The sequence below is a fragment of the Semicossyphus pulcher genome, unplaced genomic scaffold, assembly GCF_022749685.1.
Source record: "Semicossyphus pulcher isolate SPU_LCO1_2020_fin unplaced genomic scaffold, fSemPul1.0.p SCAF_24, whole genome shotgun sequence".
In the NCBI taxonomy this organism is placed as follows: domain Eukaryota; kingdom Metazoa; phylum Chordata; class Actinopteri; order Labriformes; family Labridae; genus Semicossyphus; species Semicossyphus pulcher.
In genome coordinates this window covers 5941015-6085193 of record NW_027211698.1, presented here as the reverse complement: position 1 = coordinate 6085193, position 144179 = coordinate 5941015, and the positions used below count along the sequence as shown (strand labels likewise).

The 144179-nt window shown below is 44.5% G+C and overlaps 1 protein-coding gene across 1 annotated transcript; it reads right to left on the bottom strand.

Moving 5' to 3' along the window:
• Positions 1–24333: 24333 nt before the first annotated feature.
• On the bottom strand, positions 24334–121290 carry nlgn4xa (neuroligin 4 X-linked a). Its single transcript, XM_069675059.1, has 6 exons — positions 120976–121290; positions 107790–108520; positions 80577–80729; positions 38784–38969; positions 34880–35669; positions 24334–26675 (listed from the first exon to the last, which is right to left on the bottom strand). The coding sequence occupies exons 2-6, from the start codon at positions 108238–108240 to the stop codon at positions 25781–25783; spliced, it is 2475 nt and encodes an 824-aa protein (XP_069531160.1). The 5' UTR covers positions 108241–108520; positions 120976–121290; the 3' UTR covers positions 24334–25780.
• Between the last annotated feature and the right edge of the window lie 22889 nt (positions 121291–144179).

Sequence of the window (144179 nt, the reverse complement as noted above, 5' to 3'; positions counted from 1 at the left end):
CTGCTAAGTTGATGTGGAGCACAAGAATCTATTAGTATTGATCTCAGCTGCTGTTCTTCTCCTTGTTATGTCCCCTGTCAGTGTTTTCCATGTGCTCAGGCCTCTACATGTTCCTCTGCCTCTTTATGTCGCCCCTGTGGGCATTTCGGAGCGCAGCGCCGAGCAGGTTTCGCCCGGTAAACGGAGCATCAAGGTCGTTGTTGGCTGTGGGAAATGCTCGCTAATAAAGCTCCTGCAGCCGGAGCGCCGTGCCGTGATGCACAGTGTTGTGCAAAGTTCTCACCTTGTGAAACCAAACAGCCGAAGGTTTTTTTTCTTTGTGAATAATCAGCATGAATAAGACCTTTCATACTCACCGGGAACATTAATAATCACTTTACGCCCACTCCGAGCCTTGGACTGAACCCTTCTGAATCAACAGCAATAACATTTTGTTAGCCAAACAATCTCTGAATAAAGACATTAAAAGGATTATATTCAGTCTGACTGCATTTATTAGAATAAAAAGAGTTATATGACCCTGAAAACTCACTTATCTACATAATCATGTCCTGTTGGAGGCTTCATTTATTTATATTGTATCAGTTATATATGCTTATAAAGGCGCGTCACACCTTTTGAAGCTCGTTGGTCCAGAGCGAGGCAGGAGAGAGCTAAGACAAATAAACACACTTCTGTTGTGAATCAGCCTGATGAAGAACACGTCGGAGATGTGTGATGTACGGCTGTGTTAATACAGCCATTTGAAAAAGTTGCTGTCCGTGGTGCTGAAAGGACGACTGCTCCGAGGACAGTCTGATGCGAATTCTAAATAAGACATTGACTTTGCAAACTTGTAGGACAAATAATTCAGACAGTATTCAGTCACTCGTCTGCCTCATCGCTAATGCATCTTGAATTTTAAACATTACATTGTTTCTTTTTTTGTTGGCAACAAACGCAGAGTCGCAAAAGACACACAGCAACACAAACAAATGGTAGATAATAGTAGAATGTCTGCGTCCCCGAACGACTCCATCTCAGCTCCCGTTGATGGAAAGCTGTTGCGGCTTCATTCAGGTTAGTAGTTAACTCACTTCAAACAATAAACCAGAATAAACTAGTTTCCTGTTGGAGTTCTCTCAATTATTCAGCATCCCAAAATAATTCAGCCTCGCAGCTTCAGTCTCATTCCAGATTAGCATTCTGTTGTTGCATAATAGCAGGAAAAAAACAGGGGATGTTTCATGAACGCAGCTCTGTTTTCTGATTCTGCAGTAGAGAAAGGACGTCTAACTCTCTGCAGGACAATCCCACCTGTCATGGGCCATGGAGGCAGACTGATGATCAGGGCAGCAGAGGGGCGGACTCAGGGTCGGCTGGTCAGGCAGTCCGGGACTCTTCTCAGCAGGCGGCTGCAGTCAGTCTGTTCAGAGGAAGAGGGGAGCATCTCTGCATGCTGGCTCTTTATTTATTCATATATATTTTCCATTTATATTATCAGCAGGGATGTATGCTTTCAAAACAATGAGACAATCCAACATTGTGATTGGCCGGGAATCAGACTCTGAAACACTTTACTGACCTCCAGAAGAACAACAACAAAGAAGACGGTGAATGTCTTTGAGGGGAGAACATCTTGCCTCTCGTCCTTAATCTAAAGTCTTAGCTTAAAGTTTGAAATGTCATCAGACAGCAAAAAAATATACTGGCTGCACATCTGCAGACTTATGCCTAGCTATATACTGAATTTATACATTCTATCTAATGTGCATGTAATCTTTGCTCAAGGCCCAAGCAAGTCTCGAGCCATTTTTTCTTGGGCAAGTCTAGTCGAGTCCTTAAGTCAAGTCACTTTTTTTCCACCCAACATCCAGCACTCTTCCCTGTAGTATCCGCACTTTATAAAGAGAAAACACAAGGTGTTAGCAGCCCATATAATAATTATATTATTGGCCAATTTATATAACCTGTTTAAAAAGTATGACAGTGAATTGTATCTGTGTTATCTTGGCACAGACGCAGCCATGATGATGGTCTGCTCTGAGACCGTATTGAGGAGTAACGAGTACGACTGATGAGGCTTCTCTTTAGGGGCTTTGATGTTGCCGTAGCGAGGAGTTTGACTGACAGCCAGCCATCCAATCATGACATGTCACATACTGGGGAGCTTTTTGAGTCGTCCAATCATGACTCCCAGTTTGCGCTGTGTACACACTTGATAGTTTGACTGAAACTTGACAACACTGAATGTTATCATTTTATATTTACCAGCTAACATTCAAACTTATGAACACATGCAAGTCATCAGAGTCATCATGCCATTTAAAGTAAAGGAAAGAAAGTCATTTATTTTTTGTCAAGTCAAAACAGCGACTCGAGTTGACTCAAGTCCAAGTCTCAAGTCTCTGGTGGAGCGCATGCAGAGATGCATGACAGCTGTGATTAAACACCAGGGGCCGGATTCACAAAGCATTCTTAGGGAAAGAAAGAAGAAATCGAGTGCAATTTTCTTTGTAACTTTAGTATGAAGAAAAAAGTAAGAAAAATTGATAGTTAAAAAGTTTTTTTTCCTAACTTTCTTCTTATGTTTCTTCACAACTTTAAGACGACCCGAAGTTTGTCTTTACCTTGTGACAGTGAACAGGTCAGCCTCTACGTTCATTCAAACGGATTTCAGACGATCAATTCACTGAATTTCAGTGTTACTAGCTTCACTTTCAACAGCTAGCATTCAACATTTATTTAGCATGTTAGCACGTCACTATTGTTTTTGTGTGCATCTCATATCTGCTAAAGTTAAGCTAGCAAATGTTTTAAAGGGCCTTAAACCAAAGCTAACTAATGTTTGAATATGTTCCTGTACTTCAAGTTACTTGTTTAATTAAATCGATGAACTGCAGTTCATACAATGTTTTTTTTCTATTATGAATCAACAGACAGATAAATATTGTTATTATTACAATTTTAATTAGTTTTTTAAGAGTTTATTGTCTACAAGAGAAACAGTCTGACTCGAGGAGTGATCTCTGATGAGGGCTGAGCACATGGAACAACTCTGGCACTGAAGAGATAAAGGCTGGTGAAACAGCGAGGCGCACGTACGTACAAAATATCACCAGCAGTCAGAAAGGCTGCAAAAACTGGCAGCTAAATCACCAGGAGAAAAACGTGTCACTTAAAGAGAGCACTACGGAATGATCTGGCAGAGTAGTGGAGTGAAGAGCAGCCTCGTGTAGGCAGGTTGATGAGCTGAGTGGAGTCAGGTGTGCCTTGTCTGCTGCTGCTGCTGCTGCTGGAGGAGCCAGCCACGCCCCCTGCCACTCACAGGCCCTGCAGGAGAAGGAGAGCGGAGAGGGGAGGGGGAGAGAGCAGAGTCATTGCAGATTGAACACAATGAAAATTAAAACAGCAAGAACAACATATTTTTAAAGCTCATATCAGCAGAAGTATTTAAAACAGACATCCGTCTGATAGGGTTAGGGTCATTGTCTGAGAAGGAGATGGATGGGGATTCCAAAAGAAGATAAGGCTTCTTTGTGGGTAGAAGTGGCTCAGCCTGTGGGGACATTAAGTTTAAGTCCTGGTACGGACCAAGTAGAGGTCTTCACGGGTCTACAGGAACCTGAGGACCCGGGACCCAGATGGTTCCAGGTCTGTTCAACATTATGTGTAATACCCGAATGGATCCGGCAAGACCCGGCCGTGATTAAAAAGTGTTCATGATTAAAGTGCTGTGTGTGTCTGTGTGTGTATTTTAATTTAACAATGTGTCATTCGCATGAGAACGTGCGGGGAATAAAGTGAAAAAAAAACATAAAAAAGAGTAACGAGTCGAGTGACGTGTCACGCAGGTTCAGAGGAAAGTTGACGCCAAAGCCGGTGGACACTTCCTCGCTGATGTGGACAAAAAAGCTAAAAGAAAATGAATATAAAGAGGTAAAAAACAAGGACGAGAAGAAAGTAAGCGTAGTTACGTCAAACACGTGTGTGGCTTCTAAATGAGCCATGCGTTTGTCATCCGTCTGCATGACAGCAAGTGGACTTTTAATCTGAATAACAAATGGATTAGCATCGCTGGCTAACACGACGTGGCTAACAGGAAACCTGGATGTGTTTTATGTACCTTCTTGGTGGAGGATGGATTATATGCACGGACAGGCACAGGGGAGAAGGCTGAGTCACACAGGAAGGACAAAAAGGTTTGTTTGACAGCTGGTTAGCGGTAACTTAGGTCAGCTGTGAAGTTGGTGCTGACCGGGTCTGTTTCGCCCGGCCGGGTCCGGGTCCAGCATTTCTCGGTTCTGCACGGGTCTGGGTCCCAGCTTTCAAATAATAGACGGGTCCGGTTCGGTTTCAGGCCGCACAATTACGGGTCTCTTAGGGCTCGGGCAGGAAATTTTGGACCCTGGAAGACCTCTAGGACCATGTATGGAAATGGGCACTGATAACTGCCTCTGTCAGTCAAAGCTGCTGTTGTCTGTAATCAATAGAAGCAATAATATTTGAAATTGGCGCCATAGCTGTGGCGAAAGTCTTGCAAACAGCTCGCGGTTTCGCCCCTTCTACATCCCTAAAACACCCAGCATGCATTGCAACGAAAAGTTGGTAAATTTGTCACTAGTCGCTGTTTAGAAAATAAGTCGGTGCGAGTCTTAAAAGTCGCTTAATTTAGCGAGAAAGTCGCTGAGTGGGCGACACTGCGACAAACTGGCCCTTTGTATTTTGAGCATTTGTGTGTGTGCAGCATGTTTCTAATAACTGAGTGAAAATATCTTCGTCTTCTTCTTCATCGTCTTCTCTTCACGAGAGAAAATCTGATGAATTATTTTGGCCTTAATATATCAAACGTTGAGAGGCCTCGGTGCCGCCTGAGACCGTGAAGAGGATTCACCTTGTCCGTATCATCATTCAGTGGTCTGCTCCTCGTGTGGAGGACGGTGGTGTTAGTGAGATGAGCTGTAAGTGTTCAAATGACGGGAATCACAGCCCGGTCACACCCACATGATCCAGACAGAGCCTACGACAGATTTCACACAGCTTTAAAGCCCGTAAAGAAATCAATAAAGTGTCTCTGAAACGACTCTTTCACTCTGTCAGCGCTCTCATGCTATCAAAGATCTCTGTCTCTGGATATGAAGGACTTTAAATTACATCTTCACTTTCAGCCTCATTTCTTCTGCTCTGATGTAAAAGCGGCCACAGGGGAACTCTGGGAGATGGAGTGCTGTAACATTTAAAGAAGCTGTGAGAGAGAGCAGAGTGTCCTTTAAACATTTAAACATCTGTACGCTGAGGACGGACAAACTGCAGCCTGCGATTCTTTTGTTTCTCATGCTTTGAATTTGGTGCAGGAGGAGGCACACGTGGAAGTTATATCACACTCAGTTAATGTGGCAAAACAGCTCGCAGTGAGGGGGTAGTGTGTCCCTCTGATGATAAAAACACACATAAATGTACATAAAATACATTTATAATCTCATTATAAATAATGTGCTGTAATGTAAAACTTTCAGTTTGTTTATCGGTGATGATTTCTTGTATTCCTGTTAGTCTGTAACTGTCACGTTTGAGACAAACTGACCGAGACAAAGACTGAACACAGTGTGGAGGTGAGGCTCATCAGGCACAGGTGACACAATCAAGCAGCAGGTGAAAGCAATAAGGGCACACACACAGTGATTTAATTTTCATTTTAGTCCCTCACTTTAACTTTTAACCTTATAAATCATCTGTTTCTGTTCTGTTTTGTCCTTTGTTTGTTTACTCTTTGTCTTCCACCTGTTGCTGTGTCAAACCGTCTGTCCTCGCTCTTTTTGTGGACGTGTTCCTCATGTTCTGTGTTCAGCTGTTCTGACTGAGCTTTCTCATTTTTAAGCTTTGATCTGTCCACGGCCTCTGTAAACCTTTGTGTTTAAATAAATCTTTAGTTAGCTGTTGGGTCTCCTCCTTACGTATTAGGGCCACATTAAAGAAAAAAAAATTAAGATTTCAAGAATAAAAAAAAAATTAAGATTTCTTGAATAAAGTTGTAATTTTACAAGAATAAAGTCGTAATATTTCGAGAATAAAGTCGTAATATTACGTAATATTATGATTTTATTCTCGTAAAATTACGACTTTATTCTCGTAATATTATGAGTTGAGTTGAGTTTATTTACCTCGAACAATCAACCACATGAAATTACATAATAAAAAGAAAACACAAACATAAACTGTTAAATCTTACAGTCAATATAAAAAAAAGAAAACACAAAAAAAGGGTTCGAGAAGAAGCAGAAAGAAGCAGATGCTTATTTAACCCTGCCCCTTCCTCACAATATCATTCATAAAAAAATTTTATCAATCTAAAATAACATGAAAAAGAAATGTGTATGTATATGTATATGTATATATATATATATTTACATATACATACACATATACATATATACACACACACATAAATATATATACACATACATTCACATACATACACAATCGTAATAATAAAATAAAATAAAACTATGCATAAAAATAAAATCAATTCATTATCTAATTATAATTATAGAGCTCTTTCATTTTGTACTCATTAATGAGTTTTTCTTTATATCTCTTCTTGAACTGTACAATGGTCCTACTTCTTTTGATTTCTTCCTCCAAACTATTCCACAGGGTTACCCCATAAACTGACACACAGAAGCTTTTCAGAGTAGTGCGTACATAAGGCTGCTTTAAATTAAGTTTTCCTCTTAAGTTATATCCTCCCTCTCTCTCCAGAAACATTTTTTGAATGTTACCTGGTAGTACTTTGTTACTTCGATATTTGCATTTATTTTACGATTTCCAAATACCATAAATTTGGTTTTGCTTAAGTTTAAAGGTAATTTATTTATACCGAACCAACATTTCAGTTTGCTCATTTCTTTCTCAACCACCACCAAGAGCTGCTGCAAGTCCTCCCCAGAACAAAAAATATTTGTGTCGTCTGCAAAAACAACAAATTTCAATACATTTGATACTTTACAAATAAAATTGATGCACATTATGACTTTATTCTCATAATATATGGCGACGAGACAGGGGAAGACGGGGTAAAATACATGAGGTAATGAGGGTGATGAGACACAGCTGGGGAGAGCACAATCAGGAGCAGGTGAGCACACGACGGGGGAGGGGCAGGACACAGACCTGAAACAGAGACATGGGTGAGGGATTTCAAAATAAAACAGGAAATACCAGACATGACATAGGAGGAAAAAATAAAAGAACACTTAACCTAACGGGCAGACATGACAAAGTCATAATATTATGAGAATAAAGTTGTAAATTTAGGCTATGGTAGCCTGTATCTTATTTTGAAGGGTAATATCAGAAGAGCAGCGAGTCGCCTGCGCTAAAATGACGAAGATCACGAGTCATCTTCAAATAAAGTCACTTTTCAGAATCCTGATCGTTATGACAAAGTGGTGCTGATGTTCCGAAAGATTAAAATCACAACTTTATTCTCGTAAAATTACGACTTTATTCTCATAAAATTATGACTTTATTCTCATAAAATTACGACTTTATTCTTGAAATCGTATTTTTTTTTTTTTTTTTTATGTGGCCCTAATACTCCGTCGTATGTCCTTTCTTGTTCAGTAACCTAACATGACATCATTTACTGATGCTATAGTGTCTAATAACACACACACACAGTTTCCTCCATTTACTTAAAACTCAGTTGTCAAACAGTTGTTTTATGGGGTATCATTTATTATCTATTTTGGAGACAATATTCTGTTTTACAGGCTTAGATTTGTTTATGTGTCTTCACAGCTGATTCAAGTTAAAGAGTTATAGACTCAGGTTTAGACTCAGAGAAATACAATTTCTGGATGTTTAACTCACTCATGCAGCACACATTATGAAGGGTGGAGTACACTGCAGCCATTACAGCCTGTTTCACGACTATCGGTTGAAACAATCTTCAGGAGCAATTCCAAAACTTCTTGTTCCTATAAGAAAAATCCCAGTGTACGGTGTGCGGACACCTGGCCGGAGGAACAACTTCATCACTACTCTTCTTTGTTTCAGTAACCGTCATTCTGAGGACACAAAGACCTCGTTCTGTCTTCTTAAACCAATAAACAGGTGTAGCACCTATTGATCATTCAGAGCACATGTTATTGTTCCTCAGCTCCTCACTGCTTGTTTTCATCAGAGTTAAATCACTGCGAGGGTTCAGATAAGATGATCATGCTGTTTGCTTTACTTTAACATTAACGATGGCAGAACGTGGGAAGAAGCCTGAAAGGATCAAGCTGCTCGACTGTCAGCTCTCCTCTCAGAGGTCACTTCTCATTAACTCCCTCCACAGCAACTCAGATTGTTGATGCAGGTAGATTCAGGTGAGACGCTTCCAAAATCGGATGATTGAAATACTTTCCAAAACTCACACGCTGACTCATCTCGATTTCACAGGTAAGAGCATCCAAACACGCGCCGTCTGCACAGCAAAGCCTCAGCACACAAAGTGTTTCAAGTTCACTTCCAGTACGTTTGGACTGAAGCTGATAGCAAATGTTTGCTGGATATTTTCAATATATTTTGTAGTAGATATTTTCATGTGTGGGGTTACACTTTTCAGTCACACACTGTTCACTCCGTGCAGACTGAGAAAAGCTCTGAAAGCATCATGAAAGAGGAAATTGTGCTTTGAAAGCCGTGAAGTGAAGCATCTTTCAGCCTGCATGGCACCTGTCCATCCTCACAGGAGAACGTCTGCACATCTCCTACGGATCTAAGAACTGTGTCCTGTGCACTTTTATTCAGCAATAATGAAAAGGAATGACTGGTTTTATACTGTGCAATGTATATATAAGTGTAACGTGTAGAGAGAGACCGATATGGTTTTTTCAGGGCCGATACCGATTATTAGTGGTCAAGGAGGCCGATAACCGATATTTGGAGCCGATATTCATTTGCAGTAAAAGTGAAAATATTGGCGTCAAAATTTTGAATAATACAAACTCCAACACTTAACTTTGTTTAAATGCCTTTAACAAACAAACAAGGGTCAGCAGCATCTCTTATAAAGTTAACTGAAAATTTAAATAAATAAATAAATAACTTCCTGAAGTTTTATTAAGTAAATAAAACAAAGTCAAATAAAATTTGCAAAGAAATGAACTTTTTCTCCTCTCCGCCGTGTGTGTGAGCACTCTGCATGCACAGCTTTCACTGCTGATTGGCTGTTACCTGTGCTCTGCGTTTAACCAATCAGTGCTGTGGGTGGGACGATGCTGGAGACAGAGTAGTGACTGCAGACAGAGAGGCGCGGCTGCATCAGAGCCAAAATAACCCAGTTTGAAATTGATCTCTTATCGGCCATCGGATAAAAAAATAAAATAAAAAATAGAATACAATTTTTTTTAAAAAGGCCGATGCCGATATGCGTCAAAATGCCGAATATCGACGCCGATAATCGGCCGAACCGATTATAATCGGTCTATCCCTAGTAATGTATTTGTGACTGTTATTTTCCACCTTTGCATGCATGTTACGTTCCCTGAAGGTGGTTCAGGGATGAGGGGAGAAACTACAAAATAAAACGCAGGAAAAACTAAATTCTTCTTTCAAAAAACAACAAAAGAGAATGTACCAAACACTAAGAACCAAAACTACAACTAACAAGAACCATAAACAAACACTAAGAACAAAGACTACAACTAACAAGAAGCTTAAACAAACACTAAGAACCATAAACAAACACTAAGAACAAAGACTACAACTAACAAGAAGCTTAAACAAACACTAAGAACCATAAACAAAAACTAAGAACCAAACCTACAACTAACAAGAAGCTTAAACAAACACTAAGAACCATAAACAAAAACTAAGAACCAAACCTACAACTAACAAGAAGCATAAACAAACACTAGGAACCATAAACAAACACTAAGAACCATAAACAAAAACTAAGAACCAAAACTACAATTAATAAGAAGCATAAACAAACACTAAGAACCAAAACTACAACTAACAAGAAGCATAATCAAACACTAAGAACCAAGACTACAACTAACAAGAACCATAAGCAAACACTAAGAACCAAAACTACAACTAACAAGAACCATAAGCAAACACTAAGAACCACCAACAAACACTACGGCAGCAAGCAGAAACTCCTTCCTCCCACAGAAGGAGTAAACTCTGCTCAGTGACGTCACACACACACACACACACACAGCCAAATGGCTCACTAGCGCTGGCTGCCTCCTCTCTCCTGCTCTTTATACTCTCGCCTTGATTGGTTAAGTTGACACAGGTGAGCCTAATCACCTGCTGCAGCTAAGCTGACAGTAGCAGCTGAGGAGAACAGCAGACAGAAACACAAACACAACACAGCTGATTCATAAAATCAAACGCTTCTCATGTTTGGGAGGTCAAATTAGAGACGTGCATGTTTGCATGCTACATGTTAATGTCTTTGTTCAGATGAAAGACATATGAAACTTCAGACAGGTTCACACTTCAGTTACATCTTTCATCTGAAAATACACAAGGTGTTAAATACAGTTAAATTTGACTTTACCATCTGAGTAATGATCCATCCATCCATCATCTATACATCCATTATCTATACCACTTATCATGTTCAGGGCTGCAGAGGCTGGAGCCAATCCCAACTGTCATTGGGCGAGAGGTGGGGTTACACCTGTCAATCACAGGGCTGACAGTCAGGAACAATTAAGCTGACTGGTTCAAATCTTAATGGGACCCAAACTCGAAACGTACACTTTGTAATGAATTAAAATCCTTTCAGGACCTTTTAACATTTAAAAATGCAGACTTGGTTCCCTTTTAGTTAATTAATGGATCACCAATATTAATATTAATGATGCGTTATGGTCGAGTAGGAAGCATAAGGCCTTTTGCACCAGAGCAGCGTTTATGTTTAGGGTTCATAGATGTATAAATCATTCATCGCTGATGTAATGAAACAATTAGTAACAGCTTCTGTTCCCTTCAGACATTATTGTGTATCAGGAAGTGGATGCAACGAGGTGGAAGAAACACTTTTACTCTCATCACAGAACACTCTCCCGACACATAGTCTCGTTAAAGCTGCACCTCTGAATCTTTGTTAGCCTGATTGTGATCAGTCAGCTCTTCTGCTGCCCCCAAGTGGCCAACAAGTAACACTGATGTAGCTTTAAAGAACTACATTTAACTCTTCTTGTGTAAATATCCCGTCTGGTGAATCGTATCATTTGGACGGACATGTCCTTTAATTCTAGGGGATACTTAAGACTTCTCGCCTAAAGATATCAGCTGAAGATGTCCTCTGGAAGATTAAAAATAAAACTGGATATTTACAATACACGTTTCATTTAATGGGATTTTAAAGTACATTGTTAACAGCAGGTATCAGCAAAACAAACCAAAAACACTGGTCTCACTAGCTGGCTTTCATCAAGCCAGCACGCTCGACCCACCTGGACTTACCTGTGCTTTGTTGCCTTGAAGATCTTCTGTGTTGAAATCGGATGACGGCGGAAATTTACGACGAGAAATGAACGCAAAGCGACGACGCACGGTTTGAAGTATTTTAGGTTTTTAGAGCACACACACACACTCCTCACACACACAAGTGTAGCATACCTCTGGTGTCCCACGCCGAGGATCGAACCCATGTCTCCACGTTGCTGGTCCACGTCTCTCCCCGCTGGACTATCTTCAGCGCTGACAGACTGAAACACCAGAGAGAGACAGAAGATCGGATGGGGGTTGAGCTTCTGCAGCTTCTTGCTCCATCATTTACAAGTTTAATAAGCAGCCTGGAGCCTGTTGGAGCAGATGGTGCAGTGGTTAAGACTCCAACTTTGTAACCAGCTGGTCTGGGTTCAAGTCCAGGTTTGGCAGGAAGTAGTGGAACAGTTGTTTCTGTTTTTTTTATACCAAGGAAATAAATAGTTTGAATCCACAATTGCTTTTGTTTTACTAAACTCGCACCAGCACCAGCATATTTGAAACTTCTGCAGGTTCCTCTCTCCGTCTCTCCCTGGTGTTCGAGTCTGCCAGCGCTGAAGGTAGTCCAGTGGGGAGGGACACTGACGATCACAGGTGGGCGGAGTCGACAAAGAACCAGGAAGCGTGACGATTCATGCAGAGGACCAATAGCAGACCACGAGGGGCGGGGCAAAGTATCTATGTGTTTGCATGACTGTAAGTACTGTCAAAGTGAGAAACTTTCTGTTTACTTTTCCTTCCGACTTCACAGGGACAGGCACACACACGGGCTAATCAGGGACAGGTGGGGCTAATCAGCACAGGTGAACACAACGAGGGCGGTGCACGGAAAGGCGGGAAAACACACAAAGGCAGGAAGTGAACACACACAAGGCCAGAACTTCAAAATAAAACAGGAAATGAAGCCTGTCTGTCAAATCCAGGTTTGGTAAAATGTGATTTTTGTTGATTTGAATTATTTTGTTACCGAACCTGCATCTGAACCAGCAGAGCTTCAAGATCTGAAGATGCATACGTTTAGTTTTCAGGCAGGAAAATGTGCAGCTAGCTCAGTGATCAATAGTCATATTTTCACAGGTGTGATGGGTGAAACTTCTGCAGAGTCCTCCCTCTGTTTGATCTCCTCCCTCTGGTTGGTTCAGTTTCTGTGCTGGCGATAGTCCAGTGGGGAAAGAAGCCGACTACCACTGAGGAGACGTGGAAGTGCAGAAAACGCTTTACTTTTCCTTTCTGACTGTAAGCGTATATATGTGAATGTGCATACTTTTGACGCTTCATTTCAACTTGTCTTTATGATGCATTATTCTGGACGGCTCGTTTAAGGCCATGACAAGAGAGAGGTCCACACAGTGAGCCTGCACTGAACAGTTTTAATTAAAACCAGAAACCAAGTCATAGTTTTTATTTTAATTCAATGAAGAAGGACTGCAGGAGCTCAGCTGTGCATGGAAGGAGAGACACAGAAGCTTTAGGAAAGCTGCACGTGACCCTGGGTGGGCGGAGTCGACAAACAACCAGGAAGCAAGATGATTCATGCAGAAGACCAATAGCAGACCAAGAAGGGCCAGGCTAACACGTGCAAAAAACACACATGGACGCGTTTTTTTTGTTTGTTTTATGTATGTTGAATGGTTTTATTTTCCGTATGACATTTACTGCCAAAGTGAGAAACTTTCTATATTTACTTTTCCTTCTGACTGTCAGTATGAATGTGCATGTGTCCCTGTGTGAATGAGCATACTTCATCATTGTGTTATTATATAGTTTTGAGTTATAGTTTTGACATTAGTTTTTATCAGGACTGTCGATCAATTTAAAAAAAAAAATCAATTAATAACGCAATTTGCTGTGATTAATCGTGATTAATCACTTTTCTTCACACTGAAGCTTGTAATAATTTATATTTCAATGTAAAATAATGTAGAACCAACACAATATATTTAAGTTGTTTAATATCTTTTTAACTTTAAACAGATTCTCTCCTGTGAACAACAGATTTACAATAAAACCTTCAAGGCCCTCAAAGTGGCTGTCAGCCTGAAAGGCAAATTTCTTATGTACTAAGAGAAATAACAAACCCAGCTCTATAAGCGCCAGCTGAATTTCAGAACCATCACTGTCCTTAAACATCTTTAGCCAGGATGGTTCGGTGTGGCGGTTGTCACAACACAGCTGTGGCGAGCGAGCTGCCTGATTGGCTGCTGTCCTCTTCCTGCCCGCTGCCCCAGCTCGGCCTGCACAAGTTTTTATTTTTAATGAGTCAGTTTTTGATTTCAGTTTTACGAGTTTATAACTAGTGTTATTTTGTGTAATTGAAGAGTTCACATTTAGTTCTATGTTTGCACATAAAGTATCGTCTTCTTTGGACTTTCTACGAGAGCCGACACACGCTATGTCACTTTGCTGCCCCCTCCTGGAACCAGTTTGTTACTGCGTCATCGTCATTAGAGGCTTTTATTAGGACAGTCTCTCTCGTCACACAGAAGAGGACAATGTGGTTTCACAAAGAAAACAACCCGCGATTCTTTTTAGTTTTAAGTTTTTATTTTTATTTGAGTTAACAAAATCATTCTCACTGCTAGTTTTAGTCTAAGTTTTAACTATAATAACCCTGATACACATGCGTGGAAAAAAGCGTGGACTAAACCAACATAAAATATTTTTTCCTTGCATACACAAACATTAAACGCACAGCGAGCATCACTACCTGAACACACTGTGACCTCGGAGAACCTAGAAGAGGACAACACACACGGTTAAACACACACACACACGTCAGGTGTCAGATATTCAGACTAAAACAGAGAGGACGCAGGTGCAGACTGAGGGTTTATTAAATAAAACAAACAATGAAAGCGCTTACGTAAAGAATGCAGGTATAAAGAATCTGGGATCACAGGAACACGACGGTGGCTTCACAGGGAAAGGCGACGCTGAAGCAGCACAGAGACTAAATACACACGGGGTAATCAGGGACAGGTGGGGCTAATCAGCACAGGTGAACACAACGAGGGCGGGGCACGGAAAGGCGGGAAAACACACAAAGGCAGGAAGTGAAGCAAGACGTGACACACACGAGGTCAGAACTTCAAAACAAAACAGGAAATGAAGCCTGTCTGGGTTCAAATCCAGGTTTTTGTAAAATTTGATTTTTGTTGATTTGAATCCACAGTTTATTTTGTTACCGAACCAGCAGAGCTTCAAGATCTGAAGATGCATACATTTAGTTTTCAGGCAGGAAAACGTGCAGCTAGCTCAGCGATCAATAGTCATATTTTCACAGGTGTGATGGGTGAAACTTCTGCAGAGTCCTCCCTCTGTTTGATCTTCTCCCTCTGGTTGGTTCAGTTTCCGTGCTGAAGATAGTCCAGGGTGGAAAGAAGCCGACCACCACTGAGGAGACGTGGAAAATGCTTTACTTTTCCTTTCTGACTGTAAGCGAATATGTGTGAATGCTTTTATTAACTTTTAACGAGGGCGGGGCATGGCATTATTCTGGACGGCTCGTTTAAGGCCATGACAAGAGAGAGAAGTCCACACAGTGAGCCTGCAGTGAAGAACAGTTTTAATTCAAACCAGAAACCAAGTCATAGTTTTCATTTTAATTAAATCAAGACAGACATCAGGAGCTCAGCTGTGCAGGGAAGGAGAGACACAGAAGCTTTAGGAAAGCTGCACGTCCACCAGGTGGGCGGAGTCGACAAACAACCAGGAAGCAAGATGATTCATGTAGAGGACCAATGGCAGATCACGAGGGGCGGGGCTAACATGTGCAAAACACACATGGATGTTTTTTTTTTGTTTTATGCACGTTAAATGGTTTTATTTCCGTATGACATTTACTGCCAAAGTGAGAAACTTTCTATATTTACTTTTCCTTCTGACTGTCAGGATGAATGTGCATGTGTCCCTGTGTGAACTAGCATACTCCATCATTAAATAAAACATTGACTCATTTCACCTTCTGTCATAACACACACGTTCACTCATACATTCACACAGACCAGAGTTATTTAGTTTTTATCAGGACTGTCGATCCATTTAAAAATAACTAATTAATCACACAATTTGCTGTGATTAATCGCGATTAATCACTTTTTTCTTCACACTGAAGCTTGTAATTATTTTTAAATGTAAAATCATAATGTAGAACCAACACAATATATTTAAGCTGTTTAATATCTATTTAACTTTAAAAAGATTCTCTCATGTGAACCACAGATTTACAATGAAACCTTCAAGGCCCTCAAAGTGGCTGTCAGCCTGAAAAGGCAGATTTCTTGTGTACTAAGAGAAATAACAAAACCCAGCTCTATAAGCGCCAGCTGGATTTCAGAACCATCACTGTCCTTAAACATCTTTAGCCAGGATGGTTCGGTGTGGCGGTTGTCACAACACAGCTGTGGCGATTGGCCGCTGTCCTCTTCCTGCCCGCTGCCCAAGCTCCGCCCACACAAGTTCGTATTTTTACCCAGTCTGTTTTTGATTTCAGTTTTACGAGTTTAAAATTAGTGTCATTTTGCGTAATTGAAGAGTTCACGTTTAGTTTTATGTTTGCACATAAAGTATCGTCTTCTTTGGACTTTCTACGAGAGCCGACACACGCTATGTCACTTTGCTGCCCCCTCCTGGAACCAGTTTGTTACTGCGTCATCGTCATTAGAGGCTTTTAGTAGGTCGGCGTCTCTCGTCACACAGAAGAGGACAAAGTGGTTTCACAAAGAAAACGTCCTGTGATTCTTTTTAGTTTTAGGTTTATTTTTATATCAGTTAAAATCATTTTCACTGCTAGTTTTAGTCTAAGTTTTAACTATAATAACCCCGATACACATGCGTGGAAAAAAAAGCATGCATTCATACGTGCACTAAAACATGAACAGATTTTTCCCTTGCATACACAAACATTAAAGGCACAGCGAGCATCACTACCTGAACACACTGTGACCTCAGAGATCCTAGAAGAGGACAACACACATGGTTAAACACACACACACGTCAGGTGTCAGAGATCCAAACTAAAACAGAGAGGACGCAGGTGCAGACTGAGGGTTTATTAAATAAAACAAACAATGAAAGCGCTTACGTAAAGAATGCAGGTATAAAGAATCTGGGATCACAGGAACACGACGGTGGCTTCACAGGGAAAGGCGACGCTGAAGCAGCACAGAGACTAAATACACACGGGGTAATCAGGGACAGGTGGGGCTAATCGCCACAGGTGAACTCAACGAGGGCGGGGCACGGAAAGGCGGGAAAACACACAAAGGCAGGAAGTGAAGCCAGACGTGACACAAACGAGGCCAGAACTTCAAAACAAAACAGGAAACAGGGAAACCAAACTTAGCAGGATGACAGAAATAAATCAGGAAATATTTAAATACAAACAAAGGGATTGATCCCACATCTTCACACCTGAAACGCTGAACCAACCAGAGAGAGACAAAGCTGCAAACTTAGAAGGAGCATCTTATATCTGTGCTGTTCATTGCCTACTGTCCTGCTCAGGATTTGAACTCTGACCTGCTGATTACAAGTCAGGTGTCCTCACCACTGCACCATCCTGTTTGTGCTCTGAAGAGGTGTTTTTACTTCTACTTTATGAGACCAGCAGCTGCAGAAGCTCAACAACCAACAGATTAAGAACTGGAAAGACAGAAAGTCCCTCTGTTTCTGTCTCTCCAGACTCCAAGGACAACAACATTTGTCTGAACACCAAATATGTTTATCTTCACTAGTAGCTCTACTGGTTCAAATATTATTTCCTTGGTATAAATCAAGAAAAATCTGTTCTATTACATTTGACCAAACCTGGATTTGAACCCAGACCAGCAGGATACTAAATTGGAGTTTTAACCACTGCACCAAGAAGCTCCAGCCCGCTCGTCGCTTTGTCTTCATTTCTCGTCGTGAATTTCCGCCACCGTCCGATTTCAGCACAGAAGATCTTCAAGGCAACAAAGCACAGGTAAGTCCAGGTGGGTCGAGCTGGCTGGCTTGATGATAGCTAGCGAGTGAGACCATTATTCACTCTGCTTTGAGCTCTGTTTTGGTCTCCACCATCATGTCCATATAACGTTTTAAACAGGCATTATATGGCCGACTAAAAACTCTCCTTTTTCTTCCATTAATTTTCTATAACTGTACTGGCCAGAGATGCAGCATGAGCTCTCTCTGCTTTATTATGATACTCACAGCTATAATCCTTTATGATGATGTCATGATCTACACTCACAACTTTACAGACATTATAGATAAATATAATATTTATTGTTTGTGCCCCACAGCCTGATATCTCTTCTTCTTCTGTGCTGCTCCATCGTTGTCCAGGAAACCCTTAAAGCACATCCTGAGCCTCCCAGCTGTTTCTTTCTTATCATGAACACACTGGAGGAGGATTTTCTGCAACCTTGCATCCAACCTTTTAATAGGAACCACTTTTGTGTTGCCAGTTTGTAAAAAAAAATCCTCCTCCTGCAAAACACTTTCTCTCTCTTCTCTCTTTTCAGCCCTTAAATGTATTCGGAGGAAGCCTCAGACGGACCGTTTGACCTCTGACCTTGAGGAAAAATGTCTGCAGAAGATCTGATACAACTGGGACTAACAACTGTCCACAATCTGAGGCGGAAATAAGCTGTGAAACACCTTCAAACACTCGAAAAACCTCGTCCGCACGAAAACGCAAAAACACAACGGAAACGCTGTCATGAGAACGCTCCACCAACAGTCAGCGATATAACTCAGAAGAAAAACATTGGTGGAAGCAGTGCATCCCGACGCCTCTGTTCCTCGATACAGCGGACGAGTAACTGTACATATATGTGCAAAAACGCTGTTTACCCCGTCTACACGTCTCCGTGGAAACGGAGTTTCGCAAAAAATCCGTTTTCGGCGACCTAAAATCACGTTTGTGCGGTCGAAAGGACGAAACACTGAGAAGTAGTTCCGTTTGGAAAAATCCCCGCGTACGTGTGGACACGGCCTCACACCAGGTGCAGCTCGTTACGCGATCACCTGTGAACAGCTGGGACGACACAACAGGAGGGGAGAAGGGACAAACAGTGCAGGGAACACATTTTATTAGAAACATTTATTGTAAACATTATGTATTTTTACTAGTGCATAGCCCACCTTTCATTAGAGACAAGATTTAGGACTAATGTTGAAGACGTGTTTGAATGATAGATGTGTGTAACAGGGTCCTTCAGGGTCAATTCGCCACTGTCAGTCAAAGCTGGTGTTCTCTGTAATCAATAGAAGCAATAATATTTGAAACTGTTGAGAAAGTTGTACAGCTTGTGGTTTAACCCATTCTACATTCCTACAACACCCAGCATGCATTGCACCCCTCTCTCTGAAAGGAACGGCCCAGTGAGAGACGCTGGAGTGAAATACTACAGTTTTTCTTCAGGGACAGAATCTGAAACACGACGAGAATATACCGTTCACTCTCATCATCTTAAACATCTTCAGGTCTGCTGTCGACATTTCAAACCTGACGATTTAGAACGAGACATGACATCGGAGGTGGCGTTTTACGTAGTCTGGCGGAGGTTTTCCAGGGCCCATTGGAGAAGCGGATAGCGTCCTCCAAAGGCACAGAGACAAACTGCATTTTCTCTACCATTAGCTCCCCATGATAGCATGATAGGACTCAGGTTGAAAATCTGTGAACTGGCCCTTTAATTTTCTATGGTGTTGTTATGAAACTTGAACTTTAATCGTATTTACAATTTAATTTGTGATTGGACTGTTAGATAAATAAGACCACCTTTGTATGTTACACCTCCATCCCTCCTCAGAGTCTCCTCCATGTTTGTGCTGCAGCCTCACTGACAGCACAACATCTGTGTCTGAGTGAGGAGGCAGGCACAGACGAGAGACCTGTGTAATCCTGCGGTATTAAACCGACCTGCAGGGAGGGACGGCCGTGATTAAATTTGTTAGTCTGAGACAGAGCCTTTACATTTTGTGAGTAACCCAATTTAGTGCGTGTCTGCCGGGGCCGGCGAAAAACTCTGCTTCCCGCGCCGTTCGCCGCCATAAATCAGCTGTGCTGTTTCATCCAGCGGCGGAGTGGCGGGGCAAAATATCACCCCGCTCTGACCTCCATGTCCTACATGCTGTGGTTTCCATCAGAGGGAGACGCGCTCACTCCTCTGCTCCCCTGCACGCCCGGCTATATATAGAGCTGCAGCTGGATACAGCAGCAGCGTGTGTGAGCATCTTTACCGTTTCCAGCCAGGGTGTGAGGAGCAGAAATGTACAGGCAGTATTTTAGAGCTTTCTTTCATGGCGGCTCTGTTGCTCTGTTACATAAATGACCACACAGAGAAACACATGACGTCATTATGTAAATGATTCAGCAGGAATATTCAGGTGTGTTGTGGCCTCAATGTGTCAAACGCTTCGGCAAAATTACTGCTGCAACTTTCCGGATCCAGCCTCCAAATTGAGCTAAAAACAGCAAGAAGACGAACCGATGAAGGTAAAATTAATTCAGGTTAAAATTATAATAAAACAAAAACAAAGCAGGTCGTCTATACGGCAGTTCTTCACGGTTTAGAGGCTGTAAATAGCAGACAAATAGCCTCGTTGTTCGAGGTTCCAAGCCAATAAACCAGCTGCCGTGTTTATATAAACATAATTCATGATTTACTTTTTTGCAGGAAGAAGTGCGCTGCATTCAAATGAGCGCACGGGGCTGCAAAATCTTTACGTGCACGCTGTACAACATCACATCCAGCGAGCCGTCTCTTCTGTATCACTGTCTGCATTGCACGCTGGATAATAATCCTGATCCAATGAATGACGCACGCATAGTTAATAGTAGTAGTAAATATCCACCAAAAGCAAAAAGGATATTAGTTAAGTGCACTTGGGGGATTGCCCTGTCCTGTATTTAAACCATAGAAAAGATGGCCGACAAGACAGCGCCCTAAACCCTCTCTATCACCCCCTGCTGCCTGGCTGCAGTATAGCTCATAAAGCCCGCCTCCTCCATGTTAACAGATGGGACATGAGTCAAATTATAAATTCAAAATACACGTTTTCTTTTAATTCGTTATTTGATGCTATAAAAAGGGGGCGTGGCCTCATGATTGACAACTCTGTGGACAAATGGGGCTCCTGCAGCGCTCTGTTCCCGAGTAGCAGAGTAGAGGAGGAACTAAAACAATCACTAAAGTCATTGAACTTTCCGGAAGCGCATGCTCCAGGGGGGGTTTAGGCTTCGTTTTTGTAGGAGGAGACGCGTTGGCCATCTTTGTTTACAGCCACTGTCGGGACAGTCTGAAACATTTCATGTTTGGTGACATGATTGATGCTGATTTTGTCGGCTACAGCGGCTTCACCGGCCGATCTTTACTGCGCAACTACGCCCCCAGCGCAAGATGGCTTCAATTTTGTTGTCAACATGTCGTCCATCTTTATATATCTTTAAACCTGTTCCGGAAGAGGATCAGTATCAGAACAAAATGTACAGAATCACATCTTAAAGCTTCTTTGTCTGTCTCCTGTAAACTCCTCGACCTATTCTTCTCTCCGATGTCACAGTCTGGTGTTTCGTTTGTTTTGCCTCCTTTTTAGTCAGGACGTCATGGCAACCATCTTGGATCTGGAGACTCCGTTCCTTCTCTTCGTCTACTCTCTCTCGGTGTAACAGCCTCTTTATGTTTAACCTCCTGTTTTTGAACACCTCCTGCATCCTGCAAAAAAAACCCCTCCAGTGTGCAGGCTCAGCATCTCGTCTTACAGTTTGCAGCATGTTAAAAAAAATGGCGCTCCCATTGATCAAAAACAGAGAGACACAAACAGTTTGGTGGACTCAGAGCCAACACATTTAATCCTAAGCAGATTAGCCTGTGCATATTATCTGCATCTGCATGCAGTGTCTAACAGCAACATTCCTTTACAGCTCTTGAATCATCGCTCTTTTCATGAATCCTTTCACAGCATGTTCGACGCCATCACTCGAGGGAGCAGAATATTTAATGATTTTATTCAATTACAGAGACGCTTCAGACTAATGCAACATGGTTCCTCTGAAGGCTTCAATTAAACCTGGCTCACGTGGCTGACAAGCAGGTAAACACTGTGCAAACACTGAGCCCGAGGTTTGGCTGCAAGCCCGACGAATGATTTGAATATTCTGCTCCAGATGCTTCCGCCGGGCGGAACGTCCTGCTTCGTACCGCAGCTTTCTAATTGTTCTCTCACCTTGGTTTCCTTCCTGCAGAAACTTCAGCAGCGTATTCAAACCATGAACAGAGCTACGACCGCTTTGAAAATCCCAACAACAATAAGAGAATAATGTCTATCAGAACACACGGCCACATTCAGCCGTGTAATTAGCCTCCGTCTGTCCTCCAACCATTCCTCCGCTCTCTGCTCTCTCTCCAGCTCACATTAAACATTTTGCTCCGTTGGCGTCAGTGTGATGTTGCGACCAGACAACAGGAAGTAGAAAAAAGGGCATTAGAGAGGAGCAGCTGCTTCCTCTAGAGATGATCCAGGCTCCTGCTGGTCCGTCCCTCACACACACATTCCTGTGGATCATTTTAGAAGATAGCATTAAACATACTGAGGTCGTAGAGGTCGGAAAAAGTGTGGATATTTAAGTGACAAAGCCCTCTAGTGGCCTGACGAACTTTGACCCTTGTCCATTAGGAGCAAAGAGAGAGATGGTTCTTCAAAACTTTACAGGAACCAGCTGGTTCAAAGACAGAGAAACATACGAGTAAAGAAACGATTCAGACAGAAGGAAGCCATGTTTAGAAGTCTTGCGACAGTTCATGTTGCGGCAGGGGGATTAAAAAAACTCAGCTGGCACGAACCCCCATGATCCTTTGCTTCCATCACCTCTGAGTCACTCATTAGCATGGACAACGAGCGATGCGCAGAGCTCCTCGGGTCAGGTGCGTCGTGCTGCAGCTGAAGTGAAAACTATTTAGGAGTCTGAGTGAGTTGAGGACAATATTTCCCAAAGTGAAAGATGCGGAGGGAGATTTCTGGAGGCCATTACTGCTGCCTCTTTTCCTCACCACTTAACTGCATATATATTGACTCTGAAGATTTCATATTCATCTATTAAGGCTGCAGCTACCCAGGGAGGGAAATGCAATCAAGCGGCTCTGCTGCTGTGTATTTACCTGCATTTTAATTCATGTTTGGGGAGCGGAGCGGCCTCTCTCTCTCGCTCGCACACCCTCACGAAACCTTCATCTCTGCCCACTCCCATTCGGTGCACCACCTTGTCACGGCGGCGATCGATACGCCCTCGGTAATGGCTGCCTGGAGAGCGGCGCGCTTGAATGACAGTTGCGGGACCGCGGTTGAGTGATGGAGCGCTGTTGCCGGCTTAATTAACTTCCAGTCGAGTCTCGCACTCAGCACCCCCAGCCCCCTGCCGTCATTCTCCTTGCATCAGCCCCCCCCCTCCCGAGCCTCCACCCCATTACCCTAAGCATAAACAACATGCCAATTAAAAGGGTGCCTGCACATTGGCGCTGCTTTGTTTGCACAACGCTCAGAATAAATATTCATCTCTGCATGTATACGGCTTGTTTGCTGCATCATATATTATGGATCAAACAATTTAGCTAATGAAAGAAACTTTTCCCTGTCTCATAAAAGATTTTCACACATCACCCTGCACCCATGGCGGGGGAGGGGGCTTAGTAAATGTCACAGGAGATTGTATGGAGACATCCACTGCGCCTCAGTAACTGCAGATTACTATTAAAGGTTTCAATTTTCCTCCTGTCACTTCAGTTTTAAGTCAAAAGCTAATTTGCTTGGCTTGTTGCAAACGGGATCAATAGATTGAATAGTGAGCGAAGGTGCTGCTGATGGGGAGGGCGACTTCAAGGCAGTTTTAGTGCGCACAGGCGTGGATGCGAGTGTCAGGGGAGGCCTTGGAACGGCGGCGGCAGCTCTCTCTTTGCTATTCAGCTCAGAGGCGCGTCTTGTTTTCCCTTACGGAGCACAACAGCAATCCACAAAGGCCGAAACAGTCAGAGCATTCAGCTTAGCTGGCAGAGACCAAACTGTTTGCAGATGCAATTCAATGTTTTAAAAGTTTCAAGGGCTAGATTGCCGCTATTGATCGAGTCAAACTCAATAAGAGCCGTACAACTGCATCGCTGCAACGAGAGGTTTGAGAAAATGGGGGTTTCATTGTATCATAAGAAAGTGCCTCCATGTGAGTGTTTTTAAACACTGATGAGCTGAAACTCAGCAATGTTTCACATTAAAAGCATCACAGCGGGAGCTGAGCTGTACGAGGGCTTTTAATGTGAAACATCTCTACAGGAAGGGCTGGGAAGGAGTCTACCTGAGAGCAGTGAGAGGGGTCGTCTTCGGCGTCGGCTTATCCGGGGTCAGGTCGCGGTGACAGCAGGCTAAGCTAGTCGTCCATCTCCCTAGCATCATTTTCCAGGTCAGCTGGGATGTATGATCCCTCCAGCGGGCTCTGGGTCTGCCCTCCTCCCAGTTGGACGTGCCTGGAGAACCTCCAGAGGGAGGCGCCGGGGAGGATCCTAATCAGACGCCCAATCCACCTCAAGTGTCTCTAGAAGGAGGAGCGGCTCTGCTCCGAGCTCCCTCTGGATGGAAGGCTGAGCCCGGACACCCTGCAGAGGAAGCTCACTTCGCCCTCATTCTTTGGTCACTACCCAATGCTCGTGACCACAGGTGAGGGTTGGAACGTAGATCGACTGGTGAATCGAGAGCTGTCAATCAACCTGATTAAGAAAGTTGGTGCTTCCTATGCGTGATAGAAAAGCTCCCACACATGAAGCATGTTTGTTAGACGTCCAATCACAGCACACACAACCATCCAATCAAACCCCGCACGCGTCCTTTGTCTCGTTTTTTAGAAAATACTGTGATATTTTATTAAAAATGTTGCAGAAAAAGTTTATACAGGTGTCCAGCCAGAAATATCTCTATTATCACTTAAGGCAAAACCGCAAACAAAGATAAGACCAACCGAGGATGTTAAAAGTCTACATTAAAACCTGTTATCTCGACTGGTTTCGGGACCAAATGGCAAGAATATATCCTTTTATAGAATTTACAAATGTAGCTTAAAATCTTCTGGATGTTCGTCCATTTTTTTGTAAGAGGATGCAAAACAGAAAGAGAGTTAATGGTAACGTTTGTTGTCATTTTATAATAATTAATATCATTAATATTTACACTCATTCACTTGCTTTTGTAACCCAAAATATCACAAGCCTGGCACAATACTTTACATATTGCTAGCATATGACAATTTGAAATATCTAACATATATTTCTTTACAAACATATCCAACTAATATCGATACAAAAAATCCACTGCCTTTTTTAGTCTAAATAATACATTGCTGGTCACATTGTAAGCTCAGGCAGTGCTGAGATTGCAAGACAGAAAAAAGCCCACAAAGGAAACTATCGGAAGCATAACAGGATGACGGCAGGTGACGGGGTCTGAAGGCGGAGAGTAAAGCTCTTCCTGGACATGCAATGTGTAAAAGAGTGGAAACAAAGCAACGCACGAGACAGTACTGTATGTGATGGCCTGCAGACGCACGGTGTGCAACTCTCCGGGGGGGTAAGGGGGGGGGATTGTGTTCGCATTTTGGTCGTTCTGTGGAAAAAACATAACGAAACACAGGTTCAGAAAAAGAACGGGGAATGTGTGGGGTTTATATTTACACGCACCGGAACAGAAAGTCACGAGCTGGAGGGGGAAACTAAAAGATCTCAGCCAAAATAAAAATCGGAGCTCTTTTAATATTTTTCTTTTGAAAAGTTTTGAAATTTCCACGCACAACTATATACCTTTTTTCTTTTTTTCTGTTTTATACAAAGTTTCATAAATACATTTCAGGCTGGGGTGTAGAATTCTGTGCCCACGTCAGGTGTCTGCACTTCCAGACGCTCCATTGTTGCTCTTCAACAACTGCTGCCAGTGTCTTCCTGTTGTGTGTTTATGGCACAGAGCCTCCACGAGGGCTCTCTGTCGCTCTGTCGCTCTGTGTTGTAAGAATATTAACAGTCATCCCCTGTCGCCTTGTCTTTTGGTAAAACTCTTTCCAAAGCTTCCCTGGAGCTCAGCTCCAAACAGAGTTATTACTATAGTAACATTCACTTTGAATATTTTCAGGAGTTCATTATCAATTTATATTGTGTATACTTTTCAAGAAGGCATGGTAGCAAAATAACATCTGCTGAGTCTGTGCTTCACACAGTTTCATCTTGTTTGCCTTGCGAGGTTGGTGGCTGGTCCAGAGGGGATCCGGCGCCGCGCCGTCCCGGCGGAGCTATACCCGCGTGGTGGAGTGGCCGTGGGGGAGGTTGGTACTGTTCTGGCTGCCACCGAAAGTGTTGAAGTTGTGCAGAGGCTGCATGCCAGCCAGCGAGTTGGGGATCATGGTGATGGTGCTGGGCGTCATCAGGGGGATGTCGTCGGGCGACCGCCGCAGGGTGAGGGTGTAGTCGGGCGGGCAGGTGAGGCGCAGCGTGTCGTGGGTCTGCATCGACTCGCACTCGTGGTGGTGCTCGAGCTCCAGCTGCTGCTGCTTCATCTGCAGGGACATCAGCTCCTCGCTCTGCAGGTGCGCCACGTCGTTGGCGGTGGAGGGCGTGTTGGACGGAGCCGAGTTGCGCTGCGGGGTCGGGACCCGCCGGTTGGACTCGTGCCGCCGCTTGTCTTTCTTGTAGTAGAGCGCGGCGAAGGCGAGGATGTTCAGAAAGAGCAGCGAGGCTCCGACCGCGATGGTGACGCTGAGCTCGGTGGAGTAGTCCCTCTTGGTCTCGATCACCACGGTCGACTCGTCGGTGAGGTCGCCGCTCTTGCGCTGGTCCGTGGTCTGTTTGGTGTTGGCGGGCGGGACCCCTGGGTGGCGGGTGGTGGAGGGCCAGTTGTTCTTGCCGGGGAAGCGTTTGGTGTAAGGGTACGGGGTGGTGTCCTGTGGAGGTATCTTGGTGGTGGTGGACACGTATTGAAAAAACTCATTTATGTTGTGCAGGTGTGGAACCAGCTCCAACCAGAACGCGACCTTGGTGGCGCGGTAGTGGTCTCTGACTCGAGGCTTGAGGCCGATGTGGAGGTAGAGCTGGTCCTTGGGGTTGTACTTGGTCCAGGCTACCTCCTCGAAGCGGTTGGGTTTGGTGTGGATGAACTTTGTGTCCTGTGGAACTGGCTGGTTCGGATCCCTGAAAGAAGAAGACAGAAGATAGACGAGATTAGAATCTGTTTTGGCCTGCTTTGCGCTCTACGTGGACTGATTCCCTGCAGACAACCAAACACCGTGTGTGGTGTTGAACCTCCTGTTTTGAGTGAGAACCCTGGATATGGCTGGGTAATAAATCTGCGGTACCTCCCTGCAAATCATTTCAGACTCGGTGAACGGGACAGAAATGACAAAGAAACCTTTCAAACACAAAATCCACCTTCATCACCATTTACAACATAATGGCCGTCTTTAAAAGTTCTCCGCAGCAGTAATTTGCCTTTCCCTTTAAATCACTTTAAAGCTCCATGAAAACATGATCCAACAACGAGAGTGTCCATTAGATTCACTTTACACTCATTTGCGACTCGTTCAGATGAGTCATTACTCTGAAAAGTCAAAGCCCGTCTTGTATTTTTCTGCTCCCTCTGTTCAAACATTATGTGTTTCTGGGTGACTCACTGTTTGAACGCACGAGCAGACTGAATGTTCGGTGTCCTTAATGCGCCGGTGAAACGTTTCCAGGTCTGTTGTCACATTTTCTCAAAATCCGATCTCAGCAGGGAGCTTTTTTTTTTTCTTCTTTTTTTTAAAGAAGCCTCTCAAGCAACTTTTCATTAACTTTGGAGAGGAGAGGGGGAGTGGAGGCTAGACGACAACCTTGGAGGCGCCTCTCTGGAGTGTGTGTGGGTGTGCGTGTGGAGGGGGAGTTGTATATTTGAATACTCAATAAGAAGGACTCATCTTGAGTCACGCTTTGCATTTGGGGGCCTCCGAGGAGCTGTGATGAGACAAACAATCAGAGAGGCTGTGTACTGATGTGTGAATATAGAGCTGTGGTGTGTGCGCGAGAAGGTCGGCGTGCTAATGTTGCTAAAGTAGCATAAGTGTGTGTCACAGCATTTTCCAGTGCAAGGTTTCGAGTCTGTCGTCTGCTTGCTCTGAAAAAGGGCTAAATTAAAGAGTTATCAGGAAAGCATACAGACCATATTTCCCACAATGCAATTCACAAACAAAATGGAGGAGATAGACCAAGCTGGAGAGAATTTAGTTTGAAGAATTCCCTGCAACTGCAACTGCAAAATATAGATCTGCACAGTGTGCATCACAGAGCGCTGAGGTTCACTCATTTTAAAGCCCTCACTCATGTTTGCTGTATGCACGTGTTGGACGGTCTGCCTTGTCCACACCACAGCGTTCATTTTGTTAATGAAAGTCATGATGATAAATGTTTGACAACTTTTTCTCCTAGCGAAGATGAGACTTGACGAGTTAAAAACAGATCTTTGAAACTCTGACGACACGTATGTTTTGTTTTCGTTGATAAGACTAAAATGTTCGAGGCGAGCTGTCGGGTGCCTAATGTGTCAAAATACAAGCACGTCTGCAGATCCCCCTGAGTCTGACCCAGACATACAGGTGAAGACGTCCCACAGGCACAAACAAGATGAACTTTCTCTGTTAACTCTTTCTGCTTCAGGCTCTGTGTGTGGCACCCATGGTGATGTTAAGCATATAAATGGACACTGGGCACCCTCCCAACCTCATGTTTAATGTTTGTTATTTTCCATTAGTTAGTCAGAATGTGATTTTTAGGTTTATTTGTGGTTAAAATGAGTACGGCTCACACATGCACTTGAGGGTCTTTAGGATGCACGGTGCACGTGTCCGGTAATCTGCAGCCAAGATGAGCTGATGTGCTTGTGTATCTGTATTTCCAGAGAGGGGAGTACAAGTATTAAAAAAAAAACAATACGTCAGGACATAATTAATGAGAGGACGGAGCTTTACAGCAGATTGAACCTGTATGAGGCTGATCGATTAGTTTAAAATCGCCGTCGACTAAAACTATAAAGGGTAGAAATGTCTACTAATAAACACTGACAAAATGAACACATGTAGACTCAAACAACAAGTCTATTTTAGGCATGCTTCCCTCGTAGCTTCTTGCCTCCATCAGACAGACTGAGCTTACAATGTTCAGCCCAGGCTTTTCAGGAGGCAGACACGTCTGTAGACGTTCTGCCTGATACATTTATGAGTGTGGTCGATTAAGACAAAAGCCCTAATAGCATGATGGCGCCTGGCAGCCTGTTGTAGCAGCTCCCAGCGTTTCTTTTATCTGTTCAGACTGTAATGTTGAATGTCACAAGCTGCTATGACAATCCAGTTACCCTCAGGGATCAATAAAGCACCCACCTACCCCACCTTCCTTCCTCCTGTCTCCATTTGCCATCTTACAATCTGGTTTAAGAATTATTACTGTGAGTCTTTTCATGCGATGTAACTCTAACTGTGTGTCATGCAGTGGCTATTATCCATCGTATGCAAAGGACGTCCCAACAGGCGTGGGATCAGTGCCACAAACAAACATGGATCCATACATCAGTGAGCCAAACCGCTCGTTTTTCCTCAGCAGAATGATCGCAGGGAGTCAGCTGACTCCTGCAGAGTCATCACATCTGAACCCCGCGGCGTCTGTCGGGTCGCCGTCTGACAGGATCTTAAATGCACACAAACCAGGAGCCTTTGCAAGCACAACAAGTCTGCAGGGAGACAGAAGTGACCCGCGAGTTGCGAAACAAAGTAATCACAGCTCTTTGGACGGTTAGTTCCTGTGATTGTGCAGAACAAAAGAGAGACGAGAGGGAAGTAAATGTGCAAACAGACCTGCAGACACACGCAGCCTGCCGGTGCCTCGTCGTGCGCCTTTGTTTGTGCTTTAGGCCCGTTCTGCTACAAATGAAACAATTACAGATCTGAGTGCTCTATCTTGTCTGTTTAGAAACTTTACGAATTATATTTCAAGATTAGCTTCTTATGAAAGACTTTCATAAACTGAAATGATTGAATATTTAATGAAAAATCATTCCTAACCTGAAGTCAATCTCTCGCTGTTACGTAACAAACAGAGCCTTTACTGTGCAATGATTTATAAAGTGGCCTCAGAGAACTAACCTCAGTCTCTTGTGTGCATTGATGTTTGCCTTTCCTACACATCTAAAAATGTATGAGTGGATTCAAAAACAACAGCAACGTTCGACAAACCAAATGTCGTCCCTCTGTCTTCTAGTTCGCAACGTCTAAGGTTCAAGAGTTCAAGAGTTCCTGGGCCTGGAGGAAAGTTCCTGCATGCCACGGTCTGAGGTCTGTTTCAGGAAGCATGTGCATGTATTGATTGTTTCCTGATTGATAAATAAATATATAATCTGTGTTCTTCATGTGTGTCACAGCTCAGTTAAAGTTCTTGAGCAGAACACTTAACACAAAGAACCTACTGTAGATTAAGCCTGTTCAAAGGTCAAAGCGAGGCCGTGTTACTTCCTGCACACAGCTCATCTGATTACTTAACATTTGCTCTCTTTTTTGCCGCCTCTCACACCCGATAATCAGTTATGTGAACTATGCGACATCTTCCTAAAGTATGCTAACAGAAGCTGCCAGAAGCTTCTGCTTCAACTCTTCCACGATAGCCCCCCGAAAACATGAACTTTCGGCACGCTGAATCGTGTGCAGTGACACCAATTTCCAAATTTTTGTCATGATTCAGCATGAATATCAACACAAGAGCTGTGTCCCAATCCAGCAGGCGCAGCCTTCCAAGGCCGTATTTGAAGGCCGGTTGAGTCACAGAAGCGCGGCGAAGGCTGTCCCAATTCGAAGGCTCCTTCAGCCCGCTAGCTACCTGTTGCTAGGCGACAGGAGCGGCATTTGGTGACCCAAGGGTAGACCAGACCGTCACATTTCAGTTCGGCTTTAACGTCTACGCAGGCTATGAATGGAGCATCCTCCGTGGATTGGGACACAGCGAACGTATTTCAGTTTGAACTCTATTTTGTGCGTCAGGTGACCTTTAATATAGAGCCAGAAAATCTGCAGGGGAGGTTGAATGATTTAACTAAAACACCGCTGATGTTTCAAACCTTAACAAGACGTTTCGGTGCCTAAACGTCAGCAACCTGAGACGGTTTCTCTCTTAGTTTTCATTTGCTTTGGTTCAGAGACACATCATGATACGGGCAAAAACAGTCCTTCATCATTGATGTTTGGTTTCGCAGGGGACACGAGCAGCCTGGGCTCCGGGGTGAGACAGTACCAGCTCTCCTGCAGAGAGCCCCGAAGGCCGCCAGGCATGTGAATCATGCCACCACCGAGTAATGAGGTTTGTTAGCTGGAGAAACCGGCCCGTATTAATGATTGTACGTGTCGTATTTTGAGTTTCATGAACTGCTGTGAGGCAGGTTGAACCGCGAAACACACAAGAAGAAGAGAGTGTGTTCTCTTCTTCGTCTTGGAAAATTAACCCGCTCCATTTGGTTTAATTTCAGAAACAAGCGAGTGAGCCTCTTTTTCTCTAACTGCCTGATTTGCATGAGTAAAGGTGCAACTGCTACAGCATACATGTGATGGCTTATGTAACCTGCAAACTTTCATCCTGAGGGTGAGAGAATAAACACTACAACAGATCTGATTACATCCATATCAAACACAAGGTAAGTATTGTATTTTCCTCTGCACTTTTAGTCACAGTGTATTTTTAATATCGACCCCAGGAAGATTAATCTTTCCAAGGAGACGTATTAAGTGCAGCACAGCTCCACCTGTGCCTTTATCTAATGTCTCATTAAAAAGGCTGGACTCAGCCATAATGTAAGGTCGGCCCTCCAACTGGTGGCTGCATATGGACCCATACATACGGCACAGCTAGCATGTGGTGGTGCTGTCATCTCAGTGCTAACATATGCTGGAACAATATGCCGCCTCTCTGCTGCTGAATCTGCTTAAAACAAAGAAAAAAAAGCAGCGAAGGCTTCGGGCCGTCCACGCTCACTGAGCAGGAGATGCATCCTCTGTTTGCACGTGTTTCCATCAAGCACCAATCTGGTGATCAGAACAGAGACAGGTTGAGATGCTAAGTCTGCACTCGTCAGTCTGACAGGTGTATGGAACTCAGAGTGCTGGAACAGATGCTTTCATGTAGTCAGATGAGCTGTAATGCATTCAGTGTCTGACACCAGAGCGGAGTATAAAGACGCTTGCACAGTGCTGGGTGACTTTTCTATAATAAACATGGAGGTTAGCTTTTCAGTCCTTGGACCATTGTTGTCATTCACAAATAGCTTGTCAATTTAATTTTCCATTTCTTACTTTATAAAAGGACTTAAAGCCTTCACACGTCTATAAAGCAATGAACAAAAACTGCTTCTTTTATACCTAAAATAATAATGTAATACACTGACAGGCTCAGATTGTTATTCAAAGTGTGTGACAACATTACAGAAAGGATCCCTACAGAGACAGACCTTTTTGTTACAGAGGAAGATGATTTTTTTTAACCAAAAACAGACGTTACAGCGCTCTCTGCAAACACACCAAACTCCATTCATAAAAACACTAATTTTACCTTTGCATAATATAGGGATTGCTGGTCTAACACTGCTTCAGTCTGTAAGTTTGTTTGTGTCATTGTGTGGCTCCTTTGTTGTATTTGGTTGGTCCAGATCCTCCACAATATTTGTGTGTCCCACAATTTCATAAGAAATACTAACCAGCTGAAACAGAGTTAGATAGGCAACTCCTGTGTTCTTCAAAGTAAAATTGTTGTTTTTTCCAATGGAGTTTGGTGGCTTTGAAAAGAACAATGTAAGAGCTGTTTCTGGTTAAAAAAATAGTCTCCAGCAAAACATATTGGTTATTGATAAAAACAGTGATTTTACCTCACAGAACAGAGGACATAAAAGTTTTCAATGGCCTTGATCGGTTAGTTAGGTCCAACACAATATTTGTGGAAAGCACAATAACACACATAAATTAACCGATCAAGGCAGCATTAGAGCGATGCACAATGCCTGTGTTTTGCAGACAAAATTGCTGTTTTTATGAATGGAGTCTGGTGTGTTTGCAGAGAGCGATTTAACGTCTGTTTGTGGTTAAAAAAATCATCTTCCTCTGTAACAAAAAGGTCTATCTCTGTAGGGATCCTTTGTGTAATGTTGTCGCACACTTAGAATAACAATATGAGCCTGTCAGTGGAAACAACAAGAACTTTAAGTGGACATATCAAGGATTATGCTGCAGCCATTACAGCCTGTTTCACTGCTGCAAGTATTTTGTGTACCTCTGTGTAAAAAGGATAGCGCCAATGTTTAAAAATACCAGAATTCCCATCATATCAGCCTTGTCTCCTCTCTGTGTCTGGAAACCAGCCGCCACATCCTTGAGAGACAGCATAATAGCAGCATCACCCCCATACGCAGCCCATACATAATCACAGCCACACTCGATCTCATTGTGCGCACATCCAAAGTGCCAAATCTTTTCTCTCCAACATCAGAAAGTTTCAAAACATCAATCTGCTGTGATTCACAGTGGGAGACTTTGCAAAGAGAGAGGGAGGCTTGTTGAAAAATGGCCTCGCTCCCAGTGATGAATTTGCTTTCAGTCGGAGCTTTATTGGAAGCAGACTGAAAAAAGAAGCAAGAGAAAAGAGCACATTCCCCGGTGATCAGGCACAAGCTGGATGGAAGCCAAACAGGGAGCAGGGGAGCGAACGCCACAGCCTGTGAAGCTGATCAAGACTTATTTATTCACCTTAAAGTGAATTTTCAGTATGACTAGGCTGCAAAAAACCCTGATACCTAATCTCAAGGTGCGTGGAACAAAAACGTGATCCAAATATAAACAGGGAACAAATCCTCTCATCAGATCCAGCACCAGGGGAGGATTTGACTTGTTTTATTAACCGACACATGATCTCTTTGACTTATGAGCTAATCTTTTAGACATTAATCATAAGAAAACTTTGTTGATACCCCAACACAAATCTATCTGTGCAGTATCAGATACTAATTCTCGCAGGCTTTGGAGGTAAATTAAACTGCAGAAAAGAAACAGACTGACACATGAACCCTCGGCCGGTTTCACACAGTTTTCTTTGCCTTTATCCACCGGCTTATGGAAGTGTAGCTACATGCTGGGTATGTCATGAAATCCTTTTTCTGAGGAAACATCTGTTTCAACTATCCAGGGACCCTGAACCTTTGGAGGTTCTCCTGCACAGGGACACGGGTCTAAATAAAGATCATGAGACATCATTTTGGCCACCAAAATTCCCGTCTCTTTGGGTAGTACTTTCAAAGCATACCGAAACTTTAGAGTCTGGGCTTAAAGGGCTGAACATTTCTGATTAGTTGAGTACTCCATCCATTTTCTACACCTCTTATCCTGTTCAAGGTCGCACAGGGCTGGAGCCTACCCCAGCTGTCTTTAGACGAGAGGCAGGGTTACACCCTGGACTGGTCGCCAGTCAATCACAGTGGTAGTTGAGGACTCACAGTATTTTATTTCAGCCAACATTTTATATAAAATCTGTTTGTTTTGTGCTTGGCACATCAGTGGAGTTACACGACGAAGCAAATTCTAGCATCTTTTATACACAAGAGGTCTTGATTTGCCTAATCGTCATGGGTTGGTAGGCTGTGGTGGGGAAACATGGACGACAATGGGCTGAACTAAGGTTCCTTCAGCCCGACCAAAATGGTTGTTCCTTAGACTAAAAGTTTCCCATATATATGGTGGAAACACCACTTTAGTTGGACTTCTCAGATGCCTTAAACTAGTCTGAGAAGTAGCTAACTACTAGAAGTAAATGTTGCCATGGAGTAAGTGGTTAAATCAAAGCACCATGACTTCCAGACGATGGATGTTTTGCGCCTCATTAAGTCCAAAGTCCCCAGATCTTTCCAAAACCCACAAACTATCAATCTTCATACCGATATTTATTCCTTGGCAGCCATATTCATGTGAGTCTAGTGAGTCCACTTTGGGCATTTTCTTCCCTCCATCGTCCTACGCCCTGACGGACTGGCCAAATTATGACTAGCACTTAAAAACGCATTCCACCACAGCGATTGCGCAGTCAGCAGGCCCAGTGGGTGGACCTTTGGTTTATTCAATCAGCTGTGGGGTGTACTCGGAGCCCCTTCTTTCCTAAACCTTCGTAGATGTAATCAAATCTTTTATGGTGCTAAAGGTCCTCTTTAGTAAAGACCTCCACTGATTCCAGCAGTCTGTATTTGACTCTGTTTGGCCGGACTCTTGGAAGAAGAAGTGCACCTTGTGAATGCAAAGGGTAAAGAGTAACATGAGTACAATATGCAGGAAAAGCCAGAGAAAGGAGGCACTCACCCTGTTTTAGCAAAGTTAGTCCAGTAGGTCATGACGACAGCGCTCAGCATCACATCGTTCTTGGAGAAGTTGCAGTTGAAGAGATCCGTCGGGCCGATCATGGGGATTCCAAACACGTACGGTACTTCATCCCCGTGCGCCGAGTCAGCCCAGCTGGGCTTCATGTCGCTCTGACAGTGGTGGTAGAAAGCATAGAAGTAGGTGGGTGACCCGTACTGGGCGTGGAGGTCAGCTGTGGCCACCGCAGGTGCCACCCACTGGTGGTCTGTGAACAGAGCCACAAGGGTCTTGCGTCGAGTCTCCGGGTTCTCTTTGTCCGCCCAGTCCGTGTACATGAATTTGATGGTCTCGCGCAGGGTGTCTTTGCCTTCTGGGTAGCCATAAAGATGATCCACAAAGTCCGACACTGCAAAGTCAAAATCATTAGCAGACACCCCGTCCTCGCTGTCCACGATCCCGTCCACGAACTTAAACCCCTCGCCCTGATTGACCCCCAGCATGATGTCATAGTTGAGGAACTCCCCTTGCTCCATGAGGATCTGAGGGTCGTCCGGGATGACGTCGCCATCGATCACAGGCCCGAAGGCGATGTGGTACTTTGCGGGTGTGATGTACTGCTCGATTAGCTCCTTGTAGTTCTTGTTCTGCAGGCACTCCACCAGGTCGATGGTGTCCAGCATGTTGCAGCCCACCTTCTCGGCCAGAGCTCGTGTGTACTTGGCAGGCTGGTAGTTGACCGCCCAGCTGGAGAGGGCTGTGCCACTCTGGATGATGGCTTTCTGGAACAGATCTGAGAGTGGAGCTGGTATTAGTGAAATAGACACACAATTACACACACACACACACCATGTTGGCAATAAAGAGTTTGTGCTTCTTGTTATGCTCAATGCAGGAATGGAAATGAGGCTCATTTTTGCAGCTTGGGAACAACTTTATTGGTGTACCGATCAGATGTTTTCTCTCCAATACTGATGCAAATACCAACTCTCAAGGTATTCATCAGTACTGAGAGTCATTATGATACTAGTGACCTTTCCCTGTAGGGATCCATTGTGTGATGTCAAACAATCTGTGCCTGTCGGTGGCAAAAACAAGAACTTTCAGTGGACCTACTTCGATCAGGCGCCTTCGGATAACATGAAGCGTTCCAAAACCTTTTGTACCTGTTAGTCATTTGACCTAAGTGTGTAAATATAGGACCAAGGTTCCAGAAGTATCCTTTGAATCTGTCCCTATACCGCTTCAAGACAAATAAAGGGTGATTCAGAACACTGACGTAACATCCTGCTCGCTAATGAGGGAAACAAAACATAAAAGTTACTTCCTATTTATATAGAAATAACACCTCCGGCAGTTTGCACATCCTGGAACAATGGCAGCGCAGCTTCACAGACTGCCAATCAGCAAGTAGGCCAGACAATACACCAGGAACACTGGAGATATGTGTATTTTTCTTTCTTTTTTTCAGAGTTCTATTTATACTCACGCAAACACACAGCCGTGGTGACTCAACCAGGCCGACTTGAAAAGTATGTTTTGAGCGCACAGCAGACATTTCCCAGAAGGGCTGGTTAGCAGTGTTGGAGCTTTTGCTGCTGCTGTTGATGTGGAGAGTATCAGTTAAACCTCAAGTCACTTCAGAACTACAGAGTGACAGGGAGCTTTGTGTGACCTTGGCATGTTTGCAGACGCACATGCTCGCGTTTTCATGGCCGCCTCACGACAACAGAGCTCAGAATTACAGGAGCTAATGCATTTCCACCTTGTTTGAGCTGTATTATACATCTCGGAGGAATGTTTGGCAGGGAACCGAGTGTTTGTCGGCTCTCTCCGCTGTGATTGCAGCCCGTCAGAACATGAGGACCTTTATCTAAATGTAAAGTAAGCCATTCCTATTCTGCAAGTACACCATCCAGAAAAATGAAACATACCTAATAACCGCAACACCAGACCAAAAGAGCAAATAGGAAGTCTCCCTCGCTCTGATTGCCTTTAAGGTAAACCCAATGGACTTCTACCAGCGAGATAAAAGGGTTGATTTAGAGGGAAGGTGCATTTTTCTCCAAGCCTGTATTTGTCCCACATAGAGAGGAAAATAGCCTGAGAACTGCTGCAGCACTTTCTGAGATCCAATCCTCTAAATCCTCCTTTTTCTGACAGATGGGTCAGGCAATTTCCCTCCCCTGATGAATGCATTTGAGTGGCAGGAAACTATTTTCAGAAGGCAAAAGACCTCTTGGCTCTTCACGTTAAGATGCCCATAAATAAAACATATAAGCAGATGTAAATACAGTATGATAATACAGACTGTTCCCATTCATCTCTTCTCCTCTAATGCCTTCAGACTGAGGCAGAACGCACACTTGAATGCACACGTACTTCGGTTGTTTGTCTCTGCATGTGCTGATCAAATGTGAAAACAGGGAATCATTTAAATAACTGAAGCATCCGTCTCGCTGTGTTTTGTTCTTGCGCTGCAGGTCTGTGTGTCCTTTGGGTGTTTCGTACAAAATTCCTCATGTCCTGTTCCCAAACGCTGCATGGTAAAACAGGAAACTCACTGAAGCAACACTGGGCCAAATATTTTGAGGAAACAGCCTGAATAAGAGGAGGTCTGCCCCCAGTTAGAGGCAAGCACATGAATATAACCCGAGGTGGTCATGGGAAATTCTGCGATACATAAAACCTGGGCCCTTTATTTACATATTTTGGGTTGTGAACGACTTAAAGGTACGAAAGGTTTTGGAACTGCTTAAATATATTGCTTCAGCCTGCAGCCGTGAAACGGCTGAAATGGCTGCAATAAAATTGTTGTTTCCACTGACAGGCTCAGATTGTTACTCAAAGTGTGTGACAACATTACAGAAAGGATCCCTACAGAGATAGACCTTTTTGTTACAGAGGAAGATGATTTTTTTAACCACAAACAGACATTACATCGCTCTCTGCAAACACACCAGACTCCATTGACAAAAACAGTGATTTAAGCTCACAGGACACAAGAGGTTTACACCTGCCTCGATTGGTTAGTTTGTATTATTGTGTGACTTTGGTGTTTTGAATGATTAATTCAGGTCCAACAAAATATTTGTCATCATAACACAAACATGCTCCGATAGCGGCAGCAGTAGAACAATGCACAGTGCCCGTAGTTTGCAGACAAAATTACTGTTTTTGTGAATGGAGTCTGGTGCCTTGAAGAAATGTTAAACAAAAAGGTCCATCTCTGTGTTGCAGCCAAGATAAACCAGAAACAGACGTTACATCGCTCTCTTCAAAGACACCAGACTCCATTCACAAAAACAATTATTTTACCTCACAGAACACAGGAGCTGCTGGTTGTTGGAGTTGCTGGTCTACCGTTGCCTCGACCAGTTAATGTTTTTATTATTGTTCTGTGTGGGATCCAGACTAACCGTTTAAAACGCCAAAGTCATCCAATCACCCAAACAAAATAACCGTACGTGGCTGCTGAAACCAGCAGCTCCCTTGTTCTCTCGGCTAAAATACCCGTTTTTCTCAATGGAGTCTGGTGTGTTTGCAGAGAGCGATGTATTGTCTGTTTGTGGAAAAAAAATCATCTTCCTCTGTAACAAAAAGGTCTATCTCTGTAGGGATCCTTTCTGTAATGTTGTCACACACTTAGAGTAACAATCTGAGCATGTCAGTGGAAACAACAAGAACTTTTAAGCCTAGAAAATATGTAAAAATATGGTTTAAAAATACTCCAACTGTGGACATAAAAGCATCACTACTTCGTGTCACCAGATAAGACATGTTCTTGATATGAAGCCCCCATTCTATCCAAGCTTGATGCACATATATAGTAGGAGAGACACAATGATGAAAGGGCCCTTTGCGTGTGAGCGTATCTCTGTGCATGCCAGTGAGAAAGCAAACATACCTTCTGAGTAATGCGAGAGGGTGAGCAGGCTGACGCACGATGCTCCGGCACCAGAGCCAAAGATGGTCACTCTCTTCGGGTCTCCTTTGAAGGCCTGGATGTTCTCTTTGATCCACCTGAGCGCTTGAATCTGATCCAGCAGGCCGTAGTTTCCTTTGGCTGCCTGGTCTCCTGTGCTTAGAAACCCTGCGTTGATGAAAACAAACAGGAGAAACACAGATTGACTTCAGAGAGGTGTTTGATTTTATCTGGACTGAGAAGCAAAAATAGAATCTTTTAATCCATGCAGTCAAGGGCTGAGTCCATTTTTCTGTTGCCTAAAATCTCCCTAATTCCCCCCCTTCACTTTCTAAGTGAGGTAAATTGGTGAAATATAGAAGAGATCATCGCTCTCATCTGAATTCATCTGGCCGGTCTTCAGTGTTTTATGAACATAGCAGGTAAGCTTCATTACTGCATTAGAGTGGAGCTTGAAATCAATAAGACTGCTTTTATCTCCCTTTTTCTTTACTTACTTTAAGATCTGCTGAAAGAAATGTTTCAGACTCTGATGCCACAAAGATACCGCTCTGTTAGTCCGCCGCTGAAAATAGTCCCCAACAACTAAACTATATCCTCCTGTTTGAGTCGTGTTGCCAAGCTATTTTAGGAAGCTGCTTTGAAAGACTTCGCTCCCGATCAGACGGAGCACGTGTTAGCAGCTGGGGGAGTTGTTTTCAATGAGAGGGAAGATTCTAATGCGCTGCTTTTGCGTTGCCATGCGTCACCTCAAGTTTTGGGGAAACGCTCAGAGCGCCTCGAGTTGAAAAAACTTCACAGCAGAAAAGTGCCCGCGTTTTTTCTCATTGTCCAATCGGATGAATGGAGAGGCGGGCCTTCTGTGGGAGTGATGACATCGAGTGATCGCCGTGATCTTTCCTCTTTCTGAGGGTCTCATGCACCCACGTGGATCTCTGTGTTTAATGTGTTTGGGAACAGCCGCTCACTCTCTGCCTGTCCATTTTTTACCGAGATATAACTAACACATTGAACACAAAGTATTTTAGCTAGCCAAAATAAATGGGGACAGTTACAGTTAGACTGACAGCTAGTGATTCAGTGGTTGCCTTAACAACGGAAAATAAAAGCTGCTAAAACGCGCTCTGTCTGATCGGGCCCTTAAGTCTTCTAAAGGAACCACTACAGGAAGTTAGAAAGTATTAAGGTTCAGACTGAGACAATCTTAAAGCTTTTTTGGACCATTACTCATGATTGATTGTCTATTTGACCCTTCTGCTAAAACACAGGTGACCTTCACTTCAACTTTGTCCCTGAAAGCATCTTCAGTGGACCCAGATGAATCACTGAAGCTGCGAATATTGTCACAGCTAAATAAACCACAATGTAAATGTATTTCTCTCTGCGTTCAGTCGTAAAACCCCGGCACAACACTAACATTTTCCTAGCCGTCAGCCTGTCTGTAAGCCATGCAGCTTTGGATTCTGCTGCCTCCGGTGCCAGCACACAAATAGTCAGGAACGAGGAGGCTTTTGAATTTGATTTCACCCATGGCTCCGGAAACGGTCGGCCAGTAGAGATGCCTTCCAGTCAAGTGCCAGACCGACCGACCTGGCAGCGAGCTCCACACACACATCCGAAACTTGTTGACAAATTAGCAAATGCCCCTAAACCCATTAAGTGGCTTTCTAAATGCTGCCACTGGGGGAACTGGTGGCTCCTCCATGCCAGGCCTGTGAGCTCGGCGGCCAGGCCTGGCAGCGACAGCCCGTCCCTGCGAGCAGACCATACCGAGGCAGAGTAAATGACAAATGGGATGAGGACCGCTGGGTAAGAACAGGAGGAAAAAAGAAGAGAGGTAGCCTGTGGCTTTTTGATAGAGAGCAGATCCGGTTTGTCATGGTGAGGTGGAGGGGATGATAGAGAGGGGAGCAGGGCAGGGGTGGGGGAGGATTACAAGGCCTCTGGCAGCCTCACACACCCTGTAGGATGACCACAGGCGCTGCCGCCGCTCCCCTCCTCCTCCCACTGCCTCTCATTTCTCATCTGTTACCCTCCTTTTCCTCTCCCCTATCACCACAAAGGAGCCAAAGAGAGGAGCATGCCTACCAGGCGCTCCCCAGGAGCTGTGAAGATTAGGCAAAGCTTCATTTCAAAGCGCGATGTAACCGTTAATTTCACCAGAATTATGGACAACGGTTAGATTATCTTTAGCTCCAAAAGATGGCCAAACATCAAAGCAAGCTGGTGGATATTCTCTCTGCACGCTTGTGTCTGTAACAGAGTAACTTATGACTCTTACTGTTGTTCACTGAAGACATTTTAAGACCGAAAATGACAAATCAACTTGCATTGGAAAATCGAAATAATCAGCTTAAACATGTAGGTCTGAATATGTACTTTGGTGCATGTTTAGAGTGTGGCATATAAAAATTCCAGGCTCTCAAGTGAATAGTAAAGATTAAAATACACTGATGAGTTTCTGCAGATAGCCGTCCTCAAGGTAAAGGTTAAACACACCTGTGTTGTGAAGACTCCATAGACTGTAATGTAAGAAGTAGACGTAAAGTGGCGACACCAATTGGTTAATGGACTGCTGTGTTTGACACTTTGGCGGTCGCCATCTTGGTTTTTTTTGGTGACAGAAGTGATTAATCCCCAGCTCCCTCAGTCTACATGTCGAAGTGTCCTTGGGAAAAACCAAATTGCCATCGATGTGATGACTAATTGACAGGTGGGCACTTCACGTAGCAGCCTCTGCTGTCAGCGTGTGAATGGGTGAATGCGACATGTAGTGTAAAATCAGCTTTGAGTGGTCACAAAGACTAGCAAAGCGCTCCGTCAGAACAGTCCGTTTACCAACTGGTTCGCCTCTAGCCTGGTTGACAGGTCCCATTGGTAGCAACTGGACAATCCCAAGACAGACTCTGCTTCATTGACTATTTGACTCTAAATTGGACCAATACAGCTCATTAGGTTCAGAAGATACTTGCAAGCTGACAAAAGAAGGGTTCAAAAGGACACATAAAGGGATAACAGTGTTGTGTGCATTGTAAACCACCCAACTCCAACGAGGCCTGGGGATTGAGGATGCACAGTCGGTGTAGCGGCCTACGCGTCTTCTTGAACTAAAAATGTCTAAGTGGAATAATTACCATCAGATAGATCGCCATTGGATACCTGTTCCTCTGTGACCTTTACACCAGGGCAGAAGATAAAGTAAAAAGCCTTCCAGTGACATCCGACTCGCTCTTAAATTGGTCATTTATTTGACATAAAACAAGCTTAGGAGCCTCAATTTACGAAGTTTGCCTGTTTGCAGGTGTGAGGCTTAACAAGATGGATGGAAGGATTATATATTCTCAATATTTCTGTGCTCATACTTGTCCATCATTACATAAACACTTCCTCTGAAAACAGCCCTGAGTCATTGAGCAAAGAGTCTGTGAATTCCTGCTGGTATTCTTTGAAAAAGAGCCATAAACCACTGAAAGTCCTTGTTTACATCCTGAGAAAGTGAGCGAGTGAGATCGGAATGGTTGAGCGCAGTGTGGCTCCCGCCGGCGCTCTGACGGCCATTCATTCCCCTGACAAGTTCATGATTTAAAAAGCCTGACAGTATTTTAAATGTAAGGAGGAAAAAGAATAAAATAGGGCTGAAAGTGAGGCTGCCTGCCTGAGAAGCTGGTGAGCCCCAGACGTCGTACCCCTGCTGGATCTTTTAGAGTCGCTGGTGAAATTGTAGCCAGAGGAGAGCTGTCAATGCTGGAATGGAAAAGCACTCTAATGGCACACTTTTAAAAATACTCTGCGGGGTGAATTATAAGGAGAAAATATGCCTTCCACTGGACTGTGAACACAACATTCAAACAAATGGTGTCAATTTTCACAGTTTGGCTTGACAGGCGCAGATAAGTGCTGGTTAATGTAATGTAATAATAACACTTGGATTTGGGGGGAAATGGGTGGGAATGAAGGCTGTTTGGGCACAAACTGAAACATGAACTCCTTTCATTTCAAGGGACTCAGACTTTACCAATAATTCACTCAAGAGCACAATTATGTGATTTTATAGAAAGGGCCTGAAAAGGAAGTCTTATGTATATTTGAAGAGTCCTCCAATCAGAGCCCAGCAGGTCAGCTGGGAGAAAAGGAAGGACCATCTTATATACAGAAATGTTATGTTAAGTCTTAGACTTGAATAACTGGAAAACATAAGAACAAACAGACAGCTAGTTTGACTGGAAGACCTGTTGATGAATTCTACACATTTAAATAACTGTTTACAATAACAATTACCAAACTACATCAAGTTTAGTCCTTCAAACCTCAAGCAAAGACACACAGGAGTCAACATTCACCTTTTTCAGAAAGAAACTGGACCAAAACAGCTGTTTTTCACTCGGAGGTAAAGGAGTGTATCGTCTGCATATGGGTGGATTTTGCTCTTAATTAGACGTCCTAATCAATTTTAAAGGTCACCATGGAGCCTCCAACCTCAAATCCCAGCTATTCCTGGCTTGGCACTGGTTAGAGAATGTGACCTTAGTGTTGCCAAGCCATCCAACTTTTATGTTGTCATATTTTCTCCAAGTTTGTGAACCTGATAAGTCTAACCAGTCAACCGTACCAATATGTGCTTCACCAAGCGTCTCATTCACAGTATGCTAATGCTACCTTGTGCTCCTTCTTTCAAACAGGAAACATCAAAAACATGCTGTTCACTCACTTTAACATCTACCAAAACTCCAAACTGTCCTCGCCTTGGAAGATAAAAAGAGGCAAGGCACAGGAAGCCAAACCAAGCTGATTATAGTGTCGACATGTTTGCCTCTACGGTTGCCATTAAGGCTTGTTATAGAACAACCTGGAAACACGATGGCCAGCGTGGCTTTGGAGAAGTTTGGTGAGGCAGTCCTGGCTTGCTAGATAAAAATGATTACAGAAACAACCAGGCCTGACGGCATCAGGAAGCTGTGAATCCAACCCTCCTTTTGCCGCCTTAGTTTGCCACGATAGGAGCACAGATTGTTTGGCTGGAGGAGTGGTGGATAACAAGATCCTGTCGGTGTTTCTGTGAGAAAAGTGTTCATAAAGTTGATAACTAAGAGTCATTACTTTGTTATATAAATTGTGACAAGGCTGTTTTTAAATACCAAGAAGGTCATTATGATTATTTGGACAAAAACTTCAGATGATGTTTTGTTTGTTTCCAGATGAGCTTTCTGCCGCGCTGTCAGCTGCTCTGTGATCTCTCCCTGAGCACAGACAAGGCCGCCATCAGCAGCAGCACTCTCTCTGCTCTGGGGGGGGCGGGTGTGTGTGGGGGGCATTAATCCCCCCTCCTCTACTATTCGTATTAATGCTGCCTTGACAGGGACGTGGAGCTTAATGTAGGTCAGTCATGACAAAGCTGCCACAACCGGAAGCTGTGCGCAGCAGTGAGGCCTGAGTGACTGTCAGCTGTTTTAAATGACTGAAAGAATAATGTCCTTTATTTTGAAAGGTGGCCTGATTTTGGCATATCTGGTTTTAAAAAAACATGCCGCTGGGTGCATTATGACATTTTTATCATACTTCCTTTTGAAGTTAAAAAACACCAACCCCAGCTCTTCTCACCGACGCGTACATGTGAGGAATTTTAAGTAATCTTAAGGTGAAACGAGTCACAAGACAAACCAAAGAAAGTCGCTTCAAAACAACTTAACTGCAACGGAAAACACTTTTTAAAATATATAACGCCCGATACATGACTACATTTCCTAGGCTAGAGGCACTCTGAGCTACGGAAGCCCTGAGGGCTGATCTTAATTATTTTCTCTCCTGTGTTTATAAAAATCAGAATCATTTCTTTACTTATTCATTATTTTTCATCTGTCAAACAGGTGGGGAAAGTTTTTAATGATTCATCTCACGAAGTGTGTGTTTTTTTATCCAAGAAAATAAGAGAGAGAAAACATTGAGGCTCGTTTACTTTCTTATCTTCTGGTTTGTTGATTCTAGACATGACAGTGATGTTAGATAACTTATCTGCACATAATACAGTGTGACCTTGTGTTCTTAGAGGGGCTTTGGTGGCCTTAACCCCCCTACAAAGGACTCAGGATAAGGGCTCTGCTCTGCTTTTTTTTCCGATACCAATATATTAGTCACGTTTTTTTTCCACCTAACTGCAGAGAACATCAAGTCTCCCCTGTAGTGGAGTTGATATCGTGCCTACTCTTATTGTAGCGGCAAAAACATCTTCACGCTTGATGGAAGAGACCAAGTGTCTAATTGCTCACGTTTCTGAGCGCACCTGAATGCAGCATCCCCCGAAACACGGCAGTGAGGGAGACATGCCCGGACTTGTTTATTGCACCTACTAGGGAGACATCGGTGATCGCTGACGGACTCTTTTTATCGCGTGTGCGTCCATGAATATGTAAGTTAGTTTGCACTGATGTTTATGTTACTCTTTGTAAGCGTCGGCTAACAAAGCGTTGGCGTCAGTTAACTAAATGTTAGCTAACTGTTAGTCTTAGTCCAAGTCTAAGACTAAGAAGACAAGACTTCTACTTGTCAAAATGCGCAATAAGTGCTGCAGTGCTGTGTTAAATCATACAGAAATGGAGCATGTTGCTTCCTACTACTTAAAAAAGTAAAGAATAAATGACAGGATCACAGGACTACCCTCCCTCCCTCCAAACTCTGCTGGATAAAGTCCGTGTGGTCAAAATGAATCGTGGGTGAAAGTTGGCATTTTCACCTGACAGCAGAGATGTTTGTGGAGCCAAACACAGGCTCGCTCGTTTTCCGAGCAGCTGAAGTGACTTTATCTGTGGAAAACATCTGAGCTGCAATATAAAAACTGTTCTCTGAAAGTCCTGAAAATACCATCACAGTTATCTGAATGCCACGGCGTGTTGGTGTACACAGTTTAATGTAAAAAAAAAAGTAGCAGCAGACGCCGACAGCGGAGCGAGTGACTGACACAAATGACAGAGTGAAATGTTTGTGCGGCTCCGTGGACAGACGGCGAGCCGGCTGAATGCCAAGGCCAGACAGACGTGTGAGTCAATGCATGTGATTAATTCTGTTACTTGTACTCACGCCGGGGAGGGAGACATGTCGGAGTCTGTGTTTTAAATTAAAGGTTGCACAGAACAAAACATCTCGACGTCTAAAGAGAGTTCGCTCTTTCTGCTAATCGCTCTCCATTTGCAGCCAGACGAGACTCGAGAATGTGCACTCAATAATCTGTCAGAATTTTCTTGCATTGACGATGGAGCCTGGAAAATTCTCAGGAAGAAAAAGGCACAAAAACCCTTCAAACTTAGTTTGGATCAATAGGATCACATGACCTCTTAAAACATTCTCTACATTTTTGCAGGGGATTAAGATTACAGACGACCTCCACACTTGTTACGAACTACTAGAGGTCCTGAGGGAATACTGGTCCCACGAGAAACGGCTTTATGTTATATTTATGTTGTCGCTTGGGAATATTTTAGTGAACGCCAGAGCATGAAGGCACCACGGCCCAACGACCTCTCACTCATCCAGTTGCAGCCAATTGTTTTCCAATGACGGCTGCTCCCTCTCTCCATCCCCCGAAGTCTGCAACCTCGGCGTCATCCGAGACTCCACCCTCTCTTTCCAGGCTCACATCAAATCTGCTTTTTACTACCTCCGTAACATTTCCAGACTTAGCCTTCGCTCTGCAGAGACCCTAATTCATGCTTTCATCGCCTCCCGCTTGGATTACCGCACTGGACTCCTGTTCCCAGCAAAGCTCCGGACAGGCTCTAGTGCGTCCAGAACTACCTGTCAAGTCCCACATCACCTATAAAATCCTCCTCCTCACTTACAAGTCTCTCCATTCCCTCGCCCCCCAGTACCTAAAGGACCTCCTCCATCCCTACACCCCATCCCGGAGTCTGCGGTCCTCAGATACAGTGCTACCTCTTTGTTTGCTTGTTTTGTTCTGTCTCTGTAATCTGCCGTGGGTCCAATGACAGGCGCTACATAAGTCTAAGTTATGATTATTATTTTATTAATAGCTCCAAAAGTCAAGAGATTACCTAATTTGCATATTGGTGACATCATCATTTGCATAAAGCTTAGTGGTTGGGAGGCCAGCCCGCTCGCCCCTGCCTGCCCGTGCAGTGCTGCTGCGCACGGGACGAGAGGAGAGAGAGCAACTCGGAGCTGTGAACGGCAATTACTCTGAGCAGCATACACGGGAATTAAATACAACATAGTACGTTTCACTGGCCTGGAAAGGTCGCTAAATTTGTCCCCGTGTATCATCACACACATGTTGGCCTATCACAGCGTTTCTCTCTCACAAACGCAGCTCTTTCGGCGCCCGTAAGCCGTGCTCGTCTTGTGTCTCGCATCGGGGAACAGATGCAAAATTATCCCAATAGAGCTGCAAATTGGTCGACTGTGCAAACAGAATAGACGTGATTTCAGTCGGCGTTGTGACAGCAAACAAAACCCAAACACAACATGTATCAGTGCAACTTCACTTTGAAGATAAAACCTGCTTAAAACACCCAAAACACCAGAAGTCTGCTTTGTGCGTCTCATAGTTTAAACAACACAACAGGAAATAACCTGCACATTTGTACATCATCTACAGTCCTCATACGGCAGGGAGGATAAGTCTCTTATCATCCATCCGATGCACAGAGGCCGGGCACGCTGACAACATGACAGTAATAGTTCTTAATTGTGCTCTCTGTCCACAAGATAATCTCTCCCGCGGGTCCCAGATGAAATGTTAATTATCAGAGGGGATGATGGGAAGGCAACGGTTTGGGATAAGCTCAGCAAGGTCAGCCGAGCTCAGCCGCGGCCGCGTTCGAACCTCCTGTCTGTCACACATCAAGACGCGAGCCGAATCACGGGGACGAGCGAAGGTGAGGAGCAGACGGCGTCGGACGTTTTCCGGCGGCTGAGCTCTGTAATTAGACCGAAGCTTTAAAAACGCCTGGTGTTAAACATAACCTCTCCTGACTGACGGCGGGGCAGAAAAACAAACACACCACGGCTGTCAGAGCGCGTCAGCCCACGCCGAGGCATTTGAGGGTCACATCCTGCAGCCTGACAGCACGCCGATGTGTCACACGGCGACTGACATTATTATAATGACTGAAAAAGACAAATGTGGACCTTCTCTCTCCGCTTAAGCTGCAGATTAGCCGTGGTTGGCTGGGCTGCATCCCGTCTCTGCAGACGTGTGTGAGGGTATTTTGGAGGATGTGTCATGTCGGTCCTATCATCATTAACACAGACGCTACGGCAGGTTCTCCTCACCTCCCCAAAGTCCCCAAAAGCCATTACAGAGCTCACAGTGCTGCGTTCGCTGTCATCAGTCATGTTCAACAACACGTGCGCTGCAGTTTTGTCTTGCTGTGACTTTATTAGCAGCTAATTACCACTTTAACTTTTTCCATTACTGTGAAGTCAGTGTTGGGGAAGCTCGCAATTACTGCAGAATGAAACTACAGGAGAGATAAATCGAGTTTGGTCAGCAGCATCAGTTTGTAGTTTTAGTCGTTAAGCAGACAAAAAGGTAAGAAAGGAACTTCTTGCTGACGCTTAAGTCCTTGTCGCACATGCACACGACATGAAACGTACGCTACAGACCTCACAGAAGCTCCTGACTCTCCCTCTCTCCAGCCTGCAGACATCTCTGCCGTCGTCTTGGAAACGAGTCTTCTTCTTCTTCCTGTCATGTGTCGCTAAAGAGAGTCTGGGTTTTCGAGTCAGTCAACGGCCCAAGCACCCACAGAGCATGCGCACGAGAGACTCCCCTCGCCCGATCGGGCTAACTTCTGGTTTATCTTTCCGCTAACATTAATAGAGATTAAATTTAATCGTGCAGCTCTTCTAGACCTTCTGATTGTTTTGGATTTAATTGATCAATCTATGCTAGTAAAGCGTTGCAGGTTTGTGACGCTCGTGCATGCGGGAAAAGTGCTTTTATGCGCCCTGCCGTGCTGGGAGAGCGGGTGCTGACTGAGAGAGCCCCGGGCGTCGGACTATGGGAGCGAGTACTGAGTTGAAAGTGAAATTGGCGTCTGTGGAAAGCTATGCAGGGGATACAGCCGGGGTTTCCTCATGAAGTTTCTTAGCAGACGAAACAGAAGCACTCGGGAGGAGACACCGGAGTTAACGGCTGTTTAAAGCCGTAAACGTGGCGTATGATCGTCACATTGTCGCCTGAGATTTATCACAGTAAACTCCCTCCGAAAGGTCACCTCCGAACTTCATTAACAGCACGCTAACTTTGAAAGCATCAGAGAGCTTTGAAAGCATCTCCTCCTGCGTGAACTCTTTCTAGTTCAGACAGAAGCAGCTGCACACAGATGTTACCCAGCGTCATTACTCGGGGTTCGTTTGAAGCAGGTAAACAATAAAAATCTGCTGTCGTCTTTATTGTTTCACTTTTTCGGAGAGAAGATCTTTGATGAGCTGTGATTTCTCTCCTGACTAACGCAGCTCCAGTCCTGCGCTGGTTGTTCAGTCTGACAGCCAGAGCTTCAAAATGCATCAAAGAGAAACTGCAGTGAGTTCATGTGCAGCGAGATACTCAGATCCGTGTGTGTACGTCTGAGAGGAACCTTTATATCAGGTATAACATCGAATGAAACTCCAGATTAGATGTATCCTGTCACCTCTGACATCCAGGGGTAGAAGAGGAGCTCGGTTCCTCCACAGCGGGGCCTGAGGGGGGGCATATGAGCCGCTATACGAGCAGCTCTTAACAGGAAGTGACAGTAAGGCAACAGTATGAGGACACAGGGAGCTCAAGTGTGAGCAGAGAACTGACAGCTTCAGTGCAGAGCCGCGATCACTTTGCAGCTGCAGGAGAGGAGCTACCAGACGTGGTTTAACTCTCTGCACATGTGGCCGTGGCAGATTGATAAAAGAACATTACATGCTATTTTTACATCGGGACTAATTCCAGATGTTTCCATCTCATCCTCAAAACAATTAACGAATCAGAAGTCAGTAAGAGCCAACAAGCAGCTTCAGGTGCTGACAGGCAGAGCGCAGAGGCAACACACAGCTGGGCCCTTAACTTCTTCTTAAAGGTGAAAGGTGACTCTGCGGACTGACTGGAGTTTGGAGCCACCCCGGGGCGACAGAGGAGAAGAGTCTAGTTAATGACTTAGGGCCCTGTTGTGATGGGAGTACCAGACGTAGTGGGCGGGACGGAGTGTAGACCTGGATGAGGGCGTTCAGGTAGGCAGGAGATGTTTGTGTTGCTGTTTCGTAAGCGAGCAACAGGGTTTGAATTTTACGCGAGCAGCGACTGGGAGCCAGTGGAGGGATATGTGCCGTTTTGGGTTGGTTAAAGAATAGTGGATGCTAGCAATGCTGCTAGCAAATCAGACAAGCAGCTAGGTTCACACGACAAGATAATCAGGCTGATTTTAGGCCCGATTCCCTCCTTCAGACTAAAGTAACAGAGTCCTAAAGATGACCTCTCCAGATGTTCCTGAGTTATTTTACTTCCCTCGATCTGCTACCGATTTCAAATCATAAACATGTTCAATATTTACGATGTGATATCCCGTTGCGTAGGGGGAACCCGGAGGAGTGCGCTCTCTGTGGATCGTCACGTGGAACCAAACAATTTGCCAATCAGTAAGCGAGCTGACTGAAGCAGGAAGCACAACGACCGCAGCCATGGCGACAAAAGCAAACGTGCGGCATTAAGTTTGTTCTTTTTTCTTCCTGAATTTTCAATAAAAAGTCGCCAATTCTTCCCGCCCGTCGTCCACCATGTTTGTTTCCTCTAAAGTCTCGTCTCGTGCATTGAGCTCTGAGCATCACTGTAGTTGGTGCAGCATGTTTCTGTGTCCCCTGCACTGTGATTAATAAAGAGCTGCAGACTGGATAAATTCATGTGGAAACAAAGAGAAACAAAACACATATTGAAGGGAGAAAAAAAAGTGCAATGAGTTAAACAAGCTGCCAACTCCGCGTCGCCCTCAGCTCAAAGCTCTGTGGGATGCATCTGCAGAGCGTCGACGTGCAGGCAGAGGAGGGCGAATGGGACGGCGGCCAGAGAGACGCCGCTGCAGCAAACCCCTCTCAACTGTGGAGAAGTGCGATTGGTTACACATCCGTTCAGCCGGGGCGCTACCCCAGTGATCCACCCGGCGTCTGTTCATTAAATTCTGCAGAGCTAATTAGAATCTATTTGACATCCGCGGGGAGACATTTGCACAGCTTGCAAGAACCGCACAAACAATTCACGGGCACAAGCAGCCGTGCACACTGCAGGCGGGCCGAGTGTGGGGAAGACGGCGTCGCGGCACGCGAGGTAAACAAAGCATGTGACTTCACACGAGCTGAACGTCTCATTAGGCGTACATGTGCGTGTAATGACGGTGCTATTACTCCTGCTTTAACAGCACGAGCAGCTCTGACAGCCACGTTCATCAGCGCTGGTTTAACATGACGGCTGACTCACCTCCAACGCAGGACTCTTAAAGGCCTGCTCGCTCTGATATTCATCTGCTGCCATCTTTGATTTGGGCTGAAGAACGGGCAAATCAGGACGGAGCATGAAAGAGAAGAGTGCGGTCCAAACAGTTTCCAAGTAGTACAAATCTGTGCGCTTTTATTCCACAGAGGGGTTTGTGACGGGTGTTGTCATTAGACGGCACAAAGGTGCCTGCAGACGAGGACAACAGGTCTTAATTAAGCTCACTGACAGGTGACATAAATCCAAAGTGCACCGTCGCAGGAGCTTTGAATCAGAGCATTATAACACAGGTGGACGGTGCAGCTTATATTTAGTTTCGTGCGTGTTCTAAAATAAATTTGCAATTAATCCAATTAACATGAACCGGCTGAGGGACACACGGAGTCAGCGGCCTCAGGGGAGCATGCGCACGTCTGCCTGCGGTGCCTTTGACAGTCTGACACTACAAAATAAAAGCCCGAACACATTAAAACATTTTAAATTAGACACAGATGAGTTTGAAAAGAGGAAAACTGCAGATTACAGGAGGATTTTACAGGATTTTATCATGAACGTATTTTAAATGATTATTTAATTTCAGTTGCATAAAACTATTTGATCCAAACCTTTAAATTACACCGTTAATAAATGTTGAAATTGTTTTCTATCTTAAAATAAACAGTCTCAACTTAATGACTCAAATACATTTGAAGGCCGATGATTGGTGTAACGTTGCTAGGCAACGGTCAAGGGTTATTATAGCAGAACGTTCCAGACACCTAGTTGAGAATTAGTTCGATTTATTTCATCGTGCGTGTGTGTGTGTGTGTGTGTGTGTGTGTTGGGAAGCCTCCTGATAGATGTTCATCAGTGGCGCGCTGAAGATCAGGACAGTGGAACAGATGTGGAGGATGTTCTAGAAGAGTCTGACGCTGAGTTAACTTCTTAAAGGACGGACACTACATTATATTGCTCCCGCTATTCAGCTGGCTGTCGTTTTTAAGGTGTTCAAAAAAGAAGACAAAAAGTTCTGATGCGCGAGGAAGCTGCTCTCTGATTGGTCTGAATTTACACGTGGGAAAACTCCCTGAAGTAAAGAGAGAGAGAATCACGGACTTTAATGTTTTTTACTTTTATCCGACAGATTGATGCACACTTTGAACGCCTCCGTGTTCTTGTGCGTTTTGTTTGGTCAGCCCATATTTCCATTTCCTCGTCGCTCCCACACGTCTGTCCTCTGCTCATCTGGCTGCGTGCCTGTCTCTCTGCAAGTGTCAGCATCTCTTAACTACCCACAATGCACTGTGTTTTAGTCTGCTTCCTGTATTTGGTCCTACTTTAAGTCTATGTTCTCTCATTTGGAAACGGATCGAGTCCCGTCTTCTCAGGCGGGCCGTGGAAATAGTCCCTCATTACATCTGAGTGTTTCACAGATGTTTTCCTAAACACTGTTATATAATTAAATGATACATTTTCTTGCAGTTTAAGGCTTAGAATAAAAAATCTGAATCTCATAATTACAAGAAAAAATGTTGCACAGGAAACGTTTTCAGGAAGTTATGATGATCACCGCTTAGCCTGCGGGATTACAAACTCTCATCATCACTAGAAAACGACTTCCTGACAACCAAACCAGAGTGTGTTTTTATCAGATTAGTAACAGTCTCCAGTAATTCATGACATTATGGAGTATTTTTCCTGTAATTATGCAGATTTTTTTTCTTATTATGAGCAAAAACAGAAGAGCTCAAACTGGTTACAGGAACATCGCGCACTCATCCATCTCTCGTCCATGCTGCAGCTGCAGATGAGTCCATCACATCTGATCGCAGCCTGTTGGACCTTTAAATCAACACCGTGTCACATTGTGTTTGTTAAATGACTCCATCGCGCTCCACTCAAACCCAGCAGGGACTCAGCCCGACGTGCGCGTCTCACAATCAGTGTCAACACGCTCCGGTCCTCAGAAGCACCTTCAAAACAAACCCAAATCTGATTTTGTCACATTCCAGCGTTTCAGTGTGATGGTGAGATCCCGAGGCGAGCGGCCGCCCGAATCTTTGTCACTTCATAAATGTCAGCCGAGTCGTCAAACTGTGGCCGCGTGTCAGAGCGAGTCACGGCCACTTCCTCTTCCTGCTCCTCTGCTTAACTCCGCTGCGTGACGGCGGCCCCGCGGCAGGGCTGCAGCTCCGGCTCGACCATCATTACAGCCTCATCGTGCATGTACCCAGAGAGAGAGAGACAGGAGACTGACAGGCCTGATGCAGCATCCCTGACGGAGCTCATAAACAGCCTGTGACCGCCTGCTTAACCCTTAAAAACATAAGAGGATGTTTTTTTACATCATCCTCTTTAGATACATCTAAAATAAAAACCATAGCAGCTACAGCCTTCATTCTTTCTGCAACAGAAAGCTAAGACTTAAGTATTTCACTTCATCATGTTGCACGCTCTTCTATGACATCATTTTGCTACCTTATGTGCAGTGCAAAATGCAAAAGCATGCGTTTTGCAGGGGTTGGCCGCGATTCAGCCGTACAATTTTGTTGTTTGCATAATCCTGTTTGAATACATCTAAAATAAAAACTATAAGAGCTACAGACTTAATTCTTTTTGCAACAGAAAGCTCAGACTTCTGTCTTTCACTTTATTATGCTGTACGCTCTTTGATGATGCCTTTATGTAAGGTTATGTGCAGTGTAAAAGGTGGCGGAACCATGCAATTTGCAGGGGTTGGGTGCGATCTGACCGTGTGATTTTGGTGTTTGTCTAATCCTGTTTAAATCTATTAAACATAAAAACTATAAAAGCTAGAACCATCATTCTTTTTGCAACAGAAATCTAAGACTTTTGTCTTTCACTTCATCATGCTGCACACTCTTCTATGACACCATTCTGTTATGTTATGTACAGTGGAAAACATGATGGAAGCATGTGTTTTGCAGGGGTTGGGTGCGATCTGGCTGTGTGATTTTGTTGTTTTCCTGATCCTGTTTAAATCAATCTGACATAAAAACAATAAGAGCTGGAGCAAAACTTATGACACTTGAATAATATTCAGGTTGTACTGATTCTAGGGGTATTAAAAGTTTGAAGATACTCCAAGAAATGGCGTCACAATGAGCAGAAACATTATGTTTGCACTAGAGAGGGGTTAAGGAGAGAAAAACAGGCCTGCAGGGTGTGTCCCCCCTCCGAGTCTTTTTCTGCCTCTGCCCCCCATAACAACCCCCGGGCCCTCCCCCCTCTCCCCCCTCTCCCCCCCTTGTCATGCGACTGAGTTGAGTGGTGCTGTCAGTCCACTCTTACTTTTCCAAATTGCTCCTGAAACCCACCGAGCCATGGCAGATGTGTGCCGGGGCGGAGGACGGAATGAGGGCGCGCGGGGAGGAACGCGGCTCCCAAAATGAAACGTGGGGATGTTTCTGAGCAACATGGCCGCCGGGGAGCGGGCTTTTTAAGGAGGCTGACTGAGGCACTTAGTCACACAGGCGGATAAAAGTCGACCTTCAGGATGGTCGAGCAAGAGCAGGAGGAGAGTTGTAATGATTTCATTATGACTGCAGCGACGGAGGTGGGCATGTTTGTGATGTTTTCCTGCAGCTCAAATCAAACATGAGAGGTGAGAGGTGCATGCACGGTCAGTGTCTCTCTGCAGACACGCATTATTTATCCTCTTCTCTTCCTCTGACACTGAGGTTATTCCTGCGTCCCTGCTCGCATTTATCCTTCTGGAGCCGAGTGCACCAGCTGGGTGTAAAAAACATACGTCTTTTCTCGATTGGATACGACCGACTTCTTGATTTAAATTTACAGCGAGCCTGACTGACGCCGGCCGTAGCTGTGCCCGGTCCTCTGATGCACGTCCACACGACTGTTGCCAAGCAACATCCGTCTCCACTCCCTAACTTCTTCCTTTAAACTATCGACAGATGATAACACAGGCCAATTTTTTACAGATAGTGAAATAAGGAAACTCACAGCAACACACACACACACACACACACACACACAATCAAAAGATATCGACAAGGACATTGATCATCGCTGCAATCAGTAATGTATGTACATTCATCATGTTCTGAAAGGCCCCGTTGGCTCACAATCTGAGCTCAGTCAGCACCTGCTGGGCGGGGACAGCGCCACGTTCCTGTCCCACACGCGCTGCAGCCGATGGGAGAGCGCTATCGATCGGCTCACTGTCCCACCACGGATGCCTCTCTCTGTTTTATTCTGAAAAACAACGACTCCTGCTCCGTCCTTAAAGATACAACACAAGCAGGGCTGAAGTCTAACTGGTGCACACATTGTAACTTTCTGCTCTAAGTCTGACGTAGCGTCCCTTTGAGCTGGTGCACTCGGCTCATTCCCGTTACGACTGGAATAAGACCCTTACTGATGTTATTTCGTTCCTTTTTTTAGATATAGATATACTTTTTCCTCTTCTTACTGCGTCCTTAATTCTCTGTCCTTTATTTCTTTCCTTTTATTTCCTGTCTTTTGTCCCCTGATTCGCTTCCTTATTCTGCCCTGACCTTCCTCTGTCCTGCTTCTTTCTTTACTTTCCTTCTTCATTTTTGAAGCAAGAGGAAGCGTCTATCTCTTTATCATCCTTTTTCCTTTTAAATACCTTTCTTCATCCTCTCTTCTCCAGCCTTCCTGCAGCCTTGTTTGACTGCATAAAAAAACAGTAAAGTTAAACCCTCCTTTCCATCCTGACGATTTTAACTCTCCGTTCTCAGGTACAGATTTGTCTGCAGGCTTTTACTCGTAACCCGGAATCTTTCCACAGAGGAGGTGTACACTCACTGTCATCTCAACACTTCACACTTGTCATTCGGGGAATTGCCAGAAAGAGAAAAGGGAAATTGTTGGAAATTCGAGGCTTCAGCAGCGACAGAGGACCTGGCAGCGAGGCTTAACAAGCTTCCCTGCTCTGACCCCGGCTGTGCCCGGCCCCTCCTCGGCCCCCTCTCTGCCAGCGAAGGCGGACATATTGCCGGGGTGTATGATGTGTGACAGAGCTGTCACAGGTATCAAGTCTGTGTGCGGCGAATCCGCCGACTGTGGCGATGAGGGACGGAGGGGAGTAATGGAGGGCCGGATGGGGAAAGTGGGGGATCTCTGTGTGAGTGACAGCTCGTCCAGGTGGGGGACGGCCGGTGACAGTGATGGAGGGGGAGTAAGTCCAACACACACAGGCACCTCGTCCCAGAAGCCTCTTCTATTCTTTGCTGCTTAAAGTTACAGTGTTCAGATGTTAGAAATAAAGCTGCAGTTCCTCTGGTGTCCACATGAGGCTGTCTGCAGCAGTGAGTCAGCCCCCATAGAGCAAACTTTAGAGGCACGCAGCTGCTGCGGTATTAGCTTAGCATCAAAATTGGTACCAGAGAGGGAAAAATACGACCATCTTTATTTAAAATCAGGACTGTTTGTAGTAAAAGCAGATGTTACAGTGTGTGTATTCATACTGTACCCACACACACACACACACACACACACACACACAATACTACACTGAACAGCGGACACATCCCCACTCAGCCTGGATCTGGGTCACACGGCATTAAATCCCCTTGTTCATCAGCTGCCCTCACACACACACACACACACACACACACACAGTCACCTCTCCACATCCCATCTGTCCTCCAAAAGCCGGGCGATCAAATCCACCAGGGTCCAACAGGTCAACCTCCACAGAGCCGCCAGACGCACGTGAAGCAGCCGGGCGACAATGCCTCCGCTCGCAGAACAACACGTCCGGGAGGACGTCAGAAGACGCTTCGCCTCGTCCGTGCTGAGAATCTGTTTCTCTCTGAGACGGGCATGAATAATAAATCAAAGAGCATGTTGTCTAAATGGTTTCAGCTTGAATTCTGAATCCTCTACCTGCATGAAATATTTGTTTAGGTGATGTAAGCGCACAGAAAGACTTCACAGGTAATCTTTTATCGGAGCAAACGTAATCTCTGCGTAAATATTGTCCACAAATTAAAGATTTTAATCCCTCTGCCATGAAGCTGCTGCTTTGTCTGAGTCACTTTGTTGCAGCAGGAACAAAAAAAAAAAGACTAAACTTCCATTTCAGCTCGATCGTTTCGGTGCAATTACATTTCATAACTCTCTTTGAGAATCGCTGCTTTGTATCACTGTTACTGGTGGAGACGTGAGAGCACTGATGCTGTTTTGCAGGAGCATTGTGCGCACAGCAATTCATAACTAATGCATGAGGAGTAGGTGCGTTTAGTCGTCCTAAAACCTTTTCAAGATAGACTTCCAAAAGAGGAAGATAAGTAGGATTTTCCTGGAAAAATAAAATATAGACTTTTACAAATATAATATAAATCATCACTGATGGGCCTCTATACATGTGTTGGTGAGTGTGTGTGCAGACCCTTGTGAGACCCTTCCCTCTGCATCCATTCTGTTGCTTTGCTTTGCATGGGATGTTTTCAGGAGGGGCGCTGTTGTGGTTCCCTGAGCCAATCAAAGTGTATAGGTAAATGTGGGAGTGGTTCAAATTAGCAACTGGGCCCCATTCAGACTGGCGAACATGGCGATGCAGAGTTGGCTTTCTTTCTGTTGGACAGATAGGTGCTTCAAACTGGGTACGACAAGCTAACCGGCGGTTAGCATGCCAGAGCAATGCTAACCACAAGTTAGCATGCCAGCGCAAAGCTAACAGCAGTTAGCATGCCAGCGCAAAGCTAACCAGCAGTTAGCATGCCATCGCAAAGCTAAGCAGCAGTTAGCATATTAATGCAAAGCTTACAGCAGTTAGCATGCCAGCGCAAAGCTAACCAGCAGTTAGCATATTAACGCAAAGCTTACAGCAGTTAGCATGCCAGCGCAAAGCTAACCAGCAGCTAGCATATCAGTGCAAAGCTAACCAGCAGTTAGCATGCCAGCACAAAGCTAACCAGCAGTTAGCATGCCAGTGCAAAGCTAACCAGCAGTTAGCATGTTAGCGCAAAGCTAAGAGCAGTTAGCATGCTAGCGCAAAGTTAAATAGCGGTTAGCATGCCAGCGCAAAGCCAACCAGCAGGTAGCATGTCAGTGCAAAGCTAACCAGCAGTTAGCATGCCAGCGCAAAGCTAACCAGCAGTTAGCATGCTAGCGCAAAGGTAAACTATATTACATAGGACGTACTATATTTCCCCAAGAGGACATTTACCTCGGATGATAGCGCTACATACAGCTGTATTCACGTCTTACAGAAGAACGACTGTACTAGAAGATACAATGGCACATAAAGAGAGAGTGTATGCAGACGTAAAAATAAAATATAGAAATATAGAAAACTGCTTGAATTCATTGGTTAGGGCTGAACAAGTTATAATAACTCCACCAGAAGCTCAAGTTGCACCAGAACAGCCTGCATATTTCAGGAGGTACAAACACTCGTTCAGGGTAAAATGTGTCAGAAACATCACAACAAATTAACTCTGTTGTGCAACAGAGATCTCCTGGCCCACACGTCCCACTCAGAAGACTTAAGACAGCAGCTTTGACGGCACAGCTTCCTGCCAGGACTCACTCAACAATACTGACAATTTGCCTCACAATGAAGAAGGAGGAAAAACTCGACAAACCAGCGAATATTCAAATTGTGTGACACTCAAAGCAGCTGCAATGACACGATTCTGAGAATATTCAGCCCGAACAAAAACTCCTTTCTGTAAAAAGAAAACTGTCATTTCAAATGCGCAAACAAAATCTGGTTTCACACTCAAGGACGAGAACATTCAGGCTCCTCTATAACGTTAAAGACACAGAAGAGACACCTCTTCATGTCTGCACCATTTTAAAAACTGTATTAAAGCAGATAAATAGATAAAGAACAAGTATAGAGAAATGAATCACAACTGTTTCACTGCTAATTGTAATAATGAAAATGTTGCAGATAAATTGAACAGTATAGAAATGCGCAGATATGCTAATTTATAATCTGTATTTACAAGGACGGGGATTTTTAGTACAGGAAGTGTTCTGGTTTCCGTTTGTAGTCCGTGGAGTATTGACCAATCACGCATCAGCTGGCTGCGGAGAATGTGGAGAGCACCATTGTCATGACATCCCGGCTCCCATCAGCAGCTGTCTCACAACGATTTAGCTAACATCTGCATGCTAACAGCTAACAATCTGCTCTAGAGCTAAAACTCAACTTAAGATGAATCTGCTTGATGCTTTTAGGTCAGTGTTTAGATTTCCCGACTTCCCTGAATGCATCATAAATGATGGCTCCGCCCTCCGTCTCATGTTAAAGTAGTTTTCTTCTCCTCTTGAGGACAGACCTGACAAAGCTTCATGTTGACTTGTTCCTAATCTGCATCATGATGTTGTTATTTCAGCAAACTGAAGAGCCGTTAATTAAAGTCACTCACAAGAAAATCTGTTTCTGTTTCGGCTTCATCCCGCTGAAGTAAGCCAGAGTGCAGCCTCTTTGTAACTTACTGTTTACAGTGAAACTGAGACTCAGCACAAACTCAAGCTGCTAACTGGAAGGAAGGAAGTCTGGTCACTCCCAAAGGAAATATTGTCCTCAGATAGCCAATAATTCCTCACTGCAATTCTTTATTTTGTTGCTTCTTTATTTGTTTTGGAAAATTGTTCGTCAGGATCAAAATAAGCTTCAACTATTACAACTAATCCAAAGTACTTTTCATCTTCAGTGAGTCTGGAGTGCTTTCTTTGTACTAAAATGATTTAACATCTTCAGTATTGATGTGTTTTTCTGGCAGCAGCGACCTTCCGTAGCTGAATGCCTCCTCATTGTGACCTTACCATTCTTGGGCAGACGGCTGCTGAACACCGACAGGCTGAGTGATGAAAGTGACCATAAAAAGGAGAACAAGCTGGTCTCAGAGCAGTCAGAGACAGACATAAAGTCTGTGTGCAGAGATCAGAAACAGAACACAAGCATGTCAGCTGCATTTTCAGGAAGGAACCTCTGCACAGCTGGTATCTGCTGTCAAAGCCCACGGTGAAATGCGCCGCTTGTTCTGATGTTCACTCTAACTTCAGAAAATCAATCGAGAGAGAGATGAGAAAAAGTGACCTCGACCACGAAAACAAGGGGGAACACAGCGCCAGCAGACATCCTGTTCATCCAAGCATTAGCCTGCGTTTATTGGCTATGTCGAGCTGTTTTAACACCGCCCGAACAGCTCCAGAGCACCCAAATCAAATTGCAGCCGTGTAGTGTTGGAGCCTCGACAGGTTTATGAGGAGGCTGAGTGGAGAAATTCTATATAATAAACGATCAATACCTGTGATAACGTTTTAGATTGACTCCTGAGGCCACTGATGACAGAGCGCTGCAGTCTGCGTCCTGACTTGACATTTTTTTCAGGCTGCGTTTCATCACTACAAACGTCATGCCAGGGCGACAGCAGCAAAGCAGAGGAACGTTACATAAGGAATCAATACCGGGCAAACATACAAGCATGTCAAAGCAGCGGCTAATCCTTTGTCAAGGGAGGAAGTGGCTCGTCAAGGGAAGCTTACAGGGACAGCTTTACCTCTATCTCCCTGCCCCGAATGCAGACAGTAAAACATTGCTTGAATATTTGATCATAAAATTAATAATAAATCACACTTCTTTTTAAAATCTGAAATATGTTAAATGGTTTGACAAGTACTTTCATGGAATGATGCAAAGTGGCCAAGTTTGTTATTTTTTAACTGCGAAACGGTGTCCCACAAGGCTCCATCCTGGGTCCTATTTCATTTATTAAACATATCAATAACTTAAATTGCAAAGTAACTGATAGAAAGTTTCCTATTTATACAGATACCATTATGTATTTGCAGATGACTTCCGGGAACAGATTTACCTTCATCTCCCTGCCCCAAATAAAATACAGAGAAATCAATGTTAGAATATTTAAAACAATCTAAATAAATGCCACTTTCTCAAAGTCATAGGTCCCACTATGGGAAAACTACTTAAGCATTAGACTACAAAGTTTCCAAGTCGATGGTTTATCTTCTACGCTTTTAAATATACAAAACAGTGTCCCACAAGGCTCCATACTGGGTCCTTTTTAATTTATTAAACGCATCAAAAAGCACAGTTTCTTTTTGCAGATGACGTCCAGGAACAGCTTTACCTCCATCTCCCTGCCCCGAATAAGTGAAATCAATGCTGGAATACTTAAAACATGACCTAAATAAATTTCGCTTTGTGTCTTCGCTTTGTCAAAATCATAGATAGCGCTGTGGGAAAACTGCTAAAGTGGTAGACTACAAGTGTCCAAATGATGGTTTTCAAATACACAAAACGGTGTCCCACAAGGCTCCATCCTGGGTCCTATTTCATTTATATTTTCACAATTTAATAACTAATTCTGCAATGTTACTAATACAAAATATAATTTTTATGCAGATGACACCATTATGTATCATCTGCCTCATCCTTAGAGAGCGGGATTAAGGAACAAAATCTTCATTATGTGCTTCTTAAGATCAGAGATACACGATATTGGAGGCTGCATGATATTGGAAAAAGGTGACTTTTCGTACTGCAAGCTTGCCGTCTCCTACTTCCTGTCCACACAACCTAATGCTGTATGTGTGCTGCAGGTGTAGCGGCTAAAAGTAAACGCTCTGCTGCACGTCCGTGTAGCCACAGCGTTAACGAGCACCAGGACGAGGTGCCGCTGATAACGGGAATACAATCATTGAAAAGCCGCCTCGATCATTCCACTAACATGATCTGTGATGTCAGCGTCATCACGTGCATGTTAACATGGATGGAAAACTAGAACTCCTTTTGCAGCAAGCAACAATATAGAAGCAGCTTGACGTGTTGCAGTTGCAGTGATATTCTTTGCACACATGCAACCTCATCTTCACTGAAAACTTTGTATTCAGCGACCTACAGTCACCTTAAACTAGATTATTTTATCAGCATGCAAGATTATAAAACAGGATTAAGGATTATTCGAGCAGTGAATGCACGTCTGATTCATTGTTTGATGATTCAGTTAAAAAAAGCCAAATGTGTGTGCTTCTAGTGAAATGTTTTCTATGCTGCTGTCTTGGCGAGCTCCCTTGTGAAGAGATTTTGTACGTCAACAGCAGCGTTCCCGGAAAAATAAAGGTTAGAGAAAAAAAAGAAAATGATGAATTTCCATCTTGCCGTTTTTACTCCGAGCTGAGTCGTCGTGGCTGCTCGTGTAATTATCTCACATGAATGCAGTGAAGCGCAGCGGGGTGACAGGTGATCTCCTCTGGGTGCTGACAGAGAACAGGACATCACTCATCTCACGCAGATGATCTCAGCCATATGGGATGGATGCACATACCCAGGGACGTCAGGTTACAGGCTATTTTTAAGATGCCAAAATTTACCCCCAAACTGGAACCAAAAGGAGGGAGAGGCAGCACGCTCAGTACTCACAGGATGTCCTTTGTTTTAATGTCTGTGTGTGTGTGTGTGTATGTGTGTGTGTGTGTGTGATGATGAAGACAGAATGCTCCTGAGGTTTTCGCAACAGAAAGGACAAAAAGTACTTTCTAAATATTTTCACGATGAAACATTGTCATTAAAGATTTTTGTGCATGAAATACATTTTCCATTGTTCTTCTTGTGGACTTTCAAGAGTCTATAATTACTCCTCCTTCAAATTGATACATTCACATTTGTACGACGGCATTTGAGGAGGAGAAGAAAAATATTTGGAGAATAATTCGGAGATTAAAGTTGTTAATTTACCCGAAAAAAATGGCAAATTTGTGAGATTATAAAGTCAGAAAATTGCGTCAAAGTGCGTAATGTACTTCATCTAGTCCTCAGCCACGACCTTGGGGTGGTTGTTTGTTGTCTAAGCCTCCATCCACACAACAAAACCATATTACTATATTTTTTGATGGTAGTGTAGGTGTGTTACCTTTCAGTATCCGTCATGAGGTCGCAGGGTAACTGTCATGTGTGATGGTAACCCCTGGGGCTCAGTCTTTCTCCTCTATGAAGTCTGCTTCTTGTGTGCAGAGAAAATAAATGCTGCTGCTCACACAGGAGTGCATGGCACGGAGCTCGCAGCAGAGCCAACAAGGCAGAGAAGAGACACAGGTGGATCAGAGGGAGGGGGCCGTGAACCTTGAACCTAGTGTTTGGGGGGTCGCGGCTCAAATCATGACTCCATAAATTCATAAATTTGCCTTTTTTTTCTGGATAATTTACGTCTTTGATCTCAGAATTTTCCATTTTTTCCCCTGAATATTTCTCTTCTCCTCCGGTCCTTACATGCCGCTGTACAATTTGCATGAATTCTCCTTAAGAATACGAAAGAAACTCCAAATGGCAAAGACAACATACAGTATGAAATTAGGAAAAGAAGAAGCTGCATCACTTTATGTTTCTCAAAATAGCCCTTAAACTGAGTCTGACCAAACAAAGAACCAACAACATTAAAGACAGAAAGGAGCCGACGCTCGGGCCTGTACGTGCGGCTAACCAGCGATGAATGAATGCTCTCACTCTGTAGCTAAATTCAGCTCGCGCGCCTGAGCTCTCCTGCTTTAAATGGCCGATGTCTACTTATATCACCTGAGGAGATCACCTGTCACACTGCTGCAGTTCACTGCATTCAGCTGTGATAATTGCAAAGGCAGCGAGCCACGGCTGAACGCACGCAGAGGCAACGAGTATCAATCAGCACAGCTTAAAGAAGCTGTGATAGGCTCCTGCAGACCTGATAAACTGACCTCACAGAGTCAGGATTACTTTAGCGAACAAGCAGATTTCATGTTTTTGAATGGAAATGAGAAATAATCGGGAATCCATCGCATCCTTGAGCTCTTACAAATACCATCCATTGCCAAAAAACGAAGTGTTGTTAACTAGCAAGCTGCTGCAAACCTGCGTGCATTACCCCTACCGTTAGCCGGAAGACTCTCACCTACACACACAGATGCATGTGCGTCCTCTTTGCACATGTCCAACACAAACAAAACAGACGCCCACTCGCACAAACACAACTCCACAGCACGGCGAGAGGTTAAACACTCCCAGAGAGTTTGAGTCAATGTTCTTTCCCTTACTTTTCTGCATGCAGGAACGTTTGTAAATGTGGTTATTCTGATGCAAGACTTCCTGAAAAACACTGAAACTTCAGTCGTACTCTGATCTCGGCCTTGAATCATCAGTAAAGTGAAGACTCTTCGATATTGGAAATCCAGGAGCGTGCATGTTCATAGAACGTATCATCTCTGGTAGAGCAAAGTCCTCCCTTTTAATGCAAATATATGTCGAACAAATCACAGTGTGTGCTGGTGCGTGACGGTTAGCTGCATGCAGAAAACTTCCCGTCTGTGCTGCAGACATACAGAGACTGAGGAGCTGGGTTATGTGAGTGGAGGAGCTCATCTCCGAGCACGCTCATTAGCATTCAGACGGGTTAATTAGGGAGAGAAGCAGCAGCCGCCGCCTCCCTGCTTGTGTCTTCAGAACATCAAAGCGGTGTTGGCCCGCTTGGTGGTCGGCCATCTCACTCTTCTCCGTCTCTGCCCTCAAGTTGTCGAGCGACATCGCTCTTTAATCAGCGTCGCATCTGGGGAACGCTCTGCCCCTCAGATATCATGCAAATCAGCTGCTGCTCTTTGGTGGAGCGGAGCCTGATGAGGCCCGACGCATGCCGGTGGTCCGCCGCTCGCTCGGCTGAAACACTCCGTCATTTATGTATGACGAAGTTAGAGAAGGCCCGAGCGAGCGCCGGCTCACAGGAGCAGAAAGTTTACCTCTGAACCTTCCATTCACTGCTGGAAACAATGGGCTTGTTTGTGTGGGTTTCCAGATGGATGCAGTTGGAAAGTGATCTTTTCTTTTGGCTCGTGAGGCATCTGTGGGTGTGCGCCGGGGTCAGTGAGCGCGTTACTTCTGGCTACGTTCACCAGCTTTCTCTGGTGGCTGTCGGAGTGAGATCCTCGATGAACACAGAGGATCTGTGACCTCTGCTGGGGACGGCTCGTAAGTGTGCTGTGGTGCATTCATCTGTTCTGAGATAAACATGTCAGACTAATTTACAAAGACAGGCAGGAGGGAGTGTTTGGCAGCAGAAACAAGATGCGAGATCAGCATCGATAAACAAAAAAAGCTGCTAATTTAACCTCTTGCACTTTTCCACTGAACCGTCAGACGGTCAAAGGGAACACATTTTTGTGGATGCTGCATTCAGGACTTTCATCTGGGACAAAACCAACCACACAGGGACACAATCTAAGGAACTTTCCTCAAGATGAAGAACCTCAGGAGGAGCGAAGAAAAGTGCATTTTGAACACGGGGACCCGGGTCTAAATTTAGTTCTTGGAACAATATTTTACACCCCCAAAAAGTCCCTGATCTGGGGGCTGTACTTTAAAATGGACAAGAACTTTAGGGATGGGGCTTGAAGGGCTCAACGTTCCCGAATGGTTGAGAACTTTCCTGCATAAAAAAAAGGCCAACCAACGACAAAGAACAAACCCTACCGAGGACAAAATCCATCCTTCAAAGCTTGCGATTTACCAGTCGATCTACGTTCCGACCCTCACCTGTGGTCACGAACTTTGGGTAGTGGCCAAAAGAATGAGGTCGCAGATACAAGCAGCTGAAAGGGCGTCCTCAGCCTCAGGAGGGAGCTCGGAGTAGAGCCGCTACTCCTTCGCATCGAAAGGAGCCAGTTCAGGTGGTTCGGGCATCTGGTTAGGATGGGTGCCTCCCTGTGGAGGTTTTCCAACTGGGAGGAATCCCCGGCGCAGACCAAGAGCTCGCTTGAGGGATTATATATCCCGTCTGGCCTGGGAACGCCTAGGGATCCTCCGGGAGGTGCTGGGAAATGTTGCTCGGGAGAGGGATGTCTGGGTCACCTTGCTGAGCCTGCTGCTACCACGACCCGACCCCGGATAGGAGGAAGATAAAGGATGGATGGACAAAATCCATGCTGCTGTTTTTGCATGTCAAATCTTCCTAATCTTGCAGGTATGTAGATGTAAATAAATCTCAGACAACAGCGGGCTGAAGGAACCTTTAAGTTCCTTGAGAAGTAGTTCGGTTCTGGGTGATTTGAGTTGAAACGTGACCCTCCGTTCCTCCCCGTGCGACAGCTGAACGTCAGCTTAAACAAGCAGCTCTTTGTGTCTGACACCAGAATCTGACATTTCCTGTTTGTGATTTCGATCTCTCACACATTTCCAGCGATCAGACTCTGACATCACATCACCTGACGAGGCATCTACAGGAAGAAGACACCGAGAGACAAGAACAGAGATGTAAATGCAACTGCTCCCTTGTGTCTTTGTATAAGAGCATCCACAGTTCACTGGTTATCACATAATCCCTGAGCTATGAGAAGGAATGTCCACCCTCTTTTCTCTGCCTTCTATCTCCCTCATTTCCATTCCTCCTCCACCTGAACGGCGAGCCGACGGCCTGCAGATAAGAGAACTTTAATAATATCCTCCGATGGCAGCTCTCGCCTTCCTGCAGGTGTAAAGAGGAGCTGTCTTTGACGTATTAACTGTCGGCCCGAGCTGAATGAAAGTATACCGAGCCTTTGTGCAGACAGCCTGCTCTTCAGCTATAATAGAGAGCAAGTGTGATTTTAAGCCTCGCAGTGACAGGTGTGTATTCACACACACACCTCTGAGTCGTCTGGAACAAAGCTCTTAAAGAAGTCAGCGCTCTTTGTTTCTTATTATTGCTTTTACCTCCTCTGTCATTCACACCCAGCGCCTGGGATCAAGCTGTGCAGATCAAAGTGCGTAAAAATTAACTTGTGATGTGGCGTTTTGACTGTTACGTCTGGATAGCGGCTCAGCGGTGACACACACGCTCACGATAATCTAAATGCTGAAGATGGAGGGTGAGAAAAGAACGCTTTCATCTATTTTGATGCTGGATAGCAGCAAAGCATCACGTCAGCGTCGTGATGAATGCTCTTTGGTTTGAAAATGTATTATTTCCTGGAGCTCTGAGCCGAGTTTGACCTCTGAGTAATTCCTCCAAATTAAACAACCTAATGCTCTGTAGCATGTCTGATCGCATGCAGGATGACATCATCTCTCTGACTTGCAAAAGCAGTAAGAGACACTTAGAGAGAGATACTTTGCATGGCCCTGCGTCTGTTTGGAGCGCCGGCTTTGCACGTCCTCTAAAATTAACGCTACGCAAGTTGCAGTCTGCACATGAACAGTAGGGGCAGTGTAGAGGCAGAGGGGGTGTGACAGGGTCAACACAGCAGCAGGGACAACAATGGCAGAAAGTTCTGAAGACAAGCTGATAGACCAAGTCCACAGTTATCCGCATCTGTACGATGTGTCGTTGCCACCGCACAGAGACAAACACGCATGTCAAACAGCTGCAGACAGATAAGTTCTGTTTTAGAAGTCGACGTGGAAACCTGCAAAACTAAATGGGAACAAGTCCTGGACCGTTATGTCCGTGCACAAAGGAACATGTTGGAGAGCGGAGCGGGGACGGTGCAGACGGTGCGTTCTAACCTCCTCGACTGTCTCAATCCACAGGGAGCAGCCTTCGAAAGAGGCGGTCCACGGTGGATGCGCCATTCATAGCCTGCGTCGACCGTTAAAGCCGAACTGAAATGAGACGGTCTGGTCTACCCTTGCGTCACCAAATTCCGCTCCTGTCGCCTAGCAACAGGTAGCTAGCGGGCTAACTAGCTAGCATAACTAACGTTGCATAAGTTATTATTTTAAAGATAATTTGTGTTCTTAAACACGTGTAACACCAGCTATTCAACTGAGTACCAAAAACGTTGACATCAAAGTGTATTCCCCGGCTGTTTAAAAGTCCGCCGTTTTGTTTGAATTGGCGCGCAATGCATCTTGGGAAGGATGCGCCCGGCCGGGGAAACAGAGGATGCATCTGAAGGGGCCTTCGAATTGGGACAGCCTTCGACACGCTGCTGTGAAAGGCTGGATCGGGACACAGCTCATGTTTACATCCCACACATACGGTAGCTGCATGCGGCCTGAGCTCTCTGGTGCGCCCTCTAGAGGTATCCTCCAGTAACACGCATAGTGCAGAAGTATGTGGACAGTTACATTCATGACGCAAACAGTTGTGTACGAGAACGGAACGTTAAAAAGCAAGAATATCTCCGACCTTAGATATTTATCTTCCAGACTAAGTTCAGTTAAATAAATCAATAAAATAAAAGAGAAAAAGGACAGCAGTGTGGACTGACTGTACAGGAAATGTGACATAAAGAGCAGTTTTCAAAGTAAAAGTCTACTGAGTTATAGAACATGTAACAGGATATATAAATCACCTGACGTCGGGACTCAGCAGGCTGATTTACAGAACTGTTAAAGGTCAATGTTGTTGTAAATTGTGTTAGCATTCATGCTCGTGGTGCTCGGGTCATGCGGAGTGCTGTTTCATTCAGAAGCAAACATGCTGCAGACCTCCACATATAAAATTGCAGCCATTATGTTAACAAACAAAACCACTGAGGGAAATTACATGCGAGCATGTGAGTGAAGTTTTCCATTTGAAGGCGATGATTGAACAGAGCTGCGCCCGAGGACGCAGGAAGAGAGTCACGCTCTCCCAGGAGGCATTGTGGGAAATGGACTGTGCTGAGCGACTGCTAAAGCGATGAAGACACCCGCTCTGACACGCTGTTATCACAGATTAAAAGCTAATGCGGCCATCTTTGCTGTCACTCGGCCTCTCTTGAGCGTCCCTGATTTACATGTTTGGGGTGTTTCGTGTTGTGTTTTGTCAAAGTGTCCGTTTGAATGAGTTATTTTCGCTTGCCTTTCATTATCCATCAGACCTGCTGAGCTGCTTTCACTTCATGCAGAATGAGCCGCCATCTCACCGACTGTAATCACTGAAAATTCATTTTTCACAGAGCAATTATCCTGACTTTCTTTGCTTGTAAGAGCATTTAGTGAGAGGAGAGTGCATCACACTTATCTCAGAGAGAGAGGGGAGGGGGGGCGGAGCGGGCGTCTGTTATTCAGGCGACTAAAAACATGGAGATTTATCAGCCGCTGACCAAAACACAGCATTTTAAACTCTACTCTCAGATATTTTATCAGCCATTATTATCCGTGTCCGTGTGCAGGTTGAGGCCCGGCCGGAGGGGACGTTCATCTCCTCCCGGGGAAATACCATCTGGGCACTTTTCAAGCCTCCCAAATCCCTCCAGTGCATCTGTTGCATTCTGCACACGACAGCCTGCACGGAGAGCCGCTCCCAGAGCTAATAAACGCTCGGCACTGTACCGCCTCCTCAGCCAACAACATTTACTCCGTCCCTCGCAGTTATTTCAGACGGCAGAGTTTGGAGCGAACACACAACTTCGACATGAATATCAAATAGTTTGGGTTTTGTTTGGAATCGCAGCGAAGGCTTCGCAAAGGGCGGCGACAAGGCTGACCTTTAAAAGGCAGGATTGGTTCGAAAACACAGAGGAGAGGGTTATATAAGAGGAAACTTTCAGACGAGTTAGAAAAGCAAACAGGGAGGAGGAGGGGGATCCACAGAGCTGAAGAGACTCTCTCCTGCAGCAGAACGAGGGTCAGTGGCTTCAGACTGTTCCAACTTAAATGGAGCTAACTGGATCTTCAAGAATACTGGATGTCTTGAGTAACGCTATGACCGTTAGGCATGCAGGAAGTCAAGTGACGTGCTGCAGCTGTCATTGGGCGAGAGGCGGGGTTACACCTGGACAGGTCACCTGTCAATCACAGGGCTGACACACAGAGACAGACAACCTTTCATGCTCACGGGCAATTCAGAGTCACCAATGAAGCTAACGAGCATGTAGCATGCAGACTCCACGCGGAAAGCCCCGCTGCGTCTGAGCCGGGATTCTAACCAGGAACCTTCTGCGACAGCGCTAACCACTGCACCACCTGTCCCCTGTTTCATAAAAAGTAAGTCCACATAATGACGCGTTTCCTAAACAAAACTAATTAGCATCTGTGGCTAAACTTAGCAAAACAGGCTACTTCACGTTACCCGTTTGTTAACGAGGAAGAAAACAATGTCGCTACAGGTGGCTGTAACAGACACTGAACATCAGATACCTTGTGCCAGCGTGTGTATGTAATGCAGCCTCAGCCAGGAGTGTGTTAGCCTAGCTTAGCGTGAAGAAAGGAAACAGCTAGCCTGGCTGAGCAACAAGGCAACCCCATCTTTTGAAACCGTAACCTGATTCAAGCTGTCACCTGAAGGCGGAGGAAAAGGGCTTGATGTTATAGAAACTGGTGGACACTGCTGATTAGTCAGGACCACGGACAGAGACACACAGAGCACCATTTGTCATGTTAATGACAGTTTTGCCAAAGCGACAGATGACTCTGCTCGCCCTCCTCCTCCCCGCGCCCCCGTCATGTGTGCCGGCCAAGACGAGGAGCATGTTTTTTCCTTTGAGCTGCAGCTGCCGCCCTCTCTGCCTTTCTGTGTGATGTCGGGAGGCATCTCTTCATCCTCTGACTCACCACTGGAGTGGATATCTGCCTCTGACGGTTGTTGTGAGATGGAGACGGCACATTTCCCTCTCGCTCATCACGTGCCGTCGTCACTTCACCGCCGGGGGGGGTGACGACCTCCTCCCAGCCACGGCTGTCCTTGCAGAGACAAGGAGGAGCAGTGAAGGAGGAGGAAGATGAGGCTGTGTACCTGTCCTCTGGCTACCAGAGAGGCCAGGAACACACGACTGATGCAGAAGAAAATAAAGAAGACAGGCACAAACAAAATGCCATTTTGTTCCTTTAAAGTGGCAAAAACTTTTAACCACCAGGGGGCAGCAGAAACAAGATGACTATTAACTCATAAATTAATAGAAAACCAAGATGGCGACTGCCTATGCGCCTAACTGGAGGCCTTATAATGGTAGTCTGTGAACCAATGGGTGACATCAAGTCTATGTTTCCTCCTTTTTTTTTGACACATTTTGACAATTTATGAATCTTTAAAGTAAAAAAATGCTCAGAAATACACAAAGCAGAGTCAGAAACAGCAGATATTATAGGGTCAACTTTCAAAATAATTCCTGTGCAAATTCTTTTTGTATGTATTAAAGGCGTTTCATACAGATGCACCCTTTAGCAACTGTTTCTTCTTCTTCTCCGTCTTCTTCTACTTTCCTTTCCTCGTCTTATTCTTCGTCTCAGTCTTCTTCTACTTTCCTTTCCTCGTCTTATTCTTCGTCTCAGTCTTCTTCTACTTTCCTTTCCTCGTCTTATTCTTCGTCTCAGTCTTCCTCTACTTTCCTTTCCTCGTCTTCTTCGTCTCCGTCTTCTTCTACTTTCCTTTCCTCGTCTTTGTCTTCTTCTTCGTCTCCGTCTTCTTCTGCTTTCCTTTCCTCGTCTTCTTCTTCGTCTCGGTCTTCTTCTACTTTCCTTTCCTCGTCTTTGTCTTCTTCTTCGTCTCCGTCTTCTTCTGCTTTCCTTTCCTCATCTTCTTCTTGTCTCCGTCTTCTTCTACTTTCCTTTCCTCGTCTTCGTCTCCGTCTTCTTCTACTTTCCTTTCCTCGTCTTCGTCTCCATCTTCTTCTACTTTCCTTTCCTCATCTTCGTCTTCTTCGCCATCTTCTACTTTGCGTTCCTCGTCTTCATCTTCTTCTTCGTCTTCTTCTGATTCGTGTTCTTCGTATTCTCGCTTCTTCTTCTTCATCTTCTCCTCCGTCTTCATCTTCCTTGTCTTCTACGTCTTCCTCTGCTTCGCCTTCTTCTACTTTGCTTCCTCTTCTTCGTCTTCCCCGTCTTCGTCTTGGTCTTCTTCTTCTTTTGTTTTTTGTTACAGATACAGGCAGTGTCCATCGCCCTGCATCATGACCTCAAGCAGACTTTACGTGTTTCTCTACCACGTCACTCAGACCAGTTGCTCTGAAAATGTAGCCTTGCTGCAAGTGGGTTTAGATTGGAGTGAAGTGTAAGCCTGCAGACAGTAAGTGGTGCTCACTAAGAGGGGGGACGAAGCATTGCTTGTGTACCTTTTTGTTTGTGTGTGAGAACAGGCTGCTGTTTTAAGTCTACATTGATGACGCGGCTCTTGTGAACGGTGATCAGCAGGTAATTGTTCAGTGAGTCAGTTTATCCAGGAAATGTGACTCACTTATTTCCTGTCCCTCCCCCTCCTAAAGGTCTTACATCCTCTTCGTGCAGGAAAGCGGTCATCCTTTGAAGCACAACACTGCAGGACAGTCACAAATGTTCCCTGAAAGATGTCCTCCTCCTGTAATGATCCCGGAGGTGAGGGGGAGTGCAGGCGATTCCGGCTGATTGGTGAGCGGCGTTGTGGCAGCCTCTCTCTCAAACATTCATCACATGTGTCTCATTGGTGAGAGATTTCCCTCTCAGGGTCACACACTCAAACTAAATAAGCGGTTTACTGTGCTGTGAGCGATACCGCGCGAAAGTCACTCTTTATTCCGCTCGTCAGTGTCAGCGCGAGGGCAGGAAATCATATTTTCCCATCACCCTGTGACGGGCCTTTGAAGGCTCAGTGCGATGTAAAAAACATGATGCTCTGACAGGTTGATTCTGGTTCTTCTTCTGCAACATCAACTTGCTATTTCTGGGGCAATTCCAACGCTTTTATCAATTACTATGGTTTATAAACTTCCCTAACTGTTAGCTTAGCTTGTACAGATTCTGTAGATGTAAAGCATTTAAAGATACGTCAATGAATGACATCTCAATAAGCAGAAACAGGGGCTCTGATGCGTCTGTGGTGAATCAATAGTGAGTAAAATGGTGAGTAAAGTGCAGGTTTTCTCTCCCCTGCTGCTTCGTCGCAAACAGAGTGAGGAGCAGCAGCAGCACATCTCCATCAGGCAGACATCGCTAGTCGCCTCACGTCCGGCCACGCCGGGCAGTGGGGGGTTAGAGGCAGAGAAAATGGAGAGAGCCATGTGCCGCTGACAGATCCCAGAGCAGCGTAATGAAGCTCACCGTCACTCCGGCTCATGTGACAGCTTCCCGAGGCCAGATGGCACTCACTGTTATCCAAGAGGCCTCATCCCGGCACCTCCCGCTGCTGCAGCCCAAATCTGTGCTCACTGATGACCCTCTGCAGCTCACATGCATGCTTAAACCTGGGGGCCATCTTGTTTAAAAGAAGAGGACTGAGACTATTGTCTGTGACGACGCTGCTCGGCTTGAAAGGTCACGCTGATGTCTGCGCGTGTCCTCGGATTCTCACACTGCCCTACATCCTGTCGGGGCGATGCACCGCGGATCTGTGTGCACCTTTCTGGAAGCATTCTCTGCTTTCCTCAGAAAACTACAAACACCTGAGCAACTCGGCTTGTAGCAGAGGCCCAGATATACAGGGGTGCAGGAGAATAAAACATGCAGGAGAATCTACAACAGCTGCAGAAATCGCACAAATAAAAAAGTGACAAGCAGCTCCAGAGCCATGGAAAACAGCCCACACCATCTGTGAATGTGCAGAGCTCATTCTTAGGTGGGATACACACCATAAATCTGATTTCCTGGTGATTAATCAGTAATGAGATGCAAGAAGATTATATTCCATTTCTGCTGATAAAGCTGCCAAAACCGGTTCTTTATTTACATCTATGTATTCCACACATTGCTCCAGGTATAAACAGGAAGCTGCTAACTGAAGCTAACTCAACCCTCGCTCTATCTGTGTCTTACACAGTGTAGTAAAGCTGTAGCTTTGTGAAACAGTGAAAGCAATGCACGGTCTAGCAGGGTGTGTGAGGTGACGTGGTGAAGGGTGATGAGTGTCTGATGGCTTCTCACACTCCTCCTCCATCAGGCTATACACACTCCACTGAGAGCTGCAAGGGCACTATAGAGAGCTGCACCTACACTATAGAGCTGCTCAGACACTATAGAGCTGCGCAGACAGTATAGAGAGCTGCACAGACACTATAGAGCTGCACAGACACTATAGAGAGCTGCGCAGACTACAGAGAGCTGCACAGACACTATAGAGAGCTGCGCAGACACTATAGAGCTGCGCAGACACTAAAGAGAGCTGCACAGACACTATAGAGCTGCGCAGACACTAAAGAGAGCTGCACAGACACTGTAGAGAGCTGCATGGACACTATAGAGAGCTGCACAGACACTATAGAGAGCTGCATGGACACTATAGAGAGCTGCGCAGACTACAGAGAGCTGCACAGACACTATAGAGAGCTGCACAGACACTATAGAGTTGCGCAGACACTATAGAGAGCTGCACAGACACTATAGAGCTGCGCAGACAGTATAGAGCTGCACAGACAGTATAGAGCTGCGCAGACACTATAGAGCTGCACAGACACTATAGAAAGCTGCACAGACACTATAGAGATGTGCAGACACTATAGAGCTGCACAGACACTATAGAGAGCTGCACAGACACTATAGAGTTGCGCAGACACTATAGAGAGCTGCACAGACACTATAGAGCTGCGCAGACACTATAGAGAGCTGCACAGACACTATAGAGATGTGCAGACACTATAGAGAGCTACACTATAGAGATGCGCACAGACACTATAGAGATGCGCAGTCACTACAGAGCTGCACAGACACTATAGAGAGCTGCACAGACACTATAGAGATGCGCAGACACTATAGAGAGCTGCACAGACACTATAGAGATGCGCAGACACTATAGAGAGCTACACTATAGAGATGCGCACAGACACTATAGAGGTGCGCAGACACTACAGAGCTGCACAGACACTATAGAGCTGCACAGCCATACGGGGAGCTGCACAAACACACCACAAGGCAACATTTGTCTTGCATTATCAGCACTTATTTATGTAGAAATATGCACTTTCAAAGCACAACACAAATGACATAATTAAGTAGCTGGATTTTGATACAGGTTTCTTTGTACAACAGATGAAAAACCAGCGGCCTCCTGGGTCTCTCTGTGGTCGGTTAATTTTCCATTTTTTACAGAGATAGAAAAGAGAAACAGAAGTGAGCTGCAGACGAATGGGGTTTGTGTAAAGCAGCACCTCCAGCGTGTTATCAAGGTAAACAACACCTTTTTTCTTACTGTGCAATACTACAAAAAAACTAGAAGAAAGTTGGGTTGGTGCATCGTTATAATGTGAGGTAGAAATGGTGCCCGTCTGAAGAAAGAAGCAGGATGTAATGAGCTGTAACAAACAGCATCAAGGGCGGGCAGACCAGGTGAAACCAGTTTTAGTCTCTTATGTTAATGACACTAAAGAGACCATGAAGACACCACTGAGTCCGGCTCTGTTTGCTCTGAGCCGTTGCGGCTCACAGTTTAAACTTTTGTCACTTTCTGTGCACAGATGACTTCCCTCCTGCGACAGCACCGGAATGTAATATTAGCACACAGAGCGAATGCACTGTGTGTCAATTAGTGGAGCTGGAACACTGTCACAGACACACACACTTTGTGTTTTTTACATCCGAATCTGCAGCCTAACAAGATTTCCATTCCTCCATTGTCACTCTGTCTGCTCCTCTCTCGCTGCTTCCTCCTCTGTTGTCTGTATCCTCATCTGCATTCTCTCTCTTCTCCTCTCTGCAGTGCACTCTTTTTCAGCACACCTTTCCCCCCCTCGGCTCTCAGGCAACTAAATATAGTGACTGGTGCAGACAGCTCGGCCTTATAACAAATGGTAAGCAGAGCGGAGCGGAGGAAAGCAGCGGTGGAGCTTAAAGATGTGCCGCGGCTGCACAGAAACCACACGGCTGATACTCCACATTTACAGCTGCAAACAATACATGCAGAAATTAACCATGCATTAAGACAGTGTCAGATATTGTATTTCCACTTCGTATTTTATATGAACCTAAAAGCTTTTAGTGAGCTGTGCATGAAAAATCAACACGCATTTAAACATATTATGGATTTTAGAGCTTTACTGCCTTCTTTGTGTCGGCCATTTTGAACCGGCTACATAACTGCATGTGTTGTTGGCTTTGCTCCCATTTTCTGCCAACATCAGTCACAAGGCTGGCCTATATATGTCCGTGCTCCTGTGACTCATCCAAAAGACATCAATTACACCGTAAACACAGTAATGTGCATCACCATCACCCGTGTTTTCAGATCATAATTACTTGGTGGATGACAAGAGGCATTCTATAGAGGCTGCTATAGAGAACAGCCCTCAGATCAGATCACAGTTAAATGAAACCCCTCTCTTTATCTGCATACAGTCGTGTTATGTGTGTGCATGCGCGTCCCATTAATGCATGATGCTAACTTTATATCTTCCCGGGAGTCTTTGAGCTCTCTCGTTTCGTAGGTTCCTAGGGATCGTCGCTGCAGACCACCTGCTGCAGAGGACCTGCTCGACTCCAACTGCTACAACTATTAATATCAGTCTTACTTATAATATCATTACTTGTTCTTGCTAATATTTCACATATTTATACTACCTTATTCTCGGCCCATCTGCTCGAGGTTTCTGTTAAAGGGACGTTTTTCCTGCTCGTGGTGGATTCATGTCTCTGTGACTTATACAACAAAGCGTACGCTCTAGTCCTGCTCTCTTTGTAAAGAGTCCTCAGATAACTTATCGTTCTTCTTACTTGTTAGGATACAAACTAGGTTTAGGAAGAAGAGAAGCACAACAAGATACATAACCCACATTATCTGTGTGAATGCGAACACTAAATAAACTCTCAGGGAAGCTCCTGAAACCTTTGAAATTTCAGTCATTTATGACTGTAACCATGACGAAAAAAGGTCTGCTAAGGTAGCCATTTTAACCGCAAACACGATGTTTCCTTCGCCCCCACCAAGTAAGAAGCTGTGTCCCAACCCACGGAGGACGTTAAAGCCGAACTGAAATGAGACGGTCCGGTCTACCCTTGCTTCACCAAATGCCGCTCCTGTCGCCTAGTGAGAGGTAGCTAGCGTGCTAACTAGCTAGCATAACTAACGTTGCATAAGTTGACCTTTAAAGATTTGTTTCAAGGGCCCTTTTGTTTTCTGAAACGTGTGTAACACTTACTATTCGACTGAGTTGAAACCAAAAACTTTGACATTTAAACGTTTATTCCTCACCCGTTTAAAAGTCCGCATCTCGCATCTGGAGGAGCCTTCGAATTGAGACAGCCTTCGACGCGCTTGTGTGACGCAATCGGGCCTTCAAATACGGCCTTCAAAGGCTGCGTCCGCTGGATCGGGACACAACCACAGATTTGTTGCATTTATTTATTTTAATTTATTTAATCAGGAAAAGTCTCATTGAGATTAAAAATCTTTTAGGGCCCGATCAGACAGAGTGCGTTTTAGCAGCCGGTAGCTTTCTTTGTAGTTGTTTTCAATGAGAAGCTTTTAGCACGCTGCTTTTACGTCGCAGAGCGCCTCACGTTTTTGAGGAAGTGTTCCGAGCGCCTCCAGTTGAAAAAAACTTTAAACTCAAAGCAGAAAGGCGCCCAATGTCATGGCGTTTTTTCTCATTGTCCAATCGGATAAGGTAGGGGTGGGCCTTCTGTCAGTTTAAAATATAACGGTTAGGTTAATGACAGCTAATAAATCGGTGGTTGCCTTAACAACAGTTTAAAAAAAAGCCATAGTGAGCTGCTCTTTTTCTAACTGCAGGTGCACCTCGTGTTTAAAACTGTGCCTGGCCGAGACAACAGTTCCTTGTTTCTTTCACACAGATCACATGTGGTACCCAGACTTTGTCTAACTGAAGCCTGTATGAGAGGCAGATGTCTCTGTGATTGCAGGTGTGCTGTCTGCAGACAGAGTCAGCGTCAGTCCTGAGAGGCTCTGCTGGCCTGGTGGAGGATATCTGAGGAACAACAGGCCTGTTTCCACATCACACGTCGCTGCTCATGTTACCAGAGGACAATATAAAGCTCGCAGCTCGGGCCAAAATTCACTGATGTGATTTTTGAGCTTCTAGAATCATCAAACTGCACTTCCATGTTACTGAGTGACTGCAGCTCTGATGTGTCGAGCTCTGTAAGAGGACTTCCTGTACTGCTCAGACAACATGCTTCTTAAGCAGCCCAGCATCAGGACTCAAAGAACAGGAGTGCTTTCAAATTAAGCTTCTAAAAATATCCCCCGTGCTCTGATGCAAAGTGTTGCAGCTCTGACACAGGCTGAGAAATCTGCCCCCGAGGGACGAACTTCACTTGCTGCACCAATTAGGCAGAACTGTTTATAAAGGTGAGACTGATTCACAGGATGTAGGCTGCGTGTAAAAGCATGCAATTGCCCGACTATTTCAGAAACACTCGTCCCCTTCAGCGATCTGTGTTGGAACATTTTCAGATCCTAGCAGCGACATGAAACTGCAAAAACCTGCAAACTAAAGACCTACACGCAGAAGATGATGAGTTGAGACCTATCTGTTCCTACCAGCCTCTACCTTGTATCCCTTTCGATACCAGTGCATAAAACCCTAACCCTAATACTGTTGGAAACACACTGAAGCTAGCTTTGACTAACATTACACCCTCACCAGCCCTGCACTTTTTCATTTGTCAAGGTCACAAGATTATTTAGCTAAAGTCAGTTGATTTTTGAGGGCTCATAAAAATTATGGTATGGTGTCGACGCACTGACTTGCTGGTTCCTAATACTACCATTTAGCCTGTAACAGAGGCCAATACAGATACCGGAACGACACAAACGTTTCAATGCTCCGGCTCGCCTACCAACAAGCTAATGTTCCACCAAAGTATGGTCCATTGGGACTTTTTCCAAGGCCCTCATCGCTCTATCTTGGACGGCAGGCGGACACCTTTTGGTCGGCACGGGGAAAATCAAACAAACACTCCGGCGGAACGGCAGGACGGCAAAACGAAACACGCATGACGAGATGTCGGAATATTTGTAGCTATAAATGCAGCTTTCTCTTGATATTCTATTGCAAACATAAAATTATTGTTAGATTTCCCTCAAAACGTGAGGTCACCCATTTCCAATATGGATCATGAAAGCTGAACTGTAGGATTTTAAACGTTGGTCATAAAGTTCTTGGTGTTGTTCAGCGTCTCGTTGTCCAGATCGCACATGTTTTCTTGTTGTGTGAGGGAGGTACACAATGCCGTCTACCGTTACCGTTGCCGTCAATCTCTCACCACATTTTACCGCCCTGCTCTCGTCCGCTAAAATAACATCCGGTTTGCCGTCTGCCTGAAACCATGTGAACACAACGTAATTGGTTGAAGGGCCCTGACGCCTCAAACCAATGTCGGCCCATTGGTGAGCATCTATGGCTCTAGCATTTGAGGCTTGGACAGCATTGTTGGCGGATCTTTTCTGCAGCTTTTCGTCCAATTAAAGATGTTTTTTTAGCTCGGGGAAGCCATGCACGGGATGGGAAAAGCGAGGAAAATCTGATTAAAGCAAGCAGAGTTTTCCTTCCATGCGTCTGGTTATCTGAGACTATGATAAAGACAGACGCAGGTATTAGAAGGTTATGCTTCGAACGAGTCAAAACATACTTTCCGAGACTTTTCCAGCAGCCACTTCCCACAGCAAACACGGGTTAAACTTGAACAAGAAGAGGGCCGAAGCTCTGTCAGAAATCCTCCTCAAGCATTTCAATATAGAGTGCCTGAATTTCCAAACCTCTTTCCCCCAGAACCTTTGATGTTATCAGCCTCCGCTCAGACATTTTCTTGGCCAACAGACATTCAGAAGCCAAACCTTTATGTCAAAGGCAAGATAAAGAACCCCTGTGAGAGCCAGAAACTACTTTCATCTTACAGACGGGAACAAAATCAGATGCACAGCTCTGCGGTGGAGATACCAGCCCGGATCACAACAGATCAATTTTCCCAGCATGGAATTTTTCGGGCTGCTGGATGTTTGATGCGGCGGCGTGATTAAAGTAATCGAAAAGGCAACAAATGTTAGAGTCTTTGTTTCATTTGCATGTGCTTATCTTGAGCCGCGGGGGTCATCCAAGGCTGCATTTGAATATATACAACCACTAGAACGAAACACGAACCGCACAGACAAGCACACTACCACCTCCACTCCCATTAGCAACTGATTGGCTGTGGGAGAACAAATCTCTTGATGGCTGGAGGCTGCAGAAACCGTGCACCCTCTGTTTTCTCCTGCATACATTTGCTCTATGTGAACAATCACATTTACGCATGCAGACAGAGAGTGATAAGAGTTTAATTAAAGGCGTCAAAGATTGAAAAATATAATCAAAAACAGCTTTAGGAGGTTTCCACTGCCGACCTCCCTGCATGTACACCCAAACAGCAGCTCCGTATCTTCCCCTCGCACAAAGAGCGGCCAGATGGCGAAACAATGGCACCCAATTAGTCATTAAATCAATCCCTGAATCAATAACTCACTTTCAGACTCCGTCAGCCTTCCTCAAACTAATTAAAACCTCAGACTGGTTGGACTCACCCAGAACTCCGAGTCGGTAGTTGATTGTGATGACGATGACGTTCCCGTAGCTGGCCAGGATGCTGCCGTCGATCATGTTGCCGGTTCCCTCCATGTAGGAGCCGCCGTGGATGTAAACCATGACCGGCTTTAACCCGTTCTCATCGTGGATGTCTGGGGAGGAAATGGAAACACAAAGGTATAAGCATATTCCTCGTCTATCCAGCAGCAGACTATTTAAGCAGAAATCAATTATATCAGAGTTCAGGGGGCGAAAGTCGATCATCAGTACTGATGACTAAAGGATTGTTTGGCTACTTTTACTCAGGTAAACCACATTAATGTCACACTGGGGAAGCTGCAAAAAAAAAAAACAGGTCTTTGATGACAAAAACTGTGACGACACTCATGTTTTGTTTTCATCAACGAGACGAGACGGGACTAAAATGTGGCTGTCGGAAGTTTAAAATCCACTATATTTTCCCCGCTGAGTGTCTAATCTCTCTGTCAGTGTACAAGCAATGCATCCTGTAACTGGTTGAACTGGTTAAGCGGCGTGCAGATCACTCTTAATCCGACCCAGCCATACAGGTGATGATGTCCCAAAGCGGCATGCAAAACAAACAGGTATCATGAAGGTGGTTGTGAACTGTCTATGTTAAAGTGATAATCTCGAAGATCTCTGTTTTGTTGTCTTTGGCGGCACCTGTGGCGATAAACGGTAACTGCAGGAGCACACTTCCCAGATATCCAGACAGTGCTGCATGCTGCAGGCTGGCTCCGGTTGTAACTCTTGATTTTCCTCGCTGACGGTCGCTTTCCTTTTCAGACTGTTTGCCTTCATCTGAGCGTCGAGTTTGTTTATTTTTCTTTGTATTTTCACTTCTTGTTGAAGTTGTATCTGTAGTCATCGATCGTTTCTTTGTTTGTTCAGCCATAGCAGATTACTGTTTACTCGCAACACTTGCAGAGACCAGAAAAGAAGCCGCTTAGCTCCGCCTACCCTCTCTGGCAGACCAACCACTGCTGGGTGACAGAAAACGGGTCACTAACTGGGCGCCACAGACACCCAGTCCATAATAATACTAAATACTGCAAATGCAAATTGGCTCAGTCACCATTGTGTTACCTCATTCAGAGATAGGTAGAGACTTAACAGGGCATTTTACGCGTCATTTGACGCCTCTTCTGCACATAAAGGAGCGCTCATCGGCTGCCTGCTTCAGTCAGACTGTTTAAATGAGAATGATGATTAAAGTTTTTTACAGTAGAAACAAAAAAACTGCTGCAAATAAGGCCAGAGAGGAACGTGCAGCACGTGCTACTGTACGTGCACGGCTTCCTTCTGCAGCTTCACATGCGTAATGTTACGTTCCAGAAGTTTCAATGCGCGTGTAACCTGAGCTGAGGATCTATGTTACTGTAGAGAACTCGGTCAGGACATTATTAATGAAAGGACTACCAGTACTACGGTGGAATTAAATACTAATATCAACATTAGACGAGCTGATTTATAAGTCTGTAGAGAAAATGTTCGACAACAAGCATTTAAGCAACTAACTCCCCAGATATGACGAGGAAGGTCTGCGCTGAAAGCAGCTCATACGATGCATTCGAGTGCAGATTGAAAGCCAAATAAATGCACCATAAAAATGTGAAACATACGACTACAACATTCTACATTTGGCGTCTATTATGAGAAACATGGCCGCCATTCACTCCTCACGTTGCAACACTAAACAGTATCAGTGTCCACACGACGGAGAGTGAAGCTCGACCACTTCTGATTGATCGTTTTTACGCCGCAGCTCATAAGAAGGATGGATGTCTTCAACCCTGCGATCCGTACATCTGTCTCCCCTGCTGCCGCTCCATTTGTTCTCCGTGCATCGTGCAGGGAGCGCTGCAATTAGGCCTGAAGAAGACTGTGTTTGTGAGGCTCTCTAGTTGTGATTAAGCTGGGTGATTAGTACATGTGTAGGTGGTGATTATAAATTAGGATGAAAGGAGAAGATATAAATCCTCCCAAACATACAGTAAATTATCCTGCAGCATCAGACGCAGAAATACAGTTTTTCCTTTCTTTTAACCTGAGAAAAAAAGAACTCTCCTCGTCCTCACTTGGCACAGCCTCGCTCAGACATCCTGCACTACAGTGAGCTCGCGTTGCCTGGAACCAGCAGCTGAACAAACCCATTATCCCCGGACCTGCCGACCAGCCTGCTTGGAAGTCTCTCAAATGTCATCCGTGATGAGAGCATCCGCTGAGGAAAATATTGAATTGACAGGGGAGCGAGCCAGCCTGTGTGCTCCTGGTGGGAGAGATTTGGAGCTGTTATTTTGGGCTTAGCGTAAAGGATCAAAAAGTGGCCTTAAACGTGCCTCAACTGCAGAGAACCAGGCCCTTATGTTAGGACATAGGCTTCCTGCTTTATAATAATGTAGTGTAGTCTGCTCCTGCTTTCATTGGACATTCATGATCTTTGTTTTAACGTAAATATGGCTATTTTTTTTGTCCAGCATGTATATTGAACATTAAAGGGGGGGTCTTTTGGGGTCTAAATATGGGACTGATAGGTACACAAAGTTTAGTAATTCTGCTAAAGTAAAATAGACAGTCCTTGATGAATCAAACTGCGTCTAAAACAGCCGTTGCATCGCTTTCTTCAAACACACCAGACTCAATTCACAAAATTAGTAATTTAACCTCTCAGAAATACAGGAGCTGCTGGTCTACCTCTGCCTCTGTCAGTTTGTTTGTTTGTGTTATCGTGTGTCTTTAAGTGATAACTCGGATCACACACTGCTCTATTAAGCAAACTAACTTGCCAAACGAGGCAGAGACTAACAGGCAACTCCTGTGTTCTGCGGAGTTAAATTGCTAATTTTGTGAATGGAGTCTGGTTGGTTTGGAATTGCCCTTTAAAAGCCTGCACAGAGAGCACAGTTATCTGGTTCAAGACCCTAAATGATAGCATGGAGGTTGAGATGAACCTTATTTAAATAAAGTGCAGCTGCCCGACACTGCAGCCAAATACATCCTGTACAAACACAACGAAAACGGACGCATTTGCTGCTCTGTTTCCTTTGAGGAAGATGTTGAGCTACCCTCCTCTTCCCATCGCCTCGGTAACTCCTTTCCTAACCCAGACTTAACCATAGAGCTCGATGGAGGGGGGCTTTGAGCATCTATTTCCCTCTCTGTAAATGAATGCAGTATGCCCTAGAACCACTGCAGAGTCATCGCATTATCCTTGAAACAGGACATTATACTGAATAAACTATTGGAGCCATTATAGCACAGGTAAGTGACCGGCCGTTATTTGTTCCTGGTCTATTATTTGAACACAGGCTTTTAGTGCGAGACGTGTGTTTGCTCAGGAACATGAATGTTATTTGAAATCACCTCTGCCATTTTAAACTGCCACTAACTCCGCTCCAGTCGGAGCTGTGTAATTGGTTCACCGACAACAATTACTGGTTTCTCTTCCATTTGCTACAGGCTGTGGCGAAATGCACAGCCGAGTGTGACTGGGACGCCGCCTGTTGTGTATATGTTGTTGGCAGAAAGCAGCACAGCCGGGCGAGCGGAGGGCAGGAGGAGTGTATCATTCTCCTCCTCCGCAGAAGAAAACAGTGAGGCGAGGGAGCGGAAAGCAGCCCGCAGTGGCAGGTTATTAATCCTGGCTGGGCTCTGAGTGGGTGCCTCCGCTTTGCTAATGTGCCGCCATCTCTTTCACAACTCCTCACCTCCAACCAAACCCGGGGTGGAGGATGTTTAAGGGTCGACTACGGACAGGAGAGTGCAGATAAACGCTGGTTAACCATCCAGAACCCAGCAGAACGTTAGAATACTGTCCAGAACCGTCACTTCAATGAGCATTTTAAATCAATCAAACAAAACACAACTTCCTGTTTACTCTGATACTAAATATGTGACGTTTGGACTTTGACATGGAGTGTGAGTAAAGTGTTTTGTAAAAAACACCAGAAAGATTAAATAAAATACCTCGAATACTGACATTAAAAGGTATTTTCTTCACTGGATGATGCAAGACTTTCAAAATAAAAGAGAAATATCCCAAACTTTAATATTTAAAGACAAATATCTCAAGCTTATTCACTTCATAACATTAGGATTTCAAAATAAAAGAGAATTTTCCATTACTTCTTCACTGAAAGATGCCGGACTTTCAAAATAAAAGAGAAATATCCAAAACTTTTGGATTACGCTACACTTTGATATTAAAAGACAAATATCTCAAACTTCTTCACTTCATAACATTATGATTTCAAAATAAAAGAGAATTTTCCAGAACTTCTTCATTGGAAGATGCTAGATTTTCAAAATAAGAGTGAAATGTCCTATACTTCTTCACCAGATAATGCCAAGCTTGCAAATTGTCCCAAACCTTTTCAAAGGATAACACTAGACCTTCAAAATAAAGGACAAATATCCCAAACTGCTTCATTGGATAATGCTAGGATTTCAAAATAAAAGAGAAATATCCCAAACGTCTTTCCTGGAAGATGCTAGACTGTCAAAATAAGAGAGAAATGTCCCAAGCTTCTTTACTGGATGATGCCAAGTGTTCAAATTAAAATACTTCCTTAGTCGGTAAAACTAGACTTTCAAAATAAAAGAGAAATGTCCCCAACTTCTTCAATGGATAATGCTTGACCTTCAAAATAAAAACGAAATGTACCAAAACTATTCACCTAAGTATGCAAGATTTTCAAAATAAAAGAGAAATGTCCCAAACTTGTCACTTGATAACATTAGGATTTCAAAATAAAAGAGAAATATCCCAAACTTCTTTACTGGAAGATGCTAGACTATCAAAATAAAAGAGAAATGTCCCCAACTTCTTCAAAGGATAATGCTAGACCTTCAAAATAAAAAAACGAAATGTACCAAAACTATTCACTTAATTATGCTAGATTTTCAAAATAAAAGAGAAATGTCCAAAAGTATTTGCTGGATGATGGTTGCCTTTCAAAATAAAAGAGAAATTTCAAAAAACGTCTTCACGTGACAACATTAAACCTTCAAAATAAAAAAGAAATGTACCAACACTCCACTAGATTACGTTAGCCTTTCAAAATAAAGGAGAAATATCCCAACATGATTCACTGGATAACACTAGGCTTTCAAAATAAAAGAGAATTGTCCCCAACTTAACCCCACACAGCAAACGTATGAGAAAAAGAACAAGAACAAGAATAATGTGAGAATAAAACACTGAATAAATGTGTGGATTATTGCTTCTTACGACTTCTATAACTGATTAAAAATGGAGGAATCTCGGATGGAGCCATTTTTAGATTTTAAAACCAGGAGGAAAACTAGCGGAAATTATTGACAACATCTTAGAATATCTACAATCGGAAGCCTGGACTTTACGTGTCCTGATTCACTGAGAAGGGTTTTAAAATGATGCTCCCCTGCAGGCACGATGGAGTCTGCAGGGTTAAATACAGCCCTGATAATAACAGAGGCAGGCAGGTGTCAATAAGTTCCTGTTTGTCATTCAGTTCCACATTAAGGGAGGCCCGGCGGATCAGTGTGGGCGGCAGGAACAACCTTGAAGAGCCAGCTGCACATAAAACAAGAGCGCTGCCATTAAGTTGTCATAGTGTCTAACTGATACGCATCTGATGGCCGCCGCGGGCCTCTGTGGGCTCAGACAAAACTATTCAGCCGGCTCTCCATCAAACAAACAGGCTAATTGACTGTTAGTGCCCATCCTCTTTCGTGTAGAGCAGCGGGGGGAGTCAGAAGTCAGGAGGGAGGGAGGGTGGTCCACTCAGAGACACCCTGCAGATTTAGAGCCGAGCTTTATGGCGGAGAAGGAGAGGGTGGTCTCGGGGCGCCGTGTCCCCATCCTGTCAGCGTGGAGTGCACTTAAAACTTTAAAGAAATCAAACTGCTTCAAGTGCTTCTCTCTATCTCTCTTTTATCCGAGTGTCTCTCCCTCTCTCCGCGCTCTCTCGGGCTTGCAGAGCTTCCTGGGTGACTGTGCAGCAAGTTCGTCCCGGACATTCATCACTGCCACCCGGGCAGGAGGGATAATATATTCCTCCACTGGCTGCGCGGCGTTGCACACATTACTCATCTTTATATGGGTGAGGCAGGCGGGCGGGCGGGTTGGGGGAGGAAGAGGGGGGGTGATGTTTGAGGGGAGAGCGGGGAGCTTGTTCGATGAGGTCTGTATGAATTTTCCATTGCTTTCAGCGTTTTCTGCCATTAGTGGGGCAAAAATAAACGCCGGTTAATGGAGCTGATGTGCAGCCGGTCGCCTATTACTGCCATCTCTGCTGTCTGTCCCAGCATGCTTTGCACAGACAGCAACAGACTTCCTGTTCAATACAGTTCCACTGACATGCCAAAAAAGCCTGCCTCCTCCCCAGAGAGTCACAGAGAGTCCTTATTTGGCCCCAAGTCAGAGCTGTCAGGAGCAGATGAACAACTACAGGAGAGAGGACGAAGTGTTTACAAAGTATGAGAAAGTAGGGAACATCTGCAGGACAGAGACACGTCCATATGAACATATACTTCAATATCTGCTTTCCACATTTATAAAGACTATACATGTAGCCTAGTCTGGGACCCTCTGACCGATTGATCCTGACCTCGAGCCACCGGTTATGATGTCATGTTGATATGGTGATAGGATATAAAAACGGGAGTCTGTACATTATTTTGAAATGATGCTCTCTGCTGCTTTCGTGTCTCACTTCCTGTTCGTAACAATCTCGTATCTTTAGCGGAGCAGAGCGGAGAGACGCTTCTGGGACGCGGCGGAGACGGATGAATATCGGAGTTAAACCTGCAGTCTTTCTAAAGTCCAGCAGGGGGCGACTCCACTGGTTCATTTAGTCAGCGATGCTCCCATTTAGAGTCACACAGACCAGAAAGAGGGGGAGGGTTAAGGGCGGGGCTTCTTGTGATTGACAGGTTGCTAGTAAAATGTCTTGTTCCGCTTGAGCCAAAATTAGCATCCCAATTACTATCCGTTATTCACAACTTGCTAATTAAGCTTTATCTTAGTGCTTTTCTTTAGCTCCTCCCTCTCGCCCATATATGGTCGCTGTCAGTACCCGATCCGTCCTGGCTGCCCGATCCGTTCTGCGCATGCGCAGAAGTCAGCGCATGCGCAGAATTGAACCTGTTTTACGACACTGCCCGATTTGTTCCACGCATGCGTGTCTGTATTGATCACCACGTGATTTTAGTAAAACATCTTTTCACAATAAATGTTAATAAAACAAGCAGTTATGCAACCTTTCTGTGCTTTTATGTTGGCTAATAACGGCCACGTACTGTTACTTGTATTGCAGTGTAGTGTTTTTGCCTAATATTGTGTTGTTAATAAAGTTATTACAAAAAAGACTTGCTGCCGTCAAATGTTCACGTCTGGTACAAATCGGGCAGGACTAAGTTTTCGCATGCGCAGAATGGATCGGGCAGCCGGGACGGATCGGGAACTGACAGTCGCTTCTGGCTCTGAAAAAACCAAGATGTCGACGTACAAAAAGTATGACTCATGACGAGTCCATGGAAGAAGTATGTTGTTTATTTTATCCTGGACCAGATATATCCCTAGAAAAGGAATAATTAAGATTTGTTCGATGTATTTATAACTTCTATGTTTTATGTTTTCGGCTGCAACAAAGATTATTTTTTTATTTTTTGGGGGAAAAGAAATCAGAAGATATTCACACACAGGAAGCTGGAACAAGAGAATCATGATTCTTTTTAAACTAAGAAATAAAAATGACAATAGTCGTCAATTAAATTTCAGCTTACGACATCATTTGATCTGCAGCCAAGAGAATAAGAAGCCTTTTTTCTGTTTTGCAGCTTCTACGTTCGTATTTCTCGACGTTTGCCGATTATTTCTCCATCGTGAGCGCATACTCCTGTACATGTACATGTATATGCACTCCCCTGTGCTTTGAACTCTCCACAATGTTCCCTCCACAGCGTCTCTTTTCAAAAGGAGGAAAGTAATTACAGTCGAATCTGAAGAAGCAATCCTCGTAATGCCCTTAACACTTCTTGTTCGGGGACGTAATTGAATAATTATAATTGAGGCTACATTTGTTTCAAACGGTGCTCTCGCAAGCTCGTGTAACGGTAAAGGGCGAACTTCCAGCAGCAGCAGGGATGTGCGAGCGAGCGAGGTCTGCAGTGCTGCCAGCTCCTCTGCAGAGGTGGAGGTGGAACCACGGGGGATCCACGCGGGTAATTCATTGCCACTGCAGATGTTCGAACGGGCAGGGAGCATCGATCCTGCAGGCTTTCCTGAAAACACGGGCGAGCCGAGGTAGTGCCTGAAGATGCTCTTAACCCAGACCTTTCAGCGTATAGAAATCTTTTTTAAAGTGTGCAGCGGGTTTGTCTTTCTCCTGCACTTTCAAAACGTCTTTATCTCCAGCCTGTAATCTCGGAGCAGCTTCAACTTCCAAGGTGCATAATGTCTTTTTCCTGCACCAGCTGCGGGCAGATGGTGTGTTTTTAATTAATTTTAACAACAAAGTAGCATCTCCTCAAGATTTGCCTCCTCTAATTTGACTTTGCTGCATCTGTTTGGTGCAAATCCAGTGATTTATGGTGTTTCCTGTCGGCTGTAATGAATACCTGGAGGAAATTAAAGCTCCACACGGAACAGATTTACAGTTTCCTTAAGAAAACATACAGAGAAGATTAAAACTCAGTTTACACAAATATAATCTGCGATTCAAGTTAGTAACAATATAACCGCATACATTGAGAGCAGGCTGGGGTTGAGTTAAGGACACTCTGACACGTGGACAGGAGGAGCCGAGCTACAAACCGCTAAGCCGAAGGATTAAAGAAGTAGTCCACCGACTCGACACATAAACATGAACGGGCTGTATGATGCAGCTTGAACAGTTCCTTCTCAGAGATGCAGTGATGTCAGGAGTTGGACAACCCACACAGGACTATACGTTTGTATATTTTGGAATGCACTGCACCTTTAAAGGGAAAGTACACCCACTTAAACCCTCTCTCTCAGTCAGAATAAGTTCCCCCGGTTGTTGCAGATGTTCTCTGTGTCTCTCGGCTGCAGCTGTAACTTCACGTAGCTGATTTCCCAAAAGAACTACAAATTATTTCAGCTTCTGGTCTCCATCTTTACTTGTATTGCAAACTAAGAAACTACAGTGCACGGGAGCTGAAGAAACACAGCAGAGCGAGGCGAATGCAATGCATCCTGGGACATGGACACCGCTGGAAGGGGCTTTTTCTGTCAGTTTAGCAGCACTGAGGAATTTATGGCGTGTTTTGACTACATTTACCATCACCAGCTGATTGGAAGTACACATAAAACGCAGCAGTAACTCTCCTCCACCAGCTGACTGCAGGCAAACAACTCCGTGGTCCAATGCGAGCATCTAGCATCTCTCTACTAAATGTCAGCAGCTTCTGCACTTAAGAAACGTTCCCTCCTTCTGCTTGCTGTCACAAAGTAATTCATTGTTCGATACACTCGGATATAGAGATGGAGGAAATGACTCACAAGGAACAAACGCACAAAAACAGCGTCTCAGGCTCTTTCGACTCATTGTTATGATTTAAACTTGAGTGCTTTTGTTCGGACTCGGAGCACTTGTCATCCTGGTTTGCAGCAGCAGCAGGCTGCAGCTGTTACCGGTGGAAAGATACTCCAACAAAGCCACCGTAACTCCACACAGCACAGAGCTGGAGAACATGCTGGAGCTTTTCAAAGACAGAAGTTAAAGGAGAACGACAGGAACAAAACTCCAAATGAATGAACATATTCTCTCCCATCATCTCAGATGCTGCTATTCCCTCTCGCTGTGCAGGAGCTCCTGTGTTTCCGCCATTCCCCATTAGCCTTGCAGTACATGCCGCCCACTACGCTTCCCATTCAGCCTTCATCAGATTGTCTGATGTGGCTGCTGCTTAGTGTTCCCGTTATCCTCTCCCTGTAGTTTATTCCCTTCTCTTCCTGCTCTGCCTGATCTTTAAGTGTTTCTGTCAACATGTTAACTTCTGACTCTACCTGCACGGTCTTTGCTTTGAGGCCAAAAACTGAACAACCCAAGGTGCGTTTCGATAGCAGGAACTTTCCCAACGAACTAGGAACCTTTTGAGGAACTCTGTAGCAGGAACCAGTGTTTAAATTGAGTTCCCGGGTAGTTGACTTACCCACTGAAAAGTCCCTGCTCAGGGGGTAGTACCTTCAAAAGGTCCAGGAACTTTCAGGGCAGGGCCTGCAGTGCTGATCGTTTCTGATTGGTCACCCGCCATTTTTAAAAGACTGCAGCGTGCGTCGGGTTTGTTTATTGCCGCGCTTTGAGAAGCAAGCCTACAACTGACGGACCGGCGACGACGGCAACGCAATAAAGCACGATCAAAAACAGCTGTTGAACCTCCTCCATGCTAACAGGCTAACTGTAGTGTCGCACAAATTATGAAACCGACTGGACTGGCCGAGTAGTGCAGTTACTTTTACTGCTTCTCCATACGTCATTGACCTGATTTATAATCTTCCCGGGACTTCCCGCAGACAAAAGAGAGTTCCTGGAACTAAAAGTTCCTGGTACTTTTGGTGGAAAAGCACCTATAGAGGCTTTAAAGGACGGGCACGCTCTATGATCTTGTAGGCGGCATTAACCAAATCTATTTCGAGAGTATCTAGCTTCCGTATCGTGACGTATTTCCGAGTGAAACAGGACGTGCAGGCGGGACATATCATTAGAGGGATTTGATTTGATCGTTGAGAAGTGGGCGTAGACAGACGTTCTCCACAGCGCAGTAGCTAGCTAACTGACCGAGCGTTCTTGGTGCTCTGCGGCTAAATGTTGCAGATTGATTGTTTGAAATTGTTTGGTGATAACTTACGTAAGCACGCGTGAAATTTAGTTTTACCGGAAAAAAAAAATATTTTTAATTTCACCTTGACTTTAAAACTGTTATTTTTGGAGGCTAACATGCTACAACTAGCGATAGATCCTTGTTAGCTTGCTTACAACATGGTTTTATTCTTAGTTTGCCCACAAATCCTTCTATTAGAGACAAAAAACAACGAATGCATCTACAACCAGGTGTTTCGTCTGAATCACAGCCTGATAGATCTTCTCTTCCACCACAGAGCTCGACTGGTGTCCGAAACTGTGTAAGTTTACGTGTTCTAACATCACCATGAACACACTCACTGTAGTTTATTTTGCCTAAATCCTTCATGCACCGTTTCTCTGCCAGAAATACACCCAACATGAATCAATCCGCCACAAGAAATAGTCCACATGATATGTGCACTGTATACTTGTGAGGTGCTTTTGGGCTTACAGCTGAGACTCAGACGATCAGAGTTGGATGAACACATTGCAGATGCCAATAAAAATAAAATAGAATAACACACTCATCCTTCATTTGCACCAATTTAAATACAGAACAGGCGAAAAACCTCGATGCCAGATTTGCATAAGTAATAATGAAAGGCGCAGGGTAAATTTGCTCCGCACCTTTCATTTGATTTGTGTTGGAAATCTGCATGTAATTAGCAGCTGATCCAGCACAGCAGCAGCTCATTACAGCTGCAGCGTTCGGCAGGTGAAGCAGTCGGAGGAGATCAGTGGAGGAATTATCCGAGATCACCAAGCCCGGAGCGGAAATGATAATGCGAGGCGGTGCGGGAGCACTCGCTAAGGTAGCAGCTAGATGCTAAATTCTTGTGTTTCCAGTTAAGAGCACGACTCTGTGCTCCCGCTCTTGCTTTGATACTGTCTTTATTTATATTACTGGAGGTGCAAAAGCTCCCCTTGCTAGTTACATCTTTGCTAATCCTGCTAATCAACATCCAACCATCTTACCGTTTTATCCACGCAACATTACGCCGAGCTATTTTCTAATTCCAACCATAAATGCTGCTTTCTCCAAATGCTTTCAGAGATTTCGTCCCCTACATGACCTTAAGCTGAATTAAAAAATTTTTGTATGCTAGTCTAAAGATAGCTTCACATTAGCACAGGTAAATTGCGGCTATTACCGTCACAAACTCGTCTTACACGAACAAAACATTCACAACCTCACAAAGCACACAGAGCAGCGTGGCTAACGCTCGCTCGTGTAGCAGGACGCACGCTCAGGATTATGTCAAATATCACTCTCTAAAGCAACATCCGTAAAAACACCCGCCCATAATAATGTGATTCACAAATGTCACTGCTTTTCTGTCGCTCCCCCCGGGAAGACAAATGGTGCCCTTTAACTGAAATGTCTCGTGTGGCTTCTTTCACCTCCAGTCATCTGCTCGTCCCCCTGCAGATTACCCGACACGGCGAGGACAAAGCACGGCACGTTTTGGTTATTATCATGCAGAGAAACGAGCTGTTAATAGAGGAGAGGAATGTGCGGCGGAGTTTGTCTCCGAGCCCCTGATGAACAAATCTCCACTGTCAAAACAACACGGGTTAGTGCTCATGCTTCACCGAGCAATGGGAGAAGAAAAGAAATGTTTCAAGGAAAAAAATTAACTCATCAGAGGAGGAAAGATATCATGCAGAGCGGAAGATCACATCTGAGTTAAAAACGGCAGGTGAGTAAAGGATTACTGGGACCTTCTCCCTCCACGTCAGGTAACAGCCTCTGATTCACATCGACTCCAAGAAGGAGAGAGCCTCATACACAAGAAGAAGAGCTAAGAGGAGTGCACTTAGATGCACTTTGAGGGAGTAAAAAGAGACGGGAGGGGAGGGAACTGATAAAAAAAAGGTCTGCAGGTTTGCTATCATGCACAAAAGTCAGGCTTTTATTTTGGCGGTCAAAAAATGGGGAGAAAAGATAGAAGAAAAATACCTTCATCTCCGCCACCATCATTACTGTTGAAATCTGCGCCTTGCGCCTTGTTTGAGTTGGCCCCTGGTGTTGAGGAGAAAAGTAGAATAAGGGGAGACATTTAAAAAGAAAAAAGGAGAAAAAGTTGCAAAAAAAGCAAAAATATTGAGTTAAAAAAAGCAGAAAAAGAGTGGGACTGTGGTGGAGCAAAAACAGTAAGAACAGTCACAGAGAAGCTAACGTTTGCAGACTTATGAAGGAGGAATACAGGAGCCTGGAAGGGCCAAAACACCAGCATGACACACACACTCATTATCTGCAGTCAGTGTGGAGCATCACAGCAGCAAGATGAGGCAGACATTAACTTGTTTGTTCGAATGTGACGATCGCTAAAAATGACTCCTAAGTTGTAAGACATTAAAAACAACCTGATAATCGCTGACGCCATTCATTCTCTGAGTCAAGCCTCTTATTGTTAAACACGTCAGCTTAGTCAGGAGCCCATAGATGCAGGTGTAGACGCCCCTGCATGATCACCTCACGCTGCTGTCCTCTTGCTGATTGTTTCGATGTTTGCAGCTGGAGTCAGGTGATTACGAGGACGTTGTAAACCTGCTTGGGGAGGCAGTCGGATGGGTCAAACAAACAGGGCCTTTGATCCAGGAGGTTCCTACTTTTAAACCCAAACTATGATCTTTCTCCAAAACGTATTCAAGCAGTTTTTGTGCATGAACAATCAAACAGCAACCACATCAATCAATCAATCAATCTTCACATCCAAAACTCAGAGTTAACAGTGCTCAAACTCCAGCTGCATGGGAAGATAGCATTGTTAGCTAGCAAGCAACCACCCTCAGCTAACAACGAAAACCTCACCTACTTCTAAAAATAACTACAACCACTGCGCTCATCTCTATGCAGTGAGGGCGGTAAAGACCCGGTCAAGTTCATGTCGGAAGTTGATGCAGATAACGGGCCCTGACGTCTTTCCTACCTCCAACCCTCACTTCTGGCCAAAGGGAATCCCCCCGTACGTTGTTGGTTTGTTTATACAGATGTAAATGCAATGACCGTGCTTGACCCTGTGCTAAACTGATGCAGGAAAGTTACCAACTTTAACCTAATTGGAAGAATTTTGAAGGCCACTGATCCCACTTTTGTGCTCGGGGAGTCGAGAGTGAGGACGTGTTGGCATCTTCCACTCTTGGCTCGGCTAACTGTCAATTATGTAAATGAAAACACTACCATTCAAACGTTTGGAATTACCCACCACAAAAGCCTGATTCGGTCCAGTCAGATGGCTGAGACGACGACTCTATCTGACTGTCCTTCATGCTTTTAGGACAGAGGAAGTCCTCTTTATGAACTGATTTATAAATTGCACATGTAGGACAAAATGCTGCACAGTGCTACAACCAGGCGGACAACTTAAAGACCTCAAAGAGACAAAGATGCAACTGAGCAACAATGTAAGAAATCACAAGTCATTCAGCATGAAAATGTTTGCAGGTCTCAACAGGATCAGGTTCCTGTTTTAGTGCACAAAAGTTCTCTGATCAGGCTGGATTTAACAAGTTGCTCTTCCGAACCACACCGGTAAAATCTTGAAATGCATTTTAAAACGGTTTCTGAACACCATCCTGTAGATGCAGCATCCCTTCTCATCTCATTTTGGGGTCCAAACGACGAATAAGCCTGCAGCAGTGAAACAGGCTGTAATGGCTGCAACATAATCCTTGTTTTGTCCACTAAAAGTTCTTGTTGTTTCCACTGACAGGCTCAGATTGTTATTCTAAGTGTCTGAAAACATTACAGAAAGGATCCCTACAGAGATAGACCTTTTTGTTACAGAGGAAGATGATTTTTTTAACCACAAACAGACGTTACATCGCTCTCTGCAAACACACCAGACTCCATTGATAAAAACAGTGATTTAAGCTGGCAGAACACAGGAGCTGCTGCTCTACCTCTGCCACTATCAGTTAGCTTCTTTGTGTTATTGTGAGACTTTAATGTTTTATATTGTTAATTTTTATGCAACTGTAATGCACAACTTACTAATCAAACAAGGCAGAAGTAGATGAGCAACTCTCATGATCTGCAACATCAAATTACTGTTTTTGTCAATGGAGTCTGGTGGATTTGAAGAGAGTGATGTAACAGCGGTTTCTGGTTGATCCCTACAGAGGAAGACCTTTTTGTTACAGAGGAAGATGATTTTTTCAACCACAAACCACACACCAGACTCCATTGACAATAACACTGATTTTACCTCACAAAAAAAGGTGAGTCGCTGATCTTCTGCAGCCTCGTTCAGTTGGTTTGCTTGTGTTATTGTGTTGTGTTGGATGAAACTAACCATTTAAAACAGACAACAATACAAACAAACCTATTGGTAGAGGCAGTGGTAGACCAGCAACATCATGTTCTGCTGGGTAGAATCACTGTTTTTGTGAATGGAGTCTGGTGTGTTTGCAGAGAGCGATGTAACGTCCGTTTGTGGTTAGAAAAATCATCTACCTCTGTAAGAAAAAGGTCTATCTCTGTAGGGATCCTTTCTGTAATGTTGTCAGACACTTAGAATAACAATCTGAACAACAAGAACTTTTTACTGCACATGTCAAGGATGATGTTGCAGCCATTACAGCCTGTTTCACTGCTGCAGGATGAACACATCCACTGGAGGAAATCCAAAACTTTTTGTACCTCTTTCGTCATTTAGACCCCAAATATGTAAAAATCTCACTCTATGATTTTTACTCTTTCCTCCCAATAATTCAGAGTCTCGTCCCGGCTCAGTGTTGATGCTGTTATGCTGAAATCTGTGAACCGTGTTGAGTGAGAAAACATTAACAGAGAGCTCAGAGAGACAGAAATGATTCAGAGTGCCAACAGAACCATGGAGTGTGTCTTTAAAATGGGAGCTATAATACGTTCTTTTTACTGCGAGTGCTGCTTTGCTGTAATGAAATGTTGTAAATGTGATTTTTCTTTGCTAAAACCAAAATGCAGCTCCTCATCCGTGCTGCCCAATCGCCCTCAGCCTGTTCACGACGCCCCGTCTGCTCGCCTCATCGTGCCCACGCCGCCGTGATGCGCTCGCTGATCAGTAAACGGTGGAGAATCGGCCTCAACAGGCAGCTAACGTGGCAGCAGGGCAGGACTGGTGGAGTGTTTGCACAATCCAGCCGCTCGCTGAGAGAGCAAGCTGCACAAACACGAGCCAGTGCCATGTCAGTGTAACCTGGCCGAGCGTGAACACACACATCTGCTCCGGCTGCTCGATCACAAACACACACACGGAAAAACACACAACATACATACGAGCCTCTGTAAACAGAACGTTGCATGTTGAAATCAATCTGAAATACGAACTATAAAAGCTACAGAGTTCATTCTTTCTGCAGCAGAAAGATAAGACTTCCATCTTTAACGTTGTCATGTTTAACTTTTATGAATGATGTGATTACATTTTTTAACTTAGCGTAAAACATGATGAACACACGAGGCCGACAGGCTGACACCAGCTGGCTGCAGGAGAGCGTTGTTTTTATAATCATGTTTAAATTAATGTAAAATAAAAACTGTGATATCTAGAACAAAAATTACAAAACTTTAATAACCTTTATTCTGCACAGATTTAAGGATATGAAGCCTTTAAAGAGACTCCAGGAAGTGACATCACAATAAGCAGAAACACCAATGCAGTACCTGTGTTTCTACTGCAGATAAAACGCCTTAAATTCTGCTCATAAAATGAGAATATATTAAAAAGTGAAACATTCTCAGAGTTCAAATAACTTCTGAAGTGTTCAGAAATATTTTGTTCAGGTTTCTACATCCAGAATTGTTTTGTATCAACATGTTTTCTGTGTTTATTTAGCAAAATATGATGAAAAACAAGTCAGATTTTTGTATTTTTTTGTATTCATGACACAATTTCAACACTTTCATTATGTATACATATGTTTTTATTTATGTAATCTTTTAGCAAAGGTTGAACAGGTTCTAGAGATATAAAAAATGTCTAAATACTCAAAGAAACAACATCACAATAAGCAAAAAAACTAGGACATCCGAGATGCACCCTTCTTCACGCTTAACAAAAGATACCAAGTGTCTAATCGCTCACGTTTCTGAGCGCACCTGAATGCAGCATCCCCCCTGAAACAGGGCAGTGAGGGAGACATGCCCGGACTTGTTTACTGCGCCTACTACGGAGACATCAGTGATCGCAGGCTGACTCTTTTTATCGTGTGTGCGTCCATGAATATGTAAGTCAGTTTTGCTCTGATGTTTATGTTACTCTCTGTTAGCGTCGGCTTTAGCCGCGAGTGTATTTTCGGCGTGTTTAAAGTCGATAAAATAACGAGAATGTGAGCTAATTATTGAAAGCTGTTTAACTTCTCGTCATCGGCTCAAGTTTCTGAGACTTTTTAGTCTTTATTTGTATATTGTTGAGAAGTTTGTGCAGGCAGTGTGCGCACTCGTGCTGAGCTAATGTCGTAGCATTACGTTAAGCTTTTTTAGGGAATCATGGAGCATTTAGGCAGAATTAAAGCATTGTTTTTTTATGGGCGGAAAATATCGGCAAGCCATAATCCTGTTTTTCTCCGTCCTTATGACTCTCCCCCTCAAACCCCCTTTCAAAACAGGATGCTGAGCGAGAGAGCTCATTGAGATGTGCCCCAACTCTGACTTTCACCCTTGACTTCCTGGCTGCTCCAGCCACATCACGACACATTCAGCCCCAGTGTTTACCCCTCTCACTTCTATCGTTATCATCCGACAGACAGAACCTTTATCCAGTTGTTCTGAACTTTCTGAATAAACTACCATACCGATATAAAAGCAGTTTACAGAAGGAGCATGAAAAGTTTCTTGAGGAGAATAATCCGAGTCTGCAGAAGGATGCAGGAGAAGGTGAGACTGCTGCTGAAATCAATCACACTCCGAGTAATAAAGAGTCATATGCACGCTGTTAGAGATGATATATGAACGACGCGATCGATCAAGCTGCAGAAGAAGAGAAAGATTGTTTCATACTGACGGAAACAAACACACGGCTGAAGTAGAGTCCAAACTGTGCGCCATGCTGATCCGTACCTGTTGTTTTTCCAGCCGGATGCCAACCGCACGCTGCATGTCACAAGATTACACACTCCAAATGTCACACTCCTGTTTTATCATCGCCTCTGATGCAGGACGGAGAGACTTTACGACACAGACACCACTGACCCGGCCTGGAGTCCTTCTCCCTGCGCCTGAGCGTCTGTCATCACCTCCAGTGTCAGAAACAGACACAAGCAGAGTTTTAAAGGTGGCCTCAGACGGGCTGTAGTTTATTTATTATGCACGAATGTAGAGTCTGAACGAGTCACAAACGCTGGAAGGACATTTAAGCATTTGGTGACATTTTGTGCAGCGAGTCACAAGTTTGTTTTTCCCAGAAATGTGTGCTGTTTACCGTCATGCAATTAGCCTGCGAGCTGCTGAACTACAATATTAAGACCGCTTTTTAAACAAATTAAACTAAAGTCTTTCTATGACTTAATGCACAACAAAAATCTGCTTCAAGCAGGACGTCAACAACTCTCCCAAAGATGTGGCAATGCACGCTTTGAGAGCAACACAGGAGGTGCAGGACCCTCTCCATAATCTGGACCACAGCGGAGAGACGCAGCTTCAGGTTCCCGGACTTTACCTGAACACACCACACCTCCAGCACCACAAAGACAGCGACACAATGCAGTGCTGCAGGGTGATGTCTTTTTGAGGGCTAACCAGGAAGTTAGCATTAGCCTGCTTCCATCAGCAAACAGTCGACAGGATTTTTGCAGAAAATAAGCTCCATGGCAACAAAACTTGCACATTGTTTTTTCAGCTTTAACCTATCCTGATGTACAGTAATGCTTATCTAACGCTTAATGATGCCAAGCTTGTTGATTTCTATACAAAAAACATCTGCTAGTCCTCACCCAGTGCCCTGTGTCATCTCTCTGCTCCTGTTCTAGCTGCAGACGCACCAGCAGCTGCTGATTTAACACCTTTTTATTCTCACATTCTTTCACAGTTTAACTACAAAAATAGCTTTCTCACAGTAACAAATGAACAATGCTTATTTTAAATATAGTGTGGACTGAACACAGCACATCACACCTGTGAGATATCCACCATTTAGTCACAGGTTAAAACACAGAAACAGAGATTATGTCAAAATGATGAACATTAAACCGTCATTTCAAAGCCTGGGGGGCGGAGCCTAACGCTGCTGACAGGCAGACTCTCACATTAAGATGATTTATATTCTGATCGCCACTTAGAAGGGCCCGGAAGGAAGCTGTGAACACCCTGTTAGAGAGATCATCCAGGTACAATCCAAGAAAGAAGAAGGAGGAGAAGAAAAGGAAGGAGGAGGAGAAGTAAGAAGAGAGGAAGGTGAGGAAAAGGAAGAAGGAGGAGAAGAGTAAGGAGGAGATGGAGTAGGAGAAGAAGAAGAAGGGGGGGTAGGAATAAGGAGGAGGAAGAGGAGATGAAGGAGGATGAGATGGAGTAGGAGAAGAAGAAGAGGGAAATGGAGCAGGAGAAGAAGAGGGAGGAGATGGAGCATGAGAAGAAGAAGGAGAGGAAGTAGGAGAAGAAGAAGGAGGAGGAGGAATAAGTAGGAGGAGGAGGAGGTGAAGAAGAAGAGGGAATAGTTGAAGACAAAGGAGAAGAAGAAGGAGGAGGAGAACAAGATAAAGGATAAGGGAATAGGAGAAGAAGAATAAGGAAATGGAGCAGGAGAAGAAGAAGGAGGAGATGGAGCAGGAGAAGAAGAAGGAGAGGAAGTAGGAGAAGAAGAAGAGGGAATAGGAAAAGAAGAAGGAAAGGGAGAAGGAGGAGGAGGAATAAGTAGGAGGAGGAGGAGGTGAAGAAGAAGAGGGAATAGGAGAAGACGAAGAAGAAGAAGAAGAAGGAGGAGGAGAACAAGATAAAACATAAGGGAATAGGAGAAGAAGCAGCAGGAGGAGGAGATAAAGGATAAGGGAATAGGAGAAGAAGCAGCAGGAGGAGGAGACAAAGGATAAGGGAATAGGAGAAGAAGAATAAGGAGATGGAGCAGGAGAAGAAGAAGGAGAAAAAGATGTAGATGAAGGAGAAAAGGAAGAAAAAGAAGAGGAAGAAGGAGAAGAAGTTCATAGAAAGGTCACCTGTCATGGCTGCCGTCAGCTCGAGGCAGCACCTTTGTCTCCGTGGTGCTTTGAGTTTTACGAGGCCGTGTAAAGTTCACGTCACAAATGAATCCATTTTTAGAGACAAAAAGTGAAATCATTAAGCTGTCATTTTAACTTCGGACTGACGTCAATTTGAATGCATCAAACATTAGATAATGTTGATGTTTTTTACGTCTCTGTTTGGTTTTATTGAGACACTAAATGTTCCACACTAAATCTTATATTTACGAGTCAAATCATCGCAGTGTTACAGCAGTAAACATATTACAGATGTTAACTGACTGTGACCTAACAGAGAGGAGGCCACACACTGATTTCTCTTCTGAACGATGAACAGAACAGAATAAAAACAGAGCTGATTCTCCCCCTCAGAGCTGCAGGCCGGCCGTGGCTGAGCGTTGCACAGAGTCGAGCTTCAGGCTACACCAAGTAAAGTGGAAGTGCTGACTTTACACCCAACAAAATTACATAATCACTGGACGTGTTTGGCATCAAGATGCAAGTAAATAAAGTGGAGCCGCAGAGGCTGGGAAAATGCAGTCTTACAGCCATTTTCTCTCCGTGTTTACCTCATTTTATCTTCCCCTTATAAAGTGCTGCGCAGACTATTTTAATTTAAGGAGCCGTTTGCTGAGACGCTGCTCAGAAAGCTGAGGAATGGTTTTATTTTTTTAGCTCTGGGAGCTGGAATAAATCACGTCTGCTGCTGGAACATTAAGCCGGTGGCGGTGCCTGTGGAGGCCGTGAGAAGGGAACAGGCGGCTTTTATACGGTTTTACATTCAGACTGAGTGCTGGGCATTAAAACAGAACTAATGCAGGAGATGTTGACAATTAAAAAACAGAGACGAGGCGGCCGGGGTATTGTCTTCCTGTTTAAGAAACCCCCCCCATTCAACATCCAGCTGCATGCAACCAGACGCAGCCAGTCTGCAGAGGCTGATAAAGCAGCTTTACTGCTCTACACTGGCACTACCGGGGCTTTTATTTTGACAGGTTTTACATTTTGCCATGTCATAACATTGCTGAGTTACTATAGGACCCTGACTTTGATGCATCATAAAGCACCTCGTCTGCTCGGTTGATGCAGCAGAGAAGGCGATAACAACACAACGGTTTGAGCATGCTCAGTGAAGCCATGCATGGTGGATTTTCTCCTTCTGCCTCACATCTAATGACAAAGAAGAGGCGTCGCTTAGTCTGTCGACCCACTTGAGGTGCGGTAAAAGTGTAAATCCCTCCCTGATCCTCGTCTGGCAGGATGTTTGACATTACAGCGGGGTTCTGAAAAGGCCAACTGGAGGATATAAAGATGATGGGCAGCGAGCGGAGCCGTAACTCGGATAGACGTGTCACTCCCCGCAGAGTGCAGACTCTAGAGGCACATTATTATGATTCTTTCCTCCCACGCTCCGCACTCGTCTGTTTCCCTGCTGCCAATAATGGAAATAATGTGATTCAGGCCGTTATCTGCATCTACAATGCACTGTTTCATCAGGTTACTTTTGTGTCTTTACTGTGCAGCCAGACAGAAGAGGTGAAGACTTTATGGAGTGCGAGGAGAACTATCGAGACTGCATTAAAAAAAGGGTTGTGATAAAAAAATGTATTAATGCAAATCAAAATATGTAATAATAATGATAATAATATAAGTTTTGTTTGCAAATTTTGAAGTTTTGTTATAAATTTTGAAGTTTTGTTTTCAAATTTTGAAGTTTTGTTTATAAAATTTTAAGTTTTGTTTACAAATTTTAAAGTTTGTTTACAAATTCAAAATTTTGTTTGCAAATTTTAAAGTTTTGTTTGCAAATTTAAAGTTTTGTTTGCAAATTTCAAAGCTTTCGTGTTCGCATTTAAAAGTTGTTTGCAAATCCAAAAAATGTGTTTCTTGTTTAAAAAGTTGTTTGCAAGTGCAAAAGTTTTGTTTTGTTTGCAAATTTTAAAGATTTGTTTACAAATCTAGGTCGCTCCCACAAGATCAGTGACAAGAAATACTTTTAAATTTACAAATTTGCAAACAAAAATTGTGGATTCTAAAATAAAAGTTTCAGATTTAAAAGAAATATTAGATTTCTGATTTGTAAAAGCACATTATTTATTGCAGTTTAAGTGTTGAAACCTATTCTGTGTGATGAATCATGAAGACACCTTCAGAGTTACCTAATATGTTGGGTCCATTTACTCAGTGAGGAATGTCGAATAAAGCTCCACATTTTCTGTCTTCTGTCTTTGTTTGGGTGAAAACTTCTCATTTGTTGGATTGTGCACACAGTCTGATGGTTCAGCTCACCTCAAACACACACAGCGGCTCCCTCTGCTTTTAAAGCATCCATTAAACACAGCTCGGAGACTCCGAGCTGCCCGGACTAATGCAGGGCATCGTGTTTCACAATAACCGCGCAGAGGAAACCTTTCAAACCCTGTCGGATAAATGGATAAAGTCAACGTGGTCGTGCTGAACAGCAGGATACTTTGGAAGTTACTGGCATTATTTTGAAAGTCTAACGATACTTTCTGACGAAGCTCTGCACGTGCAAACCGAAGATACGGGCTGCTTTGATCATGATTTGAACTGTAGGGCCACCGTACATACTACAAAGATGGCCGACATGACAGCTCCCCAAAAGAGATCGCCCCCTGCTGACTGGCTGCAGTATAGGTCATAAAGCCCGCCTCCTCCATGTTAACAGATGGGATAACGAGAGGATGTGGAGACACGTCGTCCATCTTTCTCCAGTCATTGCTTGGGGCTCTTAACAGCCAATCACATCACTCCATCAGAGCTATCTCAAACCATTCATGTGCAAATTCTTCGACTGACAACAAATCACAGCTGTAACAAGACCCATACACTTAAAGAAGAAGAGACGCACTCAGAGAAACGGCAGGACCACTCTTCATCTTGAGCCAGGGACATAAAGCTACTTTCAGAGGAGATTTTTCAAATTAAAAGCCTTCCAATAAAGGGACAACACTCTGCACGTCATTTAGAAAGAGACCGACGCTGATTTCCAAAAGTATGCCCGGTTAAATATGTTGGTAGGATGCAGGTTGAGCTCATTTTTGCCTCCCTGAAATATTTAAAAACTCAAAGCACAAACAAAATACGTCCATATCTGGTTGATTACGCCAATATCTTGGAGACAAACACAGTGCACTTCCTGTAGCTTTTTCACAATAAAAGCCTCAGCAGTAACATCTCGGATCCGGCTGCGAATGTAAAAGCTCAAACAGGAAATGGAACTTTAAATCATAAAGATGCACATCAAAGAAGCAACAAGACTGAGACCGCCGGGCGCGATGCAGGGAGAGTGCACCGACCCAGCTCCAGGGATGAACGAGGTATTTCTGAGGCACACAAAAGGCATTATTATCCATACAGGAGCGCTCACCTCCTATCCGAGTACAATAACTTTTTTTTGTGAGACACTGACTGATTTGAGAAAAGCCCCCGACCGTGCACCGACACAGGATTGTGAGATTATCCCCCTCCTGCACTTTTTAATCCACCCTGCAGTGAGGAGCTCAGACTAAATTTAGCGCCGAGCTGTCAAAGATCTCAGACACACACGTTAATGTGTTTCACTTTCCTCCAGACGTCAGACCTCTCCGGGTTCTGTTCAACACACTCTTTACAGAACGCACTCTGACATGCAGCCCGAGCTGGGTGAAGAGCATCGCAGAACTTTACATCCTGTAACTTCTCTTCATTTAATCTTGCATCGCTCTCTTGTAGCACAAAGCCGCCCTGACAGGAGAGGATGCACGTCGAGGGAGCTTCCAAACATTTGATAATAAAGCTACTTCATCTGAATGAAAGGAGCTCCATCAGGCTAAAAATATGTTGTTAGTCATTGTTAATAGTTTTGCTTCCCATTTTGAAACAGAGGAACAAAATGTCTTTGGGGGAAATGTCGAAAATAGGTACAAACAGCCGAGCTGGCAGGCAGAGCTGTGAACAGGAGGGACGCCAGATAATTAAACGACAAACTAACACAAATGCACAAATAGAGAGATCAACCATTAAGCAACATTATCAACTAATATTGTGTCTGCCTCCTTTTTGCCACCAAAACAGCCCTGACCCGTCGAGCATGGGCTACACTAGACCTCTGAAGGTGTGCTGAGGTATCTGCACCAAGACGTCAGCAGCAGATCCTGTAAGTTGCGAGGTGGGGCCTCCAAGGATCGGACTTGTTTGTCCAGCACATCCTACAGATGCTCGATTGGATTCAGATCTGGGGAATCTGGAGGCCAGGTCAACACCTTGAACTTCCTCAAACCATTCCTGAATATTGTCTGCAGTGTGGCGGGCACATCATCCCGCCATTAGGGAATACTGTTCAGGTAGGTGGTACGTGTCAAAGTAACATCCACATGAACAGCAGGACCCAAGATTTCCCAAAGTATCACACTGCCTTCTTCCCATCCTGGTGCCATGTCGTCCCCAGGTAAGCGACGCGCACGCACCCGGCCATCCACATCATGTAAAACGTCCGTCGTCCAGCTCTGACGCTCACATGCCCATTGTAGGCGCGTTCAGCGGTGGACAGGGGTCGTAACAAACTGCGATGCTCTGTGTGTTCTGACACCTTTCTATCAGAACCAGCTTGAACTCTTTCAGCAGTTTGAGCTTCAGTAGCTCTTCTGTTGGATCAAACCACACGGGCCAGCCTTCGCTCCCCGCACATCCACGACCCTGTCGCAGGTTCACTGGTTTTCCTTCCTTGGACCTAATTTGGTCGGTCCTGACCCCTGCAGACCAGACTCTTGAAATCTCTGCTTGCCTGAACACATTTTGATCACCAGGACGCCTGGAGCTCCATTAATGCAAAAATAAACGATACATTTCTCTCTTCGGATTTGACTTTCCCTCAGAAGAACACAGGACATGCAATTTACAGAGCAGATTAATCAATTAACGATGAAGCATTTAACAGCTATAATTTAAAATAATTGGCTAATTAAAGACAGAAGGATTCAGTCTGTTCCTGCCACTCTCTTTGCATTGCTTTAGATGCTATAACAGGGCCCGTGCAGAACACCACCATGCAGCCGGAGTGAGATACACAGCTTATTTACATCTGCAGCCCGGGGCACGGAGAGAGAATATATGTATACAGTGTGCACATATGTATTCCGTTACCTCTAAGTGTCCATCTGCCACGGAGCAGCAGACTGCACATGGCAGCTTCATTATATTTGGCCTCCAGCTCCAGGAAACAACCAGCTCCGACTGCGCTCCGTGTTTACTGGAGAATACAGTTAAATAGTGGGCAGGACCTTTATTGACCCGACCAAGGCTTTATTAAATACCAGAGATGGGTCTGTGTTTCGAAGCTTCCCTGCTTTAACAGGGTTATTGTCACAGACAGAAACATTTAAATGTAAGAACACTTCCTACAACAGGCGAGAGACGCGATTTAAAGCTTTTATACGTTAAATTAAAGACTTTCTTGGGGGGTTAGGAAACTCAATTTTCCAGACTTATAAACGTCCCCATTTTTCCACAGCACTAATTCCATCAGCTCACTCCTCTAATGCTGCTGTCAGGCTCAAGAGAGCAGAGTCTTATCATGTTGTGATGCCAGAAGCAGAGGGGACTGGAAACAGCGAGGGGTTGTAAACATAACCTGCAGGAGGTAGCATGGCTAGCATGCTAACAGAGCCGTCCACGGATTTGTTAATGATACAGCAATTAATCAAACGTCTCACTGTCGTTAACCTTCGTTTAAAAGCAGACAAGCAGCATCCCTTCTCATCTCATTTTGGGGTCCAAACGACGAATAAGCCTGCAGCAGTGAAACAGGCTGTAATGGCTGCAACATAATCCTTGTTTTGTCCACTAAAAGTTCTTGTGGTTTCCACTGACAGGCTCAGATTGTTATTCTAAGCGTGTGACAACATTACAGAAAGGATCCCTACAGAGATAGACCTTTTTGTTAAAGAGGAAGATTAACCACAAACAGACGTTACATCGCTCTCTGCAAACACACCAGACTCCATTGAGAAAATCAGTCATTTTACCTCGAATAACATTGGAGTACCTGCTCTACATCTGCTTCAAATCTTTACTTTGTTTCTGACATTGTGTGGCTTTAATGTTTAGTTTGGATGCAACGCAATATTCGTGTAACACAAAATAACATAACCAAACCAACTGATTGAAGCAGCAGTAGAGCGGCAGCTCCTGTTTTCTGTGAGGTTAAAAGTACTGTTTTTGTCAATGAAGTCTGGTGTGTTTGAAAAGAGCAATGTAACGTAGAAGACAACATTACAGAAAGGATGCCTACAGAGATAGACCTTTTTGTTACAGAAGAAGGACGTTACATCGCTCTCTGCAAAGACACCAAACTCCACTGAAAAAAACAGCAATTTAACCCTGCAGAGGTCTACCTCTGCCTTGATTGACTTTTCAGTGTTAGGTTGGATATGGACACACAGCAGATGTGTCCCTCCCCGCTCCACATAGAAACAAATGCAATGCTGGGTTAAAAATCGGTCTCTCTTCTTCGCCTAAAGCTCCACGAGGAAAGAAAATTCACCGGCTCAGCCTCGTTCTTTGAAGAGCGAACACAGGAACACAGATTATATTAACTTTCTCTGAACTCCAAACAACCTGAATCAGACTTTGTTCCTGGCACTTGTGCAGAGGCAACATTGATTTCAAAGTTTTGCAAGACAAAAGGGGACTCAGGGAAACAAACTTGCTGTGGGAACGAGCCAGAATTTGGTAACGCTTTGATGCTTCGCCACAACGAGCTAATATGATAATGATTCTCCATGTTTGATTAATCTTTATCATTTATTTGGTACATTTGAGGACGGATGGCTCATTTCTCTATCAGGAGTTAAGCAATCGGTTGTAAAATACAATTTTGGTGATGATGTTTCACAATAAAAGACTGCTTGAGGACCTTATCCTTCCTGTTAGGCTTTTAATTTGAAACACAAAAAGGTAAGATTCACTGATGGTACCTTAACCACCTTTTCTAAGACTGGACTGGTGTTACCATCAAATGACAATAAAATTAGCGTACCAAAGCAAAAATCCGTCGTACCTTCAAGCATCATACTCCTTTCAAGACGATTGGCAAGTAAAAAGTAAGACACCATTCCTTTGAGCAGCCCAACCACACACAGGAAGGAGGTAGAGGACAGAAAGAAGGCATGTCAGTGGACTTACCGTCCTCCGTGGGGACGTAGATGTTCAGGTAGAGGCAGTCCTCGCTCTGCTCCTGCACGTAGGTAACCACTGTATCCAAGTTGGCGGTGAACCACACGGGCAGCATATCATTGAGTAAAAAGCGGTCCTCTAAGAACTGAGGACAAACCGGAGCAAACTGAGTAGCATTCCTGATTCCCGGCCAGGACATGGGTGGCTCCGGCGCCTGGAACCTCCGCTCCCCCGTCGGGGCGAGTGCATACGGGATCCCCAAATACTGCTCCACTGGTCCAAGGATCTCGTTGGGTAACGTAACCTTCACCCCGCGCAATTTCCCATAATTGGTGGTGACGACGGGATGCTGCTGCGCCTGAACAGCAGCAACAAAGATGGACGCCAGCCACATCCACAGCAGAAGGTTCGCCTTTGCCGTGGAGCGACACATCCATGAAGAGCCTCCGGGCGCTGACATGCTCCTACAGTGCTGAGCCTGAGCCTGGCAGGTCGTGGTTACGGTCCGCCCTCGGGTCCTCCTTGACGCCCCCCCCTGCCCCTCCACCCAGATACTTCCTGTTCCTCCTCAGGCTGCGAGCTGAACGAACGAACTCCAGCCGGACAAAGCAGCTTTCTCAGAGCTCCCCATGACGAGAGCCGGCGTGGAGATCTGCAGCCGCTGTACAACTCCCCCGAGCAGAACAGGAGAGAGCCTAGGACGCTCTGCGGTTACCTGGGTTCCAGCTTGATGGGAAATCCTGCAAGACAGAAAGATAAATGCTGTCACTCATTATGTTTAAGTATTCATCCATTTAGCAGATGTGCTGAAAGGTTTTCAGCCACAGACAATGTTGCAAACCAAGCAGGAAGTTAGAGAAATAAAACCAACGCAGAAGTCCCAAAAACTGCAGTTCCTCAAGTGTCCACTTGAGGCTGGCTCCTAAAGTGAGTCAGTCCCCATAGAGCTCCATGTTAAAACTTCACAGCAGAAATAAACACTGACCTGGAAAACAGGCAACCAATAATTTGAATTTTGTCGCATGTTGAGGTTATAAGAAGGCTTTAAATGATATCATGACAGCTCATTCTTCTCTGCACGGAAATTTCAGACATATTCAGACTCAGATATTAGATGTGTTGTCTTGGAGGCGTCTCATGGACATTTGTGTTAAACAAGAAGACATGCCAGTCATAAATTCAATAACCTGTTGCAGCTGTCGTCTCATTCCACTTCCCAATGTCTTAACGTCTTTAAAAAAAATTTTTTTAATTGTTTTGGTCGCAGAAAATCGCATTCCTGACTGCCGCTATAAAAAGTGTTGATTAATTACCCTCTCAGTCAAATAACAGCGACTGCCACTCAAAGTCAGGCCCAATCAATTATTAAATCTCACGCTGACCGGCGCTGACTCCTTTTTCTGATATCAAATATAAATGAAAAGGCTGCATGAATAAGTGAGAGGGATTCAGCTAATAGAGTCAAAGTACACGCCAATCTGTGCAAGCAACATTTTTTAAACTAAACAGTCTTTCAGCACGGATTAATGAAACAGAACAGATAGGATTCAAGATGGAACTGACTGAGGATCCATCACGCAGGCCTGTCAGCCTGCGCACATTTTTCATCCCAAGTGCGTCCACTTAAAGTTCTTTTTGTTTCCACTGACAGGCTCAGATTGTTGAGTGTGTGACAACATTACAAAAAGGATCCCTACAGAGATAGACCTTTTTGTTACAGAGGAAGATGATTTTTTTAACCACAAACAGACGTTACATCGCTCTCTGCAAACACACCAGACTCCATTGAGAAAATCAGCAATTTTACCTCAAAGGACACAGGAGTTACTGGGCTACCTCTGCCTTGATTGGTTAGTTTTTCTGTATTATTTTGTGACCTTGATGTTAAAGTGGTGAGTTTGGATCTAACACAATACTTGGGTAACACAGAAATACAAGATAATGAACCACCTGAGGCAGAAATAGAGCAGGAACTCCTGATACGTAAAATTAAGGTTTTTGTGAATGGCGTCTGGTGGCTTGGATTAGAGCCATACAACAGCTGTTTCTGGTTAAAAAAAAATCATCTTAATTCAGAGATAGACCTTTTTATTTAAGAGGAAGATGATTTTTTTTCAACCACAAACAGACGTTACATCGCTCTCTGCAAACACACCAGACTCCATTAAAAAAAAAACACGAATTTTACCTCACAGGACACAGGAGTTACTGGGCTACCTCTGCCTAGATTGGTCAGTTTTTCAGAGTTACTGTGTGACCTTGATGTTAAAGTTGGTAGTTTGGATCCAACACAATCATTGGGCAACACACAAATATAAGATAATGAACCACTTTAAAGAATTAAAGCAGGAACTCCTGATACGTAAAATTAACGTTTTTGTGAATGGAGTCTGGTGGCTTGGAGTAGAGCGATAAAACAGCTGTTTCTGGTTTAAAAAATCATCTTCCTCTTTCAAAGGGTGGTCGTTTGGAGGGTCTATATCATTGGCATATTTAGTGAAACATGCTACATGATATCACAACATTATAGTGCCGTGGTTAACGACGTCCCTGCACAGCAGGAAGGCTCTGGGATTGAACCCAGCAGCCGGCTGAGGTGTTTCTGTTTGAATAAACTTTCTGAAAACCGCAGCATGTCTCCAACCGTCTGTTTGTGTCCCGCAAGCACAGCTGTGTGTGTTTCTCTCTCTCGCCTCCTCCTCCTCCTCCTCTTCCTCTCCTTTCACACGAGTTTCTCTATGCTGGACCATCTGCCGTCCCGGGACCCCTCTCCTCCCTCTCCTGACTGACTGTGCCACATTCCAGATGTTTGGATCTGGATCTTCATCCTCCAGGAGATTCAGCGTCTCCTCTCGATCCTCTCTGTATTGTGTGTATTCGTCCTCGTTTCTCCCTCCCTTTGTGTGTTTGTTCTTCCCTCTTCTCTCGTGTGCTTGAGCCTCTTACATCCGTGTATTGTGTCCTTTCCAAGGTTTGCACGTGGAGAGGAGATTGCATGTATCAGATCCCCTTGACAGCACTTGGATCCATCCTCTAAAGAAGTCTAAAATCAATCTATCACGTTGTCATCCTGGCTGCCCATATTCTTAATATGTAGGTCATCCTGCACGCACATCTAGTGAACATCTGTCCGTCCTGGGGGAGGGATACTTCCACTGATGCTCTACCTGAAATTCTAACATGCTTTTACCATGTAAGGTGGGGAAGTAGTTTTTCCTTATCTTAATAAGGGTCTAAAAATTATGGGTAAAATATGGTGATCATCAGACAAAAATATTTCAAAGAAGAGAAGGCTATATTTTATATCATTGCTTCCCTCTCGGTGATACGCATACAACTGTTTCAGGATGGCAAAGTCCTTAACTTAAACCCCAAAAATTGTCATGTAAATTATTTTTATTACAGACGACACTGTTAGCATAGCATGAGTAACATTCACGTTAGCTAAACGCAGTTGGATTCAGTCGCTTAACGTGTTCATTTAAGCAGAATATGATGGATTTTTAAGCGGCTAAAACATCCATAAATCAATAAAAATTCCATGTGTGGATCTATCTACTAACTTAGAGCTCCATTTAAAACGCCATAAATAAGACTCAATCCAATATACACCTTCCTGCTGCCTCTATACTTACTTTAACGCCAAATATGGATTAATCCGCCACTGAAAATAGTCCCCCAAAAATGCCCATTTCCTCCTAAAAACTACAGCAGCCAGTAAAGCCCTTTGGAGCCGTACAAGTGTTGGAAAATCAAACAGTCACACAAACAAAATCAACAATTTGTTGATAGAAAAATCTGAATAAAGCCAGTCTCAACTTGTATTTGCAGAGTTAAATAACCGTCCAGGGTGCTTAAAGAGAGAAAAACACACTCTTCTAAATTGGATGAACAGGCAGATTTTTAGCTGCAGAAGTTTCCCATCCTGCCCTAAGGCTCCTCTCAGAGCAGGTGGCTGTGTTTCCAGGGTAAAAAATTGACAACTGGCAGAAATCGAGGGAAAAATGCCTCACAGTTTCTGCTCCGCTAACAAGGTTGTGGAGCCGGCAATGGGAAGAGAAGTATTTTTTTTCCACGACAGTAAACAAGCCCTTAAAAATATTTCCAGGCTCTAAATCTCGTCGCTGAATCACCCAGAAAAATGTCCGTTTAACTGTCTTCCTAAACACTTCTCCTAGGGAGAGAGGCTGTGCGGCCTGCTGCATGCGTTTATATAATTAAGAATAAAATATTTTTAAGGGAGTTTAAAAACAGCACGAGGCAGATCCTGGTTATCAGCCGGGACACATGGCCGCGTGCCAGGTTGGTATTCGGCTCGTAGCACATGTGGTCGACTACAGAGTGCTCACCTTTCACTGTGAAGCTGCAGAGTTTCAATGTTGCTGCAGGTCAAAATACTAAAATCTATACTGGAGCTGATGTTTCCTGCTCTCAGTTTACACGACAACACAAACATACAGATTCTCTTAACTCTTTATCCTGAATCTCTGCATGAAAGACGTGATACACAACAGCCGTGCTCCCCTCAGGCTGAACTTTACCGTCTCTATTCAACCCTTAACTTTTCATCTGACGACATTTTTGGTTCAGTTTTTCATAGAGGAAATATTTAACTTGCACAGAGCAAGTTAGCATATCAATAGCTTTATCAGAACAGCTGGAGAGACCTGACCCGCCGAGGCATGGACTCCACTAGACCTCTGAAGGTGTGCTGAGGTATCTGGCAACGACACGGTAAACTCCCTCACATCCTCACACTCGCCCATTTTTCCTGCTTCCAACACCAAATTCAAGGACTAATTGTTCACTTGCTGCCTCGCATATCCCGCCCGCTGACGGGGGCATCTTCCGATACAGAGGATTCAGAACAGACAAAAAACCTTCTGGCTTGGCACCAAGTGTTGTCGGACATCCTGGTATTTTTAGCACTCTGCATTAAACACACATAAATTTGGACCTACTTAATCCTCTCTGTCAAACTAAGTAGTGTGGAAGTACGGGGACTGGAACGCAGCCATGGTTTTAGCGGTTAGCAGGAGTTGTGCTCCTCACGTTTCCCTGACGGCATCACCAGATCGAAGACAAACTGCCGCCATGTAAGGATGATGTAAACGTCACACATGAGCTCAATTTGTTAGCGAGTAATTCTGTTATGTCGCTAAGAAGACCTCAAACTGTTGTTGAGCAAGCAACGCATGGACGTCAGACTTTAGACACACACACACCGTGTCTGTGTGTGTGTGCATGTTTTATTCAAAGTTTCTCAGCGAACTGTTGAGAGAAAATCTAATCTTCTGCAGCCTGATGTAATATGAGACGTCCTTGATCCATGCAGCGTGTGTAGATAGTGATATAAACACGAGCGAGGCGTCCAGCGAGGAGAGAGGTCAAAGTCATTATTCCATTAGGATCCAGGCGAGTGTTAGTCACTGAGGAGGCGGGAAAATATGCTGCTGGTGATCGAGAGGAACGTCCACATAATCTGTCCTCATGAATTTGACTTGATTTGTGACCGTTAGCAGGAAATTAAAACATCCTCTTGGTGAATTCTGGACTCTGATTGGCTGCAGGGTGTCTGTTATTTTCTGACAATGAACACCTTATAAGTAGTCCCAGTGAAAACGACTTCTTGTGTCATGTGACGTGTGTTACCTGTACGGTATGTCATCTGCCATTTCCAACGCTGTTCAAGCGTATGGTTAATCAGCTCGGTGACGGTAACTTTTTGAAACAAAACCTCACCGCATCCTACTTCCTGTCGACACATGCAACAAAGTCAACACTCGGACCGTTTATTCAGCAACAGCTTTAACCGGCACCAGGACGAGGTAATCCTCTCGCTTATAACGCCTCGATCCCTCAGGATCCGTGTCTGGCGCGTTACGTCTGCGTCGCGGTTCTGGTTCGTCTTGCCCAAAGGAAGCGTGTCTGTTCTGCAGACAATAGCCCAAGCAGCTGGATTGCTGGACAATTGCGAAATCGCGCGATAACATCAATGTGAAACAGAGCAACACACAAAGAAGTTCAGTTTGCACCTCTGAGGTTGATTATCTGCTCATTTGGATATCATTCCATGATTTTAGTGCTTCTACCATGGCTGAGTACACTACTTTATAAAAAGGTTTCAAAGTGTTGTTATGAAAATGGAAAAAAAAAGTCTGTACCGGTCTGTACATGGTGTTTTATGTTGTGTTGTGCGTGTGCTGTGGAATCACAAGCATTGACTTGAATGAGAGCGATCGATCGGGCCTCGATCATCCCGCAGACATGATTTGTGACGGCGGCAGCATCGCGTGCATGTTTACAGTTTACAGGCAGGTGACACACAGACTCGGTTCACTCTGTGCTCTCAATAAAGTAGCAGCTTGACGTGTTTCACTTAATTCTCTTCAATATCGCACGTCCTGCGATGTGACCATTGCAAATGCGCTAGCTTACAATTTGCTTTCTAACGTTATGCTAACAGAGGGTTCTATGAGCCAAGTGGAATCTGAGCTATTTACTGGAGGAGAGAACGAGTCCGTTGCACTTGCACGAGTTTCAGCTTATAAAAAACTTGGATTGCAAAATGCGTGAAAACGTCAAAAAAGTTTACTCCTTTTGAAAACCTTGAGAGAGTCCTCGTTAAAGGTGTCCCCAGGCTGCATGTCCTCCGTTAATTCCTCATAATGGACACCTCATCAGGCTTTATCCCCTGTAATATGACCTTTTGTTTTAGTGACAGTCGATGCTTCCAGACCCCAGAGGACCTCCCTCACATTAAACAGTAAATGAATGTTGTGATGTAGAAGCTCAGACCACTGAGTGAGTCCACCACGTCACAGCCCGTCGCTCTGTTAACGGAACGGCTCCTCAGAGTGACATCAGCTCCGGGACACGCTCGTTCATGTATTGATTAAGCTGACTGTGGAGTAATACCACAGCGTGGACGGACGTGAACTGCTGACATTTAAACGACTATTTCATTCATTTCTCTCACAAAACTGCCGTAAGAGGAGCCTTGACTGCAGGATATTTACGTTTATGCACGTGGGAGGAAGGAGTAACAGCTTCCAATTTATTTGCAGATACAAGAGATTACATTTGACGAAAGTTAAAAGGCAAAGGGAGCTATTTTAAAACAAAAATCCTACTTAATTTGAGCCTGCAACGAGAATTTATGTTTGAGGACGAACCAAAAAAACATCTTGATTTAACCCCAAAGCTGGAGGAAGACTCACGGCCCTGTGCTGCCACACAAAAGGTCATTTTATAGAAGCTGATTTGGCACTACACGATACACAGCTCTTACTTTAAGCGCCCTCTACGTCAGTGATGTACAGAATGGACAGACACACGTTTAATTTAATTATCAGACTAATTGCTGGGAGGATCTGCAGCCTTTCGCTCCCCTGAGGGTCCGGGGGCAGTTGCCCACTTTGGCCAGTTGGTCACCGAGCCTCGCTGCCAACAATATAATTATTATAAGGGAGAAATAATAAATCCTTTATATATTTATTTTCTAGCCCACAAGTTAAATATAATGTTTGTACGAAAACCGAATCAGGCCTCTGGTTTTGGTCTTTTAATGCGGTTTGTTGACAATAAGGAAACAGCAGAATTAAATCCTGTTTATCCTCCAATAGAAGAACGTAAACTCGCCTGAGGTTTCACCAGCTTTCAACTATTGTGGAACTACAATAAACTCTCATTAACAGTGTCTCTGCTCGGCGTTATTACCACCAACAACAGGAAATAATAAACCTTCATATTTACCCCACAGCTTCTCCTCTGTGCTCGGATATTCTGCACATTTGCATATTAATAAAGAAAACAGATTTTCTTGAGAGTAGTTTAACTCCTGAAGGGTTTGAGCTCAAATTAATAACACAAGTGTAAAAACATAAGCATATTAAAGGATAACACAGGCACCTTTTTTTTATTTTTTTATACATGTGGTGGTGTGTAAATGACTAATAGATACAAAAGGGTTCAAACCCCCAAAACAGGCTGTAATGGCTGCAACATAATCCCTGATGGATCAAAGGTCGTCCACTAAAAGTTCTTGTTGTTTCCACTGACAGGCTCAGATTGTTATTCTAAGTGTGTGACAACATTACAGAAAGGATCCCTACAGAGATAGACCTTTTTGTTACAGAGGAAGATGATTTTTTAACCACAAACAGACGTTACATCGCTCTCTGCAAACACACCAGACTCCATTCACAAAACCACTCATTTTACCTCATAGGACACAGGAGTTACTGGTCTAACTGCTGCCTCAAATTGGCAGTTTGTTGTGACTTTGGTGTTTAAAACGGTTAGTTTGGATCCACCTCAATATTTGTGGAACACACTATGACAAGAAAAAAACCAACAGATCAAGGCAGCAGTAAAGCAGCAATTTTACGAGGCAGAAATGTAAAAATTCCGTTTTTTGTGAATGGAGTCTGGTGTGTTTGCAGAGAGCGATGTAACGTCTGTTTGTGGTTTTAAAAAAATCATCTTCCTCTGTAACAAAAAGGTCTATCTCTGTAGGGATCCTTTCTGTAATGTTGTCACACACTTAGAATAACAATCTGAGCCTGTCAGTGGAAACAACAAGAACTTTTAGTGGACATATTAAGGATTATGTTGCAGCCGTTACAGCCTGTTTCACTGCTGCAGGCTGAACACATCTACTGGAGTGATTTTGTCCCTTTTAGTCATCAAGGCGCTGGTATTAAAAAAATACCACACTACAGCTTGTGCTTTTTATTAATGCTATAGCTCTGCTTCCATTTCCTGTATCATGTATATAATGGAGGGTACTTTGCAGCCTCTTCAGTGTATATTGCCGTAATCACATCGTTCTGTTTGGTGTGTGAGTGCAGACACAGGCTGTTCATCACCAGCTGTTTGCCTACATGAGCGGTTATATGATGATGAAATTTACCACTATATGAAGAATATCAGCGTGTGTGTGTGCGCGCAGCAGAGACACGGTCAGACGGCGTCAGGGCTGAATGCAGCGCCGCTCTGCACAGGTTGAATTGTCGCTCATTGTTCCCGGCGGTTGTGCGTTTGTAATAATGTGGTGTTTTATGATAAAGTGTCCTTCAGGCGGCGCGGGGTGAAAGCGGAGCGCGCGCCGAGCCTCTCCTTGGCAGAAGCACACGGGAGATTGCAAACACTGTTCTCACTCTTAATGATGGACGGAGATAAGTCTTATGAATATCAATGAAGGCAGATGCTGTCATTTGCATTTCAATCATAATGAAATGATCGTGTCAGAGGCGCCCTGTCCTCATGACAATCACAGACCGCCGCAGCTGATAATTATCTTCATATACACACTGTATACAGTTTATTATACATGTATAAGGATGCGGATTATACAGCAGGATAGGAAAGCGTCTGAAGCATCATGATGAGATTAACCGCAGGGCCGTGAAACTTTGTTTACCTGCATCTTTATAGAGGAAAATATTCTGTGTCTGCAGCAGCCAGAGCTAACTTCATTTACAATCCTGCAGGAGCTGAAACCTGCAAATAAAATGCACTGCTTTCTTAATAAATGTCCATGAACCACGCAGCTCTGCACAGCATGAGGCTTCGCACCATTTTGCAACCTTTACTGTTGACTTCTCTCGCTCGTTTAAGCTCCTTTCACACGTTGCTCTGCGCGCCTGAAAATGTCCCCACAGTGTCCGCCTGAACGCAAACAACCCTGACGTTCTCCTGCAGCCTCCTCGTGAAATGTCTGCAAGAAGTCGCAGCACGCAGCAGGTAATAGTCGATCGGGCGGGTTGGTGACGTTTATATCATGCGCCCGGTGTGAGCCAGAAGAGCAGCAGGATGATTAAAAGCATCCGAGGCTGAAGAAGAAGGATCGTTTACTCTGGAGATATGAAGAAGATTATAGGTCGCTGAGCACGGCCTCTCAGAGCAGGCAGAAATACTTTTACCATTAAACAATTACACTTCATTACAAGCTCAGCCTGACCTTTAGAAACACACATGTACATTATCTGTAGCTGAATATCCTTTACAAGCTTGGATAAGAGACACTCATCACTCTCTATAAGCTGCCCACATGAAGTTGGACGTCACTGGGCCGCCTTGTTTCCTCTACCAGGCTGATGATGTCTCCAAGAATGACACTTCACACCTTCCTCCCACCGACAGCTGCATTTGAACACATTTTTAACCTTAGCATGAGACAGATATTTTGTCATAGCTGCTGTAGCGGAGGCTCGGAGCTGAAAGTTTCCACATCATTCAAGGAAATATGTTTTTATTCCTGTAAGTCGAGCGTCTTTCCTTCTTCTGGCACACAAAGATGACCTCCGGTTCTTAATCCGGACAACAAACTCTGATTTACTTTATTGTTTTTGCAACCAATGAACACCAGAAGAGATTGAAGCACAGCTACATCGAACTCCTGCTTTGGTCTGAGCCAAACAGCTAACATGAATAGCTACGATCTGACTGGTGAGTATCTAAAAGCTCAAATTAAACCCCTAGGTTGGGTTAGAAAATATCAGTGCATTCAACAACTCTCCAAAAAACCAAAACCAGTTTGTGTCTCGACAAGGAGGCGAAGTCACCAATGGGCCACGTTTGCACCGAGCTACGTCCAAACTTCTTACACCTTGCATCCAGGCGACTCTTCGGCTTTAGAGACACTTTTAGAAACAGTGACACGTGAATCTTTTCCAAAGTAAACCAATCAGCAGTCTTGATTAGCAGCAGTCAATTTATCATGAATCAATAATTAAAGGCTCTGCTGACCTTGTTGTCTATGCTAGCTGCTGCTGTGCATTTATAATGCTACTACTGACTGCATGTGCAAGAGAGGAGGTAATATTCCAGCATTATCGGCCCTACGTGGAAAGCTGCTGTTCACACCAGCCCGCACACGCCCAGTGTGCACAGATCGTCACGCGATGTGTGTTTGGAGATCGTTTCTGTGTAAAGAAGCAAAGTTTTAAATGAGAATGCAGTCGTGTAAAAGTCCTACAACATGGAGGGAAACCACCTGAAGCTGTTCGCCTGCAGCTGCTTAGTTATTTCGCCTCCCTGAAGTGGTGGCAGTAGTTCATATCTGCCCCTGAGAGCGTGCAAACCAGGCACACTCACATGGTGTAAGCCCTAGCCTTGGCCTTAGCATGAATGCTAATGCTAACAATGTGCTAACTACGCAAGTGCATCAGTTACTAAAAAAGTATCTTCAAAATAAAACAAAGGGATTGAAGATTAACACACACACACACATGAACAGAGGAATGATGGAGTAATGAGTGTGTTTGATTGACAGACGACAGGAAGTCCATCATGGCAAGCAGTAGATGTTACACAACTCGTGCTGCGTCTACCTGTGAGTCATGTGTGTGTGTGTGTGTGTGACTGATCAGCAAGCAGCTGCCTGCTCAGCATCCCCATGTCAGCCCGACCTGTCAGATAAATATGTTAATGAAGCACATGATGGCGGCCTGCAGCGGGAGTGATGTCATCATGCGAGGCACAGTGAGGCTGCTAAATGTGGACAAAGTAGTTTCGCAAATTCTAAAAAGGTTTGAACAAAAAGAAAAAAAGACTCAAGGTAACGTGTCGTGTTTCAGAGCGCCGCAGCTCGGCGTTCAGTCGCTCCGAGAGGAGAATAAAACCAATTTCCTGCCTCCGTCCCCCCGACGTGTTTTCCTCCAGAATCCTGATTTGGAAACGTGCAGGGCGAGTGGATTACGGCGCTTTCACGCGATGTGTTTGACTTTTCATTTCTCTCTGACCTGGATGTGTCCGAGCAAAACCTCAGGAGGGAGGACGGTGATTGAAAGAGGATTCTTTTTTACAATCACGTGCAGATTAATAAAAGTTGCACATGTTTCTGTCACACAACAACTCTCCTGCAGTCACACTGGGCTGCGTTCTACACCTGCATGGCCATTTTTTGTCCCCCTCTGTGGTAAGATGGCGAAGGAAGGCTGCCTTCCCTTCCCAGAAGAAGAACGCAGCCGAGCCGAGGAGGAGATTAAACTTTTTAAGAATAAAATCCCTTCAGAGACGCGTTTGTTATCACGTATTAATCCTTTTACATCAGCAGACCTGAGCAGGTTTGAAATGCAAATAAGATTTCATCAACACCTTTTCAGACACGCACACACACACGCAGCTCTCCTGCAAAGATCGACACATTCTTCTGCTCCCTCCTGCACAAAGCTTTTTCTCCTCTTGTCCACTCTGAATGTGATCATTTCACGTTGGAGCAGGTGTGTGCACAACAACACGCACACGCAAGGTCATCCCGTGTTAGAGCAGCAGCCTGTGGGAAGCTGCAGCTCCTCTGCAGAGGGAGTGTGAATGCCACCCAGTGTGAATACAAGCTGAAAATCACAGCATTAGCAGCGGTGTAGCTGTAAAAATTCATGCAAGGAACAAACCCCACTCAACCCCCCACCCCACCCACCCACCACCTCTTCTCTCCCTTTCCCTGAAAACACACATCCAGATATCCACACCACCATCTTGTGGCTGCTCGGATAGACACGCGCGCAGAGAGAGAGGACCTTCTGCTGGAGATGCCCGGAGATGTCTCTCTGCTGCAGCTCGTTCACGCACACACACACACACACACACTAACACACTAACACACACACAAGAGTTGTGCACAAACGCAGGTGTGAAATGGGCTTTAAACGCTTTGCAATGTTCGTGCTGTCCGTCCTGTCGCATTAAAGTTCACCGAGCTGTTGCGCCGAGTTTGGTGAAAACACCGTCACAGCCTGCGCAGGAACACCGCTCCAACACTGATTCACGCCAAAAATAATGCGTGCTTTCTCATGTGGCCGCTTCCAATAAGGGTAATCAATGCTGGCTGTGATGGGCGCAGCCTTTCATCATTCATCCTGTCATCATTTAGGCTGCAAATGAACAAGTGGAGTCGGATGAAAGTGCGCAAGAATGAGCCTCTGCTGCTGCTGCGGGGATGTTGGATTAAAAAAACCCCTACATATTACAGCTTTAAAAAAACAAACAATGGAATATCTTAATGAGGAAAAGATGATTCAGTTATGGTAAACATTAAATGCTTCAGCATCAGATTCACGCGTCAGGACAAGCCGCCAGAGGAGGACGGAGGAGGGGGTCAGCGCAGGAAAACGCACAGAAAATTCAGCCGCTCGTCTATAAATTTCAGTCCGTTTTCCTGCTGGAGGAAAAAAGCGGACAGCTCACTCACCTCAGCCCGGATCTGCACCGCCTCACTCCCCCGTGTGAGTCCCGACTTCACGCAAAAAACAGCCCACATAGGAAAAAAAACAGAATAAAGTCCACGTCCAGCCTGCTGCGCCGCAAATCCAAAGTCAGACGCGCAGCAGTCCCGATGCACTGAAGGCAGCCCAACTATACGTCCTGTGTGCGTGTGTGTGCGTGCGTGTGTGCGTGCGTGAGTGTGTGCGTGTGTGTGTGTGGTGCGGGAGAATAGAGATGCGGCTTTATCAGCGCAGAAGATGTTTCAATGAGTCACTGCAGAGGCGACGGGAGCGCTGCTGAATCTAATTGCTCTCATAGAGAGAGTGTATTCCGAGGACAAGATTAGTGAGAGAGAAACCAGGTCTCTCTCTCTCTCTCCCTCTCTCTCTCCCTCTCTCTCTCTCTCTCTATTGGACTACACTGCCTGAAATTTACTAAGCCTGCAGCCAATGGATTGCCGCATTCTCTCCATCACCCTTAACCAGCCGCTGTGTTGTGGCAGCACTGGCATGGCGCGTGCAACATGGCACCGGCTGCTCCTCAGACCGGGATCCGGGATCTCCCGGGGCTCCTCCTCAGAGCCAAGCGTGAGAAACACTTTATATCACCAGGATGATGCAAGAAAAACTTCTATTCCAACATCTATTTCTGGTTCGAACGCCCGAGGATGAGGAAGAACTCATGTCATGAGAAGATGTGTCCGGAGAGCTTCAGCCAGGGCCGGATGGACCCTGCAGGGCCCCCCAGGGCAGAGACGGCTGAGGGCCCCAGAATCCCCATCACTCCAGCCCTGGCCTTTTGTAAAATATTATCACTTCACATAACTGACATATAAAATAATTGGTGACCTACAAATGTTTGATAAAGGTCCCAAAGTAAACCCTCGCTGTGGATTAAACAGAAGACTGTAATTAGGCCGATGAAAACCAGGTTTGTATTAAAGTTTCTATAAAGGTCAGGTCTCCCAAAAAGACGTCATCTGTCCTGTTTTTGTGTATTTTTTGTTCTTAAAGGGACAGTTCGGATTTTTGGATGCTGAGTTGTATGACACACTTCGTAGTGTAGTGGATGCAAAGCTCACTCAGCGAGTGCCGTGGTCGGAGATCGTAGAAGAAGTAGTTCCGGCGAGATGCAAGGATCATGACACCAAAAAGTTTTACCCGACAAAAACAACACGCAAAAAACGAAATCATTGTCTCATGATTTCATATGCTGCGCCGTTCTTTTGGCACTATTTTCTCTCTTGACAAATCCAGTATCATTACGCCTGCGGCAGGCCAGTGTAAGCCGACCTAGTAGCCGCTTCACGTTGATTCTGACTGATTCGCGTCATCGTTGAAGTAAACATGTCGGACAATGAAAGTTTTACAAGTAAGGTCTATCTTACCTGGCGTGCAGGCACAGCCATGCTCTACAAAACACGCATGCTCTTCTGTCCTGGACGTGTAGGAATCTTCTGCACTGCAAAAGTTTTTTTACCCTTGTCGCCTTGGTACCTCTGTTCAAACCGTCTGCAACAAGTTCTCTCAGGGCGCGATCCGCGTCAGGAAAATGGTGAAATATGTGGGTGGAATGTTTTTATTACTACAGCCAGGAAAATCACAAATTGGCATCTGCCAAGTTACCAGATCCAGCGTGTTCTCTTAGAAACACGTCAACTGAGACACCGGCCTGCTGCTGGCGTAGTGATACTGGATTTGTCAAGAGAGAAAATAGTGCCAAAAGAACGGCGCAGCATATGAAATCGTAGGACGATAATTTTGTGTTGAATTATATCACCATCGCCTTATATACGACTTTATACAACTTGGTGTCCAAAAAGCCGAACTATCCCTTTAAGTCAAACCAGAACTGAAGGAGAGCTGACAATAAAGGTGCGACTGTCTGAACCGTAAATACAACCATACAGGTCGACTTTGAAGCAGCTTATTGTGGCAATTATTGATGCTTATTGTAAGGAGTATTGACGATAGAAAGGAAGGAAGTTAAATGATGGAGCATAAAGAGACAGGAAGTCCACTTGGCGTGGAGGATGCAGACAATGGATGGGACAAACAAACACAAGACACTCAGAGTTTGACCTACAGGTGTAAACATAACCACTAGTTTTCCACGTATGATTGTGTAGGTATGAAGTGTTTCCTGTCGTCATCAGAGGCTGATCTTTTGCCGCCTTTAACATGCAGGTAAATCATCCACTGTTGGGGCTCCAGGTTTTCTTAACGGTGCACTTGGACAGAGGACGTTTTTGCTCACTGAACGTTATGAATGAAACTCTTCTCCACATCCTGATAGTCCTCTTCTTCTTCCCTTTTCTACTTTCAGATGTGAATCGATAGATAAAGGTCTTTTTCATGCAGCTCACACACAAGCTTTATTTGATCTGGAGGAGGCCTCGATGTGAACAGCTGATATCCTTCCCCTTCAACGCTCTACGTTTAAATTCAGATAATGATAAAAAGGCCAGAAACGGACGCTGAAGCTTTCAGAGTTCCAACAGACTCCCTGTGATATCAAGGTCAAGTTAATTTCAAAGCGGCGCGCGCTTCATCATCGTGTCAGAGAAAACAGGCTCCGGACGCGGAGCCCGAGGACGAGGCGGCAGGCCGCCCTTTGATGTCGTCATCATTTATTCCCTCTCCCTACATCACACCCTCAGCGGTCGGGGGTATCCTCCTCGCCTCTGAAGTTTAGATCAGCTGCTGTCAGCGGCTCGGCCCACAACGGCGGAGAGACTTTCATGAGACCGAGGAGAGGACGTCAGCGCTGCACGGTGACGCTGAAGCTAACGTTAGGCGGGATTACAGACCAACCTGCAACTTGTGTTAAAGCACGTGTTTCATCTTTTCTCTGAGAAATGTTTGTTACCCTTTCTCAGCAGGAGAAGGTCCCCTCATCCGAATCGAAACACTGTATCGCCTAAAGCTGCGTTCACAAGACAACATGGATCCCGGCAGCGGTGAGCGCGCGCAGCTCCGTGAGATGTGAGCAGTATGGAGACGAGATAAAGGTCCAGAGCAACCCCGGCGGTGGATTGAGCGTGTATGGATGGATGGAGCGTGTGGCCGTGTGCTGTCTTGCAGAATGAAGAGACTGTCAGACCTGCAGACTTACAGCTGCACCGCAAGATGAGGGCAGGAAGTGTGGCGTTTAATACTTCACAGAGGACAGGCCGGCCTCTGATGATTTAGACAAACAGTGGCAGTAACCGCATGCACAGAGACAGAGACGAGGGGGATCTGAGACGGCGAGGACTCCTCTCTTCCTCTGTGTTTAAGCACAGACAATCCCTGTCGCCTCGGGGTAGCAAAGAGATACATAAAGGCAGTAAAGGGACCAGCGAGGCATGACGATGGGATTCTTCAGGAGCAGCCCGCTCTCCGCTGTTGACACATGAAGACGAGGACGAGGCCTCTTCACTTAGCATCGACGCGCAGCAGCGCCCGTGTTGATGCAACAGACTTGAAGCAGATGGATCCATAATCTTTAAAGAAGCAATCAGCAACATTTTACAGTGTCTTCCCACAAAACAACCACACTCTGCCAGTGATCGATGCCAGTCCCTCTGCTCGGGGCTGCTGGGACTTCAGGCTCTCTAAACAGGCAGAGACTCTGAGTGTTTGCTCCAAGCTCACAACCTGGACGTCTGGAAGGATGGGATGTTATCTTCCAGCTCTGTAAACTCTCATGAATCTTAAAGAGGAATCCCAGTGTATGTTCACTTGGGCTCTGTTTTACATATTTAAGGTTTAAAGGAACAAAACGTGTGTGAATGTCTCCAGTAGATGTGAGATTATTGATTTCTATATTTTTTAACCTAATCCTGCCCTAATACGCCATCGTTTCCTCCGCCTTCAGTGCACCATCCTGTCATCGATTTTGTTACATTTGTGCCTCTTTCCTGAACACGCATGCACGTGGGTTACAATTAGAAGAGAAATGACGCACATAAAGTAGACACAGCGGTCTACAACACTGCTTCTTTTTTTCTCGCTGAATTCAGCGCGTTGACGCAGGGTTTTAAGACCCATGAACACCTGCGTATAGATGCCGATTGTCTCTTTTCCCATTGCCATTGAAGTATCCTCTTGTTCTGCTGCGTCACCATCTGACGTCACAAACCTGCCAGAGACAGGGTTAGTAACCAGTGAAGATGTTACGGTGATGATTACTCGTTCAGTCTGTTTATCAAACATGGCGGCGACAAATTTGGAACGATGTTTTGAGCACTGCTCGTACGGAGACGGGAGGAATTTGTAGCTGAGGTGACAAGGAGTCGCAAAAGTTAGCGACGGAGGATAGCATCGCGCCGGAAAGGGGGCGGAGATTAGCTTGTCGACACGGGTTTTGTGTTCCTATCAATGCCGATCGGAGCCAAGCGATAATTTCCCAGGTCTGCTGAAGAGTCATGTGACCCGGGTCTGAATGCCGATTGTAGCCTGTCCCACTAAGCAAAGAAGCCGGGTGTTAGCGCGTTTTTTGACCAGTGGGAAAGTGGCTAAAGAGAGAGAGCATCTGATTGCACAGTGACGCCACAGGTGCGGCGCTGTCCACAGTGCTGAAAACAGACTGTATAAAGATATACAGCTTAAACGTAGCTTATTTTACTCCTTGTTTTAGATTTTCTTTTTGGCTTTTTATGCCATTATTTTAAAGAGAGGACACGTCTGGGGCGGCCTCACCCACTGCCCCCGCGGTTGGTCCGCTTCAGAAAGGAGGCTGTATTATAATAAAAAACAATCATTTGTCTTTTGACAGAGAGTTTGGAGTTAACGAGTCAACCCCTCGGCTACAAACACAACCTCTTTCAAAGAGGCTTCTGCAGCTGTGGAAATGATCTTTGTGCCTTTCACAGTGGGTTTTTGTTCCTTTATGACAGTTTGGTTTAGTATTGCAAAATCAATCATATCTTGACCTCGATAGAATATCATACTAACTGTTCAGTACGATGCATTTGTGCCGAGACATTTGACATTGAAGCGTTCATTGAAATCCAGACAGCAGACATTCAAACAGTGTCTGAGTTTTGAAGGCCGTGATTGAAGACCAGGTAAGCTACACCACATGGGTAAGAATAACTTGCACTACTACGACTCAAAGTATCGTTCAAACACGTTCATCAACACAACAGAGTCCAACTCTGAACAAAGCATCTCCTGCTTGGTAGCCTCTCATCAAAACGACTGATGCTAGTTTGAAGCTAGCTGCTAAAGCCTGTTGTCTTCCTCTCTAATCTAACCTGATTGGACATTTCCAGCATGCAAACCTCCAGCAACCTCTCGCTGTAGCTGATGCAATATTAGGATTCTATTAATGGAAATGTTGCTCCTGTAACTACACGAGTGGGCGTATGAAACAGTGAGGAATTGAAACCAATCCTATCAAAGAGGAGCATGCTTAATGTGCTTGAATACATTTATCTCCCACTCACTGTTTACAGATATTAGGTAAAAAGTTCACACGCCTGTTCGCCAGACACTGAAAGTGAAATCACAGTTTGTCTGTAAATACTTCATGATGGATTAAAAACACGGCTCTGGATGTTGGTGTAACTGTCAAATATTCATGAATAAATAACCGCTCAGCTTTCCAACCAAGATGAAAAAGAATTAAATCCAACAGTTGGACGTTTAAAGCTGGACAGCGTAATGAAAGTCTGTTATACCATTAAAGTTTTTATGTGAGCCTACAAGAAAGTTACGTAAAATGACTCTGAAGTTTGATACAGATGTTATTATTATTATTATTAAAATGAGGCTATATTTTTTACATATTTTAGCGTCTTAAAGAAAAATAAGTACAAAAGTGTTTAAATGTCTCCAGTAGATTTCTTCAGCCTGCAGCAGTGAAACAGGCTGTAATGGCTGCAACATAATCCTTGACATGTGCAGTAAAATGTTCTTGTTGTTGTGTGTGACAGCATTACAGAAAGGATCCCTACAGAGATAGACCTTTTTGTTACAGAGGAAGATGATTTTTTTTAACCACAAACAGACGTTACATCGCTCTCTGCAAACACACCAGACTCCATTCATAAAAACACTAATTCTACCTTACATAAAAGAGTTACTAACCTACAGCTGGCAGCCTTCGAAGGCCGATTGCGTCACACAAGCGCGTCGAAGGCTGTCCCAATTCGAAGGCTCCTTCAGGTGCGTCCTCCGTTTCTCCAGGCCGCGAAGGATCCATCGGGTACATCCTTAACAGCCCACCGAGAATCCCGAGATTCATTGCGCGCCAATTCAAATGAAATGTTGGACTTGTAAACGGCTGAGGAATACACTTTAAATGTCAAAGTTTTTGGCATCAACTCAATCGAATAGCTGTGTTACACATGTTTAAGAAAACCAAAGGGCCCTTGAAATGTATTATCTTAAAAATAAGAGGTTAACTAGTTAGCCTGCTAGCTACCTGTTGCTAGGCAACAGGAGCGGCTTTTGGTGACACAAAGGGTAGACCAGACCGTCTCATTTCAGTTCGTCTTTAACGGTCAACACAGGCTCCTTCAAAGGCTGCAGCCCGTGGATTGGGACACAGCTATCGAGGCAGACAAGCAACTCCTGTCTTCTAGGAGGTTAAAATGACTGTTTTTGTGACTGGAGTCTGGTGGCTTTGTAGAGAGCGATGTTACAGCTGTTCCAGGTAAAGAAAAAAGATTAATCTGGTTGAAGATTAGTTAAAGAGTAAGAGCTTCTTTGTAAACCAAAAACCGCAGTCACATCGCTCTCTCTAAAGCCACCAAACTCCATTCACAAAAACAGTAATTTTACCTTCAAGAACCTGAGGGTTGCTGGTTTACGGCTTTATCAGTTGGTGAGTTTGTTTGTCTTACTGTGTGACTTTGGTGTTTTAAAGGCAAAGTTCGGATCCAACCAAATACACACGAGAACACAAAAACCAAACAGATTAAGGCAGCGGTAGATCAGCTGTTCCCATGTTTGACCAGTTAGAAATACTGTTTTTGTCAATGGAGTCTGGTGGATTTGAAGAGCGTGATGAACACTTCTTACTTGTGTGTTGTTGGATCCAACACAACCTTCTTTAAAATGTCACACAACAACACAAACCAATAAAAAGATCGATGAAGGCGTCAACCAGCGACTCCCCTAAACTCCGAGGTAAAATCATAACATGCTGGCCTTCAGGTGTGGGATAAACTCAGGCTGCAACAAACCACTTCAAAGTCGATCAGTCAACTGATTGTTTATTCCATCGGAGGTTACTTAAAGTACTTGTCGGGGCACCTATCCATTTCTGCACATAAAGATCACGTTATTAGATTTTAAGGAGGTTTGTTAAAGTATCAGTGTGACCTTCCCGTCTTGTTCATATCCTCGTCTGTATTTTGATCTGCTGCAGGTGTTTCCATCGTCCCTGTTTTTGCATTCACATTTCCTTCCCTCTCCTTGACCTGTCAGTGATCCTCACTCCTCAAACAGAGAAGTGCACCTTGCAGATGTCCCGTGTCGCCGCGGACGTCATGAATTTGGATTGATGTTGCCCACGGTTTCTCCTCGACCTTAGAGCGAGGAAATCTCCCAGCGATCTGCTGACCATCGGGAGTTTTTGATCCAAATTGTGAACGGCAGCTGCCATCGTGACTGGCACACAGACAGATGGGGCGTCACGGATCATAATATGAAATATATATCATAAAAATCTGAGGTGAACACATATTCAGAGCTGCAGCTGTTGTTTGTTGTGCATTTTAACCAAAGTATGTCATCAGTTTTAGCGTAATTAGACTATTTAAGTCTGCTGCGGTGATTCAGTCAGAATCCGTCCTGTTGCCATCCCTTTTATTTCTGCCTTTTTCGTCTGATCAGATAAAATATTCATCATTCATGTCTGCATTCAGCTTTTTTTTTGCTTTAGCTGTTTTGTTCTGTTGCATCAGCTTCACCTGACAATCTCTCAACATGTCCAAAAGCGCTCAATTGGCTTTAATTTGAGCCTCTGACAGACGGACGAACAGGTGTGTTGACTTAAAATGATCTGATTTTTTAACACAAATCAATCCAATTTACCAGCAGCCCCCTGGGTTTACAAGCAGCACTCAGACTAGCAGAATTTTAAAGAGATCATTTGGAGTGGTTTGATGGCGGTTAGCTCGAGTACCGAGACTGAAGCTAAGCTATGTACCTCTGTACAGATGTAAACAAATGTAAAGTGACTACACCCCGAGTTTGTGATGCTCTGCAGTGAGAAATAAACAAAACTGAGGCTTTACAAGTCTGAAAGAGTTTCTAACTGTCACTTTAAATATCTGTCAACAGTATTACGCAAGCTAACATTAGCCTCAGAGCTACAATGTTCGTGACTGCCTGGCAATATCGTCAGCTGCTCCGTCTCCGTGTAGGTTTGTCTGCTGTGGTTTCGCTTGGAAAGGCCTGATGTGATGACCCAGAGTTTAAACATGTTGGATGTTATCGGGCGGCCATGATGAGCCATTCGAGAGTTTAAAGGGCCTTAGTCTTATCATGCTATCATGGGGAGCTAATGCCATTATGGTAGAAACAAATGCAATCCGCTTCTCGAATGGGCCCTGGAAAACCTCCGCCAGACTACAGAAAACGTGTCATCTGGCGGAGGCCAGGGAGCTCGCTAAACTACACTTCCTCAATCTAGGACGCCCGCCTCCGATGTCATGTCTCGTTCACAATCGTCAAGTTTGAAATGTAGACTGCAGACCTGAAGATTTTTTACACGATCCACCGGTATATTCTCGTCGTGTTTCCGATTCTGTACCGCTCTGAGACGTCGCCTGTGGCAAAAACGGTAGTATTTCACTCCAGCGTCTCTCGCTGGGCCGTTCCTTTCAGAGGGATGAGCGCAATGCATGCTGGGTGTTGTAGGAATGTAGAAACCACGAGCTGTTTGTACAACTTTCTCCACAGCTATGGCGCCAATTTCAAATATTATTGCTTCTATTGATTACAGAGAACACCAGCTTTGACTGACAGAGAACGGCTCCTTTAAGATGAACAGAAATCAACAGATAGTCTGGGTCTTATTCAGGCACACATGGTAGTGTTTGTTTTCACAGTTTCAACGTCAAACAGGAGCAGGTTGAAATAACCTGACTTGAACTTGAAAAGACCTGGGTTGTTGGCCTCATGTTACCCCGACTGCTACCTCACTTGGCCCTTCATACTACATCAACTGACTCCATCAGCGAAGCCAGACGACAGCGTCAGCGCCCACAGCGTTGTGTTTGGAAGCCACTGACTGACCAAGCTGCAGTTTGTGTAAAATCAGGAGTGAGCCTGGACTGAGAGTCTGTCTCCCCCCTGCTGAATTAGAGAGCAGCTGTCAGAGAACCCCCCCCAGGTGTCTCTCCGAACGCTCACCACAGACAACAACAACACAACCCAGAGCTCAAAGCCCGGCCGTGGGGACAAAAAATCCAGTCCGCGACCTTGACCTGTGAAAGCCGTCCGTGCCTCGCAGCGCTGGCTGGCCGCGGTCACTCAGAGCCCATTAGTCTCTGGCAGGCGGCGCGGAAGCTGCCGCTCTCCCTGCCTGGTTTTAGGTTTTTTGTTTAATCACATAAAATCATAAGCGGTGTGCATTAGTTTGTGTAATCACGCATGTCCCCGGCTGTGTGAGTCAGCAGAGTGAGGAAACAAACTATGTCAAATGTTCATTACGGCTGCATTAGAGCTCTATCTGTTGGACGCTAAGTGGCAGGGTGGGAGGCCGCAGTCACACAGCTGCCATGCTGGATTAAGATGGATTATTTGTTTGGCAGGAAAGTAATCCACGGTGACTGCTGATTGGCTGCATGCTGGCTCTGTTGTGATTGGTGGTTGTGTTTGGAAAAGGTGTCACAACACTGCTTTGTTTCTATTTATTCTGCATCAGTCGTCCGTTAGCTTCGTATGCTTCCAGTTCATTTAAAGCTGAAAGTCAGAGAGAGCGTGCGGGGAGATCACAGGAGCAAGGACGTGTGCGACACCTGGATGTTATCTCTCCCTCAGTGAAGCTGATAACCATTTTTATTTCCTGCTGGAGCCAATGACCCATCCAAGACATCGTTCATCACTATATTATGTATTCAGACAGTATTCCTGGGGCCTAATTTTACATATTTTAAAAGTAGGAATGTCTCACAGGAACAAAAACTTGTAGATGTGATCATCCTGCAGCAGTGAAACAGGCTGTAACGGCTGCAACATAATCCTTGTTTTGTCCGCTAAAAGTTCTTGTTGTTTCCACTGACAGGCTCAGATTGTTATTCTAAGTGTGTGACAACATTACAGAAAGGATCCCTACAGAGATAGACCTTTTTGTTACAGAGGAAGATGATATTTACAGTTACATCGCTCTCTGCAAACACACCAGACACCATTCACAAAAAGTCATTTTAAAGTCATTTTACCTGCTAAAATTGTGCTATTTGTCAATGGAGTCTGGTGTCTTTGAAAAGAGCGATGAAACATTTAAAGATTAGGACTGACAGGCTCAGATTGTTATTCTAAGTGTCTGACAACGCAAACACAAACAGACGTAACATCGCTCTCTGCAAACACACCAGACTCCATTCACAAAAACAGGGATTTTAACTCACAGGACACAACAGTTGCTGGTTTACAGCTTCATCAATGGGTGACTTTGTTTGTGTTAATTTGTGACTTTGGTGTTTAAAAGTCTGGATCCAACATAATACACACTATAAAGCAAAAACAGAACAGACAGCAGTAGATCAGCAGTTCCCATGTTTGACCAGGTAGAAATACCGTTTATGTCGATGGAGTCTGGTGGCTTTGAAGAGAGCGATGCAACAGCCGTTTCTGGCTTCACAGGTTACTCCAACAAAAAGGTCTTTCTCTTCATTCTGCCTCCCAGAACAAAGGAGTTCCTGGTCTGCCACGACTAACCTTTCATGGCAGCAGTGATCAGCAACTCCTGATCTCAGACGTACATTTCTTGGTCCAAAACAAGCCTCAAAACATAGCAATCTTTATGCTTTTATGTGCAAGCTACATAGGCTAAATTAGCTCTACTGAAAATAACTGGGATGTTACGTTGCAGAAGCTCTCCAGAAGTTAATAGTTTTTGCCGTTTCATTTGGACACTTGGACCATTATTTGTAAGCAGATTACTCTAGAAGAAAGAAACCAATGTTGAGTCTGTCGGAAACATCCATCATTCCAACTTCCTTACTTTTACGCTCTATAAGAACATCACATGGGGGCTGGAGCCTATCCCAGCTGTCATTGGGCGAGAGGCGGGGTTACACGTGGACAGGTCACCTGTCAATCACAGGGCTGAGACATAGAGACAGACAACCTTTCACGGAGTACCCGGGGGGAACCCACGCATGCACGGGGAGAACATGCACACAGAAAGGCCCACTATGTCTGAACCAGGATTCAAACCAGGAACCGTCTAGCTGTGAGCGCGATTTCAAAGCGGAATTAAAGTTTCCTCGTCTGCTCGTGTCAGTCAGAGATAAATAAAACATTTCTGTATAATTTAGAAGACAGATCTCTGACCAAAGAACGCTCGGCCCTGGAATTTGTTTTATTATCTTCTCCTACATTTCTATAAAAAAGATCTGATTGTAGTCGTGAGTATGAAGCTGGCGGAGAGGCCGTTTCCTCGGGAGGGTTTCCAGGATCAAGAGGGCAAATTAAGTTAAATCTTAGAGAAAGAAACGTTGCTTCTGGGTGGAACTCCGGTTCAGGAACAGTTCATCTCGTACAGAGGTTTGCACTCTCCGTGCCTTCTCATTAGCATGAGTGATGGAGAGTCCTTTTGATTTCGCAGTTGGCCTTGAATTCATTTCACTGCCTTTTCATGCAAATAATGTTTGCCACCCCCGCTGCACTATAACACAGCTTTTCAGGCATTTTGTAAAAAGCTGGATGCTCGAGGAGGACGATGCAGAGTTTACACCGCTGCCCTGCTGACCTCTGCTGTGGAGCCCTCACACACATATACATAAGCACTATATATCTTTGACACGGCTGCACGGCTCAGACACAATGAGAGGATTTACAGGGTTTACCTGCTGAGTATCTTCCCCTTCTTCTGCATTAGGCTTTAAAAGTCATGTTTTATTTTACAGTCTGTAATTTCTGAATAATTTCCTCAGAACGTTTCCTAGAAAGAACGATGTTATATGGTTGAGATTAAAGGAGAAACTGGAGAGCGTTTCATTGACAGACTTTCTAATATTTCAAACAGGTCCTCGGGGAGAGAAGGAATCGAGACTGAAGGAGTTGGAACACCTGTTCGTGTAAATCTAAGTCAAAGATAGCAAACATTTTAGCACCTATTTATCTTCCACTTGCTGAAATGAACAAGAGAAGTGTCTGAACACTTCTGCAGAAACTGTGTGATGCAGACAGTAGTTAAAGGAGCAGTTTGCCCCTTGAAAAAGCCGCTGTCAGTCAGAGCTGGTGTTCTCTGTAAGCGATAGAAGCGATAATATTTGAAATTGGCGCCATAGCTGTGGAGAAACAGCTCGTGCTTTCGCCCATTCTACATTCCTACAACACCCAGCATGCATTGCGCCCCTCCCTCTGAAAGGAACGGCCTAGCGAGAGACGCTGGAGTGAAATACTACCGTTTCTCTGAATCTGAAACACGACACAATATACCGGTGGATCGTCTAAAACATCTTCAGGTCTGCAGTCTACATTTCAAACCTGACGATTCTGAACGAGACATGACATCGGAGGCGGCGTCCTAGATTGAGGAAGTGTAGTTTAGCGACCTCCCTGTCCTCCGTCGCCTGGCGGAGGTTTTCCAGGCCCCATTGGAGAAGCGGATAGCGCCCTCCGAACCATAATGGTATTAGCGCCCCATGATAGCATGATAGGACTGAGGTTGAACTGGCCCTTTAACGACCAGACAGCAGCCGTAGACACGACATAACAAAGCTTCAGAGTTTGAACAAAAATCTTCCTGTTAGGGTGATATCGGCACGTCCTCTAATATGACACTCTATCACTTTTTCAACCGAGTGAATGTTAGAAAAGCGCGCCCCCGGGCGGCGCAGAGGGGCCGCACGCTGATCCGAATCCTGAACTCAAGACGGGTTAAAAACAGACGACGAGCTTCCCTACAGGGATCCAACTTTCTGTCTTAGTAAGGAAAAACTTTAAAATCTCTTCTGTTTGACTTTAAAGAGCAAAAATGTGCAAAGGGCTCTAGTGATTTCAGTCGATGTTGGATGCTCTCCATTAAACTCACTATCCCTCACACACACGCGCGCACGCAGCAAGCTGCAGACTACACGTCTCCATCTCTCTCTATTTCACCCTGTTGAGTCGTTTTCTGCCATTAGTGTGGGTGAAACTTCTCTCTCAGCAGCAGCCGCGGATTTATGTAACAACACAGCCGAGTTATGAGTCCATATCACAGAGAGCAGCAGAAGCAGAACACCCTGTTCGTCCAAATTACAGGTATATTTAGGCGTCAGGTATAAAGTGAGTCGAAATTCAGATGAAGATTCAAACTGTTTGTAATTGCACAGAAAGAAGCAGCGAAAAGAATCGCTCTGTAAGTTTGTTGATAATTACCATCACATTTCCCCTGCATGCTCCAATGTTTGCACCATTCTGATATATTTAAAGCTTGGCCATATGTTCATATACTGTGGGGTTTAAATCACTAATAGGTCCAAAAATTGCACAGGAATTGGTCCCATAGATAACCAGAAACAGCTGCTAGAGCACTCTCTTCAAAGCCACCAGACTCCATTGAAAATAACAGCAATTCAACCCCCCGGACAAATGAGTAATCTGCCGTCCAGAGTCCTAGAATGCATCATGTTTAAAGCAGTGTGCCTTGTGTTCCAGCAGATGGCGATAACAAGCTGCCTGCTACAAACCAACAGAGGAAACTAACGATCCGAGCCGTTAGCCTTTTCCTGCGTCCCGACCGTAATCAGAACACAGTGGGGGGACTTATTGTCGTTCTGCTCCAGGCAGCTGTAGCTAGCTTCAGGGCTAACTCCCGTCACTTGAATACGCCAGCAGACTCTTGAGGAGTCGTCGGCTTTATCATGAACAAACACAGTACGTTAGCTCTGCTCTTCTGCTGCTCCGGTCTCTGACACAACGTAACTTGTGCACACACACGTCCGTTCTTTGTCACTCGCTCGAGCACCACGCTGTCACGCACTTAGCTCTTGCCAAAACAGAGCTACACTTCTACGACCGTGCTACAGAGCTGATTATCTCAACACCAATGTACCTCAGAAGCGTATGTGCCACTGCAATATGTACTTGTTTTTTTTAATCACGTTGAATTTGTTGGAACTTGATTAATTTTTTGGAACATGACAGCCCTCCAGAAGACAGAAGCTGCTGTGGCTCCTGCTGCTTCACTCTGTTGATTTGTTTGTGTTATTGTGTCACTTTGGTGTTTTAAATGCTAAATTTGAAACCAAGACAAACAAACTAACCAATTTCAGAAATCTAAATCATTTCTACATGTTCCTGAGTCGTGTCCTACTTGGCCAACGTCTCACCCTCGCACCAAGTTCCATTAAAATCAGACGAGCAGATTTCCCGTTAACCTGTTTACATCACACTACGACGTATAGTACAAGAGCCACATTAACGAAAAAAGAATATTTCGAGAACAAAAAAAACATTTCAAATTTTGAGAATAAAGTCATAATCTAACAAGAATAAAGTCGTAATTTTAGGTTATGGTTAGCCTGTATCTTAATTTGAAGGGTAATGTCAGAAGAGCAGCCAGTCGCCTGCGCTAAAATGACTAAGACCACAAGTCATTTTCAAATAAAATCACTTTTTCCTGATAGTTGTGACAAAGTGGTACTGATGTTCCGAAAGATTAAATATTTCGTATTTGTGAACCTATACTAACGTATTGAGCTGTATAGTGTGCTCACGCATCACTAGGCAGGAGATCTCGCGAGGTACATGTATGCTATGCTTCAATGCTACCCGGTGTGTTCAATAATACAGCTCTGGCTCAAGTTGTGTTAAGCCTCCTGTGCATCATTTACAAGCAGAATTTCACAAGATGTTCACTGAGAACTTATACCTCACATGTTCCTCATTTTAGTGAAGGTGGCTGGCTGCTCTTCTGATATTTATATATATATTTATATTAATATTTAGGCTTACAGTCTAAAATTACGACTTTATTCTTATAAAATTATGACTTTCCTCGTAAAATTACGACTTTATTCTCGTAAAATTACGACTTTATTCTCGTAAAATTATGACTTTATTCCCGTAAAATTACAACTTTATTCTCTAAATCTTTTTTTTAATTTTTTTATGTGGCCCTAATACTCGTCGTATCACACAAACCAACGACACTGACTTCACCACCTCTTTTGTGGAGGTATTAAATGCTGATAGTGTGCACATCTTTTTGTCTGTATTTTGTCTCCAGTTTTAGAGGAAAGAATCAAACTTGTTGACCCAACATGGACAACGAATCCTTAATCCTGAAAACTAGATCTGATGTCTTCCAGAAGCACTTTATCAGTTTAAATTTGGTGTGTTTGTAATATGAGATAATAACGGGGTAATCTCCATGTAATTAGCCAAAACAAATTAGCTGCAGGAAAGCTAATGTCATGTTTTTACAGAGCACAAAATGTGGCAGATAAAAAGCTGCAGCTCAGGAACAAACACTCTGCTGCGCGGCCTAAAGAGCGAGCTGTCATCTGACACTTTGATCTGCGGCTCAGAGGGATTTACCTGACAGTTAAATCTAGACTCTGCTTATGGTTCAAAGCAGTCTGCACTGACCCCATCACTTTCCATACAAAGGAAATGCAGAGACTGGAGATGGACTGTTCAGCATTCACCGAGGCACACACACAAATATTTCTCCCTCTGCCCGTGGAGTTTCAGCGGCACACATAAGTTAATTTTTGTGAAGGAATCCAAACTCCCGGAGCTGGATGCCTGCTGCTCGGCTGCATGCAGGGTTATTAGTCCACTTAGGTTTAGCATGCAGGGCTGTGAGTGGATGTAAACCTGCAGAGACTACAAGAGAGCTGAAGCATTAAAGGCTCAACTTAAAAGGGTTCATTTCAGAGAGACTCCTCTCGTCTCTACCTGCGAGCAGTTTACCTCTTTTAATATTTTACATCAACACAACCCGGCTTCCCTTAACAACAGCAGTTTAGAGTGCCCGCAGCGTTATACAGAGACATCTTACTAAGCCCTCAGATAATACAACAAATAAGAAACCACAAAATCAAGGATACAAAGCAAAGATACTTATCCTTTTACATATTTAGGGTTCTACATGACTTACAGGTGCAAAAAGTGTCTGAATGTCTCCAGTAGATGTGTTCAGCCTGCAGCAGTGAAACAGGCTGTAACAGCTGCAACATAATCCTTGATGAATCAAAGTGCGTCCACTAAAAGTTCTTGTTGTTTCCACTGACAGGCTCAGATTGTTATTCTAAGTGTGTGACAACATTACAGAAAGGATCCCTACAGAGATAGACCTCTTTGTTACAGAGGTCTGCAAACACACCAGACTCCATTTACAAAAACAGCAATTTTACCTCTAGATTCAAATGGGAAGTGCTGGTCTACTGCTGCTTCGAGCTGTTAATATTTCTGTATTATTGTGTGGTTCTGATGTGTGAAATTGATCGTTTGGATCCAAAACATTATTTGTGTAGCACACAATAACACAAAAATCAAAAACAATCAAGGCCGTGGAGCCTCGGCGCACCTATGTTCTGTGAGGTTAAAAATAACGTTTTTGTGAATGGAGTCTGGTGGCTTTGAAGAGAGTCATGTATCAGCTGTTTTTGCTCAGTGTGATGTCATGTCTGGGAGTGTCTTTAAATGTTTCATCGCTCTTTTCAAAGACACCAGACTCCATTGACAAATAGCACAATTTTAGCGTGCAGAACACAGGAGTTGCTGTTCTACTGCCTCAACAGATAAGTTTGTTTCTCTTATAGCTCTTTACACAAATATTGTGTCAGATCCAAACTAATGTTTTCAAAAACACACAATAACACAAAACAACAAACCTACCGAGGCAGCAGTAGACGAGACACTTCTGCGACTGTGAGGTAAAATCACTGTTTTTGTGAATGGAGTCTGGTGTGTTTGCAGAGAGCGATGTAACGTCTGTTTGTGGTTAAAAAAAATCATCTTCCTCTGTAACAAAAAGGTCTATCTCTGTAGGGATCCTTTCTGTAATGTCAGTGGAAACAACAAGAACGTTTAGTGGACAAAACAAGGATTATGTTGCGGCCATTACAGCCTGTTTCACTGCTGCAGGCTGAACACATTTCCTGGAGACATTCTCAAACTTTTTGCACCTATCATGGTTGAAAAATACTTAAACTCTCCTTAAAAGGTGTCCGTGATGTTTGATATATGTGCAATTATTCTCCCTCATCATCATGTTTTGAAAAAGTTTACTCTAAATGTAAAACTTTTGCAGCTCCCTACCGAGGACAAAGTATTTGTATACATACATACATCAGGAGTTTCAGTCTGCTAACTCTCAGTGCATCAGTGCGAACACGAGGTGGTCCTCCTTGTGATGCTGAGCACATTCAGTGTATAGAAAAAGCCTTGCGATGTCAATGCATACAAACGAAGGCATACATTACAGTCGGCCTGAAATTTCCACAGAGAAACGTCCTCGTTTCTGCTCGTTCCTTTCTGTTTGCACAAAGCAATCTGCAGCTAATTTGTCTGTCGAAGACTATTTCGGAGAGCGTCCAGGGACATCGAGCATCGCAGAGGTGCACTAACTCACAAACCATTCAATTGTTTCATTATCAGGAACGCCAGGGAGGGACCAATCACCGACTGCAACAGCGTCTTTATCTCATTTCCAACAATAAACACTGAAAATGCTGTCATAAACCACTTCAACATGCTGTCACTACCAGCTCGTCAAATGGTCTGTGGCCTGAAGCTTCAAAATAAGACGGTCCAGGTACCAGTGCAGCGTCAGCGTCAGCGTCAGCAACAATCATGAACACATGGTTTGCATTGTAAAAGAGTTTGGTTACGTTTAGGCACCTTAACTTCTTGATAAGGTTTTAGAAAAAAGATCATAGTGTGTTTAAATGAGTACTAAAGCAGGTCTATTTGTTATAAGATAGCACCTTGTTAATCCTAAAGGAATTTCCACTCCAAGTTACAGAACAATGTGTGAGTAATACAAATACCAGGTGCTCACTGTCGCAAGGTGTTAAACTCCAGATGACTGCCAGGAGATAAGCCGCTGGGCTTCCTTTAGACTCACTCGCACTGAGCCAAGGATTTAGTTTTAAATGCCTTAATTCAATCAGTGCATCTCACATAAAAAACAACTACATCAAAGAAATCAACACTGACTGGTTTCGACCCTCATCAGGTCTTCCTCAGGGGCGTGGCGAGGAAGAGTCATGACTCTTTATCCTTGGCTCGGTGTCGCTCCTTCAACAAGACAAATGTACAAGTATCAAAGTACTCAAATATAAGTGAAATGTTAAAAAAAAGTGTGCATGGTTTACCTGCAAAGAGGCAGCGGAAGTATTGCACGCGATCATGGCATCACTTTAAGACAGATGAAGTATGGCTTATACTGTTTGTTGTTCTTTTGATCTATTGATATTGAGATGCATCTATTTTCTGACTCTTATTGTTGAAAAGTTTTCTTCTCATGTGCCATATTTCCTCATAAAAATATTAAACAAACAAAAAAAAGAAGTTATCACACAGCTACATACTTTCCGAGGTCTGTTATTTCTCGATAACAGACCGTTACTATGAGGAACAGACCGTCGCTAGGGATGACACTCTGACAGGACTGGAATCTGGAGGACTAAGTGTAATCATATTAATCCGCCGAAAGAAGTCCCGTAAATTTGATGTCGGGAAAAAAAAAGAAAAGAGACAAATCAGCGGAGAGTTAAAAGACGTAAAAACTCAAGCTACGACAGAGAGATCGGCACAGGAAGTAAACATGAAACAGAACACGGGACGGGATAAGGGCGGAGCTTAAAGATCACAGACAGATGAGACAGAAAACCCCAACTAGCTGCTGCACTGACTCCTGCAGCAAATGTATCCATTTACAGCTAGCTTAGCTCATTTTAAAAAGGTGAGGGATAACCGTTGCTATGGACGCAGTAACGTACGTTGCTAAAACGAACGCACCGTGTATGACATGGCTACGTAACTTAATAACAAGTCAGCTACATGAGATCGTGTGGTTGAAAGTCCAGTGTTGGTTTGATCAATCCATCGCCCTTGAGCGCGACCTGAAGAGGACGTTCAACAAGAATCTAGTGGACAGGAATAACACCAGAGGGAACCTACAGTAACCTACGTTAAGGCCACTGTCAATAGTTTACAGAATCCAAACTTCTTCTTCTGCTCTCAACTTGTCCTCAGGCTGAATGTGACTCATGACGTATTTATTGGGGATGTTTTCAGCCCTCAAAACCAGGCGGTTTCTGAGCGGATGACCCGTGCAATCAGTGTTTTACAGTCAGTTTCCTGGAGTCAGAGGGAGCAGAGTGTGAGGGTGTATTAAGGAGAGGAGTGGGGGGGTGGATGGAGGGGGTGGTTGGGGGTTAATCAGCCACAGCGAGCGAGGCTCAGGGCAGACCATCAGTGGCATTCAGCTGCCCTGCACATCCCATGTGAGTGGCATGCAGCGGCCCTGGCCCACTTTCCCCCGCTGAGAGACCATTTATGGGCCTGGCGACGGGAAGAGGACATGCATAAAACAAGGCAGCGCCCCTGGGGTGAGTGTGTGGACGGGAGGCATGGGTGCAGAAAATTCACTGACACAGAAAGCCTCTTATGAAACCAGAGAGGGCAGGCAGAGAGGAGAGGCACTGCTGGACACATGGAGAGGATGATGGATGCAGCAGCGGCTCTCAGAGAGGCGAGCATGGACGAGCAGGGGTCTGTGGAGGGTTCAAGAGGAGCCTCAGGAAGTTCACTCTTTCATGTCTTTACTTAAAGAGAAAATGGAGATAAAAAATCTTCAGACATTTGGACGTCCGTCTTTACAGCCGGACTTTACAGCCTCATTCTTAACTATTTGAATTAATTCCTGACATCGTCTGCCTATAATTAATTAGCCTCAGTAATTAACCGCCAAGAAAACTCCTGTATGAGGTTATTTTACCAGCTTATGGATCCATAAGCGCCGACATGTATTCATCAGAGCTCCTCCAGCAGAGATGTTCCAGTCATGACTCAGTATAATTTCAGTTCTTAGAGCAAAGATCCAAAGCAGGAAGACATCAGAATAATTAAACACTTGTAATTCATTCACACCAAAGCTTTAAGTCAGAGAATAAACTTTACCGCATGAACTTGAGTGCTTTAAAGCATCTTTAAAAAGATCAGTCAGAGCGTATCAAAGTGATGTAATTGGTTTCTCTACTTGGAATCAAGGCGTGAATCGAGGTTCAGACGGAGATAATTATTCAGGACAGGAATCAAATGGCAGTCTGGGACGAAGAAAACACTCGCAGAGGAGCTGATGTAAGATCTTTCTCTGTGTTTGCTGGTAATGCATCTGTGCAGTGATGAAGATGCATGTTTAGCTGCATCTGAAAGCAGCATGAACGACGGACCAGCGTGAAGAGGCGGGGAGCGATGACGCTGTAAGTGTGGGGAGTGGGGTTGTATGAGGTACTTATTAATCAGGAGCACCACGTACTTTAGCCAATTAAAAGAGTCCGACATGTAAACAAACGGAAAGAGATGGAAAAAGCCACTGTCAGTCAAAGCTGGTGTTCTCTGTAATCAATAGAAGCAATAATGTTTGAAATTGGCGCCATAGCTGTGGAGAAAGTTGTACAAACAGTTTGTGGTTTCACCCATTCTATATTCCTACAACACCCAGCATGCATTGCGCGCCTCCTTTTGAAAGGAGCGGCCCAGCGAGAGACGCTGGAGTTGAAATACGACCGTTTCGCTGCAGGCAACTGCTCAGAGCGTGACAGGATCTGAAACACGACAAGAATATATAACGGTGGATCGTCGATAAAATCTTCAGGTCTGCAGTCTACATTTCAAACCTGACGATTCTGAACAAGACATGACATCAGAGGCGGGAGTCCTAGATTGAGGAAGTGTAGTTTAGCAAGCTCCCTGGCCTCCGCCAGATGACGCGTTTTAGTCTTAGTCTTAGTCTCTTTTAGCGGAGGTTTTCCAGGGCCCATTGGAGAAGCGGGTAGCGTCCTCCAGAGGCACAGAGCCTTCTACCATAATGTAATTAGCTCCCCATGATAGCAAGATAGGACTGAGGTTGAAAATTAGCGAACTGGCCCTTTAAGTATACGCGGTATTTTAGTTTTTGTCACCTTCGCACAACGGCCCTGTATACCTACGCCTGCAGGGCACGTGGTCGCATCAGCTGTTTGAAGAAGAGACAACAAATAAAGACAAGACAATATTACTGAAACGATGGAGTGCCGGTCACACCGTATGTCAGCTGTTTAGAGGTGCAGCAGCTAGCGCTAGCAGCTAACTTCTGTTGTTCTAGATCGCACCGAGTGATAGCGGCGTTAGGTAGCGGTGGCTAGCTCTGCTACATGTAAACATCAACACTAACACAGCTCCACGTCTGCACTGATTCCTGTAGAAGACCGTGCACGTGCAACACGCGCCTCGCCTGCTCTGCTTGTTGGGAGCGTTCTCATCATAACACGTCCCCGCTTCCAATCCTTCATTCTGTTCCTGCTCTCGCTGCATATTGAAGACTTCCCCTCTCTCTTTCCTGACCTTCATCTCCGTCTCACTCCCCTCCCTCAGCAGGATGCTGCTGCCGCCTCATGGACTCCAGATGAACGCTATCAGTATCTTAATGGCAGGAAAAACAGCTTGTAACAGGAGCTGATGACAAATGCCACAGCCTGCCGTACGCTTCTATGACATATAGCCGCACATTTGTCATTAGCCACCCAGAGAACCTCGGAGGCCGAGTGGACCGGCCGCCCGATCCATCGGACATTTTCTCGGAACGGCTTGATGAGTTTTGGGGCGCGATCAATACGCCCACTGCCTGCCATCCATCCGTAATGCCTCCCTGGCTTCATCGCTCACATCCAGAGGTCTACATGTTTCCCACTAACCAGACGAGAGCTCTCCAGTCTAATAGATTCTAACTTCCCCTCCAATAAGAGAAGAGAGGAGGAGGAGGAGGAGGGAGTATTCAGAGAGCTTTCTTCATTAGGTGGCCGGGGAATCTTAATCAAAAAGCTATTTGCCCCCCTGCAATTGATTTGTGTCTCTGCGTTTGGATATTAGTGTGAAAATCTGCTCTGAACTGAGTGTCCCCCTTTGCATTGTGGGTGATGAGAGAAAATGGAGAGTCTGAGAGTGTAAACAGAGAAATATCAAGTCTTTAAACACAAGGAGCAACCTTAAAAGCATCAACAGATGAAGCAATATGCCGAGATCAGCTTTTAGATGTTGTTTCCTTTTCATTCATGCGTCTACGATTCGGATAAATACTCTGATTTCTGACAATCTCCGGTTCTTGTTCAGTCCAGGACTCGACTCGGACTCCTGCCAGGAGTCTAAAGAGGCGCTTTGCTTTCAAAGATTTTACAGCAAATGCAGCGAGAGCTGTGCAACATGTCGGATGTGTGAAAGAAGCATCGAGAAGAAGACGAGGACGCAGCAGCCAGGAGGCCAGAAGCTACCTTAAAATCCGGACTATAAGACGCAGTCTGTTTTGGTTCTCTATAGCTATTTATATTCTCTATGTATTTCAATTTATTTTCATTCAAAGCACATTCAAAACAAACACAATCACAGCCTACCATTTGTTTGTCCAGTTTGCGATCCTGCTAGCTACTAGCTAGCGGTAGCTGGCAGCCAATGCTAACGTTGATGGTTGTGAGGGTGGCGGCTGCAGTGGCGATCACGGCGGTGCATGTCTTCACTTAGAACAGAGAAGAAAACACAAAACAGCACTGCAGCATGTTGTTAACAGGAGACTTCTTCTTCTTCTGCGGGTAGGAGCTGCTAGCTAACTTGGATTCAGACTCAGACTCACACCTCACACAAATGTGAATGTCCTGTACAGGGACGAGGGAACATGACTCTGTTTGGGGGTCACAGATCTCAGCTGTCATTGGGCGAGAGGCGGGGTTACACCTGTCAATCACAGGGCTGACACAGAGACAACCTTTCACGCTCACATTCAGAGTCACCAATGAACATACTGAGCATGTCTTTGCACTGTGGGAGG

Bases quoted from the DNA above. Each gene is read 5' to 3' on its own strand.
- nlgn4xa (XM_069675059.1), bottom strand. From the start codon at position 108,240: ATGTCAGCGCCCGGAGGCTCTTCATGGATGTGTCGCTCCACGGCAAAG. The intron at 38,970-80,576 runs GTGAGTCCAACC...TCATCAACGCAG, and splicing joins CTACCGACTCGGAGTTCTGG to GGTTTCTAAGCACAGGAGAC. The intron at 35,670-38,783 runs GTATGTTTGCTT...CTCCACTCTCAG, and splicing joins CCTCTCGCATTACTCAGAAG to ATCTGTTCCAGAAAGCCATC.